Source organism: Glycine max, chromosome 12 (genome assembly GCF_000004515.6).
Source record: "Glycine max cultivar Williams 82 chromosome 12, Glycine_max_v4.0, whole genome shotgun sequence".
NCBI lineage: Eukaryota > Viridiplantae > Streptophyta > Magnoliopsida > Fabales > Fabaceae > Glycine > Glycine max.
Genome location: NC_038248.2, coordinates 33,268,129 through 33,411,500, shown reverse-complemented (window position 1 = coordinate 33,411,500; position 143,372 = coordinate 33,268,129). Strand labels below are relative to the sequence as shown.

Here is a 143,372-nt window from a genome sequence, read left to right as displayed (position 1 = left end):
CACACACTTGAAGTGTGTCCAAAACAATGTGCTATTGTTGCAGATAATGCAAAAATCAGATATGACAAAATCCCATGAGAATCTCAGATATAAAAAGATTCAAAGAAGAAATACCTTCTAGTTTCCTCTTCGCGAAGTTTGGCATCAAACTCCTTACTTGGTGGGTACTTTGGTAACGTTGATGGATCACAAGGAAGTGGCATTGCTGTGAAGAACTAGAAATGATAAATGTCAGTGGCTAAGAAAAAAGAGTCCAAAAAAAATCTTTTGAGAACCCAGCACGACTAAAATTCTAGAATGTGTAACACACGCATTCTGTTCAGACATTCCATGTGAACTGCACTCAAATAGAACTTATAATTACCTCATGCTGAAGGGCTAAAGAAGCAGTTCCTCGATCTTTCGGTTCTACAGAAAGAAGGACCTCCAATAGGCTCAGTGCAGATGATGGAATATCCTTGAATGTCTGAGAAATAACACATTTGTAAGGTTGTTGAGGTTTAAAAACTGTTGCATGTGGTGGCTTTGACTTCTTCCAGTATTCTTCAGATGGAGATCCACAAAGTTTGAAGATTTTATGTAGTTGCTCCACCTAGAATGGTAGATTACCTGATATTAGCGCCCAATTAAACCATTGAAAGCTGTGACAAATTTAAAAATTAAGTACTTCAAATGAGACCATCAGAAATGCTAGACCAAAAAGGATACTAACATCCGTCCTTCATTCACAATTTGTAAGACCCTGTCCTAACTTGTAAACTCATTTTTCATCCATAACATTATTACATTTACAGATAACTCAAGTGGCTAAAAAACTATCATGTTGGAAATTAGGTTAGAAATGTGATGATCATTTTGGTTTCTTCTTCTAGTTTTATATTACCTAGTCAATCTATAAATCTCTCTCTTCTAATAATATGCATAGGAGAAAGAAGAGGACCTATTTGTTTAGACTTATATCATCAAGCTAGGCTGCTCAAGGTATCACATGTAAAAGCTTCAGTGTGTCCAAGAAAATGTACAATGCACATATATCCAGGACAAAAGAGGAATACTACCTCTGTTCGTCCAGGCATTATAGGCTTCCCAACAAACAACTCTGCCAGAATACATCCAGCACTCCACAAATCCACAGTAACTCCATAATCTGTAGCTCCAAGCAAAAGTTCAGGTGGTCGGTACCACAAGGTTACGACACGACTAGTTAAAGGCTGCCCATGAGATGGCTGAAACAAAGCTGCAAGCCCAAAATCACCAATCTTCAGATTGCCATTACTGTCAAGCAGAAGATTTGAGCCCTTGATGTCACGGTGCATAACACCACGACTGTGACAATGCTCAAGACCACGAAGAAGCTGTTGCATGTAACACTTGATCTGCAGTAAAACAAAAAATATTGTCCCATTGTGGAAACAAGAACCAGAGGTCAATTAATGAGGAAAGTAAACAAGAGAAGACATCTGACATGAAACTTTCAAGCTGTAAATACAACTGGATGCAAAGAATATACAGCCTTTTGGTAAAAGATTAATATTGGTTTTGGCTTTTGCTTTGGGGTCCGACTAACAAGTGTAAGGAATCAATAAATAGAAGGGTTTTATTGGAAACCATGGTGGGGTCTATTGGTCACGTTAGATGTTACACTTTACTATGAAAACTTTCGATTTTTTATTCCTTAACCAGTAGCTCCCTAACTGGTTAGCAACCTCCTTTGCTTTAAAGATATTTCTAGTCTATTTCTAATTATAAGTTAATTGGCTGCATGATGGTGAGAAAAGCAATTCATAAAACATAAAAGTGTCATGGTCATGGTAATCCTGGTGAAACCCTTCATTTTAAAAATGCTAAAAAGTTGCCACTAGGACTCCAGCAGATACGGTGCTTTTGACTCATCAAATTCCATCAAAGAGAAAGTGATGCTTTTGTTGCAATCTACTCCATGTCTGGCTTCAAAATTTGATTGATGCTTCTATTAACTATACAAATACTAGACATTTTCTAGATCTCACAAGGTTCTTTACGAAAAGAATCTGACTCACTATGCCAGTTTATATACACAAAAATAACATAAAGTGAAAAGTAAATGTTTCGAAGACAAATTTTACAGTTGTAAATGACAGAAAGGTTGTCATCTAAGACTGTGTGATTATTAGAATGTTGGGTGAGGTACCTGTGCTTCAGTAAACTTGATGTTGGGTATTGCTGCAAGGCCTGCAAGATCATGGTCCATATATTCAAAAATAAGGTACAAGCTACCAGAAAACCTTGAAGTAATCATGCCTTCAAGCTTCATGACATTTGGATGATCAAGCCTCCGCAGCACAATGATTTCCCTTGACATAAAACGGACACTTTCTGGATCCATATTAGCAAATCGAACCTTCTTGAGTGCAACAATTTTATTTGTTTCGAGATCACGAGCTCTATAAACACTGCTGTAAGTTCCTTGGCCAATCTGCAGCATGATAGGAAAGTTAGTTCATTAAGAAAAAGCTATTGGGAGGGTTTGAAAAATGTAAGGTTGGTGATGGAGATAATAATAATAAATAAGAAAGCAATGGTGGAGGCTGTAAGGAGGATTTGCCTTATCCAACTTCTCAAAGGAATCAGCCCTGCGAGGTATCCAACCACTAATGGCTTCACCAGCAACTGCAGTGAGCCAAGAGGGCCAGCCAGTAAGAACCTGTCCTCCTCTTTCCCCTCCAGTTACACTAAATATCCTACACACCTTAGGTTGTGGTGATTGTTCGGTTGCATTGGCATTGACATTCTTGTCCCCTTGATGATGTTCATCCGAGGAGGTGGAGGCTTCTTCTGTTCCATTTCCATGTCCAATTGCATTTGCATTGGATATGAGGTGAGCCGTAGCATCATTCTCTGTTAGTTCTCTTCCCCCCAATCTCAAATGCTTGGTGTTGGAGGATCTATCTTTGGCATGGTTTTCAGCAACATATTGGTCTGCAGATTTTCCTTTGGAGCATATACAACCCATCCAATCAATTTTATTAATTCCACCCAATCTCTAATGAAATGAATTCATTCTATTCTATTAAATATACAGACAGAAAGATTGCATGCCCAGATCCCCCAAATGAGAAGAAACTACGAAATGCGGGTGGGTGAGGTGTATCTCCAGAAGAGATGTTCTGGAAAGAGAAACAAATCGGATCTACAAAGCCTCGTACCCCATCAAATTTGTAATGTGGGTTACAACAAACACAAACAAAATTGCATTTGCATATGATGCAGTGTTGTTTTGTTAGGTCACAGGATGTCAATGCAAGGCATCAATTCAAATGCATTGCCACTCCCAACCGGATCTATTCCCTGCATCCAACCAAATCACCTATTCACCTACTCACTCAAATTTCACTCGTTAGATCAATATTTCCTTCTCCATGAATTACACAATAAAACATGCCTTGGTCGTTAAAATTTATTTCCCTCCCTTGCTACAATTATATTTCACTTAATTGGACAAAACTTATGTACAATTTTATTATGGGTAATGGTATTATTACTCTATGTCATATTGCTCGGTTTTTTTTTTTTAAATACACCTTTTTTTTCTAATTTATTGTAATTTAATTTCCAATATACTTGAGACTTTTTCTCTCCTTTTTGTTTTTTTTACTTTAAAATATTATCAAATATAAATATTATATTATATAATTTTTTTAATTGGTTTTAAAATTACTTATTTATCAAATTAAATTTTATAATTATGTTTTTTAATTTTTTTTACTAAGATGGACTAAGAAAAAAATAAACAAGATAACCAAATATAATTGTTTAAGTATTGTATTGATAATACAATATAATGTTATTTTTCCATAAATAGGTTGTTAAACAAAAAGTCTTCTCATTTTTAATTAAATCTGATAACATAAACAAACTAATTATATTTAGTAATATAATTATATTAAAAATAATTATATTAGAAAATTCAGATTTAAAATAAAAATATTCGCCTAAAAAATATGTTAAGTAAATTAAATAATAAAATAAAAATAATTATATTTAATAATACCATTTTCTTTAAAAAAAATAAAAAAAAAATTATAAAATTTAATTTAATAAATAAGTAATTTTAAAACCAATTAAAAAATTATATAATATAATATTTATATTTTATAATATTTTAAATTAAAAAAAAAACAAAAAGGAGAGAGAAAGTCCAAAGTAATATATATTGAGAATTAATTTACAAAATAGTATAAATTGGAAAAAAAACAGGAGACAGAAGGTGTATTTACAGGAAAAAACAAGTTGTAATTAGTTTTTTATACTGCAATTAGAGTTTTATCTCGATAATATGAGTAATCTTTTATATAAGCCTTTTTTTTAGCGTACAACGAAAATAAAACTCCAATTATAATTTCCTCCAACTTTGTAATAAACTAATATTTGAGTCACGGCAAAATATAAGATAAATATAATTTTATGTAAATAAAAATATAATAAACAAATAAATATTTTAATATATAGTTTATTAAAATTAGAACCCCTAAAACTCTCTCTATATAAATTATGATAGTGATTTTTAACGTGAGTGTTTCTTAGAGCTATTCTTTCAAAAAAAAAAATCTTAAATTTCTAGTGTTTTTAGAAATTGTTATCACTCTCGTCAAAATACACGTCTAATAGTAATTTCATATATTAAACATTTAATTTCATTTTTAACATTTTTATTCATTCTAAATTTTTTTATTCCTTTTAGATATACTTCTTCATTTTATTTTTATTTAACAATTAGCTCAAAAATATATACCTACAAACACTCTAGTGAAAGAAACGCAACTGAAAACACCATCATTGAATAATAAAAATTAAAAATGCTCTTGTTCAATATAATTATTCTAATTTATATATAAAGAGGGATTACAGTATCCGATTTCAAACTCATTTTCCTTTTTTCTTCTAATTAGACTTTTTAATATTATTTCTCTTTTTTATTTGAAGACACATGTCACAAAATATTGATCATCTTCACAAAAAAAAATCTCTAAATCATTCACTTATTCTCTTTCAATTTATTTTCTTTTTATGTATTAAGTGGGGTAAGTGCACTTTCGAAGGTAAATTCTAATAATAATTACTAATTAAAACAGTTGGGATGTATTTATTTTTATATTTTATTATGTATGTATTGGATTGATTTGAATTATATATAGTAATGGATAAGAAACTATAATATCTATTTTCATACTTTTTAAAAAAAATTATAATTAGATTGAAAATTTATTCTTAAATCATTCAAACATAAATCTTTCATCCTTCATATGTCAATTATCTAATTTTCACAATAATTCAACATACAACTATAATATAATCTATTACTACCTCCTGAGTCTCAACTTTAAACTTTTCAGCTTGCATGAGAACATATCTTCACATGTTTATTGATATTAATAATAGTTGTACATAAAATTTATTTAATATGAAAATTACACTTATATTTCTTATTTCATATATTATTCTTATATTTTAACAACTTTTAGAAAAAAGACACATTTTTTATATACAATAATCCTTATTTTACTCATTATTGTTTTGTTTTTTTATTTATATATTTCCACCTATTGATCTAATTCATTTCTTACACATTCATTGTACACATAAAATATATTTCTTAAAATATTATTTTATTAACAATACGAGATATTAATTCAAACATAAAAGATACAAACAAATAGTTTGAAAAATAAATACAATTTAATTATTAGAGTATTATTCTAATAATTTGACATTGTGAAATGAGTTTAAAAATAGTTATTGTTCTAAATGCATAATTTTTCTAATTTTACTGTTTGAGTTGGTCAATTGATAGATCCATAATTTTTGCCATGTACTAAAGTCGCGTGTTGTATAATTGATAATTGTATTTTGCACAATTTTTTTTCTTTATATTGATACTTAATAAAAATGAATCTTTATTCCAAGGAAAGTATTCCACGTATCATCACCTCATGAATTGGGCTATTGGCCTTCTTTCTAAATTTGGAAATTTATAGGTGTGATAAGCAAATTAATATAAGCACCCCAACAATTGAATATAAGCACATGAATTTTGCTATGCGCCCATCCGAAATTTGAAATACAGACCATTGGATGATGCATCGTTATAAATGCTAATTGCAATGTGCATTGCATGCCGCATGGATTATTGGAATAGATGTTTCGTTTACTACAGAACATTGAATGATGCATTTATTGCTTCGTTTTTTATGAAACATGCAATGGAATGATTGTTCAATCGCCATGCTATGCTAAAATACTTCATTTTCCAAAAAAACATTAGATGAAGTTATTGATCCAAGTTATTCATATCTTACTACACTAGTCTGGAACTGGGGCATAATTCCAGTTGTGTTATCCATCTTCGCAATTGAAATATGCTTCTAACATAAATTTGATATAATATCAACTAGTTTAACTTAACTTTTTATCCCTTTAGTTTGTCATTTTAAAAATCTTTAGCTCTAATCTTATTTAAAAAAAATATCAATACTTAACGATAACCATATATCACATTATAATCTATTTATCATAAATCTAAAATATAATTTTTATGTTGAAAAATATTAATTTATTAAAAAAATAATTATATATAATGTATATTTAGAAATATTTATTTGTTATAAATTATAAATTAAAAATTAATATTGTATAAAATAAACATTTATTATTTACCATGCACATGCTAAAATTCTATATATTACATATGTATTTTAACATAAACATCTGCATTCATCGTGTGCATACAATTCTATTTATTATATTTTGGTAAATTTACATTCAATTTTATTGAACTTTAATATTCTTAATAAACATGATTGGACTTGAAAAAACAACATTGGACTATCCATCAAAGTTGATATCGCAAATAAAATTAATATCATACCCAATAAAAATGGTTTCATATACACTCATTTAATTATACAATTTTAGCATGTATAATGTCTAAAAATTTGGCCATATCAAAATTTAGGATTGGGTAAAGGATGAATCTATGTTTATTAATGAGTGCCAAAGCCTCCCCATAAGTATTAAAATTGTCAAAAATTGTCAAGTGCTTCTCTAGTTCTCTTTAGGGTTTTAAATGATATATATATGCATTTAAAACTCCTTCCTCTGACAATGTACAAAGTCCTTACATCTCTCACTCAAAATCTATTGCGTAATTATCTCTCACCCATTCATGTGTTGCATTTTGTCACCCAACCAATATATGCATAATAATACCATTAAAGCATCATAAACCTCCTACTTTGCAACCTATTGAGTTAGGGACATCTTCATTTAGAAAATTTAAACATCATTGGTTATAAACACCAAATCCTTATTTCGTATCGAAAATCTTCTTGAAATTGTTTAATATTGACTATTTTAAAATCTTCACATCAATGAACTAGACACCAAATTCAAGGAAAAGATCATGAACTTTATTCGGGTTTCTTCTAATGATAGTTTGGGCATGAAAAGATAAGGTGTTACAAGTTCCCCAACTGAATCCATTAAGTCTCTGATGAAAAAAGAATATCTTCACAAACTTTAAGTAGGTTATTTTGAAGTGTGAGGCCATTCAATCAACCTTTTATAAAGCTCTTTTGATATATTTTAGTCTAGCCTCAAGTTCATTAGATTTTAGCAAAGATGTTGCTGAATATTCTTGTTAAAAATAATTAAATCTTGCATTACATTTTGGAGGGCCTAAACAACATTGTCAACACTTTTCTTCCAAGCTTCCTAAACAAAAGAGGAAAATCATGATGCACACACCAAGATACTTAAAGCAAAATGGGCTATATTTCTCATTAAGTATAATATAAGAGCAATGAAGAAATATGGAGTTATGATCAAAGTGTCTTTTAGTGAGATGTTCAACGGTCAAAGTGTCTTTTAGTGAGATGTTCAACGTTGGTTTTAGGAAAAACATCTTCTGTCACTAATCACTATCTCCTATATCCAATGTCACTAATCACTATCTCCTTTATCCAACCTTTCAGAGACTAGGCAACCATCGTGAAATTTCCTTTAAAAAAAACAAAGTCTAATAAATGACAAATTTCCAATCCAATAAAGAATGAGTTGGGCTTTACTTGGAAAAAATAAATCTTATTGCTCAAAGGGAGACCCGATATCATTAAAATTGATTTTCATGTGAGAACTTATGGCAATATTTGTAAAAAAAAATTATCAAGACATTCTTTCTTTTTGCGCTTCCAATCAACACCACTGTCCATGTGTAGACTCGAAGCAATTACCACCATTAATTGTTACCTTTTCAACTACAACTATTATATTTTATTCCAGTCTTGAACAAAAGGAGAAAAATCATGACACATTCACCAAATTGCCTAGAATGGGGATGTGTTATCTTTGCCATCAACTATAACAAAAGAGCAACTAGGAAGGATGGAGTTATGATCATAATGTCTTTTAGTGAGATGCTCAAATGTGGATTCAAGAAAGAAAATCCTATGATGCTTATTATTAACTCCTCAAACCAACATTTTAAAGACTAAGAAAATGCAATAACATTTTCCTAGGCAAGTGAAATTACCCTTGGAAAAATCACTTCTAATAAATGACAAAATTTTAGTATACTAAGGAACTAGTTGGCTCTAACCTGGGGAACTTACCTACTTATTTCTTAGAGGGAGTTGTAATATCATTAAAATCGTCAATCGAAGCCTAAGGAAGATTGATCTTCATGTGAGAACTTGGGACAATACTTGAATTTTTTAATCAAGTCAACTTTTTTTTTCTTGTACTCCTAAACTATACCACCCTCCGCATGTGGACTTAGATAAACCATCACCACTAGTTGCTTTCTTTTCAACCACCAACATTAAATTTTCGTTCAAGCTTCCTAAACAATGAAAATAATCATGATGCACTCACCAATATACTTGAAAGCATAACAAACTATCTTTTCCATCAAGTGTAACATAAGAGCAAAGAATGATAAAGTTATGATGCTAATTGCTAACTACTCTGTAAAACCTTTTAGAGACTAAGGGCCACCACGACATTTCCTTCACCAAGTTACTCTTGAAAAATCCAAGTAAAATAAATAATAGTTTTTTAGTCCATAAGGATCTGTTAAGGCTTGACTTTAGTAAAATAACCTCCTCAATGCTTATAGGGAGATGTAGTATCATTAAATTTATAAATCAATGTCACGGCCCACTCTTGGGACATGACCGACGCACAGACTATGACTTCCTTAGTCTGGTCAGCCTATCCTATACAACATAACCTGTAAAAGAACACAATATATATATATATATATATATATATATATATATATAGACAAGTCCATATACTGGTATCTCATCTCATCCATTTAACAACATAGTTGCTTATAATTACTAATCATCAAGTGTCTCAAACATCATAAGTTCATCATCATCATAGCTACAAGAGAGAATCATTTACATTTTCAAAATAAAATGATTCTCTCTAAGATTATTACTACCCTGGCCCCTATAACTGCATTATACCGGAGTTACAACCAAAAAGATCCGTCAGACGCAAAAGGGGGAACCTACCAAAAAGACAATCAAGTTCCTGGGTGTATCAACAAATCCCAGGAAATCGGTTACTTCACTACTGAGTATCTGAGAAAAGAAGTAAAATAAGGGGTAAGTCACAAGGACTTAGTGAGAGCATAATATACTAAGCATGCATGAAAGTGAGCACCATTTAACATGAATCTTTCCATTCCAAAAGATATTAAAATGACATTTAAATAAATAATGAACGTAAATACACTTGCTTTTAGAAATCCATGTACACAAAGAATATACATTTCAAAACTTCTCATAATATGGTATCCCAAAATAATTACTTTAAAATCAAGTATTTATTTTACTATGTGCACATAGACCACATTATCTATTCGTTGTGGTGAATGGTAATTATATAACTACGACATTTAGCTCGTAGGCTGCATTATCTCTTCGTTGCAGCGAACGGAACATATAAATATACTATGAGAATTTAACTCATAGGCTACATTATCTCTTCGTTGTAGCAAACGACATATATCATTATACTATGAGAAATCAACTCATAGGCTACATTATCTCTTCGTTGTAGCAAATGGAAATATAATTATACTATGAGATTTCAACTCATAGGCTACATTATCTCTTCGTTGTAGCAAACAACATATATCATTATACTATGAGAAATTATCTCATAGGCTACATTATCTCTTCGTTGTAGCAAACATGATATATCATTATACTATGAGAAATTATCTCTTAGGCTACATTATCTCTTCATTGTAGCAAACAACATATATCATTATACTATGAGAAATTATCTCATAGGCTACATTATCTCTTCGTTGTAGCAAAAGACATATATCATTCATGAACTCAACATAAATAAAATTAAACAAACAGTTCAACATTCATCCTTATATATTATCAAGATCTCAAAATAAATTTCAAAACTTACCAAAAACATATATGTTCAAAAGTATACTTGCTTCTCCATAAATGAACTTTAAGAAAATCGCTAAGTATATTAGCTACTCACCTAAATAACGCAATCATTGACTTCTACCGATGTTAGGAAGGTCAACCACTGTATTTTCCACAGAACCTAAGCATTTAAATAATGGAACAAGGGATTAGACAAAATCCCCAATTTTAGCAAGCCTAGGGTTTTGAGAAAATCATAATAATCTCTAATACTTAGTTTCCAACTCTTTTTCTCACAGCCCATGACTAATCAATGTTATAACATACTCATCTAACATAATGGGTCATAAACATTTACCTTAAAGTGATCAAATAGAAAAACCTAGGAAATGCGTAGTGTTTTCCCCTTTTCTTCCCGTCACCTTCTCGTGCTTAGAACAACCCAAAGATGTAAAAAGCTTGCAATTTTTGGAACCATGGGAGGAGATGAGCGAAAGGTTGAAGGATTAAGTCTTTGGGGAAGAAGGGATAGGGTTAGAGAGGGGGTGGGCTGCTGCACAAAAAAAAAATGGAAGTTTCGGGAAAGGGGGAGAAAGGTCTTGGGATTTTTAAAACTGCAGGGGAGTGGCTTGTGTTATTTTAACTTTTGTTATTTAATATTATATTATTATTTAAGTGAAACAGTGCGTTTCAATCAATCGCTAAGGAAGATTAATCTTCACTTGGGAACTTATGGTTATATTTTTTTTATCAGTTCAACTTTTCTTTTGGCTCTTCCAAATAATACCACCTTCCATGCATGGAATCAGATCAACCACCATCATTAATTACTTCCATCACAACACCTTGTGTTATTAGTCATATTATTGCTATTTAAGACATGCAATCTATTATGCCCCAAATCATCCTTTATTGAATTTCACTTTACATGACTAGGCCCTTGATTTCCTTATAGATTTTTTCAATATTGATTTGTTTCCTTTCCCCCCTTTATTAATCACCAGCCATTCACCATACAAATTAGTGGAGTTATGATTAATGATCATTAATTACTTAGGGTTAGGGTTTACACTTGCTATTGAGCCATAACCATTGTAGTCTTTAGTATAATCGTCATCAACGGTGGTTGCTTTGATCTACTCATGCCCTCCTTCTTTACATAGGACAAAGATATACCACAAATGCCTACATGAAAGATAAAGCCTTTCATATTCTACATTGAACCAATGCTCACAAAACCAAACTTTACTAACAACAAATTGATGAACACTATGCCATATACACCCTAGTAAATTTATCCCAAGCAACATTCGTAATTGCTATGTACATTTTCATGGCCCCAAAACAATTCTCTCAAGAGTCAAAAGAACACTCTTGTTTTAATACTTCATTCCTAAAGATGGAAACTATTCCCAAACACGTGTTTGTCAATGTCTACCTTAAAGGGCACAAAATCTTATGACCAAGGATGTATTGTCAAGTAACAATCAAATTAAAAGACATCCATAGGTTGTCACCCATAACCTTTTTTTTGTCTACTCACAAGTCAAATTTGATCATGAAGAAATCATAATCTATATCAACAACATCCATACCACTTATAGATTTCAAAATCGTATGCAGTGGATTACCTATAGTAAAGAAACCAATCTTCTTTCCTAGAGATTGACAATAACTGCACCATTCTAACGTTGTCATAACTCATGAGACAAGATATTATTAACACTTAGGTTTTAACATATCTCCATATTCAAACTTGATCTTAAACAAAGTATTCCATATCAAATTTGTGCACTCGTTTCATAGCAGCAATTGTTGGAAACCTGAAAACTAGTTATAAAAAAAAACTTTGGATACCCTTTACCACCTTTTTTGTGAGGTGATTTTGGTGGCAATGAACGCTGTTATAAACTTTTATGCTCATTCTAGGAAACCTTCGTACCTTTGTAATCAATGAAATGGATTTGATAAACACATTTGTAAATATATTAAGGAAATATTAGTTTGTTGCATCAAATCAATGAAAGTCATATAAAATTTATAATTTATATAATATGAACAATTTATGCTTTCTTGAAAAAAAATAAAATAATGAAAAGCAACAACAGGCAGACAGATAGGTTTGTTTTTTTTGTTTATTGTTGTTACAGACAACATGTATTTGAAAGAAAGAAAAAAAGGATGTAAATAAGGCCAAGGCTATGGTGGACAAGCTTTGTAATTGGTTCATGGTGAACCAATTTTATCAACGGTTAGATTCATCCGATTTATATGGTTGCAATTTACACTACCCACACTAGATGTACTCCTCCTCCCTCCCAGCAACCTTCCGACCACCATTTGCCGTCGTCGGAGGCAATTTCTCACGGCTGGCATTTTTTTTTTCTTTCCTTACCACCATTGTTTCCTCAACAACCCCTCGTTGTTGATCACCGTCTCTTTCATAAAATACATGTACCCCTAAAATGCCAAATTGAAGTTATTCCAAAGATTGAGAAGTGAAATGCAACATAAACATCAAAAGTGACAAATATGACAGAAAGAACATTTAAATTACTAATCATCAACACAACAACAACCAAATGGAAATGTAAAAAAATCTCAAAAGTTGGAGAATTCATTAGTAGCTTGATTGATTAAAAAATACAGTACTTTCGTCGCTTGCTTGCTCATCTTCTTGTTATCTACTGCACAAATGCATGTTTAGACCTATAGCAGCCAAAACCAAGGCATAAAAACCAAACCCAGAAACAAATCTACATAAAGGAATAAACTTAACCAAATTTTACAGTGGCAATGAAGCAGTTGAAAACCTCTTCACCGACAATACCACTGTTGCCGTCATCAGTTCTCATTCGTGCCGTTAGAAGCCACCGAGGAGGTCCTCCTCCGTATCATTGGTAGAGCGACAATGCCGTTACCGTGTAAACATGCAACACTGACGAGATCCAATAGCCGCTGGAGAGGGTTTCGATCTCACCGAGGAAGTGAGACACCCTTGCCGTAAAGGATGACATAGGTGAGGACAATGGTGGTCGCGGAAACAAGGCCGTTGACGACGATGCTGATGAGAATAGCGAAGTGGGAGAAGGAGAGAGTAAACAGTGACGGTGGAGGATTGAGAGAGAAAGGGACGGGAAGAAAGATCCAGTGCGGAGAGTGTAGAGTGCAACCATAAAAGTCAGATGAATCCAACGGTTAATAAAATTTGTTCACTATGGGTCACCTAAGAAGCTTGTCTACCTTAGCCTTTGCGTTAACAGAGGATGGCATAACTAAGATATAGGGTGTAATGACACGTAGGGACAAAGCCGAAGCAAGTCCTTTTATCCACGAAGCGGAAGGTTCGGAGGACACAGCTGGAGACAGGCTGTCACCAACAAAGTCCCACTCACCAATTCCTTCCCTTCCTTCCCCCCTCTCCTCTCTCTCTCTCTCTCTCTTTCTCCCAATCAAATCAATTACAATTAGGGTTTGCTGATCCCCTTCCTCTTCTTCCCCTCACCGCATCGTCTTCCTCTTCACTGGATCAATATTCCTCCCGCTGTAAGCTCTCTCCTCATCTCCTTTTCTTTTCTCTTCGCTTTTTCCTTTCTTTCTTCAATCTTTGCGTCGATTTCTCCTATATTATTTGCTTCTTTTCTTGCCTGAAACCATCTATTTATCTTTTAATTTCGATTATCGAAGGACGCCTTCTGATTTTCTTCCATTGGCTTTACTAGTTAATGTGCCTTCTCAAATACCCTGCTCTCTACGGACCAACTCTGTTATTACTCACTGTTCATTCTTTTGTTGCACAACGTCATATATTTTGTTTCGCCTTCTTTAGTTATCAGAAAATAACACAACCTTTTTTTCTTGTTCTTGTTGTTGTAATTGCAATCAAGTCTTTTTTACTGTTTTCAACTTAATGTTTCTGTTGCTGAGGACAAATCCCCAGTTTGAAGCAATGGTGGACGGCCTAAATTCTTCCATATAAACATGCCATTGAGGCCTATGGTGCCGTCATAGCGGGCCTCCCTTCTCAAATTGCCTTTTGTTAAGCTTTTTGATGATTCAAAAGATTTTCCCTTGAGTTTGGTTAGAATATTTCAAGTTCTGAACTGTGATAATTATAAGCAAAGTTGTTCCAGTTTTCCATTTAAGTATTCAACTTCCGTTGTTGCTTATTATTTCTTTCTTCTCTATTTTAGGTGCTTGAATTGGATAATCAACCTTAAAGCTATATGTTCTGAGGTTGATGTGTTACGTATAATCTTGTTACTGTTCTGAGCGTATGGAGGGGTGATACCTGATTGATCTGGGATGTTGCGTAGTAATCTATTCTGATTGATTATGCATATCTGGAATGAGTTCAATGGTCATATTCTTTTATTAATACTGTGAACTGTGCTTTATACTTTAGTACTGGAAAGAAGGTACAACCACCAGAGGATTTCCTGTATCCATGCTGTCAGAGAGCATGCGTGGAATCTGTACATCGGGTAATGCCCCTGTCGAGATTTTCTGCCGAGGCATTCGGTGTGGTGACGATATGTTTAGTAGCCATCTTGATTCTTCTTGGGTTGATGTGCATTGCTTACTCATTTTACTTCCGCTCTCGTATTCATAGTCAAGGTTTGGTTCAGCTCAATTATTTTAGTGGTCCTTGGATCATCAGAATCACATTCATCCTATTTTCAATCTGGTGGGGCATTGGTGAAATTTTGCGATTATCTTTGTTAAGGAGTACCTTTCACTTAAAATGGCCGGACACTGTCTGCAAGTGCTATATTGTATCAAATATGGGATTTGCAGAACCGTGCCTCTTCCTCACACTTGTATTTCTCCTTCGTGCACCTTTACTGAATTTGGAGACTGGAATTATGAGCAGAAAATGGAATGTGAAAACATCGGGATATATTCTTCTTTACTGCCTTCCAATGTTTGTTCTTCAGCTTTTTGTTATTTTGGTTGGACCTCAGTTAGACAAGAATAAGGGTTCTGGAAAAATGTTGCCTCATTATTTTTCAAGTGCAGTGGTTGCCCCTGGGGAGAATGATACCATCCTCTGTACTTACCCTTTACTCAGCACTATTCTCCTTGGCCTTTTTGCCATTATCCTGACTTCCTACCTTTTTTGGCTTGGTAGTCGGATTTTGAAATTAGTTATTAACAAGGGTTTGCAGAAGAGGGTTTACACATTGCTATTCTCAGTTTCATGTTTCCTTCCATTAAGGGTTCTTTTTCTTGGTTTATCTGTTTTATCAGGACCTGGGCATTTTATGTTTGAAGCCTTTGTTTTCTTGGCTTTTCTTGCACTAGTATGTTGTGCTGGCTTGTGCATGTGCACACTTGTTTACCGTCCAGTTGCAGATTGCTTAGCGCTGGGAAATCTACAAGACTTGGAAGCCTGGAGGCTTAATGATGATCATAATGATACTGTGTCTCTCATTGCTAATCAGAGTCTTCTGGAAGAAAATGCTCGGTCTAGTCCTGGTAGATATTCTGATGCATCGACAAAGCGTGGATCAATTTCATTTCGGACATTGGAGAAGGGGGTTTCATCAACTGGAACATTTGTAGAACTAAGCCTCTTCTCTCCCAGCCGCAGTGCAACCCCTCCAGGATCGCCTCCTCTTCTAGGTTGGCCTATGCGATCCCCAACACAAGTTATTGGACCATAGAGGCAGGCGGGAAACTGAATATGTTGGGTGAATATCAATTTTGTGGAAAAAAGGGAAAAAAACTGATTGTAAAGGATTTAGCTTCAATAAGGCGTATTTTTTTCTTAATTTTTGTTATGTTTGCTAATTCTAGGTATAATGTTTTTGCCCTGGAATTATTGTGAGTACCTTTTTACATTTCTGTACCAACTTGATAACGTTTTACCTGTTTCTAATTTTGTACTTGAAATGTTGGAATACTCTTACTTGAAGTCATTGAGTTACGACTAAGGCTATGTTTTGTTCTTTTGTTTGGGTTATTCCAAACTCAATTTGGAGAGAAAAAATAGTTTCTGTTTGCACATCAAAATTTTGTTTAGAAATTCAGTTTTGTAGAAGCAGGTCTTAGGTTGTTTTTGTAAATCCAAGTTTATAATTTTTATTCAGGCTTGCACTTTATGGTTGATCTGAGTTTTTTTGTGGCAATATTACTTTGCTTGGTCTGATTACGTGAGCACGAGTATTGAAGTTCAGAACTATTGACTCAATGTCCAGCTTCGTTGGACTATTAATATCTAGTAGCTACGTCTTACTGGATGCTTTAAAGAAATGGAATAATGTCATCAAATCAATCCTGAAATTTCCATCGATGGCCAGATCATTCAGTCAAAATTTTGTGACAGATTGACACCATACAATAAACTCGATGGGTCCTTTTTTTGATAAAAAAAAAAAGGCTGGAAAAGTGAAACTCGACGTGTCCTAAGTTCTTAACCGTTTGTATTTTTTTTCGAAAGGCTTTTTGTAGCCACAATTTATTAATTTTTTTAAAAAAAGCTGCAAAAGCCGACAATGATAATCAACTAGGAAACAATTTTAAACCTAGAAGATTCGAATATCCTAATAAAATCTTCTGTATAAATGAATTTTTTCCTCAATTACACGCTTAAGTTATATAAGAATTAATACGAACAATTTACATATGACAATGTCACCGTTATGCTGTGAAAAAAGAACGGAGAAAGTTAAATGCTTATTATTTTGTTTTCTCAAAATAATAATATTTTCTTAATTTGAAAAATTGCTAAATATGAACATCTCCATTTGATTCGTTCAACCCATCTCCATCGGCCTATGAACACTTGCTACATTTGCAATCAGTCGTAAGATAGAATGCGAATTGAAGCAAGGCTAGTTGAGTACCTTGCACCCTTATATGCGTATTAGTAACTACTATTTTTTTTTTTAATTCTGGTATTAGTAAGTACTATATGACCTACCAAATATACATGTATTGTGTATTATTTTGAAACACAAATAGCGAAAAAAAGAGACAGTTGCAAAAAATAAGGATAGCCAACCGTTAACTGACAACGGGCAAAACCAGAGGGTTTTTTTAAGTTGGAATTGGTTCGGTTGGATTGTTTGTTTGTGTCGCCTTCTCTTCCCTTCTTCAACCAAAGCCAAAGTCTCAATTTGTTTAAGCACTACTGCTACCAAACCAAAAGGGTTTCGTTCCTTAGGGCGGTTTTCCGATTTCTCGGAAACCGCTCTATATACCCTGCACTGCAACCACATTCGTTATAGTGTTCCTAATTTGAAAGAAAGAGAGAAAGAAAAAATTAATGTCCTTGGATTTGTAGAAATTAATAAATAATTTTGGACGCCCTCTCCCCTCACTCGCGACTATGGGTGCAAAACGGCAACAACCCAGTGAATGGGTGAAAGGTAAACTTGTAGGGTGTGGATCTTTTGGCAATGTCCATTTGGCAATGAACAAAACCACCGGTGGGCTTTTTGTTGTGAAATCACCACATTCCAGGGCTGAACGCCATGCTTTGGATAAAGAGGTGAAAATCCTAAACACTTTAAATTCATCACCATACATTGTCCAATGTTTGGGGACCGAGGAGGAGGAGGAAGACCAAGGCAAGCTCAATGTTTTTATGGAGTACATGGCCGGGGGTAATTTGGCAGACATGGTGCACAAGTTTGGTGGCTCATTAGATGAAGAGGTGGTTCGGGTGTATACCAGGGAAATTCTTCATGGGTTAGAGCATCTTCATCAACATGGAATTGTGCACTGCGACCTCAAGTGCAAGAACGTGCTTTTGGGATCATCTGGCAACATCAAGTTGGCGGATTTTGGATGTGCAAAAAGGGTAAAGGAGGACTCAGCAAATTGTGGTGGGACTCCTCTGTGGATGGCTCCTGAAGTATTGAGGAACGAGTCTGTGGATTTTGCTGCGGATATATGGTCCTTGGGATGTACAGTTATTGAGATGGCTACTGGCACACCCCCTTGGGCTCATCAGCTTTCAAATCCAATAACTGCTGTGCTCATGATTGCCCACGGCGATGGGATACCTCACTTTCCACCCCATTTCTCCAAGGAGGGTTTCGATTTCTTGAGCAGGTGCTTCCAGAGACAACCCAATAAGAGGTCTACGGTTCAGGACTTACTTACCCATCCTTTTGTTTCAACGCCATCTTCTCAACAACAATATGCACCTTCCTCCTCTCCGTCCACAGTCAAAGAAACTTCAAAGGAGAATCGTTCTTCAATCACAAACACATTTGCATCTCATCATGATGACCCCAAAGGAATACCGGTATGTAAACCCCAAGACATTGCATTGGGCTCATCAGGGAATTGGATTACTGTTAGATCAGGCTGAACACATACCAAGTGTTACTGTAGATAGACAATTCAAATGTACAGCTTTGAGTAGGAGACGAATAGGTTGTCAATGGCTTTTCCTTTCCTTCTTTCACATAACTTGTATCCAAAGGAGTAGTATTATTTGTCGTTTAATGGAATTAATGAACATAGGCCTGCTTTCAGTTTTCTAAAAATGCCATTTTTATTTGCCTTGCCATTTTCAGCTTACAAAAAGCGAGCTGGTGGCTCCTTCTAGTTCTTAATGAGTACATTAAGAGGTAAAATAGGCCTCTTAAAACCAGTTATAATGCGCATTAATCCATTTCAATAGATTTGAATTTTGAGATGAAGATCAAAAGAGGAATGAAAAATTACAGAGAGGAAAACACAGGAAGAAAGTTGAATTGTGTTTTAAGAAATAGTATTTACAAATCTTTTCGCAAAGGATGCATCGTCTTGTTAAACAATGTAAGGACTTTTAAAAACAATATTCTATCCATTTTAAAAATAAATATGTATTAAGACATTTTTTTTAATAAAAAAATGTTGTTTAAAAGTAGTCTTAAAACACAATATAATAGATATATGTAAGAGATAATGATTATAATTTTTATACCAGTCTCAAACCTAAAACTATGTTTAGTCTTTAACTACATCACCAAATATTTCACTCAGAGAACCACTACAAGTATTTTTTACACCAAGCCTGTTTAGCTCCAACAATGAGTATTATTTATCTTATTTCTTTAATATAATATAATAGCGTTATGTTATCTCTATAATATTACACACACACACATATATATAATACTATAATGTATTATTATTATTATTATATATAATAATTATAAAAAAGTATGAGATTTATGTATAATAAATATAATATATAGTAATATATTAATTTATATGAATCACACAAAAATATAGATATTCTCTCTTAAAATAAACAATATAGATATACATATTATATTTTTTTTTAATCAGCATGTTAACTTTTATAATAATAATAATAATAATAATAATAATAATAATAATAAATTTTGCATATATTTTGTAATTATATTACTAATTAAAGTATTAAAAAATATTATTATTTATGTATTTTTTAAAGAAAATATTTGAATAATAATTATAATCTTTAAAATTTATATAATTTGTTTATAATTTTAAGAAAAGTTATATGTAATTTTGATAAAACAATAATCTTGTTATTTGAACATAATATATATATATATATATAATCATTTTCTATTTGGTGCGCACTAAATATGATTAAAGTTTATATAATTATATTGTTCCTATCTCATCATGTTTTAATCTATTTTCATATTTTATTCTATCATATTTTGATAACCAAATGAACCCTTATAGTTAGTCTAATTTGCTTTAATAGGAGGTGAAACATCTTTATTCTTTAGACAAAACTTGTGAGTGAGTTTGTGTGGTTTGTAGATTCAAATTTAGATTAACTAACTTGTGCATGTCTTTTTCTTATGTCATGAACTTGAGACTTTTTTTTAATCATATCTTACATGTATGAATGAGATTATATTGTTTTATCATAAACATTTGTGATATTATTTGATGAATATCTTGAATGTCTTAAGCTACTACTTGTCAGGCGTGAGAGATATTAATCATCTCAATTATTTCAAGAAATTTTCATAATAATGTAAATCTTGAATTAATGAATTGTGATGTTGTTGGGTCATTGACAAACATACCAAATCACACAATAGTATTTCATCGAGTAAGATTATTGTTTTCCTAAGGGAGATCTTCCTAGCCAACATCCAAATTCCTACATAACTCATCCCACTAATTGGTTTGAATCCCTTCTCAATTAGGTCTTTATTCTCTTTGTTATAATCTCATTAAAGCCAAACTAACATTCCCACACTTAGCCTAGGCTTTTCTCACACTTAACTTGACAATGTGACATCAAGGGAGACATTTTCATGTTTTGAGGATAAGCCTTATAGTTATTCAGCCTAAACCGAATATTCATTATACCCTATTAAAACCTTTGGGACACTAAAGCATACCCCGTGATGAGGCCTTACATTCAAATCTACCGAATACCCGACACCATCCATAGTAACAAGTACTTAACTTGACCAAACATCATTCATAATATCATGTACTCAGACTAGTCTAACACATGACACCTTTGTATAGCATCAAGTACTTGGCCTAGCCGAGTACCAAGCATCATCCACAGTATCAGGTACTCAACCTGGCCGAATACCTGATACCCTTTGTAGTATTAGGTATTCAACCTAACCGAATACCTGATACACCTATTAAGTACTCAGTCTGATTGAATATCGAACATGCCTCATCCAATATTTGATGACTTATTTAAAGAAAGATTACCTAGATTAATTGATAAAGAATCATTAAGGGAGAGATCAATTCCTTAATGATAATTATAGGGACATTACCTAAAAAGACAACCTTGGGAAATGACCTATAGATCCAAGGCCCACTATGGTACATATAAATAGTTACATGAATATCAAGGTAATGACATTGTTTTTTTTTTTCATTTATTGCTCTCGATCGAAACCTTTCTTGAGCGTTGGAGTGCCTTTTGTAGGTACCCCACCCCTCTGATTGGCCAAGTACTATTTGAAGAAGAAGAAAGACTATCGAGAGGATGTTAATAAGGAAGAAAGCAACCTGTCTATCCCTGTGCAGGTACATTTGGTGCCCACTATGGGGCTCGGGTAAAATTTCCCTACAACCCCAAGGAGAGTATGGTAACTACTACCTGTTCTATGGTAGAAACACAACCATCACGACAGCCGATAGCCAGACAATCCCAATCTGTTGAAGTTTTCTCCCCCGATTTGAGAGAAGATCATGGGGAAGCCATTCAAGCTCTAAGAGAAGAAATTATGAATATGCAACAAAGACATGCCAAAGACATAGCAAAATTGCAATAAGAAAATGCAAAACTAAGATGACAACATCAATCATAGCTCCCACCCAAGACATATATCCCTCAACCATCCTAAGTGAAAGTATCCAGCATACTGCAAGCCAACCACTTGCAGAAAGTAACTTGCCTATCCAACCTCGTTAGTACTTCGTTCACCCCTAGGCTCAAGAATCCATTTGTATAAGGAATCATTGATACTTCACTACCCTTATGTGGAAAGGAGTTACTTTGGGCCCAACAGTGGCTATGCGTCACCTGGTTATGACATTACGACCAGGACCCTTTGTTAATAGTCTCTGTAAGAAGCCGACATCGGATTTTGATGATCTCCGGTGTCGGGCAGCTAAATTCATGCAGTTAGAAGAACTCACAAGTACAACCAACAACTGCGAAATGAAGCATTTAGATCAAAGAAGGGCCCAAAAAGGGATGTCCAAAAAGAAAAAGAACGCACATTGAAATCTACAAACTTTGCTACAATAATTACACTTAGTGCTAGCCGGTAAAGGATCTTGGAATAAGTCATTGCCACTAAAGTATTGGTGATGCCAAAGCGGGCTAACACCCTTCCAAAGAGTCGATCCCTCAAAACATTGCCGATTTGGAGTCATTCCGTAGAAGAACACACAACACTTAAAGACAATATAGATGACCTTATTAAGAAAGGGTGACTAAAGGACTTCGTGTATAAACTGCCTTCCCAGTATTAAAGTTCTAGGCATTGAGATCATGACAAGAATCGCTTTATGGGCTGAGAGGGGCGTAAAAAAGAAGAACGACTGAGGAGTTGCTTTAGTGAGATGGAAGAAAAAATAGATCAATCTAGGAGGGTCATAAACACCATAGATGGTGGTTTTGCAGGAGGAGGATGTACCTACTCAACAAGGAAAAGGCACTTGTGCAATATTTGATCCATAAATATGGTTGCAAAGAGAAACAAAGTCAAAATGCTTGACATAACCTTCACCAGTGCTGACTTTAAAGGTATGGATCTTGAGTAAGATGACTCCATGGTCATTTCAATTAAAGTGGTTGACTGCCTAGTAAGAAAGACGTTAGTAGACCAATGGAGCTCGACTGACATCCTATTTTGGAATACCTTTAAACAATTGGACATAACAGAATCATTGCTACAACCACATGATGATCCACTCTTTGGATTTGTCAGTGAAAGAGTGAGCATGAAAGGGCCCATAGAGCTGTTGATGAGATTCGACACCAAGAAGGATGAGTATATAGATGTCATAGTCAAGTACATGGTGATCCATGTCAGCACCTCTTATAACATTTTGCTTGGCCAACTATCGATTAATGCCATAGGAGCTATTGTGTTTGCTCCACATCTCACCATGAAGTTGCCAATGGATGATGGATCAATTGTTATGGTCCAAGAAGAATAAGGGAACCAAGCAATCAATATGGTAAATTGGGTAGGAATGGACATGACAAAAGCTTTTGACCTAGATCCTATGAAGAAAGACAAGTAACCTTCCTAGGAACTCAATTGGAGGAGGTTGCACGATCAGTGATAACTCAAGTGTTGGATGTCAACGCCGACCTTTTTGCATGGTTGATAGTCAATATGCCTAGCATGGATCCAAACTATCATTGCCATCGGTTGTCAATCTGCCGAGATGCTAAACCGGTAACATAAAAGAATAGAAAGGTAGAAGAAGAGAGGCATATGGCCATTCAAGAAGAAATTGGAAAGTTGATTGTGGCAAAATTCATTCGAGAAGTCCGCTACACAACATGGCTAGCAAATGTCGTTATGGTCAAGAAATCTAACAACAAATGGTAAATGTGCACGGACTACACGAAGTTGAACAAAGCCTGCTCCAAGGATGCTTATCCCTTGCCAACTATAGACTGACTAGTGGATGGGGCAACAAGGAATCACTTACTTAGCTTCTTAGACGCGTACTCGGGGTACAATCAGATTTGGATGCATCCATGAGACGAAGAAAAAACAACCTTCATCACCGAATCAACAAACTATTGCTATCAGGTCATGCCATTCGGCATAAAAAATGCTAATGCTACTTACCAATGTTTGATCGATAAGATATTCAAAGAGCAAATTGGAAATAACATGGAAGTTTATGTCGATGATATGGTAGTCAAGTCTAATGATGCTGAACCACACGCTTGTGATCTAGAAGAGATATTTGCACAGATTCGTAAGTATAACATGCGACTCGATCCAGAAAAAATTGTATTCAGAGTAGGAGGTGAAATTTTTTTAGGGTTTATGCTTTCTCATAGGGGAATCCAAGAAAACTCGGATAAGTGTCAGGTTGTTATTGACATAAGGAGTCCAAAGAATATAAAGGAGATACAAAGGATAATTGGTCAGATTGCTTCACTAACAAGTTTCCTACCCAATATAGCCGAAAAAGCTAAACACATCATGAACTTGTTGAAAAGAGCAAAAGATTCAAATGGGATCAGGGGTGCGAGGATGCCTTTCAAGCACTAAAGATAACATTAGCCACACCATCACTATTAGTCAAATTGGACCATCGGGAGAAGTTGATCATATACCTATCGATATCATATGAAATCGTGTGACTATCGTTCGGGAGCATGGAGGAACCTAGCAACCAATTTATTTTGTAAGTTGAGTCTTGCATGATGCTGAGACCCAATATCAATTGATAGAGAAGGTGGCGCTAGCTTTGATTCATACAACAAGGCAACTCCGACAATACTTCCAAAGTCGTTGAGTGGTTGTTAGAATTGACTGCCCGATATCAAAGGTATTAAGGAAGCCTGAGCTAGTTGGAAGAATGATGGCATGGTCTATTGAGTTGTCTGAATTCGAATTAAATTTGAACCTAGAGGAACTATAAAAGTGCAACACTTGGCAAACTTCATTAATGAATTGCATCCAGTTGGACAATTCAAAGACGAATGGTGGATGACACATGTGGATGACTCTTCTAATTGAAAGGAATGCAGAGTCGAGGTCTTATTAGAAGGACCCAATTAAGTGAAGTTGGAGCAATCCCTCGGATTCGAATTCAAAGCTTCCAATAATCAACCAGAGTATGAAGCCCTCCTAATCGGGCTCCGACTGGCTAAGGAAGTGGAAGCAAAAAAGATAAAATGTTGGAGTGACTCTGAGGTAGCAACTGAATAGATCAAGGAGGAATACCAAGTTAAAGAACCCTAGCTTTTAAAGTACTATCATGCTTTTATGAAATTGAGAGATGAGTTCGAGGAGGTACCGGTCAAGCACATAGATCAAGATCATAATGAAGGATCAGATGAGTTGGCTAGAATAGCAAGTGACAAAAAGTCTAGTCAACTATGAACCCTAATACAAGAGACATTGTTGAAACCAAGTATCCATTAAGAGGAATTCATGAACGCCCCTTCGGAAGGCAAGGATTAGAGGGACGACATAGTGGATTACCTTACTAAAGGAAAACTCCTAGAGAACGCCATAAAAGCTAAATTGTTGCAAACCCAAGCAACAAGATATGCAATGATATTCAAGAACCTTTACCAGAGGGGTTTCTTGGCATTGTTACTCAAATTTCTCACTTAGGAACAAGCCAAGTATATAATTAGAGAACTGCACGAAGGAATTTGTGGAGTACATTCTGGAGGTCAAACAATGGCAACTTGTGTACTCAGAGCCAAATATTACTGGTTGACTTTAAGAACCAATTGCCCTGAATATGTTAAAAGATGCATTCAGTGTCAAAAGCACAATAACCTCATTTAGAAACCTGCCAACAAGCTGCACACTCTTGCTTCCCCATGGCCTTTCTCCATATAGGGTACGAATTTACTAGGACTGTTTCCTCCAGCCAAAGGACAGTGCAAATACCTATTAGTCGCGATTGATTATTTCACAAAGTTGATGGATGCAAAACCTTTAGCTACCATCTCGACCTCTAACGTATAAAAGTTCTTATGGAAAAACATAATCACGAGGTTCAACATCCCGCACACAATCATAACCAATAATGACCTTCAATTTACAGATAAAAAGTTGAATGATTTTATGAAGTTGTTGGGGATTAACCATCAAGTCACATCAGTAGAACACCATCAAACCAACAGACAAGTCGAAGCAGTAAACAAAGTCATTTTAGCAAAGCTAAAAAGGAAACTCGATCTAGCTAAGGGAAAATGGGTTGAATAGTTTCTCAAAGTCTTATGGGGGATTCAGTGTACACCACAACAATCCACAACCAATAAAACTCCATTTTGACTAATCTATGGCACAAATGTATTGATTTTGGTAGAGATCGGAGAGCCTTCATTCCGGAGACTACATTATGATAGCACTGCAAATGTGGAAGCTTTAAAAGACAAACTTGACCTCGTTGACGACCTTTGTAGTTGGACAAGGATAATAGTAGAAGCATGCAAACAAAGGATGGCCAGAAGATTCAATTCAAAGATGAAATATAGATAGCTCTCAGGAGGAGACCTAGTATGGAGAGTGCAAAGTGATGCAAGAAAAAGACTTTAGGGAAGGCAAATTCGCAGCCAATTGGGTCGATCCCTTTAGGATTCGACAAAACCTAAAAAATGGAGCTTAAAAGTTAGAGGAGTTATCCAACAAGCTCATACCACAGACTTGGGATTCTACTCATCTTAAGTTTTATTATAGTTAAGAACAATGTATTCAAAGGTGTACCTTTTTTCGTTGCTCGACTTTTTTTCCAATAAGAATGTGAAAAGGGGTTTTGCCGAGAAGGTTTTAACAAGGCATCACTTCAATTAATGAATATGAATCCTATTTCCACATCTACATTATTAATTTATTACAAAAGTTTCCCTCCCGAATACTCTTATTCGGCTAAGGATGCACATTTAATCGTTGAGAGGTGTCCCTCTCGAATACCCCTATTTGACTAAGGAAAAACCTTTAATCGTTGTGAGGATTCCCTTCCAAATACCCTTATTCGGATAAGGACGCACCTTAATCGTTGCAAGGTTTCCTTTTTGAATACCCCTATTCAGATAAAGGACACAACTTTAAACATGGCAATGTATCTCTTCCAAATACCTCTATTCGGCTAAGGACACATTGTTAATCATTACTAAGTACCCCTCCCGAACACACCAATTTGGCTAAAGGTGTACCTTCATAATTTAAAATTTGAACCTGAGTACCTCTTTTTAATTAAGGAATCACCTTTCCCTCGGGTGCACATAGTTGGCCCAAAAGATACCCTTACAATTGAATCAACTCCAAACATGTCCACCCGGCCAAAAATGTAAATAGTCATTCACAAGTTACCCATATCACAACAAAATTCAAGGTACTTGGTTAAGCAAAGATAACAGAAGTATAACAATAAAAAGACAAACAAATTACTTTTATCAATAAGCAGATAACACAAGACAACTATATCGACTAAACAATGAGCACTATCAATCATACATTACAAAAGAAATAAAAACACAAGACCATTAGTTATTGGTCACTTCATCTTCATTATGCGCCCTAACGTCGCCTTGACCCGTGTCGACATTGGTTACTTGGGTTTCCTTAAGCGGAGTCAATGGTTAGCTGGTTCGAGGAGTATTTCTTGGAATGTTTTGAATGGACATCAATGTCCCTTCATGAATATCCATGAGGATGTCAAACTCAGCATCATGAGGGATCATGAACTTATGATCAACTTGCCTCAAAGCTTTGTTAAAGCTGACATTGTGCTCCATGATCACCTTCTCCCGAGAACCACGCATTAGGAACTGGTATTGCTCTTTCCCTTGTTTAATCTCCTCTTGAGCTTTAATCAGTGATTCCTTAAAGGCATCCACCTCACATTTTAAGGCAACCATCAAATCCTTTTCCCTCTTGAGCTTCTGGTCCCAAAAAGTTTCTTGGTCTTCATATTTCCTTAAGTCCTCCTTTAAGTGTTAGTTTTCGACAACCAACTCTATATTTGCATGAAGGGCTTGATTTGTTTCCTTGTTCATCCCCTCCAACTCCTTCTTCAACTTCATTACTTCTCGATCGGCTGAGGAGTTAGACAGAATCATTTGTTAAGCAATGGCCGCAGATCTCGCCTGGAGATGACAATACATTGCCAATGCAAATGAAGCATCGACACCTTGCAGAATGTCTCTGCCAAAGTCCAACCTGCACCACTCTACATGTGGATGATAGGACAAAATAAAGAACTCATTGCTCAATATCATGGGCAAAGCATCCAAGGATTTGAGAGGAGAAAGGGAAATAAGTTATTGCAACCTCTTTGGGGGCCGAACCTCCTTCTCTGTCTCTCTATGATCCTTTTTCTTCTTATTCTTTTTGGCAAAAGGACGCAGTGGCAGAAGAGGATCGGTAGGCTAAACCACTGAGGCATTCCCGACAATAACGCCAAGCTCTCGAATGACAGGAGTATAACTGCAAAAAAGGAAACCAAATAAACAATGATGATATCTTAAATTAGTATGATAAAGGAAAATAAAATATACCTCTCATATCCTTAAAAAGAGCCGAGGACTTGAAAAGCAAAACGAAGGGCTTAGTCGGAAACCTTCAAGGTAGCTTATCTAGAAGGATCAGGTTGTGTTGTTCTTGAATAGATTAATACTCCTCCAGGTAGTCATCATACCTCCTCGGCACCCGTTGCTAGTAAAAGGGAAACAATAGTTTTTTTATTTACATCATAAAAGTGACAGTCACCTGTTAATAGATTGGCAAGTGTACCAATTTTATCACAAGTAGTAAAGATTAAAATGGAAGTTCAAGTATCGAATCCACAAAGACTTTGGTTGTACTTAAGTGATGCAAACCCAATTATTAAGCAATGAGAATAAATAGAAGAAGAAAAGATAAGGAATTAGAAGTGTGAAATTTAGAGTAAGACAAAGAAAAAGATAACAGGAAAAATAAAGAACAATTTAATGCAAAAAGATGAAATCAGAATGTGATGATGTTGGGGCATAGCATGTCAAAACTACTTATAATGTAATGTAGTATATTTTCTCTAATTAATGAAATCCTTGTTTCCATCCGCATCTACTGAATTATTCTATCTTTGGTTTCCCGCACGAAGTGCCTAGTTTATTTATCATTTTCTCCTAAATTTCTTTGCAGAGATAAAATAACAAACCACATTAAAATAAGAGATGCAAAAATTCTTGGGCAAAATAAATGTCAATCTATTTCTAGCAATGAATTTATTTAGATACCCTTTCCCAATTCTTTAGAAAATAATCATTTTCAATGCATTACCCTCTAAACATTATATGGGTGATCATACCATAATGATATAAAAACACAGAGAAGAATAATAGAAACAAAATTGCATTAAATAGATAATAGGGAAAAATTACATTATAAGAGTTTGACCTCCAGGCTCCCAACAAAAGGGGTTTAACCTGTCATAGTCATGAAAGGCTTTATACTTCAGGGGTTAATAGAAGAAGGGGCTGGATGACTAATAGCAAGAAAATGGGAAATGACTAAAAGAAGAAAGGGGTTTCCCCTAAGGGATAGACCCAGGCTTTGGGTAGCTCTAAGACTCGGTGTGTTTCCCTTCTATTTCCTACTTCTTTCTCGCGCTAAGCCTGGGTTGCGCGTTGAGCGAGATTGAGCGCTAAGCCTGAACTTGTCTGCTAAGCGAGAGTGCACGCTGAACCTGGATTGCACGTCGAGCAAGCTGTCCAATCCTTCTTCAATGCTTTTTCTTCCATATTTTTCATCAATTTCCTCTAAAGTGCTTGAAATCTTCTTCTTTTGACTTCTACTAATCAAACATTGCAAAGATGTTAATTTCTTCGTTATTTCATTAAAATCAATAATAAATTGAAGAAATTATTATCATTATTAGCCAAAATTGACTATCAAATTAGCTCAAATTTCGCAATTATCATCACCCAAGCCAGGAAGGATAATCACCTTACAAAACCTAACCTTGAAATTCTTATACGAAGAACTATATGACCTAAACAACGATCGATATTGGTGTCAGATCAAAGACATATTGTTCCTTATTCGTCGGCTTGGTCATAAAATGGTGAAGGAATAGCCCGCCGTTGGTTCCATACGGAAGAATTTGCATAAGGCATGAAACACTTGCTTAGCCGCTCACCCGTTCAAATGCAACTGCGAAATAGCCATGTTCAATATATAGAGGATGCTCATAGTGAAGTCATCAAAAGGGAGCTCTATGTTAAGATTGCGGAAAATGCAATCGTAAACATAGAAAAAATCCCTAGTAGTTGGCATGTTGATAGACGACTCATTCTCTAAGAACACCCAATCCGACCTCTCATAAGCGTCCATTCGATAGCAACAAAGATGGATAGGCTTATTGTCTTTGTCCATCAATGAAAACACGTTGATGTGATTAATGAAATGGAGAAGGTTGGCCTTGTCATTGTAATTAGAATAATAAGAGCCCACCTCACCGTCTACCCAAGAATACCCTTAGGAGAGTAATTGACGGACACTTCTTTGAAATCGCCAATCGTTATTTTGGCAATAATACTTGCGTTGTCACTACAAGAGGCCTCGACACTCGACCTCACATAAGAGGATACCTCTATAGCCTTGTTAGGGTTACCTTTGTCGGCAACTGACCATTCGCACAACTGACCCTTCAGAGTCACCAGAGTTGCTGACCTCAAAACTCAAATACATAACAAACAAAGAAAAGCATACTTGAACAAGAGTACTCAACGCAAAGCAAGAATAATAATTTGAAGCAATGTGTCAAATGAACCAAAACTGCCTTCTTTATAGAGGGTCCATAATGGTTCACAAGGCCCCAAAACCCCTTAAGTCCATGAAATACCAAGCGACACCCCACTTCACGTGTTATAACAACTATTTTTAATGACGGAATCCAAAAAGACATAGGCACAAGACTCAAGGCAAAATGTTTTGACTCCCCTAGGACATTCATCAAAGCCCTTCTTGTTCACCACTTTCCAAAAGGCTTAGGGGGCTTATACATTAGATAGGTATTAGACCTAAGCTGAATACCCATTATAACCACCCCACTAAAACCTTTAGGACACTGAAGCATACCCCGCGATGAGGCCTAACTTTGGTGGACCTGCTAAATACCCGACACCATCCATAGTAACAGGTACTCGACTTAACCAAACATCATTCATAATATCGTGTACTCTACCTAATCTAACACATGACATCCTCATATAGTATCATGTACTTAGCCTAGCCAAGTACCGGGCATTATCCATAGTATTAGGTACTTGGCCTAACTGAATACCTGACACCCCTTGTAGTATTAGGTACTCGGCCTAGTCGAATACCTAATACTTTTATTAAGTACTCGGTTTGACTGTATACTGAATATGCCTCATCCAATCTTTGATGACTTATTTAAAGAAAGATTACCTAGATTAATTAACAAAGAACCATTAAGGGAGATATCTCTTCCTTAATGATAACTATATAGACATTACCTAAAAAGGCAACCTTGGGAAAAAGTCTATAGTTCCAAGGCCCACTAAGGTATGTATAAATAGTTGCATAAATATCGAGATAAAAACACTGCTTGTTCTTATTATTGCTCTTAATTGAAACCTTACTTGAGCATTGAAGTACCTTTTGTAGGTATTCCACCCCTCTGATTGGTCGAGTACTATTTGAAAACAAAGGAATACTATCTAGAGGATGTCAATAAAAAAGAAGGTTAGATGTCTATTCCTATGCCATTACAAGCCTCAATTTTCACACACTTAACCTCAAACTCACATAAACAAAAGAACTTTCTTAATGACTTCATGCAAAGCCTAAACTTTTTCCACGCTTACTCTCAAAATGACAACAAACAAATGATTTTTCTTCTCACTTAGGCCAACAAAAGATCACAATAAAAAGTATATACTTATATTTTTTCAAAGTCAGGAAATACATTTGCACCCCTCAATTATATTTGGGTCTGTCATTGACTCCACGCTTAAAAATTATAAATATGTATTTACATATTATAAAAATTATGAAGTTTTTTGTTGATCCATTTAAACTAACTTAAACATGTATAAGAACTTGGTGCTAAACTAATAAAGAAAAGTGACGTGAAACTTTAAAAACACAATTTTATTTTGTTTTATAAGGGAAATTACAGCGAAAATGTGTTGTTCTTGGAACGCGGGGGGAAGCGGAACATGTTATATGACTAATGACTATTATTGACTCAAGGCACACACAGCACGTGGGATTTTTTGGCAACATGCTGCGTGTAACACGCGGGCGTTTACAAACTAGGAAAATGACATTCTCAACTCTTCAAACAGAGTTACAATTTTTTTTATTGAAAAACATGTGTGTATATTATGATGATTTTTACAGTTAATTTTCTATTTTTTATAGCAGTTATTTAAATCGTTTTAATAAAAAAAATATAATAAAGCTGTCCTAAATGATTTTCCAAACGTGCTTGCAAGCTGTAACTTAAAAGTTAAAACTCAACGCTGGATATTAAAAGACATTTAGATATTCAACGTCGCTCTTATCCATTATTATTCTCTTTCTCTTTCTCTTTCATTAAGAAATGTAATGTAACTCTTGCCTAAAGTCTGCCACCAATAATGGATATTGGACCCATGAAACATTTTAATTTCAATTATTTTATTAGTAGGTTACATTATTACATTTTATTTATTTTTTGCTTGTAATTGAAAGTCTTTAATAAAATAATTGAAATTAAAATGTTTTAGTTTTATCTATGTTAACCCTGAGTGAAACGTTGCTTTCAAAAGGCAGTGTTTCTTACATGACACTGATTCTTTGTTTGTTTGTTTCGTAATTCGTATTCGTATTCGGTCTTCCTTTCTTTCTCCAACCAACTTTCTCTTCTCCTATTCCTTCCTTTCCAATTGTTCCTTTTTCTTTTTCTTTCATAAAAGTTACTATTATATCCTCCCTTTCTGCTTTCTTTCGCTCACAAGACAAAGTTGAACGAAATGAAGTCTTTCGGTTCTGTAACTGTAAGCTTCCTCTCTTACCACTCATGTCATGTCATCAAACATGCTTGCTAGAATGAATCCGTCAACTTTAAACTTCTTTTTCATTTCCGACAAGTTATTGCCTTTCTCTTCTTCGTTTTTCTTTATGCTGATTTTCACCCAGATACCTACTCTTTTTTCGATTTCCAGTTGATAATTATGTTGAGAACTGAGAACTGAGATTCATCTTTGCTTTGCTTTACTTTTTATTCTTCTTATGTTGCTTGCAGCATGACCAAAATTAACTAAACTTTAATTAAATTTTGTGATTTCTTTGCTCTGTTGACCGAGTAATTATAGAGTGACTACACAGGATGGGATTATCTGATAATAACCATTCTTAGAAGTCGTTTTTAGTTTATTGAACTGTAATGATTTCCCCATTTGTCTTTGCAAACCAGGGTTTTGTCTTGCCAGACCCAAAGAATAGGTTGCTCCTTTGGAGTGTCCTCATCTTGGTTTCATTGATTTCTGGTGCTTATTTCGTTGGTAATGCATTCTTTGCAAAGGAATACAAACAAGTATGTATTTAGTATTTTTATCCCCATCAACTTTTAGTTTAAATTACTACTTAGAAAATTAGGAATTTTGTTATCATGTTGCTACTACAATGTTTACTTCTTTAAAAGAAATATATCTCTGGGAATTTAGAAAGGTATAATGTTTCAAACTGTTGCCCGCATTCACACTTTATGACTACTATTTCTGACATAAAAATTGCCCAACAGAGAGCTTGTGGGAAAGAGCTTGCAAAGAGTGTTGGTAGCACTCATCTTTTAGGCTTTGATAGTTTTTACCTTTTGTTAAATTTTAGTTAATCATTTTCTTTTCTGCATTTGAAATTTGAGTTTTGATTACTTGAAAATATACTTTTGGGTATTAATTATATATGCAGAGATTAGCACGATGGGGGCTAATTCATACAATGCCACATTCAAAATTTAATGCGTGCAAGGTTTGTTATTTTGGGGAAATTTTATTTTTTATATAGCTTGTATATTATACCACTTTGGATCTATGTCTAATTCTCTTCCTCTTTCTATTTCCCTAGAGACAATGCTTGCCTTTTGGAAGTGAGGCATTGCCTGAAGGAATTATTGCTAGAACATCTAACTTGGAAATGCGGCCCTTATGGGACTCTGGTAAAGATAATGTATGTGAAATGTGTGCTTAATTCTACCCATTCATTTATTGTATAGAAATCACTTAAGATTCTTATAGTGTTAATCTTAAGCTTCACAAAATAAAGTGTTGCTAATCAACTGTGCAATTCTACCCATCTGTGAAATAATTTGTTTCTACTAAAGATGGTTAGTTGGAGTTTGATCTTGAACCAGCAAACTGATATGTTCAATTAATATTTTAACCTCATATTTTGACTTCTATTGTATTTATATTAATAATATAAAAATTGGTGTATGGTCATGTCGGAATATGATTAATAAATAGCTTCATAAGTTGATTTTGGCACTTGATTTTGCATTAAGTAAAGGATATTAAAGCTGGAGGTTCATATGTTTTTATGCCAACTTACTTCTTGGTGCTTCTTTATTTTCTAGAATGTGTTACTTATAATGGTGAATATTACACTCATTTAATTACTTTGTTTTATAAAAAAATGCGCATTCCCTTTCAGGGAGAATGGAAGTCTGCACGATCATGAGGTTGCTGAAAAAATGATGATTTGTGTTAGATTACATATTATTCTCTTATTTATGATTAGATAATAATTAGGGATTTAGTTCTTATTACCCTCATTATTAGTCTAATCGTAATCAATACTGATTCTATTTGCTCATCTAAATAAAGGCTTAGTGTGGTCATCCAAGACATACAAAGTTCTGTACAAATCCTATAACTTGCACGTTGTGAACAATTATATTTGTTTTGTAAATTGGCAGATTGTGCAGATCAGACTACTGGATAACAATGACTTGCTACATTAGGTGGAATAGTTTGTTATTTGCTAATGCTATAAAAAATATATATCTTGCTCTCAGAAAATGTTTATGTATAAGATTATGAGTAGCATGATGAAGTCAAAAGAAAGGAACATTGTACTGAAGCTATATTACTGGTATCTATATGGTATGAGTACTAGTTTATGGGTCCTTCTTTCACTTAAATGGTGCTCAATCTTCCTATTTTTATCCGATGTGAGACTTTATCAAACACTTGTAGTCCAACACAACGAATGAACAATAAAGACTCAAACGAAAAAGACAACACATTGTTGTATTCGAGAGACCCTGCACTCTGTCATTGTCCTCTGCTTATTCCCTGCCTCTCTCTTCTCTCGATCCCGTCTATAGGCATACAAGTCAAGTTTCCCTCTTGATTCCCTTGATTGCCTTTCATGCAATCAGCTACATTAAGCATTTGATTCTCTTTGATTGCCTCTCTTTGTTCTTTCCTAATATAAATAAACTTCAGTAATATGTGGTTGCCTAACAAAGACCCACTGATTAAAAGGGTCTGGCTTTGGAAATAAGAGGAATACTAGGGGATTAGGACCCGATTCTGTTAATGACATAATAACTTCTTGTATTCATTATTCAGTAATTAAAGGGAATAAGGGGAGTTAGTTGGAATCAGTTGAGGGTTGTGAGAAGGAAGTTGGCCTTGGAAGGGAGAGAATCAGGTCTCTTGAATACCTGGGCGTTAGAGAGGGAGAGAGTCCCCATTGTATCATTCAGGATCTCTGGTTTTGCATCACACTGATACTGATCAGAGTGATTTCTGTCATAAATATCTGTTGTTCTACCTATTTCTGATCTAGATCTATCACTATATATTAGTTAAAATCCTGCTAATTTTATAGGTTGGTTATATCTACTTTATTAATTTTCTTTCTATGCATCACTTTTCATTTTTTTTTTGGTACAGAGAATTTTAAAACGCCCATTGAACTTGTTGGCTATGGCAGTAGGACTTAAGCAGAAAGAAATAGTCAACAAAATTGTTGAAAAGGTGATTATTGCTTCACTTATACAATTTGGCTTTGATCTAAAACTCATTATACCTGCTGACTCATATTGCTGATGGCAGTTCTTGTCAAGTGGTTTTGTTGTGATGCTTTTTCATTATGATGGTTTTGTGGATGGATGGAAGAGTTTAGCCTGGAGCAGTTGTGCCATACATGTATCTGCTATCAATCAAACAAAATGGTATAATCAGCTCAAGTGAATTTGTTTTCCCTAATTTTAGTAACCTATTCTGAAGATTAAACTCATGGATAATTATAATTGAGTGAAATAGTGCTATATGATGGCATAGGTGGTTTGCAAAGCGGTTTTTGCATCCAGACATAGTTGCTGAATACAATTATATATTTCTTTGGGATGAGGATCTTCTTGTTGATAATTTTGACCCAAAAAGGTAAGCCTTCTATGGGAGACTAGGATGATACTAAATTTAGAGGTCTTAGTTGACTATATTAGATGAAAAGGGGTATATTCTTTTTTTGTTTATGGGTGATTAATTTATGCCTCATGTATGACTTGTTGAATATTTGGTAGGTATTTATCTATTGTTAAAGAAGAAGGACTTGAGATATCACAGCCAGCTCTGGATCCTACCAAATCTGAAGTACATCATCCACTGACAGTCCATAAAGCAGTATCAAAAGTGCACAGGTTGACCTTATTTCCCCAACCTTTTTCAATAAACAGTGTTCCAGTGGTAAATTTATACCTTTATTAAAATACAGCCAACATGGTACTCTATTAATGAACTAGAATATTGCATAGTTTCTTGTCATTTTGTGGCTTATATTTCAGATGTATGTGCATACTCGGAAACACAGCATCTCTGTAAAGTGTACTTCTGTGGAAAAAATTTACCTAACAAAAACTTACCCTTGTTATTTATGTTGCCGATATTGATGGACAAATTTGTCCTTATATAGGGGACCTTTGGAAGAACTTATTTTCTTATGACCTTCCTATAATCCCCCCCAAAGCTTATTTCAACTAAATTCATAAAAAAACTCAAAATAAACTTTTTAAAGCTTATTTCAGTAAATTTCATAATTGAGCTTGTGAATAAGTTCTCATTTCAAAAACTTATTGGATATATACTTAATTGAGTTGTTTACATATACACACTCCTAATTGAGTTCGTACCTTCAATTATTACAATATAACCAACATGATACTCTGCAGGTTATATTTCACAATATAGTGAGGAAAAAGTTACTGCACAAAATTTAGCCTTATATATATTGTCAATTTATGTGTACTAAAATTGTCTGTATTTAATTGAATACACACCGGTAATGTGCTTGTCTCATAAATTCAATTGATTTACAGTTCCCTTAAATAATATTTCACCCGAGGTTGTATTCCCATGCCTAGATGCTAGTGGAGATTTTCTATTAAATAGTTTTTTTCCTCAAAAAATTGCTAATATTATTTTTGCTATTTATACAGAAGGTATTATAAATTAAAAGGTAGTGGAAGGTGTGATGACAAAAGCACTGCTCCTCCTTGCATTGGGTAAAAACAGTTGAACACCGTGTGTTTTGTATTATTTTCTTTCCAGCTGTTAATTTGTGCTGATTATTTGTGCTATTAAATGGGATTCATAATTTTAATATGGAAAGAGTTTGTTTTGCAGTTGGGTGGAAATGATGGCACCAGTGTTTTCTAAGAAGTCTTGGCAATGTGTATGGCATTTGATCCAGGTATGGATACTAAAACTATGTAAATTTGGTATTGAATCATATTGTGAAAATTATGAAGACCTATTTCTGCTTGGGAACATTATATGACATCATTGCAGATTTTTTTTATTATTTATGAAAATCATGAATAACTATTTCTGCTTGAGAACATTATGTAACATGATATCACAGATTTTTTAATTATTTTTAGAAATTTCCAACTTTTTATGATTGAATCATGTGGGAAAATAGCTGACCAAGTCTCTCAAGTAGAGCTGTTAAAATTATGTATTTTAGAAAAAAAAAACATTCTTTGGTAGATTAGGATAAATGAATGTTTTTTTTTTCTCTGCATAAAAAAAATGAATGGTTTTTTCTAAGGTAAAACTTGTCATGCTAGGTTTGTAACCGCCTAAGGTTCTAATTCCTGTTATTCATCTTCTTCCTGACTCAGTTTCTGGTATGATCTGGACCTGAGAATTGTATTCATAAATTTAAGTTTGACATTACTCTCAGTTTATTGATCGGAAAAATATATAGTTACAGAGAAATTTCTATTGTTCATACAACATTACTAGTATTGTCAAATGTCAACCATATGGTGTGATGCAGTTTCACTTTCATATATAGTTGGAACTTGGATATTCATTGCTATTATTTTGTTTGGTATGGTTTGTTCAATTTTTGAATTCAGCATGGTTTCTTTTGTGGTCATATGTTCATATTCATGTAATCATCTTTCTATCTACAGAATGACTTAATCCATGCATGGGGCCTGGATAGGCAGCTTGGCTATTGTGCACAGGTAACTTGCATGCACCACAACAGCCTATTCATTTTTTTACCAAATCCTTCCAATGTGGTTGTTATTCATCTCTTGACAATATTTCAGGGAGATCGAATGAGAAATGTTGGTGTGGTTGATTCTGAGTACATAGTTCATCTGGGTCTGCCTACTCTTGGGGGCTCAAATGGCAATGAGGCAAGTGATTTTCATTTCTACATGCAGTGAAACTAGTGGATAATAGTTGCATAAAGATTTGTTATGTTTGTAGTAATCCACTGCTACCAACTTTAAAATGCTTGAATTAAACCTAATTGTTTTGCAGGTTCAGGTAAATATAACTATGTTTTGATTATACTATAGTCTAAGTATTAATAAGGGTTTTGTGATTTGTCCTTTGCGTTGCAGGCGCCATCAGACTCCCCAGGAGATAATAGAGCTAAAGTAAGTAAACATAGGATAATGTAGATTTATGCACCTTTAGTTCCAATTCTCGCCCTTATTTGACAAAGGAATATACTACACGCAGGTTAGGATGCAGTCATACATTGAAATGCAGGTTTTTGGTAAAAGGTGGAAAGATGCAGCAGAGAAAGACAAATGTTGGATTGATCCGTATGAACAGGCAAACAAGACAAGCCATTAGTGTATTTTGTGAGGCTTTAAGTGATCAAAATCCAAGTACAGTGTCCATGTTCATAATCAGCTTTTGTTTTCTAGTCTTCGTTAGAGCTTTTGATTTGATATCTCAGGTGTGGGATCTCGTAAGAGTTTGCAGGAACATTGCTTCCTTTACCATTATTTTACTTTCGTTTTGTCATCAAGCCATTCATTTCCTTAAATATTGGTGTACATAGGGTGGTATAGAGTTGTTTATATGGCAGCAGAAAAATGTGTGGCATAGATTTTTTTTTTCATCCGTGAAGTCAATGTAAAGCGGTTGCTTGTATGAAATAATCTATAATTTTCTCGGATCCAATTAGCTTTACACCTTATTCTTGGTATATCCTTGTCTTCGGTTTTCGGATACAATTTTCGAATTGATCTTTACTTTTTTTTGGACAATACATTTTCTCGACTGAATATTTTTGTGCCTTGTGAATCTTGGTTGCAGCACAAGATAAAAAATTAAAATTGGCTGTTAGAGGAATGACATTGCTGTATTGAGCATTATTAACTAGTTGTTACACGGAGATATAAGGTGTGTTGAAAATTTGTGGGTTTGATTTTCTTTCTATTAACAAAATTTAACATTTATCGATTAAAAAAAAGCTATATATATATATATATATATATATATATATATATATATATATATATATATATATATATATATATATATATAATATGACACTCTTAAATAGTAAAAGGATTAAAATCCAAAACGTCTTGTTAGAATGAGGGCCTCCAGCTGAATTTTTAACTCCACTAACAGTCTTGGCATTAGTTGCTGTTTAGGACTTAGGTTAATTATTTGGTGAACTTAAAAATAATTAGAAAGAGAGATGATGCTGAAATGTGACGATGAAAGTGTTGGAAATGTGAAAGGGTTAAGTAGGGTTTAATATCGCATTGGAGTGGGAGCAGGGAAACACAACGCAATCTTCACTCTTGGGTTTAGCGGAGCAAGATGTCAGTTTACCGGCTGCTTCTCCGGCGCGTGGCCGTAGCCCGCCCCATGTTCTCTCTGACCCAAACCCGTTCCTACGCCTTCTCATCCGCCGAAGAAGCCGCGGCCGAGCGGCGGCGACGGAAGCGGCGTCTGCGCATCGAGCCTCCCCTGAACGCGATTCGACCTCCGCCGCAGCAGGGCCCTCCGCGCGACCCGAACGCCCCTCGACTCCCGGACTCGACCTCGGCGTTGGTGGGGCCTCGGCTGAGCCTCCACAACCGCGTGCAGTCCCTGATCCGCGCCGGCGACCTGGAGGCGGCGTCCGCCATCGCCCGGCACTCGGTGTTCTCAGTGACACGGCCGACCGTGTTCACCTGCAACGCCATCATCGCCGCCATGTACCGTTCAGGGCGCTACGAGGAGGCCATTGCGCTCTTCCACTTTTTCTTCAAGCAGTCGAACATCGTCCCGAACATCGTGTCCTACAACAACGTGATCAACACCCACTGCGACCAGGGCCGAGTGGACGTGGCCCTTGAGGTGTATCGGCACGTGGTCGCCAACGCCCCCTTCAGCCCCTCCCCCGTCACCTATCGCCATCTCACCAAAGGTTTGATCCATTCTGAGCGCATTTCGGAAGCCCTGGACCTCTTGCGCGAGATGCTCTCTAAGGGCCACGGTGCTGATTCCCTCGTTTACAACAATCTCATTTCTGGCTTTCTCCATTTGGACAATTTCGACAAGGCCATCGAACTCTTCGACGAGCTCAAGGAGCGTTGCCTCGTCTATGATGGCGTTGTCAATGCCACTTTTATGGAATGGTTCTTCAGCAAGGGCAGGGACAAGGATGCCATGGACTCCTACAGGTCCTTGTTGGACCGCCAGTTTCGGATGACCCCTGCCACCTGCAATGTCCTGTTGGAGGCCTTGCTTAACCATTCCAAGACCTCTGAGGCTTGGTCTCTTTTTGATAACATGTTGGACAATCACACCCCTCCCAATTTCCAGGCTGTTAACTCTGACTCCTTTAATATTATGGTCAATCACTGCTTCAAGCTTGGAAACTTTGAGCTTGCCCTTTCTACTTTTAAGAAGGTTGGATCCAAGCCTAACTCTAAGCCCTTTGCCATGGATGTTGCCGGCTACAACAATATCATTGCTAGGTTTTGTGAGAATGCGATGCTGTCCCAAGCCGAGACCTTGTTCGAAGAACTCTGCTCTAAATCTTTGAGCCCCGATGTGCCCACTCATAGGACCTTGATTGAAGTCTACTTGAGAATGGACAGGATCGATGATGCTCTCAGGATTTTCCACAGAATGGTTGATTCTGGTCTCAGGGTGGTTGCTACCTTTGGTAACACCGTGTTTCATGAATTGATTAAGAATGGTAAAGCCATTGACTGTGCTCAAATTTTGAGTAAAATGGGAGAAAAGGATCCCAAACCTGACCCCACTTGCTATGAGGTTGTAATCAAGGGACTCTGTGCTGATGGCTTGTTGGACAAAAGCCGAGAGCTGCTGGATGAGGTTATGAGGTATGGTGTTGGGGTCACTTCTTCCTTGCGGGAATTTGTGACTGAGGTTTTCAAGAAAGCCGGGAGGGGTGACGAGATTGAGAGGCTGCTAGATATGAACAGATTTGCATACACTCCTCGTCCATCCCCACCAAGACCTGCTTACTGTCCACCGCTGGTCAGGTCCCCCTCGCAAATGGCAGCAGGGGCAGCACATAGCCCACCTTCTGGGTTTCCAACACGAATGGCAGCACAGCAGCATCCAACACCTCCTCCTCAAATGACAGGAGCACGTTATCCACCTTCTCAAATGGCTGGAGCAGCACATAATCCACCTTCTGGTGCTCCACATCAAGTGTTTGAGCATCAACGCCCGCCACTGCCTTCTCAAATGACAGGAATGCATCAACCTTCATGGGGATTATCTCCTCCAATGACTGGACCTCATCCTGGATCGTCACCTAATACAGGACAGCCTTACCACCCTAATGCATCTGAACATCATCCTCACGTGAGCAGGGTAGCCCCGCAAATGACAGCGCAGCATTATACACCATCTGGACCTTCACCTCAAATGGCAGGACATCAGCCTTATGGAACACCACGTGGGCCCCAACAATGGGCAGAACGACAGTATCCGCCATCAGGGTTGTCTCCTCCAATGGCAGGACAACATCATCCACTAGCTGGACCAACTCCTCCAATGTCAGGATGGTCTATTCCTTCGAATGGAGCATCAGCTAAAATGTCACCGCCATATCATATATCTGCAGGACCATCTTCTCAGGTGACTGGACCATATCACCCATCATCATCAACCCCTCCTCACTTTGAGGAATCTCATCAACAGCAATCAGAAGTCCCTGAACAGGTAGCAGCTTAATTTTTGGGCTTCAAGTCAATTCTTAATGTTACTGGTTCTCTTTTGAATTCAGAGAAGAGTTGCTCTATGATTGCGATACCCTGAGTGTCTCGTGAACACCAATTTCTGCCGTTTGGAATCAACTAGGTATTTGTGAGTTTATAGATGAAGATGGAAGAATCTACATTGACATGTTAGTCCGTAACATGTAATGCAGGTCTTGTATGACATGTCATTTTAATTTATTTTTATAAATCAACCTCTAATATCAGTCATGGATATTTATATTTTTTGTACTGCCATTGATATTCTTCCACATATTACCTTCAAAGAAATGTTAAGTTTTTGGCCTTTAAGAGCCTATATTTAGATTATCTACTGGATATTACTTTTGAGCTGTATTTGGAAAAAAAGAGTTTGAAGGAGGTAGTGTATATTTTTTTTAGAATTTGAATTTTAAATTGACCAGCAATCGACATTTCGTAAGAATTTGGAATCATTATAACAAGGTGGAATTTTAAAATACTGTGCCCTCTCCCTCTGTTGCTCTCATTGCTTCAATCAGTGACACCTTCTGTAGGAACGATGACATTTTTTTCACAGGCTCATAAAAAATGCCGTTGATACCGCTGTTTTATTTTGTCTCATTAGACCTTGTTTTTTCTAAGTTTAGACTAATTGAACTGAATCCATTATTGTAGATAGAGAAGTTTCATTACTCAATAGAGAACTAACTATGAATTTGTGAGGCTCAAAACCCACTGTAAAGCTTTGGCGCAGATCCTATGCACATTGATTTTAAAATGCATGTAGCACATATGTTTACCCTATAGCATAAGGATATGGATGTGTATGTGTGGTAGGTATATGCCTGTATGGATATGTATAATGTCTGGGAATGGGAAAAGGCAGATTTTTTCAAAAAGTTGAAATTGTACTTAAAATGAATATTGCTTTACCTTTGGATTTGATCGTAACCCTCTATTTGATCTCATTGTTATTTTTATTTTTATAATTTTTGGCTCTGTTTGGAAGTCCTAGGCACAAGCGTTTGGTTTTGCTCATGGTACACTATATGACAACTGTCAATCCCCTGCTGCCTGCACTTGAGGAAGTGAAAATATAGTCCTTTTCCCTAATATTTATTTCGTGACTGTTGGGAAACGCAAAACCATTTTGATCTAAAGAAAATGGGGCATTTTCAACTTCAGACATGCAAGCCCAAAAGAGGAAAGCTGGATGATAGAAAGAGGAAATAGTTACCTCCATGGACTTTCAGACTATGGGGGAAATATTATAAAATTATATTAACCATCAAACTTCAATTAGTATTTCCATGACAGCACATGCACTTTGTAATTCATTTTTGGTACTTGTGGGTCTGTAGTATGTACGAAATTGGCATTACAATTATTATTTTTATCAGTTTTGTACTTGCTTTAAAGCGAGAGTTAGAACTTAAAATAGGTGTTTTTGTGACAATCCAGTGTACAGATTGGACTAGAGATTCTTTTTATGATTAAAAGATGGTCCTTGCCGAGTGTCTTTTTATCTAAGTCTACCTTAATTTATAAGCTCTTATTGTCTGTCTGTCTAATTAATTTCTTTAACTAATATTTGTTTCTCTTCTCATGTTGACATGATTGCAATTCTGCCTTTCTTGATTCTTGAAAAATGATGAATGATTTTAACCACGTGTAACTGCTAGTTAATAATGCTCAATACACCAATGTCATTTCTCTAACAGCCATTTTTTATTTTATCTTGTGATGCATCCACGATTCACAAGGCACAAAAATAATCATTCAAAGAAATGTGTTGTCCAAAAAAAGTAAAAGATCAACTGAATGTTGTATCCGATAACAGCAGACAGATATACCAAGAATAAGGTGTAGAGCTAATTGGAGCCGAGAAAATTTTAGATTGATTCATACAAGCAACCGATTTACATTGACCTTCACGGATGAAAAAAATCTATGCCTCGCATTTTTCTGCTGCCATATAAACAACTCTATACCACCCTATGTACACCAATATTTAAGGAAATGAATAGCTTGATGACAAACCGAAAGTAAAATGATGGTAAAGGAAGCAATGTTCTGCAAACACTTACGAGTTCCCACACCTGAGATATCAAATCAAAAGCACTAAGACTACAAACCAAAATCGGATGCCATGTGACATGTGTCAATCAGAAACGCTGATTATGAACATGGACACTGTACTTGGATTTTGATCAGTTAAAGCCTCACAAAATACACTAATGACTCGTCTTGTTTGCCTGTTCATGTGAATCAATCCAACATTTGTCTCCCTGCTGCATCTTTCCACCTTTTACCGAAAACCTGCATTCCAATGTATGACTGCATACTTGACTGCATGGTAGTATATTGCTTTGTCAAATAAGGTTGAGAATTGGAGCTAAAGGTGCATAAATCTACATTATCCTATGTTACTTACTTTAGCTCTATTATCTCCTGGGGAGTCTGATTGCACCTGCAACCCAAAGGACAAAACCCTTTATTAATAATTAGACTCTGTAAAATCAAAACACAGTTATATTTACCTGGACCTGCAAACAAATGAGATTTAATTCAAACATTTTAAAGTTGATAGTAGTGCATTACTACAAGCATAACAAATCTTTATGCGACCATTATCTTCAAGTTACACTGCATGTAGAAATGAAAATCACTTGCCTCGTTGCCAATTGAGTCCCCAAGAGGACCCAGATGAACTATGTACTCAGAATAAACCACACCAATATTTCTCATGCAATCACCCTGAAATATTGTCGAGAGATGAATAACAACCACATTGGAAGGATTTGGTAAAAAATGAATAGGTTCTTGTGGTGCAAGCAAGTTACCTGTGCACAATAGCCAAGCTGCCTGTCCTGTCCCAGGCATGGATTAAGTCATTTTGTAGACCGAAAGATTATTACATGAATATGAATACATAATCACAAAAGAAGAAATCATGCTGAATTCTGTTGAGATTCAAATCTGATTTATATCTTTCTGTTATTATCAAATTTGTTTATATCTTTCCGTTATTATCATTCTTGTTTAGTTACTATTTTTATTTGTATCAGTTTTGATATCAGATTATCTCATCCCTATAATCAAGGGATTGAGTAATTATTCGATTCTAACTTCATCATTATAAATAATATGGCTGCGATATCTCACTTGCCTCTTCTATAACAATAGATAAATACCTACCAAATAATCAACAGGTCATACACGAGGCATAAACTAATCGCCATAAACAAAAAAAGAAAAAGAATTTGCCACTTTTCATCTAATATAGTCAACTTAGACCTCTAAATTTATCCAAGTCTCCCTGAGAAATTTTATAAAATAAAAAAATAAAAAAGAAAAAAAGGCTTACCTTTTGGTGTCAATATTATCAACAAGAACAAGGAGGTCCTCATCCCAAAGAAATACGTAAATGTATTCAGCAACTATGTCTGGATGCAAAAACCGTTTCACAAACCACCTATGCCATCATATAGCACTATTTCACTCAATAATTATTCACGAATTTAATCTTCAGAATAGGTTATGAAATTTTTGTCTCAAAATTATCAACAAGAAGGTCCTCATCCCAAAGAAATACATAAATGTATTCAGCAACTATGTCTGGATGCAAAAACCGCTTCGCAAACCACCTATGCCATCATATAGCACTATTTCACTCGGTAGTTATCCATGAATTTAATCTTCAGAATAGGTTACTAAAATTAAGGAAAACAAATTCACTCAATAGATTATACCATTTTGTTTGATTGATAGCAGATACAAGTACGACACAACTACTCCAAGCTGAACTCTTCCATCCATCCACAAAACCATCATGGTGAAAAAGAATCACAACAAAGTCACTTGACAAGAACCACCATCAGCAATATGAGTCAGCAGATATAGTGAGTATTAGATCAAAGCCAAATTGTATCAGTGAATAAATAATCACCTTTTCAACAATTTTGTCGACAATTTCTTTCTGCTTAAGTCCTACTGTCATAGCCAACAAGTTCAATGGGCGCTTTAAAATACTCTGTAGCCCAAAAATAAAAATTGAAAAAGTGATGCATAGAAATAAAATTAATAAAGTAGACATAATCAACCTATAAAATTAGCAGGATTTTTACTAATAGATCCAGATCAGAAATAGGTAGAGCAACAGATATTTATTACAGAAACCACTCTGATCAGTATCAGTATGATGCAAAACCAGAGATCCCAAATGACATGATGTTCTAACTCCCAGGTATTCAAGAGCTCTCCCTTCCAAGGCCAACTTCCTTCTCGCAACCCTCAACTGACTCAAACGAACTCCCCTTATTCCCTTTAATTACTGATTGATTGAAGAATACAAGCAGTTCTTCTGTCATTAACAGAATTGGGTCCTAATCCCCTAGTATTCCTCTTATTTCCTAAGCTAGACCCTTTTAATCAGTGGATCTTTGTTAAGCAACCATATGTTACTAAAGTTTATTTATATTAGGAAAGAACAAAGAGAGGCAATCAAAGAGAGCCAAATGCTTAATGTAAATGATCACATGAAAGGCAATCAAGGGAATCAAGAGGGAAACTTGACTTGTATGCCTATAAGACAGGGGATTGAGTGAAGAGAGAGGCAGGGAATAAGTAGAGGACAGTGACATAGAGTGCAGGGTCTCTTGAATACCATGTGTTGTCTTTTTTCGTTTCAGTCTTTATTGTTCATTCATTGTAATTCTACCCACCAGTAGTCATACCATATAGATATTAGATACCAGTAATATAGCCACAATACTATGCTCCTTTCTTTTGAATTCATCATGCTACTCATAATCTTATACATAAACATTTTCTGAGAGCAAGATTTATGTTTTTTTAAGGCATAAGAAAATAACAAACTATTCCACCTAACGTAGCAAGTTACTGTTATCCTCTAGTCTGATCTGCACAATCTGGCAATTTACAAAACAAATACAATTGTTCACAACATGCAAGTCATCATTTTCTTTCAGCAACACCTCATCATTGTGCACACTACCATTCTCCCAGAACGGGAAAGCACATTTTAAAAATAAAAATAATTGTACAGTTGATTAGCAACATTTTATTTTGTGATGCATAAGATTAACACTATAAGAGTCTTAAGTGAATTTCTATAGAATAAGTGAAGGAGTAGAATTAAGCACACATTTCACATACATTATCTTTACCAGAGTCCCATAAGGGCTGCATTTCCAAGTTAGATATTCTAGCAATAATTCCTTCAGGCACTGCCTCACTTCCAATGCTCAAATGTACAAATACCATCCGGCAGCTTACACTTACCATCTGGCAGCTTACACTTACCACCCAGTTCAAGATTCCACTACGAATCTTCGATGAAATATGCAGACCCATGAAACCCCACTGGCAAATCTTCCATGAAACCCACCAGCAAATCTTTGACCACAACGTGTCTACACCTCTAACACATCTGACCACTTCCTTCAACGGCCCACACACCCAACATCATCACAAACACCATCAATTTCCAGTACCATCAATTCAACAAAACCCCCCCACCACCCAACAAGAAGGCAAAGAAAACATGCAATAGAGAAGTTCAGAGAAGAAGAGAGAACACTTGATAATTGACTGAATCTGAATTGAAATTTTAAAATGATTCTTCTTCGATACTCATCCTCAGTCTAGGTGAGTCTCTGCTCCATACAGCATCATGCCATTTCCAATGAATAGAAAAAGGCACAATTGAGAAACACTGAATGAATGAATAGTGACCCATAGTGTTGAAAAACATATTCAATTGTATTGTTTATTGATATTGATATGCTATTCTCTAGCAGAGAACACAAAAATCTCTAACAACATCTGTACAGATGTTACAATGCAAAATGATTTTGTAGTGAAGTTGTTAAATTCTCTACCAAAATGTAGAGACCGAAAAAATAAGTAAAAAAAATCAAGTCTCCTAGTTGTACACTAAAAAAAAAAAAAAAAATAGTTCAAAAGTTCATGACTTCTGAAGAAAGGTTAAGCAAGGGCTCGAGTGCACTTGGATCAAACTTGCGAGCAAAGAGGTAGCAAATGGACGTCATCTCTGAATTATATGGACAAAGGGAACCATTGTTCCTAATAGACTGTAAAAAAGCAGCAGTTATATTAGCTCTCCCAAAGGTTGCAGGATGAGGGCCCAGCATTGACCAGTCAACCCAAGTGACAGTTCTGTTAGAATTAAGCGAACCATGGAACATGTGGAGGAAGGTAGGGATGTAATGTTCATCAGGGTAGCAAGCAGGCTTACAGTATTTGCGGAAAAGGGAGTAATATTTGGTGTCGGAGACAATATAAACAGCGAGAGAACGGTTGAGTTCAAACCACTGAGAGCCCTTGCGCCAGTGTCGAAGATGAATATGAGGAAGCATGTGGCGACTGTAGCGACCGCGGCCATAACGAGTAGGTTCATCATAAGATTCAACAAAGCTGAGGGAGGAATGAGTGAGATAACGGTAAACAGTAGGGAAGTCGTAGACAGGGATGCAAGTCTCGGAGAGGAGAAGAAAGCGTTCATTGGAGAAGTCGAGAAGGGCATTGGCTAAAAGGCGCCTCTCGGCATCGGCGAGGGTAAAGGTACCCCAAGAAACATCCTGGCTAGGGATGTTGCGGAGGTAGAAAGGGGAAGAGTGGGAGATGTTGAGAGTGTAGCGGGGAGGGGCATGGATGTAGATGCTGAAGAGAGAGGAGTGGCCGTGGAAGAAACGCTCCCAGAGGGGCAACATGGGAAGGGGACCCCTGGTGAGGAACATGAAGGCCACCTTGGGGACTCTGGCGTAAGGGTACGATTCTTTCTTCGGCATAAGAGAAGCCCTCCAGAACAGTTCCTCGTCGGAAAACCTGTGGGACAGGTTAAGGGGATGAAGGAAGCTCTCAAGCTCATCATTCTCAGATGGAGATGGAACGTTACGCACTGATATGTACTGGTACGGCTGCGATATCAAATTCTGGCTATTGATGTGAGAGCTTGTTGTCAGACCAATCACCACTCCTCCCGCAAACACCACCAGAAATGTTACGAGTTGGGCCAATCTCAGAAGCCCAGCGTGCTTCTCTCCTCCTGATCCTCGATCTTGATCTTGATCTTTCTCCCTCCGACCCATGGCATCCAATCCAACTCTCTCTCTCTTTCTGTTTTCCAACACCGCCGCAGATCAATTTCCACATTCCACAGACGCCTCTCCCGATCGCCTACATCTCTTCTCTTTTTCTTTTTCATTCCCCCTTCCTTTTCTCGCTTTTCTTCAACCGTGCGATCTGCCACCTCGACCCTAGCCCCTATTCCTCAATTTCATTTAATAATAATATTCTACACCTTTTCTTACATTTTCATTCTATTTATAATCCTTATATATTTTTAAGGAGCTAATAAACAATTTAGTTCCTGAGATTGTAACCAGTTTATATATTCGTTTCTGACTTAAATTTTAATTCAAAATAGTCTCTAACTTTACATTATTTTTGCAAAATAGTCTTTGTCGTTAATTTTCAGGTGATCGTGTTAGTGAGGTGCATAGGTAGCAATTCAGTGTCACGTAGATGGTCCATTGTGGCATTGAGGTGGTCTGCATTTATAAATCTTCTCTCACGCAAGGTTGCTTCTTCTTCTTCCCTAAATAAAGTAGGGCTTACGAAGCTATTGGTTTCTCACGCTGAGTCGCTTCTTCTTCTCCTTTGACGCTCACTCGCTGCTGCTTATTCACTTGATTTCTCCATGTCAGCAAGTGGCAGTTGTTGTGCATTTTCTGGTAGTTTCATTCGACAATGCCACCATGAAAGACGTGCAGCTATTCGAACTGCAAGAACAAGGAGGAACCCAGAAAGGTTATTCTATACTTGTGCATTGCCCCAAACAAACTCAGATAACTGTCAATTTTTTCAATGAGTTGAAGAAGAAAACCAACTTTCTAATTCGTTTTTTGTCTCAAGAGAAGTAATGGTAGTGGCTGATTTGAGGCTACAAATTGAAGCTTTGCAAAAGAAAATGAGAAATTTAACAAATATTGTGTTGTTAGGTTTTTCATTTTTAATTGTAATGTTAGTTTTAGGGAGAATGTATTTTAGGCAAAATGTGTAATAGCATCTTTTGATATTGTAATTGTTGTTTTGCTGAAGAATTTGTAGTAGGAAGTAATTTGTTGCTACTGTCAATTACCCATTTCAATTAAATATAATTTGTTAGTGAAATTTGTTGCTGAAATTTGCATTTATTAAATATAATTTGTTGTTGTATAGCTTTTTGAAGTTATTGAAGTAGCACTAAACTAGGTGGTCCTACTCCAACTCCAAATCCAACACAGTGTATAATTTATAAAAGAAAGAGAAGAAACATGACATTAAATCAATTTCACATAATGTTTGACAACCCAAAGCATGATAGTTAGAAGCAATTGTTCAGCAAGCCATAATGTTTACATCATTTCACATACCAGTAAAGCTTTCAAAATATACAACTACACATCCTAATATCAAAATGCAACAAAAAATGGGTCTTCAGTTTTCTTCATCAGCAACCTTCAAAATGCAACAAAGAATGGGTCTTCAGTTTTCTTTATACTGCATCATCTTTATCAGCAACCTTCCTTTGTTTGTCTCTTGTTATGGTTAGCTTATTCCTTGCTATTGGTGGAACAATAGTGACAGGGACCTACATGCAAATGCCAAACATCAATAATTGTAATATATAAAAATGGAGTGCTGCAACAAATTAGGTTGAGATAAAAATACTTTGTTGTGACAAATATTTACCATCAACTCCATGTCACTATCTTGTGACAAATGAGGTTGAGATAAATTAATCTCCACAGGATCTTGTTGAACATGAGCAGCAGCTTCTTCAGCCTCATTCAAAGCTTATTCATCTTAAGATAGTAGGTGGTCATCCTCATTTGAAGTTGGTGGTGCAACATATTTCTTTGGCATAATAGGAACTCCAATATTTTTTACAGCTTCTGATGTTATGATTTGTTTGGCCACACCTTCCACATGTAAAGTCAGCCAATTTCCTCTTTAGCCTATGTCCTGTGACATTGTCCTCATCTACAGATCTACTTCTATTTTTCTTAGGCCTTCCTCTTTGGACCCTTTTATGTGGTGGGAACAGGATGTGTATACTGTGTCTGGCCAAATATTGTGGTCCTTGGACTGGTTCAATAAAATGTTGGTATGTCTTGTTATAAGCCTCTATTGACAACCACTCATGACATTCCACCCATTCTGTATGTAATCCCCAAGATCTTCATGCAACAAAGTTAAAAACCATTTACAATTGTCTTTGTTCTCAATGTCCACCACAGCATAAACAATAACAAAGATGTGATTATTGCCATCAACCCCAACAACAGAGAGCAAGTTTCCTCCAAATGCACTCTTTAGGAAACATCCATCTAGACCTATGAATGGTCTACATCCAGCAACAAACCCCTTCTTACAGCCAGCAAGACAAATATATAGCCTCTGAAATTGTGGTGGACCTTCTGGACTTGGCACTGTGTTGATCTTAACTATTGATTCAGGATTGTCCTCAACAACTCATGTGCATAATCAAATACTTTGGCATATTGTTTCCTCCCATTCCCTTCCACTAGTTGCCTTGCTTCTTTTATGGCTCTCCACATCTTTGTAACTTCAATGTGCACTCCAAACTCTTACTTGAAATAATCCAAAGCTTCAACACATTTAAGGGTTGGCTGCATTCTGAGTTTGCCCTCAAGTTGACTCACCACCCACTGTCTATTTGCTTGTTTGTTGTTCACTTCTTTGCAGCAATTATGATTATGCTTAAATGACTTTATCTGAAAAGAGTTTCTAACTTCATTCTTTGCACAGTAGATCTCCCAATCACAAGATGCCTTCTTGCATTTTGCTCTAGCCCTCTGTTTATCATTCTTCTTCCACTTGAACAACTCCTTGCACGTCAATATGCTATACTCCCTCAAGGCAGATTTAAATTCATCCAGAGTACCAAACTTCATCCCTAATTCCTACTTCTGTTCACCAACCCCAGTACTTTGATTATATTGAGGTTAAACTTCAACATCCTCATCTTCATCATCACTACTAATGAGGATTTTAATAAGCTCCTCTGAATGATAACCATCTGTCTCAACTTCAACTTCAACTTCATTCATTATACAAGAGAAATTTGTAAACCACTCATCACTGTCAACTTCCTTTTCCTCCTCACTACCACCAACATCTCTCTCTTCACCATCACCATCTCTCTGCTCTCTAGCACCAACATGCTCACCAGCACCAACCTCTCTCTCCACCACCAAAATCTGCAATAGTGGTGATCAAGTAAAAATTAATCATATTAATTAATTATGGTAATCATGTTGGACCAAGTACACATGAATTAAAACCTACCTTCCTCATGGCCAGCAACAGGTACATCATCTAAGTTATCCTCATTCTCAACAGCTTCTGGAATTGAATCACATTCCAAGTACAACATCTGTGGGACTTCTTCTAAAATTGGATATCTACTTCATGATGAAAATAAACATTTATCTCGTTCTCATTTTCAAAAGCATCCCTAACTAAGTGTAATATATCTCCATCAGTTGTATAACTCCTTAACCCATGATTAAAATCTAAGTCTTTATCAATCAACCAAAAACAATCTCCTATATTGTTATACTTCTTACAAGCTTTCACCAGATCATATAAGATAAATGCATTCAGGCAATCTGCAGATATATCCTCCCAGACGTCAAATTCTCCGCCTATATATTCAACCTTTCCATCACTGGCACGTGGAGTGAATCTTCCTCCATGGTGCAGTATTAAAGTTATATTGTCATTCATTCTACATAATCCGAAACCACAAACATTGTCATATATTAGGAAATAAAAAACCTAACTCAAACTCAAACATAGGCACATCACACAACAACATGCAATGTCATCTATAAAAATAGAGCATCATAAACGAAAATAATAAAGGACCATAAACCTCCATTCGAAGCGCGAAGACAATGCAAATGAAAACCCTTGAACATATAAAACCCCAAATGAATCCACCAAAACAATGCAAACGAAATGAACACAGAAAAACCACCAACCTGACTGCTAAGCGTGAAGACTCACAATCATCGACAAATGAAATGCAGTGGAGGCAAGAGCAAACTGCAAACAATTAAAAAAATCCTACAAGCAGTAAGACAATGAAAGGGAAAATGTGTTTACTTCATTTTTTATTTCTTTTTAACCTAATTTTTCAATTCAGTCCTCGCCACATGGGATTGCTGACTTGGACTCAAACTTGCCACATTGGGATGCTTACTTGGACTGAGGTTTGTCAAATAGACATTTAACTAACAAAGGAAATTAGATTTTAACAGCAGGGACTTATTTGCATAACGGAGGTAAAGTTAGGGACTATTTTAAATTAAAATTTAAGTCATGCAAACTGGTTACGATCTCAGGGACTAAATTGTCTATTCGCTCTATTTTTAAGTTTAAAAACTCACTTATTCTTGATGAGAAAATAGGTAAGCCTGAATACAAGCTATCCATGAATGAAAACTCACTTGATGAGAAAAGCTTGAATACCTATTTTTGGGTAGAGAGTATAACCTGAGCCCTGATGAATGCCTCATGTGAGAAAATGCTATCTAGCAAAGATTTTTTATATTGTCGGTTAATTATTAATCCTTGAATGTTATAGTAATTTTGTTGATTTTTATAATGATTATGTTTAAAGTTATTTTAAATCGATTGATCATATAAAATTTCTTCAGTAAAAAAAAAAAGATCGTATAAAATTTCTCTATAATAACCGTTGGTGTATAAAAATTAAACTTTCTAAATAACCAAAACCTTTTCGTTTTTAAAAAGTTTTTTATTTATATTTTTCAGAAAAAAAAATAGATTATACACTAATAATACAAATGTAATTGTAATATAATCTCTAATTATATATGTAATAGCTATTATAATATTTAAATATATTACTACCTCCAGTATGTATTATAAATTCTAATTAACTAATTTATCAAGATAAAAATAATTTGGTTAATATAACTAAGAGTATTAAATTTCCCTTAAAGCTATAAAAAATTCAATTTCTTAAATTAATATTATTTTTTGCAAAATTACTCCAATTATATTTTTATTAATATTATTTTTTGCAAAATTACTCCAATTATATTTTTTTCACTATCACATTATTCTAGAATATTCTAAAACTAATTTTAATGAAGAATATTTTTGTGAAAAATAATTAATAAAAAAAATTAAATTAAACCTTATAAAAAATGAACCTTATAATAAAACTATAGATAGGATATATATATATATATATATATATGAAAAAAAATCATATCTTCTTGATCTTAACCCAAGCATCCCCTCAGAATACTACTAGACCAATAGGATAGGATAACATGTTATTAATGCAACAAAGAACGTGTTATAACAGGATAAGATAATTATCCTATCCTAACCACCAACCAGGTATAGAAATTAAACTCTTTTAAGGTCAGCTCATACAGCCACGCACTCCACTTTTAAATCAACCGAATATAATTAATATCCCATCACAGCATAATACACTTTATTTGCCGGTTATGCGCACACAAGTGACTCGTATAAACTTGGGGGGAAATATAGCCCATTTGTATTACAACGTAAAATGTAACATCTATCATAGAGAATTGTACTGTGAAAATTTCAAGTACGGACACTATACAGAGCCGCAACCAAAAAATATTTTGTAAATCAATTGTAATTTTTAAAGAGTACAGGCTACCGAAAAGTTAATCTAGGTAGACTGATTTAATTAGTAATGCAACAGACAGAACAGACAGCCATCCTGGAGACAATAATTTATATCATTTCCACCTTTGCCTAAAATCTGAAAGATAACTGCCATCTTCGGAGTCACAAATTAAGGGCACAAAATCCTTAACGAATGAATATCTTTCTGAATTCCTCATTAGATTTTGGCTTTTCATCCCCCTCTTCTGCTTTTGGTTTATTTGTAGTAAAACCAAGTGGTCTGACATTTCTAGGCACGGCAAAAGTATTCTTCCCTTTAAGCTGGATGTTATCATTTCCTGGCTTTCTAGAAGAGAACTTCACATCCTTTACATCTCCCTTGTAAGTATCATCGGTTTCTTTGGATCCGGAAGCCTTTTGACTAGAATGATTAGTGGCATCTGCTGAAAAATCAAGTTCAAATGTTAGAGAAACATTTGAAAAGGTAAGGAAGCAAGTGTAACAAATATCAGTGAAGGATGCCAATAAGTAACACAACTATAGCTTCAAAATAAAACATGCTGTGATGTGTATGTCAAAGAACCTGCTGTGTTGTTTCGACTTCCCTAAACAAACCAATTACAAGCCAAAAAGTATGTTTACCAACTCCATAGTTTTCGATACTATCATATTTGATCATCAGTACCGAACTTGGTTGATTGGAATATGCAGCATGGAGTTAACACCAACACCAAACACGACACGACATGGACACTAAAATGGTTAATGTCTAGATAGGAGAAACTGGGATAGAGATAAAATAGAAGTAACCCAACATAACAAAAGATCTAATTGATAATCAATAATTGCATATATTCACTTTTTTTGTGATAATGAGTCTCACAAAAGAATATTAAGAAACATTATCTTACAACAAAAGAACTTGGTTTCTTTACAAAAACAATCCCAAGAAAATGAAGTTATATGTTTTGAAAAAGGTATATTCACCTTCTTAAACCAACAATGTTTTTTTTTCTATGATAACAAGTTTCACAAAGAAAAAAGGCATAAGACATTATTTTTTAATATTTTATAATATATTTAAGCTGACTTTTCTAAACATTAAAAAATAATATTTTTTTTGCTAATGTGTCCATCCATATATAATTATCAATTCAAGCAGCTGACAAAATAAGGGCCTGTTTGCTTTCATCATTTTCTGTTTTCATTTTCAATGAAAATAGAAAATATGTTCGGTTAGATATTTTCATTTTCAATTTTAGAAAACAAATTCAGTATTTTAGAAAATTCCGAAAACGAAAAAAAGTCATTTTCTGCATTTCCACTAATCGTGCAATGGCACTTACGAAATTTTTTAGACCTTTTCATTTGCATCATACATTCTCTCTCTTCGAAGCTAGTAACCGTCAACGGCAATAACGTGATGGTGCACTCAAACTTGCAATTTCTCCCAACCAGTGCAGTACTTCGAATGGCATTGGATAAATTTTTCAAAGTAATGAGTGGAAAAAAATTATTGAAGAAAATCAGAAAATAAAAATAAAAATGAAAAGAAAACCAACAAACATGTTTTTCTAAATGATGAAAACTTGAAAATGAAAATATTTTTCACAAAATAAAAATAAGAAATGAAAATAGAAAACATTTTCTCAAACCAAACACACCCTAAACTTTTAACTGGACACCTAATGAGAAGAGTCTGACACATGTCAGACAAATGTTAGGTAGGTGTCAATGCTTGAAAAGTGTCCAAAACTGTAACACTTCAAACAGGTGTTTGAGCCTCACATGGAATTATTATTTATTACACTTTCTATATATCTTTATAAAATTGAGATCACTAGCAGGGAGTTTTACAGGTGCACAGCACATTCATGCATGAACTTGTGTCAAAGTAAAAACATTCAAAGTTCACTATACGTACCATGTTCTGTCAATGTTTTTGGATTAGAAGATTCCCTTCCGCCTCGCTTTGGGTCAGATCGAGCAATACTTAGTTTCTTTCCAATTAACTTTAGCCTGTTCTTAGCTATTGCAGCAGCAAGGTGTTCTTCATCCAAAAAGTCCACATATGCTAGTCCCTTCATCAATATCAAGATAAACAAAATTGTAACTCATGGTATGGTCAATGAATAGGCATATAGCACTCATTTGCTGTGATGTGACAAGACTTCTCACTAGGTTACATGAATGTTTTGGCATGTATGTGTTGATAAAAACAATTGAAGTACAATATAACCTGTTTCAGCCAAACTGGTAATTAATGTTTGTATTACTTGTCAGAAAATTCTAAGTGAATGAAAAAAGTCCCACATGGGAAAAATGGACTACATTAGCATGAGGACCATATATGTGGTAAAAATGAACTTAACTATGGCCCTTATGAAGTAGAGTATGGTGTTAACTCCATAAGTATTATAAATTGAAGTTGCCAGCTGACAGCAGAGTCCATCCAGTGTTTCATGCTTCATTGTTGAAGAAAGCTCTAGCACCTAATGTTGAGCCTCAGCCCTTACCAGCTTGCATGAATGAAAACTGGCAATTAGAGCCTGAGCCAGAGGAAGCTGTAGACACAAGGAAGAATGAACAGGGAGTAGTGGAAGTCTTGGTGAAATGGAAAGACCTTCCAGACTTTGAAAATTCCTGGGAGCCAGTGGAAAAGCTCAGATCAGAATTTCCTGGATTTCTTCTTGAGGGCAAGAAGAGTTTTGAAGGCGGGGGAATTGATAAGCAACAGATAGTATACACGAGGAAACATGGTAAGGGAAGTGTAGGGGATCATCCCACTAGAGGAGTAACTAACTTAGTGGGGAATGTGTGATGGGACAGGTGGCAGAGAGAGAAAGGAGGGCTGTAACGTTATATGCTGAGGGAATAATCAGTAGTGGGGGCATGTATGGATTCAGTTAGAAACTGCATGGGAGTTTTCTAAGCAGCTCGAAATGCTTAGCCTGTTTTCTGCAATTTTCATTTCCATTGTTCATCCATTGTAATTCACAAGTTAGATCCCATTTGAACTCTAACTTGATTTACATCAATAATATCTCCCATTTTCATCTTAAAATTGTTATTTTACTGTTTATTTACTTCTGGATATCAGATTGAGTCCTATCAAGCACAAAAGTAAATAAAATAAATAAAAATGATAAAGAATAATTCATTTGATACCCTTGATTTTCCAGTGAATTTATCATGTAGGATGCGGATGGCAACAATTCCACCAACATCACTGAAGAAATTACGAATATGTTCATAGTTTGCCTGCAACAACACAACATATTAGTCACAGAAACACACAGAAATAGAGAGGCTGAGAGAACTGTCTACCGTAGGATGAAGATTTGATAAAAATGCGGTGCACTGGTCAGAGTATCCCCTGTTCTTTTCGTGGCTAAACTGTTGCTCACTGGGATTATCATCAATTTTAGTATTCTTCCAATTGACCCCTTCCACTTTTGTCACCTGAGAAATGTTCTGCACATGATATTTATTCTCCTCAGGTGCTTTCTTTGGATTTCCAACATCTCTAAATCGCTTTGATGGAGACTGTTCTTCAGTTATATCTGATCCCAGCTTTCTCTTTTCACGAGCATTTCTCTTAGTATTCTTTTCACTTTCCTCTGCTGACTTGGATTCCTGCTGCATCCTAAATAACTTCAGCTCATCCATCCGAGGGGTAACCTAAGGAAAGGTAGTTCATGGAGTAAGGTTGACCATTTCATTGTCAGTTAAAAGACACATGATGATATTAGAATCTGTTACCATGAACTTTAATTTTAATAAAACTGAGGTGCCAAAGAAGAGGGCAAATGCTTGGCACAATGGTAATGTTGTTGCCATGTGACCTGGAGGTTACCAAGTACAAAATCCTAGAAACACTCTCTTCGCTAAAAGGAGTAAGGCTGTGTCCATCTACCCTCCCCATACTCCTCCAGGTGGAAGGGTAGTGTAACCAGTTGTACTTTTTTAAGTTGCCCAACAAGGCAATCTAATTGACAGAGATTAAGTCTGCCAAATGCTTCATATAGGGCATTCCTTATACTCAAGATAACTGTTACAAGCCTCCAGACAATCATACCCAAAAGCTAGACATTAAGGTTAGGGTATAACCCAAGATTCGCATACTTCTAATGTGGGGCTCAAGTCTCATAACTCGGGTCAAAACAATAACAAATTAAATTTTTCAATTATTAGTAATGTATTCACTTTACATTGAATTATAATAAATCTTCGACTAAAACGCCAATAGAATTCTTTTTCTTTTAAATTTTAATGACATATTTAGTTTGATTGGTAGAACTAATCAGCTGGGAAGGAAGATATTAGGATATCATGACTCAATGAGTAAAATATTACTTCCAAATAATCATTGGATATCACCCCAACATGCAATATAATTGTTGAACACAATCTCTTCTAAAAGCTTAGGCTGTTAGGCAGAGGCTACTTCTATATCTGCAACATATTTTTTTATAAGAACAAAGATAATGCACAGTTCAAAAATAATGAAAATAAATTTGAAGAGAAAAAAAAATACCTTGTGTAATGCATGATCAAAATCTTCCAACTTGCCAAATTCCCTCTCAAAGCGTAACCATGACTGGCATATGTCCTGAATTATTCTGTTTTTTAGGAACAGAAGGTATCATCTAATCCAAACAGTATTACATAAAAAGTAAAATCACCCATACATATTGCATAACACAATAAGCACATTTTTTTTTTTCATTTTTCAAGGAAAGATTAGAAAATAAAGAAAGTACCATCACTATGCTTTCACAGCTAAGCATCCTGGAAACTTGAGAACAATGAAATGATGATTTCATCAATAGATTTCTTCCTATTTTAATTGACTAATGATACAGCTCACAGTGCTAACAACAAGAATATCAGTAAATTCAGATAACGCAGTGTAATAGTATTATTTATCAGGAAGGGATAACCCCCAAATCTCTATTACAGCTAGTAAGAAAATAGCCAGAGTCACAGACTCCTAACTCAGAGAATACTCTCCTTTACTAACCAAATTCTCCTTCCCCTATTCTCTCTCTCTCCCTCCTTATATGATACCATTCTAACAGATTTTGTTATGATCTCCTGCCACATCATGTAACTAACTCTCACCCCTTGATTCTATCTTTTTTCTCCTAGTGTAGACTTTCCATAAAGTGTCCTTATGTTTCTCCTTATAATTTGGAAATTCACCCTTGTGCACCAGTTCCCTATCATTACTTCCCCTTGAAGAGACAGCCTTGTCCTCAAGGCGAAGTGTGGGAAACTGACTTCTCAGTAATGTCTCATCTTCCCAAGTAGTATCCTCAGTTGCCCTGCCTTTCCATTTGACCAGCCACTGTTTGATAGGCTGTTCCCCTTCAAATATCTCCCTTGAAGCTAGTAACTCCTCCCGTTCCTCATTTTCCTCCAGTTCCAGCTCCAACCCTGCAGGCAGCACTGCCTCAACAGAATAATTCCCCACTGCTTTCTTCAATTGTGATACATGAAATACCAGGTGCACCCTAGCTCCTTCTGGTAATTTCAACTTATACGACACAGCCCCAACTCTCTCCAATATTGGAAAAGGTCCAAAGAACCTAGGAGCCAATTTCGGGTTATTTCTTTTAGCTACAGATACCTGTCTATGGGGTCTGAGTTTCAGGAACACCCATTCTCCTACCTCGAATGACATGTCCCTTCGTTTCTGGTTAGCATATTTTCTCATCAATTCTTGAGCATGACTCAAATGATGTTTCAGTTGATGCAATGCCTCATCCCTATCCATCAATTCTGCTTCCACTACTTCTACCCTTGTTTCTCCTTGCAAAACACGAACCAATGAAGGAGGTTTCCTTCCATACACAGTCTCAAACAGTGTCATTCCAGTGGTGGACACATGAAAAGTAGTATTGTACCATAATTCTGCCCACGATACCCAATATGTCCAATTTTTTGGTTGTTCAGAGGCAAAACATCACATATATGATTCTAAGCACCTGTTAACTACTTTTGTTTGCCCATCCGTCTCCGGATGATATGAAGAACTCATTTTCGAAACCGTTCCCTGCAATCTACACAGCTCCTTCCAAAATAGACTGACAAAAAGTGGATCTCGATCACTTACTATTGATTGTGGTATCCTATGTAAACGCACTATCTCCTTCATAAACACCTCTGCTACCTTGCTAGCTGTATAAGGATGTTTTAAAAGTATGAAGTGAGCATACTTGGATAATCTATCCACCACCACAAACACTACCTCGAATCCCTTAGACTTAGGAAGCCCTGTGACAAAATCTAAGGATATGTCCTCCCAAATATGAGCTGGGATTGGAAGTGGGTGCAGTAGCCCGACTGGTGCTGATGCTGAATATTTTTGCCTTTGACAAACGTCACAACTCTTCACAAATTCCTGGATGGTGGTCTTCATTCCAACTCAATACAAGCCATTCTCCTGTAGGTTCGTAGGAACCCAGAGTGTCCTCCCATAGGGGAAGCATGGAATTCCTTCAACAATATAGGGATACAAGAAGATTTGGAGGACAATACCAACCTATCTTTATAGAATAGGGTGCCATGCTTCATACTGAATCCGGGCTGTGAGGCTGGATCCGTCTACAACCCTGTTATCACTTGTTTTAAAAAAGGGTCTTGAAAAACCTTCAGTTGAACCTGCTGCTCTTGCATCCAAACTGGAAATGAAGTGATGTTCTGCAGTTCTCCCTCTTCATATTCGAGACAATGAATCGGCAGCTTTATTGTCTGCCCCTGGTTTATAAATAATATCAAATTGATAGCCCAAGAGTTTAGCTAACCAGTTCTGTTGATCAGCTGTTGTTATCCTCTGTTGTAACAAATGTCTCAGGCTTTTTTGATCTGAATACACCATGAATTTCCTACCCAACAAGTATGGTCACCAGTGCTGCACTGCCAACACTAATGCCATCAATTATTTCTCATATGCTGACTTGCTTAAGTTACTTTCAGACAAAACCTTACTGAAATATGCTATGGGTCTCTTGTTTTGCATCAACAGAGCTCCTACTCCTCTTCCCGACGCATCACATTCAATTTCAAAGGGTCGAATGAAGACTGGAAGTGTCAACACTGGAGCTTGGGTAATCACTCTCTTTAACTTTTCAAAAGCTTTGAGTGCCTCGGTTTCCCACTGAAACCCCTCTCTTTCTTTGTTAACTCTGTCAGAGGTTTAGCTATCATTCCATATCCTGCAATAAACTTTCTATAATATCCTGTCAATCCCAAAAAACCCCTTACACCTTTGACATTGCGAGGTATAGGCCCATTCATGACACTCCTTACCTCTTCCGGATCCACAGTTACCCCTCACCTGAAATTACATGACCCAAATACTCCAACTGCCTTTTACTGAAAGTGCATTTCTTTTTGTTTACTACCAGTTGATTGTCTTGAAGCACGTTCAGAACTTATTTCAAATGCTCCATATGTTCCTACCATCCCCTGCTGAACACGAGTATATCATCAAAAAATACCAACACTATTTTCCTTAGCAGCGGTTTGAACACTTGGTTCATGGTAGCTTGGAAGGTAGCTAGAGCATTGATCAACACAAATGGCATCACCAAGAACTCGTAATATCCTTCATGTGTTTGAAATGCAGTTTTATGCACATCCTCCTCCTTCATCCTAATTTGATGATATCCCGATTTCAAATCCAACTTCAAGAAGTATGCAGCTCCATGTAATTCATCCAAGTGTTCTTCTACCACCGGAATTGGATATTTGTCAGGTATAGTAACCTTATTCAGCTCCCTGTAATCCACACACATACACCATGATGCATCTTTCTTTTTAACTAAGATGACTGGACTAGAAAAAGCACTGGAACTATGCCTAATAATTCCTAGTTCCATCATGTGTTGCACTTGTCTCTCGATCTCCTCTTTGTGGTGATAAGGATACCTATAAGGACGTACACTCACCGGTTCTACCTCCTTGGTTAAAACAATGGAATGCATTGTTTTCCTTTCGGGAGGAAGACCTGTGATTTCAGGGAATACTTCAGGAAATTGCTTCAACACCTCCTCCAACTCCCTTTGTTGTTGCTGGTCCAGATCACCCTCTTTTACTGCTTCCCCCTCAGACTCATCTTCCCACAACAAACCATACAGAGATGACATCTGATGTCCTGACATCAGATTCTCCTTATCCCATTCCCTTCTACAGTTCACCCCTGTATTTCCTTTATTTTTCCCTGCCAAGGAAAACTCAACTTCATTTCATCCCAGTCGAAGGTCACTTTCCCAAACCTCTGCATCCAGGAGGCTCCCAAGATTAAATCCAAATCTCCCAATCCCAAAACATACGCGCCCACCACTGTAGGGAAGTTTCCCAACAGAACCTCCAAATTCTGGCACTTCCCCCTAGTAGTGACTCGGTGACCATCTCCTAATCTTGCTCCCAGGCATCTATTTTGTTCCACCTTCAACCCTAAGGCAGGGGCGACCTGAGGGGCAATAAAATTGTGACTCACTTCACTGTCCGCCAACACCTAGACCCCAACACCCTTTAACTTTCCTTCCAAACGCATTGTTGTGGGTTGTTTCATCGTTTTCATGCCTTCAGTCAGCCCAAACACACCCATAACACTACAATCTAAAGTCGCTTCTTCATCTCCCCCGCACCTCTATGACTATCACTTCACCCTCTGTGTTAATGGCTTTGTCGTCTCCTAGGATCACCAAACAAAACTGCTTCTCTGCACACTGGTGGAGGGGAAGATACTGTTCCCCACAACAGAAACACAGACCTCGGGCCTTACGATCCATCAATTCCGAGTAGGGTAGATGCTTTACTCCCCTATTTCGAGGGGTGTTTATCCGGCTGCCCTCCTCCCGTCCTTGTCTCAGAATTGGTACTCGCGCTTGTATGCACACTGGTCATACTAGGTTCACGCGTTCGGTCCCCAGCAGGACCGCTACTCCCTGGTCCAAACCCTAAGGTTCCTTTAAATGGGCCTGGGCTAAAATGAGACACTATTGCTTTTTACACCAGCGATATAACTCGACTCGACACCTCCTTTTCCTCCCATTCCCAAGTCCGATTCCCAACCTCCTCTCCATTGTCGCGCCCCGCCACCACTACGTGGCAACAACAATCCTCACAACTCTGCCTCCACATCACAAGCTATCCTCACCATCGCCTGGACTATTTTTTGGGTTGAAAGTTCTCACTCTCAGTCGGATATCTGACCTGAGACCTCCCATGAAATATCCCAGATATTGCTCTTCTAGGAGACGACCCACCTGAGATGGCACAAACTCAAAATCGGTGACGTACTCATCCACATCCCCTACTTGCTATAAATCCTTTAACTCTTCAAACGGATTTCCACTCTTTCTTTCCCCGTATCTTTCAATCAAGGATCTCTTCAGCTTAACCCAAGTGAGTTCATCTTTAGTCTCACGCAACAAATTGAACCAGTGAATGGTCGCCCCCTTCCATACTTAGCTTCACCAACCTCACTTTTACCTCCTCTGATGACCCATGTACTTCAAAATAGGTCTCGGCGCGGGTAATCCACACCATAGGGTCCTCCCCGTCAAATGGTGGAAGTTCAACCTTCTTTGCAGCCATTTTGTATTCCGGCACTGATTCCTCACTAAGCAATGGCGACCGATGTTCATCATTGCCACGACAATCGCGCAGCTTAGCAAACTCTGTCATCAGAGCTCGACAAAACTCGTCCATGGTTTGTGTCAAGGAGTTCTCCAATGCCGCCATTCTCGCCTCCAACGCGTCAACCCTCTCTGTCATTTTTGGTGGCATAGAATTTCCCTTGAGGTCACGTGAATCGCGTCCTATTTTCGGATCCGGCAGGTCGGACCAATGATAGAACTCACATTGCTAACAACAAGAATATCAGTAAATTCAGATAACGTAGTGTAATAGTATTATTTATCAGGAAGGGATAACCCCCAAATCTCTATTACAGCTAGTAAGAAAATAGCCAGAGTCACAGACTTCTAACTCAAAGAATACTCTCCTTTACTAACCGAATTCTCTCTTTCCCTATACTCTCTCTCTCCTTATATGATACCATTCTAACAGATTTTGTTATGATATCTTGCCACGTCACGTAGCTAACTCTCACCCCTTGATTCTATCTTTTTTCTCCTAGTGTAGACTTTCCATACAGTGCCCTTATGTTTCTCCTTACTATTTGGAAATTTACCCTTGTGCACTAGTTACCTATCAACTAAACTCACTAGCGGATCCACAGCGGGGGCAATTGCCCCACAAATTAATTTTTTTACTTAATATGTCAAGTAATTTGCCCCCATAAAAAAATAAGTATTACTCCCATAGGATAATTATTTTAAAAAATGAATATAAAAAATTATAAAAGAAAAATAAAATCAGTACTAATTTTATGGAGAAAAATAAATAGGCACTAGATTTACTCACAAAAATAAATTGGTTCTAACTTTACCCACTTTACCTTTTTAATTTTAACCGCTCCCAATTTCACTAACACCTAATATGAAAATGCGTATAGGACAATTGTAGTTTGTAGAAGTTTAGATATTTTGGTTTTTTGTTTGTCAGGAGATTATGTCTATTGCAAAAACTTCTAATATTTTCGTCTGAAAAAATATTATAAACTATTTTTTTGCCCCCACTAAAAAAAATTCTGGATCCACCACTGACTATACTATTGTGCTTTCCCTCAAGGTATCTAGCATTATTTGAGCATGAGTCTTAGCACATTATGGTTGCAGTTTGTAACCCTATGATCATGGGTTCCAGTTGCTAAAAGCCTAAAACAGCCTCCTTGCTCATGATGAAAAGGTTTTGTATATATTCCCAAGCAAGTTTGTCAAAATAGAGATCCTATCTAGGATAAGAAAAGGGCAGAAGATTGTAAATCATGTAAGATCTGGCAAAAAATAAAATAAAAAGAATGATTGTTGAAATCCAGATCAGATCTGATCTGTCTGGGAAAGATGTTAAGATTCCATCATCAGTTTTTTTATCTCAATTATTTCCTCTCTGTAATGTTGCCATTTCCATGTATTCTGAAATGTGATCAAAAGATCTTCCTAAAAATAAGCTACCCATTTAATTGCAGGCCTATGTGGGTTTGGTCTCCATAGCACATACGTTAAACAGGTTTATTCTGCAGGTTGGCAAGCCAACCCACACATATTTTCTTGCATTAAATAAATTAATGAGGATAAAGTATCTAATACAAGATGACTTATCTCGCACTCTTTCACTCAGCCCTGTGTCTGCCCGCTCTTATCACAGCTCTCTGCCCTCACTTCTCCCTTCTGCTGCCCCTCACCATTATGGTCCTCCCTCCCTTGCCCACTCAGTCTCATCTCATAGACTCAGACCCTGTTTCTCTTTTGTCTCTCTTTCTTGTTCGTCTCTCCCATTCCATTCATGGCTTCATGTCTTCTTTCCTGTGTGACCGCACTACACTGTCAACCTCACCACACCCACACTAGATCCCTTTCACGCTATCCTGTTCAAATGAGTCACATTCCTGCCATCATCATCCTTTCAACAGCTATCAATCCTCCAATCAAATATGCAGGCAAAACCCAAGGCTTCAAACATATCTCCTCATAGTTTTGGCCATTTATAGAAGGACCTCAAATCAAGTGTTAAGAAGCTGTATCAATTGTCTTATGCAGTTAAGCAACCAAGGCTTGCCTTTGTCTCTTCATTGTTTATTCATATGATAGTCCTTCTCATTCAACCAAACTTTTAAGCAGGGCAACTGCCTAATCAAATTTAATTTCACAATCTAAAATAGTTTCTTTCAAGAAATAACATAAAGTTGATTATACCTCTGAACCAGTTCCAGAAAATCTTTTACTGTAGCATCTCTTGTATATGGACCTTGCTTCATTTATGTGACCTAATTCCACTTCCATTGCTATATAACCAGTCCATGACTCCAACATTGAACCACTACCAGAAGAAAATATTAAAAAAAAAGAAGTCAAAAAGTAGTTTATAATTAAGTAGATGAATAAAACAAAATAAAACTATTTGATGAACATTATCAAACCATAGCTTAAGACAATTCTCCCAAACTCCACGAGCTGCAGTTATATCTTTCCCAAGTTTTGTTTCTAAACGAGCCCAATAAGCATGTAAATGTAGCAAACCCTCTGTATTCTTCAAGTAAGGCGACAGATAATCCGATGCACGCTAAAAATAGTAAATAGTTAGCATATAACGCATAATACATTAAGTTGCAAAGGATACATTTTAGCTGATTCACAACAGTGATGAGTTGATTAGTTGGTGAAAATCCTGCTCATGCAACACATTACACACTTAATTTTTATGCTGAAGAAAAGACTGAACTAGTTTTACTTTCAAATGTAACATAGCATAGATATACTGAAAATAAATATAAACAACCTGAAAGGTCTCCCGTATTATTTTATATTCCAAATCCTCTTCACTGCTGGATGCCATTCTTCGCCTTAAGCCATCTACCCGGGTAAGAAACAAATCAAGATACTGAAACAAAAATATAAATAGAAAAAAAAAGTTTATAAGTGCAATATATTGATTATTGAAAGTTAAGGGAAATGGGGGAATAAAATTAAAAAAAGATAACATTACAAACACTGTAGAGGATGATGCAATAAGACTAATTGAATATTGGACATACCTCGTCAAGAGTTGAAAAGGTACACAGCAGGGACTTCTCAAAGATCTGAAATTATTAGCAAAATTGCCTAAATGACTCAAGCAAGTATGAAAAACTCTACCATACTTTTTTTATAATCAAAGGATTTATTCAGAGGATGAGAGTATAAATACAATAGGATATGAAACCCTCAAGAACTAAAAGACAAGATCAGAAATAAAAGAAAAAGAAAAAAAAAAAAGAAAAATGCAACACAGCGTGCCAATCTTTGTTGATCCAACAAAGGCAGCCCCTCTAAAAAGATCATGAGCAGAACAGCACAAAGAAGCTAGGTAAATTACTTAATCCCAAATGAACTCAAGACAACCAGACCAACAACTAACAAAAATTCTAGCATTTATTTCCAACCAATACACCAAAGAACTGCAAGTTGAGAACAGTGTCATCCTTTTACCATCTCTAGTAGTACCACCTCTAACATGAACACACAGGGACAATTAAAGATTGTGGGGACAAACTCAATGTTCATCCAAAACACCAAATGACCAAACAAGCTATTCCAAAGAAAGGAAACTGCTGAACAATCCAAGAACAATCAATAGTTTAAATTCAGTCTGCACATAATATAATCAGGAGACAAGCAGTTAGAGGTCTTCAAATTTGAAGAGAAGCATTGGTATTAATCCTACTTAAAGCAACAGTCCAACAAAGGATCTAACCATATATGGAAACTTATACAAAAGGAAAGAAGCATTACAAGGAAATGAAGAGAGAAAGTGGAAATAGGATTTGCAAGAAAATAAACCAAAAGAGACTGTAATTCAGAGAATTCCCTATCATGCAAATTTCTAAAGTGAGTAAACTAAATTAAAGTGCATGAGAAAGAGATAACAGAGAGAAGATGCAAGAGAATCTTATATGGAAAAGTAAGAAACAGAAAGTTGTCATTAAATCTAGCGCTGAAGCAAAATACTGAGCTATGGATCTTAACGCTTGTGAACTCATGGTTGAAATTGTTAGGTTATGTTAGACTTACTGTTGTAGCTTGATTTAGCGTCAACTGTAAAGCTGTTTTTTACTGTATCTATTCTGAAGCAGTAGACTTTAGGAACATAGTCTGCAAAACCATCTTTCTCCCTCTATAATCGGTTTTATATATAGGTTAAGTACTCATTGGGTCCATATAGTTGTACAAACTCTACCATTTAGTCCCTATACTTAAAAATTAACCGAGATGGGCCGTATGGCATTAGCAATACTACATCTCTACATGAAGGCTCATCAATCAATATAATGCATACAAAAGATTGAACATCTACCTCCACCTTCTACAAGACTTTAAATTAAACAGAATGTTCAAGGAGAAATCTAAAGATGCACACTGTACTCAAGTTAACTCCACAGCCTTGCAATTAGACGGCACAAGATGGCCAGATGGGTTATATCACACGCTACCCTGCCTTTTATTGATAAAAAAATTGACTATTTGAGTTACAACTAAAACACTGAAAGAATCTATATATAACTGTGCGCTAAATTTATGAAAAACAAAACACAAATGCTATCATTGCTTTTTTCAACTGCAAATATTATCACATTTGACAATATGCCTTCCATAACAAAATCCCAAGGTCATATATGTCAGTATGGTAAACATTATCATGTGTGTCAATATTTCTTCCTCTTGGGATAGAATAACATTCAAATTAATGAGGGAGTTTTAGAAAGACAATTGCATCTTTTTACCAAGAACTTGCCTAGGCTATTAAACCAGAAATAACATTATTTACTCATTACTAAACCATTCAACCTATTGAGGAATAAAGAAAAATTAATTGGATTTTCATTAATTTGCATCAAGAAAGGGGAAATTTGCCAATAAAGGTGGGTTGTATCCAAGAACATACTTCAGACAAGTCTTTCTCCGAAGCATGACCACGCTCCAACGAAAGCATATATCGAACCCAAAGTTCTCCAACCCAAGGGCAGTTCTTAGTTGCCCTAGAATAAACATTGCTGACAATATTACCAACCTAGAGAAAGAAGCAAAAGGGAGAAAACTCCAAATTAGAAATTTGGACATAGGTAATGGATGTTGTAATGTGACAAAGATAATAAAACAAAATTCCTATCCCACTAAGTGAGGTTGGCTAACATAGATCACATGATGTCATTCGGTTTGGTTAAAGACCAACTCTTCAAGGATATTAATTACCATAAGATGTGACAAAGATAGTAACAAAAGGGAAAATTTAAAACCTTCAAAGTGTTGTCCAAATTGCGAGTACAATCCAGCCAGAGATCAGGTGTTATAGGAAAGTCAGTAATGGCTCGTTCATATAGAACTTGAATTCTGGCTGGCATTCCAGAAGACTGCTCAAATTTCAAATAGTTCTGCAATACAAATCTCATTATTAAAAGGACTTACACATAGTCACATACTATTGAACAATAAAAAAATAAAATTCTAGGATTCTATCTCTGACAAGTAAATAGTCATATTTTGACTTGGGCTTGGAAACATACCATGTAGTGTTGTAATCTTTCTGAATCTGAAATATTCGGGCTCAAAATCTGTTCTTCAAGATGAAAACGAGCATTATACATCTCCAAGGCCTTCTGGTATGAAGCCGCAACATGAGGATAAATATCAACCAAATCAATGGATTCAACATCTTGAAGACTTCCTTGTTCCATCTCCCAAGTCTTATAGGCAGTAATTGTTGAACTCATACCAGCAAGGGGAACAGACAACTGGCGGTGGAATAAACTACGAATGCGTTGAACTTGCTTTTCTTTGGCCTGCAAATGTAGAAGAAAACTTAATGTACTACTGAAACAACAACCTATATTATGCCACCAAAAGCTTCAATAAGCCAGATTCATTTTGCAAATTTCAAAAGTTAATCTCCAAATCAAGTTTCTCTTTGGCTGCTGGATGTTCTTCATTATATAACTCTCTTCAAGACTTCAACAGACCAATACTAAACTACACTCTCAGTTGAACTTTCACATGTATCTAAGGTCATTTTGTGCAATCAATGCACTACCTCAGCAATAACACTTTTTGTTTCCTTCAACTACCTTGTTCTGTACTCAATTGTATCTGCCAAGTTAACAAGCTAAACCAAAAATTTTTGGTAAATGCCAAAAGTTAATCTCTAAATCAAGTTTCTCTTTGGCTACTGGATTTTCTTTGTTCTTTAAGTCCCTTCAACAAACCAAAATTAAACTATGCTCTCAAGTATCAACTAAATTTTCTCATTTAGCTGTGGCCATATTTGTGCATTCAAGGCACTACCTCAGGAATACAACTTATTTTTGCTGCAAGTATGTTGTTCTATCCTCAATATTATCAGCCAAGTAATACCTCTAGTTTCTAATCAATGAAAAAAATTAATTTTGTCTACAATGGGAATGTAAATGATATATATAAGCATCTACCTAAGTAATCAACATCCACATTTTCTTTTGACATATAATTCCATACAAAAATACTTAACTAGATGCAATGCTTGTGGCACAAGGTAAAACATTGTATTAACATGTAAAAACTAATACTAGCATGTTGTTTAGCACCATCAAGATAGATCTATGGTAAAGTTACAAATGTTCAGACCTGTTCATCAGTATCATCGAAGGTTAAAAGTATGTCCTGCTCATATTTCTTGTATGCTTCCCATATTTTACTGCCTTCAGCAACATGCAGACCAGCTGCAGTAAGGGCACTCTCAAACAGATCCCTTGCCTTAGAAATACCAGTAGGTGAAAATTGGCGTACCATTGGATCAAACTCTTGTACAAAATTAATGTAGTCACACCAAAGTGAGACAGACTGAAATTGAGGATAATGCAACAGTTGAGCAAAACCTTAAAAATAATAATATGGTTATAAATGATGGGAGCGGGGGGAGTTGCTCCTGGTTCTCCTACCACATCTAAACCCTTAAGTATCCAATTAAAGGATCTACAGTTTAAAAGAGAAACCTTCTTCTTAACTAGGAAAAGACAAACAAATGAATTGCTTAAGCAGACATTATATTGAAATATAATAGCATAACCAACCAGATAATCAAACACCCCTCGTTCGTAAAGCTTCAGAATTCTAGAGAAAGCCTCGGGTCTGCAAGGTAAAGGGAAAGTGTAAGAAAAAGTAATGGGACGGGAAAAATAAGAGTCAAGGAAAGAGAAAAGGACCGAGCAGCAGTGTTGAGAGAAAGCTCATCTTTGATCCATTGACGCCACATTGTAGGGCTCAACGGAAAGAGTTCACTCATAGCTTCCCTGGCTCTTGACAGTTTATCAACATCACCCATTCTCCTCAGAAGCCGTATATACTGAAAAAAGAGGATCATCAACACCAGACTTGACTTGAGAAATGGGAAAAAGAAGAAAAGTAGAGTAGAGATGAAATTACTTGCAAATGAGCATCGTAGTTAGAGGGGTTAGTAACAAGCTCGGTCTGTAGAGATTCGATTTGGAGGTTCTGCTGAGCTTCGTCCTCAGAATCAGAATCAGACATGGATTTGTCTCTGTCACGCTCTGCTTCTGAGGACAGGGCTAGGGTTTCCTTCATCCTCTCGTCGGAATCAGACATGGCTTCTGCGGTCAGGTTTAGGTTTTGCTCCATTTCTACAGTGGATGGTGCTTCTTGCTTCTTGCTTCAGGCCGCTTCGCTCCATATGGATACAAAATGGACACCTGTCAAATAATTTTAGGTTAAATTATTCATTTTTTTATGATTTTTATTTTTTTAGTTTTATTAAGACTAAAAATGTTACTATTAAAATTATAAAAATTAATAAAAAAATTAAAATATAAATTATAAAAATTAAAAAATTATTTTTAAATTATAAAAATTAAAAAAATAAAAATCATCAAAATATAGAGACAAAACTAATTTAACCATAATTTTATCTAACATTTTAAAATTTACCTCTCTCCAAAATTACCCCACTCTCACATTACCGCACAAACTTACCCCTCTATGAGGGATTGTCATATCCAAACCAAATCCAATCAAAAACGTCACGGATTCGTACCTTGCACATGATTGAGTAAGTTTTTTTTTTATAAGCACTTAAAAAAATCAAATTAATTTTTCATAAATTAAAGTTAGTTCCTCATTCATTAATTATTAGTTCTCCATAAGCTAAAATAGTCAGGAATTCACAATTCTAATAGCTTCAATTCAATTGGAAAGGAAAAAATTAAATTGATGTATTTTTAAAAATTAAATGATTAAATTTGATTTTTAAAAAAATTGAAGATAAAATTAATAATTAAGCATAAATTATATATCTTACTTCTTAAATCTTATTCTAATTCATTCAATTATTTTTTAGGTAACTAATTCATTCACATTTTAGTTTAATTTTGATGGATAATGTAAAGACTTTTATATATTAATTAATTAAAAATTATTTGTATATAATTTTTAAAGTAATTATTAAAATATCAATAATTTTCACTGTTAATATGATTTAATTACATTATTTAATTTCATGTTATTAATTAAAATGGTTGATAATCAACATTATATTACTTTGAGTTATATTGAGTTTGAATTATTTGAGCAAAATCTTAACTATATTCTTCATCTGATACAAAAATAATGGTTAGTTTTATTATAGAGCCATAAAAGGCGAAACATGAGGAGAATGAAGAACACAACATTCCATGGTTTTAGCATTTTGTGGTTAAGATGGGAATACCACACAAATTCTAATGACTTTTTTTTTGTTTTGTCAAATATTTAATTTTTTTTCTTTTTAGTTTGGATCTTTTCTCCATAGGTGGAAGAGGTGGATGAAGGTGTTAGCCTTTGTTTGCTGTGATAAGTTTACAAGTATAAATGTGTAAACAATGTTCACGATAAAGAAAGCAAGGAAACATGAAAATATGTTGAATGGGGCTAATAACATTTAATAGAATGTGAAACCAAATAGGTTGAGAAAAATAGTATACATAATGCCTAACGGAAAAGACATAAATTAATGAATGTTTGAAAAACAGTTAAATTTAATCTCAATTAACTTTAAAAAGAAAGTTATAACATAATTATTTTGACATTTTTGTTTTAGGGTGTGATTAATTTAGAGAATAAATAATAAATGTGTAGCGAGTCTGTCTAATAATCCTTTTATATGGGATTAAAGGTCCTATGATAAAGTAAAGACTAAGAGAATGAATTGTAAGACTTGATTTTAAAGATTAAAGAGAAAGTAGACCATGTGAATCAAGGGTTGCATCTAATTAAGTCACTTTTCTATGAATTGATGAAGATGATTTGAGGCCAACTTGAATAATTACTTTGGGAGGCTCAATTTACATGGATTGAGTTAATAAACTTTGGTAGACTATTAATGTTAGACTGATTAGTTAATAATAAGTCTAATTTTTGTCATTTTATTTGTAATTTTCATAGTGTTTTTTGGGCTTAATTTTCTGGTGACTTTTTATTTTCTCTTAGTCTTACTAAATGTTTATAGAATGTTCTAGGTCATTTAGTGGTGTGTGAGAATTTTTTTTCATGTTTATTGTCATATTATTTTCATTTAGTGGCATGTAATTACAAATGCATTTAGTAGATACATACTAGTAAAAATTTATTATGACATTTCAAGATTAACCTATAAATAGAGAACTTTTTACTCTCAAAAGACATAATTTAAAGATTAATGAAAATTGAGAATTTCTCTATTGTAAGAGTTTTTCATTTGTTCTTGGGGTAAGAACTTGATAGGGTTGGTTCTATCGGAGTCGTCCGCGGTTAAGATCACGTTCCTTTTAATAACTTTGATTCTATCGACATGACACAGTTTTGGTCAAGTTTATTTCTTTGTATACATGTTTTCAAGATTATCATAAGTGTTCTCTTATTAATAAAAATAAAAACATAAGATAAAAAATTAAAAAATTAGAGTAAAATGTAAAAAATATGATAAAAAAATATTTTTTTAATATTATTTATCATTTCTCTACCAAGCACGCTAAAATGAGTGATTCATTATTCAGTGTGATTTCTACACAGTAGAGAGCGTATAAGAGATGAAATAAAATAAAGACTTAATTACAAAATTTGTTTCCTTAATTTGTCTATTTCACCAAATTGATTCCCATATTTTTTTAATTTCTTATTTGAGTCTCTCTATATTTTAAAATTTATTATCTTAGTCCCCAAAGTAGATTTTAATTGTTGACTAACCATTAACAACTAAATTTTAAACATTGACTAAAATAGAAAGTTGACCAATATTTTTTTACAAATAAGAACTTAAAACCATGATCATTGAAGTGAATGACATATTCTTTTACCACTATACCTACATAATCATTTGGATATTTAGTGTAAAACATAGTATTAATATAAGTTATATGCAAAAATAGTTCAAAATTCTATTTTTTTTAATTTATTATATTTTTATAATATTGTATATTATCTTTTATTTTCACATAAATTACAATATTTATACTTATATAAGCTTTATTTTTATTTTATATATTATATTTTTATAATCTTATGTATTTTTATCACATTATTCAAAACTTATTTTATATAGTAAATATATAATATAAAATTTATCTTTAATGTATATTTTTTATATAAATTATAATTTCATAAAATCATAGTATTTTATTATCTTTTAATATATATATATATATATATATATGATTTAATAATAATACTTTTTTTTACCTATATTAAGATATTCTTGTTATTTATTATAATAATATTTTCTTGTTTATATTTAACGTTATTTAATTAGGTACCTAATTTTTTAAAGAATTAAATTTTATAATAAAGTTGTGTAATTAAATAAAATTACAGTAGTTTCTATTTTTAAAAATATTTATGTATATGATTTATTGAAATTATTTTTTTTATCTATATTACAATAAATAACATGAATATCTTAATATAAATAAGAAAATGTTGTCACTAAATCACAAGTATTATTTTAAAATATAAATATAATATAATATATAAAATGAAAATAAAATTTATATAAATCTAAATATTCTAATTTATGTGAAAATAAAATTTAATCTTATATATTATATTTAAAAAATAATATATAAGGTTATAAAAATATAATAAATTAAAAAAGAATAAAATTTAAATTTTGAATTATTTTTACATAAAACTTATATTAATACTATATTTGACACCAAATATTTAAATGAGCATTTGAGTGTAGTAATAAAATAGTGTCTTTTTTTACTTTAAAGACCATGGTTCTAGTCAATATTTTTTTTAAGTTTTTATTTTTTAAGAAAATATTGATCAACTTTCTAATTAAAATTTAAAAGTCAATGGTTAAAATCAACTATGCGGAATAAGATAATGAATTTTGAAATATAACAGGACTCAAATAATGAATTTAAAAAATAGGAAAACCGATTTGGTGAAATAAGTAAAATACGAGGATGAATTTTGTAATTAAGCCTAAAATAAAAGAGATATTTATTTAGGGTAAATAATTATTTTTGTTCCTTGATGTATAAAGCACGAACAAATTTGTCCCAAAAAGATGAAAATTAAAATTTTAGTTCCTAAGAATGAAAAAAGTGCGACAAATATATTTATATGTTAACTTTCATCCGTTATAGTTAATGAAATGACATACGCTACACATTGAGGATCGAATTTGTCAATGCTCTACTCACCCGTGATGAAAATAACTATTTACCCAAAATATAATTTAATCTTCATATTTTCTCTCTTTTTTAATCTTTGTAAGTATAACATTACAATAAACACTTAAAAAATAGGAAAATAAAACATAAGTTAGAACAAATATCATAATAAACATAATATTGATTAATAGACATATTTTGTTTATTGCTATGAAATTTATATTATGATAATACCTTATCCAAAATGAGACTCAAACAAAAATGTAAAACCATTAAGTTAATCTTTAAAAAAAAATGAGACTAATTTTGTCATTGTCACACTATAAATTTCGGAGCAACATTATATTTATTATTATGTTTGTTATAACTTATTTTTGCTTTTATATTTTTTTAAGTGTTTATGATAACCTTATGCTTGCAACTCGAAAAAAAATGAAGATTAAATTATATTTTACATAAATAGTTATTATCGTCCCTAGTTGTGTAGAACACAAACAACTTTATTTCTAAAGAATGTGTCATATAAACTCTTTTATTAATAATAAGATGAATAAAATTTAACAGATGAATAAATTTATCGTACTTTTTTTTACTTTCAGACATTAAAATTTGAATTTTTATCTGTAAAAAACAAATTTATTAACACTACTCGAAATAAAAAATTATTATTTACGCGTTTATTTATTACTCGAACCGAATATATCCAATACTTACTACTAACTTACCAATACTCGGGAAGTAAGTATCGTGCCGTGCGGTGTACAGAATTAGAATTAGAAAGAGAAAGAGAAAGAGGGGGGGTCGTGTCGGCTTGAAACCAAACACGACCTTATCGGCGATCCAATTTCGATCTGTGCAAATCGTAAACCCTACCTACTTGCTTCTGCAATTCTGGTGGACTGGATCCATTTTCATCTCAATTCTCAGTAAGTTGGGGCACATCACACAATAACTTTGACATGGCTTCCGCTGCGCCAGGTTTCGATCCACTCTTTCACTTTTATTACTGATTTCATTTCCATTGCTTCCTTCCTAAATTAATTAACATATTTCCCTCACATCTAACTGCTTGTTATTCTTATTCATTCACAACTCTACTTTTGCTACTGTCTCTTCGATTCCACATTCATATCTGCTTGCTACTAAATATAAGCAAACACCACTACTATTAGGACTTCGCCTCAAACATAGCTTCGTAATTGCTGTTCCTCGTGCTTTGCCTCCCTCACCCGTATCTTTTTCCTCATTTAAAACAAAACAATGTTACCACGACAGCTACCTACAGCTTGAATAAAATTATATCATCTCATAAGATGAGAAAAAAGAAGAAGATGAGAAGTAGTTTTAGCATTTTTAAAAGCATATAAGCCCTTTCAGTATCTTTCTCTTTAATTTTTGTTTTATGTGTCATCCATGACCTATTCATTTTTGTTTTATAGGTGCAACCAATGATGCTTTATACAAGGAATTGTGGCATGCCTGTGCTGGACCCCTTGTCACTCTTCCGCGTGAAGGGGAGAGAGTTTATTACTTCCCTCAAGGTCATATGGAACAGGTACAACTTGCCTGGGCATGTTCTCTTAATTTCTGACTTTAATTGAAGTGAGATGCTTCTGCTACTACTTTTTTTTTTATCTTGCTCCAAACCCTGTTTTGTTTACTAGCTTAATTGTTTTGTTTCCAATTAATATCTTATAGATGTTGCCACGGTTCACCTTACAATTTTATCTGGAAAATATTTGTTCTTTCTTGACTTGCCTTGCTTTTTGGTGGGAGATGTCTTTGTTTATGGTATGTTGCTTGTTGAGTTTCAAATCTGCACTAGCTGTGCTTGGTCACATTTCTTTTGCTTGCTTCATCTAAGTTATGTACTCTATTGAATTGTTTATGCTTATGATTTTTGTTGTATTGTAAAGTTTTATTTTATCTTACGTTTACTTTTTTTATTTTATAGCTTGAGGCATCCATGAATCAGGGATTGGAGCAGCAAATGCCTTCCTTTAATCTGCCTTCTAAAATTTTATGTAAAGTGGTCAATGTTCATCTTCGAGTGAGTCATGATTTTCTTCTGCAATCTTACTGGATACTTTTGTTTTGATTTGGAAATTTGTTGTGCTTTACTATCATATTGTCTGGTTAAATTCATCTTGGTCATGTAGGCTGAACCTGAAACAGATGAAGTATATGCACAAATAACTTTGCTTCCTGAAGCAGATGTGAGTGCGCTCTTTTTCTTTGCTTGACATGGTTTCTATCTTTAAACATTTTCTGTTTTCGATTATCTCTCAACTCATTTTCCAGTAATATGGTTTCTTGCCCATTTAGTTTTTTTTTTTTTTTTTATATTTAAATCTCATTTTATGTATTTATTAATTTTCTGTGTCTTGTTGGTTTAGCAAAGTGAGGTGACAAGCCCTGATGATCCCCTGCCTGAATCTCCAAGGTGTACAGTCCATTCATTTTGCAAGACACTCACTGCTTCTGACACTAGCACTCATGGAGGTTTCTCTGTTCTTCGAAGACATGCAGATGATTGTTTGCCACCACTGGTTAGTAATTTTTTTTCATTCTGAAAGTCATTAGACACACTTGTTCATGATTGTCTTCAGTTGTCCTTTACTATATAATTTTCATGTTTTGTTCAGGATATGACTCAGCAGCCCCCATGGCAAGAATTAGTTGCAACTGATCTGCATGGGAATGAATGGCATTTTAGACATATTTTTCGAGGTATGTAGCTTGCCAGGCCCCCACCCCCAATCTTTGGACTGTTTTATCATGTGAACCTGTTAAAGAGTGTGATCATTGGATATTTCTACAGATTGAATATGCCAAGTAAGCATACTGCTTTGGAATATGCAACAATTTTTTCAAAGTAAAACAAATTTTAGGACTTGGGTGTAATGCCAAGCATGCTCAATATTTTTTTATTTTTGTACAGAGTTGTAATTGGAAAGGGATTAGTTTGCTTTTTATGATATCAATCTTTTAAGCAATGCATAGATATGTATCTCTTTTTCATATTGGTAGTTCACCTACAGGTACTTAACTTTTTCTTTCTTACAGAATAGAGCTTCATTCCCCTGTTTTTTCCACCCCTACTCCAATCCTCCTTAATGCTGTGTTTGGTTGAGGGGGGAGGGAGAGAATAAATTGTGTGGGTCCCACACCTCCTACACTCTACTTTAATTAAAAAATTTCTCTTCAATTTCCATCCTCTCAACCAAACACAGCATAATTGTTTGAAAAACATTACACCATGTTCCCCTTCAAGGGAGGTTGCTGTAAAAGTTAAAAAAGCAGGGAAGTTTGTGTAATTTCCTGAAACCTCAAGGTGGTTAATGTAATTTACTCATGCTTTTTGGGGTGTGTAGTTTACTTTACCATTAAGCTTTTCAGTTGGTCTGCTAAATTTTTTTGTGGGTTGAACGAATTTTACTCATTAGTAGCTTTTTCAGAAAAGGTTCTCTGATGTAAATCCTGATGACATTTATAACTTTGGGGGTTCTGAAGTGAATGCCCTGCTGTTATGTTATTGAATTGTATAACATTAGATGAGGTGATGAGATTAGATTTGATGTTCATAATGTCAGTGAGATCCTGACTGTGCAGAGTAATATGCAGGGCAACCCAGGCGCCACTTACTGACCACTGGGTGGAGTGTCTTTGTCAGTTCCAAAAAATTAGTGGCTGGTGATGCATTTATATTCTTAAGGCAAGTTGTTCAGTTGAAGTATTGTACTTTCCTCTGAGGGCAAGACAAAGTACTTTGCATATTTTTCATTGCTTTTTGCTCCTCCTTGTTGGTGATTGTGGTTTTGTTTTTCTTGTATGCAATATTCTAGGGGTGAAAATGGAGAGCTGCGAGTTGGAGTTAGGAGGCTCATGAGACAGCAAAGCAACATGCCATCTTCTGTTATATCCAGTCACAGTATGCATCTGGGTGTTCTGGCTACTGCATCTCACGCCATTGCCACAGGAACATTGTTTTCTGTATTTTACAAGCCCAGGTCTTGTTTTTCATGCTATGTAGTTATTAGTTTTCTCATTTCATGATGTTGTTCTTGCCCAGCTTGTTATGTTTTGCTAACGTTAATGATACCTTGAACTAACATAGAATTGTGTTTTGTTTGTATTTGTATGTTTGTGTGCCTGCTTTTGTGCAATTAATGGACAATTTTCTTTGTTGGTGAAAGAATTTGACTTGATCGGGATGATATTTAAGTTTGCATTTGTTGCTTTATTGAGATTTTCTGCTGACTTATCAATATTTATTTTATAGAACTAGCCGGTCTGAGTTTATTGTGAGTGTCAACAAATACCTTGAAGCTCGAAGTCATAAACTTTCTGTTGGGATGAGATTCAAAATGAGATTTGAGGGTGATGAAGTTCCTGAAAGAAGGTGCACTAGCTGGTTGATTGAAAAATTATATTTTGATTTTAGTGCATTGTGCAATCTGATAAACTGACCCCTCCCCCTGAATACAGGTTCAGTGGAACGATTGTGGGTGTTGGAGATAACAAATCGTCAGTCTGGGCTGATTCTGAGTGGCGATCATTAAAGGTTAGTAAGGCTTTATTTACACTTCCAATTCTTTTTTCTTTTTGGCAGTAGAATTCAATTTTTAAAAAAAATTTCCATGTATATTTTAATTTTGGTATAAACTACCAAAAAGCAGACATTATTCTTCCTTCTCTTTAAATTGGTTAAGAAAGGTCAATAATGATGATGCTTTGTTTATGGAACAATCTAGTAATGATATTTCCTTGATGGTTGGAGACATTAACTGGCCTATAAGGAAAGAGATGTTATTAAAAAAAAAGTGAATTTAGCTGCGAGAAAATGGCTAAGATTTTGTGTGCATGATGAGGGCAAAAGACTACCTGCTGGCACCTCGATAAATTACCAGGATTTGAAATTTATTTAGCAGCTTTTGGTTCATTAGTCTTATGATCTATAATGTATTTCAGGTTCAATGGGATGAACCATCGTCTATTTTGCGTCCTGATAGAGTTTCTCCATGGGAATTGGAGCCACTTGTGTCTACCCCTCCTACAAACCCCCAGCCATCCCAAAGAAACAAGAGATCGCGGCCTCCCATTCTACCTTCAACAATGCCTGATTCTTCTCTGCAAGGTGGCTCGGACATACATAATTTCTCCATAAAATTCTGTTATTCATGCTGCTTTTACTCAAATTTTCTTTTTCTCTGTGCATCAGGTGTATGGAAATCACCAGTTGAATCTGCACCATTCTCTTATTGTGACCATCAACATGGGCGAGATGTCTATCCATCAACCAATTTCAATTCCACTGCAACTGGTTTTCTTGGTTTTGGTGGGAACTGCTATGCTTCCAACAAGTCAATATATTGGTCCAGTAGGATGGAAAACTCCACAGAATCTTTTTCTCCTGTAGCACTTAAAGAATTTGGAGAGAAGAGACAAGGGACTGCAAATGGCTGTAGACTCTTTAGGATTCAGTTACATGACAATTCTAATTCTAATGAAGAAAGTCTACCAATGGTCACTTTGTCAGGAAGGATGGGTGATGATGGCCCCCTTCCATCTTTGGATGCTGAGTCTGACCAGCATTCTGAACCATCAAATGTTAATCGATCTGATATCCCTTCGGTAAGCTGTGATGCTGAAAAATCATGCCTGCGGTCTCCCCAGGAGTCACAGAGCAGGCAAATAAGAAGTTGCACAAAGGTAGTATTATTGTTTTTGTGTTGGTGTAATACACTTTGCATCCCCTCCCCATTTTAATTTACAATCCTGCAACATTCTTGGCAGTTGGCATAATTTTCTTATGTTCTAATTTAGTTGACTGTATGACAAGTTTTACGTATTGCATATTTGCATCTTTGTTTTATAGAATTGTATGATGATTTTTAGCTCCTGATAATATGTTTTTAGAATCTATCTGAACTATTGACATCATCTGATACACAGTCCGTAACATAATGTTGGATGTGAAGATCTAATATATTTTATTCACACACTGATACACACTACAAGTTCCAATGTTTCCATGGTCCAGATACACTACAAGTTCCAATGTTTCCATGGTCCACAATCTTTATCAATTGGGTTCATCTGGAAAAATCTTTCAACATTTTCATTGAAATAGAATCCATAAATCATTAGCTAGAACGGTCTTTAGCAACAGTCACAAAAGTTATAGTAAGTAGCGAGGGTTAAGGCTTCTTTCTTTTTGGATGATTCCAATTAATTTTTATTCATCTTGTTTTCCTTGGACTGGAAAGTAGTTTAGGATTCTCTGTTTGACAAGAGGGCAATCCCTGCATAGTGTAATAAAATTATTTATGATGCAAGTTTTATACTATTCCAGGTCCACATGCAAGGTATGGCTGTTGGAAGGGCTGTGGATTTAACACGGTTTGATGGATATGAGGATCTGCTAAGGAAATTGGAAGAGATGTTTGACATCACTGGTGAGCTCTGCGGATCGACAAAAAAATGGCAGGTTGTGTACACTGATAATGAAGATGATATGATGATGGTTGGGGATGATCCATGGCTGTAAGATCATTTGATACTAGCTTACATTTACTTGGACACTTTATTGTGGCATAACATTTTGTAAATTTGTATGTGTATATTAAATTCGGACTTGCTATTTTACTGCAGTGAATTTTGTAGCATTGTGAGGAAAATTTTCATCTACACTGCAGAGGAGGTGAGGAAGCTTTCACCCAAAATAGGACTTCCAATCAGTGAAGAAGTTAAACCCAGCAAAATGGACTCTGAAGCAGTAGCCAATCCTGAGGATCAGTCATCTATTGTGGGGCCTGGTTGCTAATGTCTTAGGTCTTCCAACATTTCAGTTGTTATATATATATACAATAGATATTGGCATGAAAATAGGAAGTAGAACGTGAGAGAAACGAGTATGTACCTGGCAAGCCCTTCATCATGGCCTATAAGGAGCATATGGTTAGTGTATTCTGCATCTATACAGGAGCAGCATAACAGCACCAAAGCAGAGGGCTTGGGGTATTGTGGCTTTTCTCTTTCTTTCATAGCTCTGTAATCACCGAGTTTCGATGCCTTGCTTGTTCAGTTTTGTATTGGTTGCGAGCGTGCAGAAATGTCTTGTTTTTTTTTTTTTGGTTGCGAGCAGCATAACAGCACCGAAGTATCTTACTATGTATGCATTTGGATTTTTTTTTTGGTTCTTTTGTAATTCACTTGTTATGATGCATCATCTCATTTATGTATATATAACTTTCTATTATATACATACTATTTAATGTATGTATATCGAGCCATTTTTTTTCCTAGCAGAGCTGTAGCAATCTGATCTCAACCGATGGAATCATGATGTGAGGATCCAATTTTTAGCACTGGGGAACCAATTCGGGTCTTTATGAGATTGGAAAAAAAAAGAAGCTGAATTAGAGAAAAAGATGGAAATAGGATTCCACAAAAAAAAATAGGATTCTTTGATAAAAATATAAGGTTTTATGTATAAAAATTGACAATAAAGTATTCAAGAGTCTATTTATAATTCCTACTAATAATCTTAAATTAGGCTAAGACTTACTAACTAATCTAATAATTAAAAACTTGAAAATAACTCATTACAAGTCTAAAGATAAACTCAAAAATATAATTAAAAACAAAAATAAATCTTAGTCTAAAAGTTTATTAAAATAAATGAATTTTACTCACTTCTCCTCTTTAGTTAATGAGAGAATTTAATCTCATACCAAATTCTTCTTGAAATCTTTTACTCCTTGCTTTCTCAGGATAGTTCTCTATCACTTGGGGTATTGTGGCTTTTCTCTTTCTTTCATAGCTCTGTAATCACCGAGTTTCAATGCCCTTGCTTGTTCAGTTTTGTATTGGTTGCGAGCGTGCAGAATTGTCTTTTGGTTTTTTTTTGGTTGCGAGCAGCATAACAGCACCAAAGTATATCTTACTATGTATATGCATTTGGATTATTTTTTTTGGTTCTTTTGTAATTCACTGTTATGATGCATCATCTCATTTCTGTATATATAACTTTCTACTATATACATACTATTTAATGTATGTATATCGAGCCATTTATTTCCTTGTACAAAATCTGATCTCAGCCTTTTTTTTTTCTGTTTCAAATGTTAAGTAAGAAAATATCTTTTACAAAAGAAAAAAAATATTCCTCGCTACAATGCAACTTTTGACCTTTTGCTGGAACAAAAAAAATATTAAAGTTAAAGAAAAAATAAACTTAAATCTCAATACGATAAGTGGGCCACCTCAGTCATTTATTATGGGTAAATATCTCGATTCTACTGGCTTGAGGCATCAAAGTCAGATAATATTGACAAAAATGGAAAAGTGCAGTCATGATGATGTGTCTTCGATGGCTTAAAAGGAAAGTTAAGGAAAAGGATGAGCGAATCCAATTTTTGAATTCTCGACTGTACGTTTGTCGATGCTTAACGTTCAAGCTTAATTTTGCCTTCCAAATCAAGATTTTTACACCCGGATAACTTTTGGGGCAATTTCTTTAGCACACATTGGAACGGAAAAGATTAGAAATTTGATTAAAACAGGGAAAAAAATCATAATAAATAAATTGAGAATGAGAGTTTACTGTATTGTAACGTAAACTAAGCTAGTGGATAGATAACGGTCAAATATTTGAAAATGTACTACTGAGGGCGCTCCTATTAACGGTGCATCTGTTTTCAAAGATGTTGTAATTGCATTGACATATATTATATATGCAAGGATAACTTAGCGTATCATTTGAAGCTTGATGAAAAACGTGATCAAAGCTGTGAAGAAACTCAAGTTGTGGTCCAAAAAGAAAAGGAAGAAAAAGACCCATGGCCATGAGCATCCTCCTCACTATTGCTGCAGCTGCTATTGTTCCTCATCCATCCAACCATCAGCTCCACCCTTACCTTCATCCTCATGCCTTGATTTTGAATACAGCAACTATGGAACATTCTTACCAACCCCGGAGCCGGAGCCGGAGCCGGAACCGCAACCACAAGAGATTGCCAGCCTAAACTCATCGTATCAGCAATATATGGTATCAGTTTCGGAACCTGTTTATGGCATTCCAGTCCCGGTAATTCATGCATCTCGAACAGAAAGATCAGCTGGTCAATTTGGATGTCTTTTTAGCTTTGGTTCTTATTTGTTCCGCTGCTTATTTCCATGTTTCTACATCCGACAAGTAGTTTGATTACCGCTTTCGCAACTCATGCATGCTCCTCTTGTTGATTTTTATGTACCACCCCAAAAATTTATGCATCTTTAAGTGCTTGGAGATCAAATATAGAAACCCTAATTAGTGTAAATGGTAAAGGTTGTAATAAGTACTAGTTGCATCACGTGCATTATTTCATCCTTTCACTTGTTGGATTAATCTTTTAATAAAACCTGCTTATAATGTTTGTCTGCTTAATCTAGTAAACCAGATTAATTATAGTGTAAACTAGTTTATTTTGATAGGCTTCTCAAAACTGAGTATTGGAGATTTGGTAAAGCTAGACGCTAGTAGTAAGCTTTAATCAGATTTACTTGAATTCATGTGTATCGCTCAAGTTTCGGCTTTCCTTGTGTATTCACTTGGGTAAGTATCGTCCTGAAACTTTATGAGAAATATGGAAATGAATTGATATGTAGCATAATGCTGTGACTGCGAGGCTGTAAGTCATGTTTTTTTTTTTTTTCACTGCAATGGATCCTATCCCAATATGAGGAACGAATCCTTTGGAGTGACATTACAACTGTATAGGATCTTAACTATCCATTAATTTTCTTTTTTGTTATAATAACTTTATTATAAAAAGAAAGCCTTAAATAAATAAAGGTGAGATGGGATACACTACAGGAACTCAGGAAGTCATGTTTTTTTTTTTTTTACTGCAGTGGATCCTGTTCCTTGTGAATATGGTCAATAAAATTGGACATCTAATCTTATTTACTAATTGTTTTGAGATGGACTTTCTCATCTAAGGTTAGAAGCTACCTACCCAGAGCAGAACATCAAAGTGTGTAATTTGTCCGTTCTCCTAGACTTAGTAGTATTCATTATATAGTGATCATCAAGGATGGTATATGATAGATCATATCCCCTGATTCCTATAGATAAAAATATGATGAGAATCCATGATCTGATTAGATTCTCCTCCTTTTTTTTTTCTATAATAAGATATGATTAGGTTATATTCATAATCTTTTGTTATAATATATTGGGTTGTTATTATGTTAAGGCAAGCGTTCGTCGTCTTGGATCGGGCAAATCGGGAGGCCTACTCAGTGGACTTGTCACGAAATCATAACTCTTACTATTAAAAATAAAAATATTTGAAAATTTCAAAGATATTATATTACTCTTATCATATGACCTTGATTAAACAAATGTGAAAACTTCAAATTCAAATAAGATGTGATAAATATGAAAAACATTAGAAAATCCTATCATTCTAAATTATCTTTTGATTCTAAATTCAAAGTCATATTTAAAATATTTACGTATTTAAAATTTATATCTTATCGTATTTATCTCATTTATCTCATCTAAAGCATCGTAAAATTTTATGGTAGCAATATATTTAAATGAGATTTTGACATGGTATTATAATTATTTTCTCCTAACAAAAATTTAAAATTAACAAATGATAATTGTGCAACTTGCAAAATTTGAAAATAAGAAATAAAATAAAATAAAGGAAATTATGAAATTTAATTGCATCTACTTCTTGATAGACAAATTTTTTATATAATATCAAAATTAAAATTAATGTTAAGGATATAGTGATGATGAAAACAATATTCTAACAATTATAGTTTTTTTTAATAATCATTATTATCTATTTTCAGTTATAGAATACACGTTTATTTTATTCTGTAATACATATAAAAAAAAAACTTTGTCAAGGTAGTTTTGGTGCATCACATCAAAGCCGTTGAAATATTAACAGAGAAGCGCATGGTTTGGAAATAAAGAAGGAAATGAAATACAAAGCCGTTGGTGCATCACATCAATATCTCTCTTGTAACAGTCCTTCCGAGACCATCCTCCATCAACTTTGACATTTTCATTCTCATAGTATTTTTAGTCATCCTGAAGGCCAGATCTTCTGTGTCTTGAGCTTTTCCTAGAGTCATGTTGTGTTTTCATCTTTCCTCTACCAAGCACATCTTTGTCAGATTCAGAAGCATCGCCACTCTGATATCTTTGTCTCCTCTATCCCTATTATCTCTGTTCCACTTTCTTGAGTTTCTTCATTCTCTGTCATCCTATCCCAATCCACATCAGAACCTTCTTCATGGCTTCTGCTATTGTCATCCCTGTTTCTGTCAAATGAGCTATTCATAGTGTATTCACAGTGCGTTTCCCTATTTTCCTGTTTTTCTAACCATTCCCTGTCAGCATCAGAATCAGGAGTTCTGCCTCTGGATTTCCTTTTAAAGTTGGCATTCCAATCCTTATCAGGAGTTCTTTGCTTTCATTCATCTTCCTGTTTTCTTCTACCAGAATTACTGCAATTTAACCGATCCATCTCCCTAGATCTTGACCTTCTAGAGTGTTACCTGCAAAAGATTATGATACCATGAGAATACGTATAAATTCACATGCAAAAATATACAGAAATATTGACATAATTAAACAAAATATGATACAATAAATAATGAATTGAACGACTAAAACTGTAGTTGTTTCCCTAAATGCAGCAAGGGAGAAAGTAAAATTGTACAGTGCAGTCTTAAAAAACTTTTCTTGTATTTGATAGGAACTTTTAGATAGTTCCACCACAAGTCACAGCTTAACTATCTAGGGTCCATCATGCAAGACAATGGAGAAATATGTGGACGTAAACCATAGGATTCATGCAGGAAGAATGAAATGGAAAATTTTATTTATGCCAGAATGTACCACTTAAAACCAAAGGAAAATTTTACCATCCAAATATAAGACATGCAATGTAGTGTGGAACTAAATGCCGTGCCATAAAAAGCTAACAAAAAGAATCAACTCAATGTAGTAGAGATGAGATTATTACATTGGATGTACTGGACAAGATAGGATTAGAAATGTACGAATTGGAGAAAAAGTTGGGATAGCACCTATGGTAGAAAAGATGCTATAATATTACTATAGGTGGTTTTTAGAAAACCCAGTTAGGAGAGTAGATCAAATGGAGGACAGCCAGAAGCAGCGGGAGAGTCAGAAAAACCATAGGCAAAACAAATAAGGATTTAGAGGCTAATGGTTTGTCTATAAACATGATTCACAACAAAACATTGTGGCCTGGTTATTGTTTTATTTATTTATTTTGAAACTATAAAGCAACTCAGAATTGTCAGCATCTTGTCAAAATCATAGGTGCCAGCAGCAATCTCATCAATATGTTCTCCCCACATTCTCTCTAGAAGATTCTTGACCTTGATCTTTTTGGATGATCAATAAATACAACATTAAATAGAAGTTGCATCCTGTTCCAAAGCCTTCAACCTTTATTTACAACACCAATCACAAACACTGCCCTATCCTCCATCATGCTAAAATTTACCACAAATTTGCTTAATTTACTATCATCTACATAGGTTACAATTTGTCCAGTAACCAAGTTAATCAATCATGTCCTGCAAATTGTAATGAGGAACAAAAAAGGTGAGAGTACACCTGTTAGAATCCGTTTCTGACAATCTCAAATTTCCTTGCTCCCTTGAAGTCTCATAATCATCAGAATAACCAAATAGAGCAATAGTCTCCACCAGGATTACAAAAACAGTGGATAAAATTGCATGCTGTTCCATGAGAACAAGTCTGTTAAGATGCACAAGAAAAGAACATCATCGTTAGCATGATTCAGCAATCCAAAATTTTTATAACATCTTTTTCGAAGTTAAAAGCTTCAGTTGAAACCAACCAAGAGGATATATGATTTGCACAAATTAAACCCAGCAGCATTCGGTGGTATCCAAAAGACAAACTATAAGAATATAAGATACTAGTTATCAATATAATTGGATACCTTGAAACCTGATTTCAAATACTCACCACATATGGCAACCTTCCATCTTTTCAAGTTAACAAATTGAAAACTTACCTGCCATAAATCATAGCCAGATGAGATAAACATAATGTCAAGCAAGTGGATTCATTCATTGGACTATTAACTATATAAGTCACACTCATTGGTGGGAAAAATTATTCCTTGAATTACAAGTAGGGTCATTAAATATAACCATCACTTAAACTATTTAATTTTATGGGTATTTCTTGAATAAAATTTTAATTTATAACATTGTTAATTAAAATTAACTAACTTTACTATTTTCCTTGGTCTCAAATTAGTTATCTGATTCTTATATAAAGGACCAAAAGTAGTAATAAATATAAAGCATTAATCCGACCAAATACACACACACATATCTGAAGTAAGTCTAAGACACTTATACATCCTTTAATACTGTTTTGTATAATGCAGATTCAATAAATCTAACCGTTCAATCACGCGACATTATTTCTAACATAACCAAATTTACATTCATAAGTATGTAATAATATTGTTGATAATCACTTATATTTTCAAAATATCTTAAAATGAAGTTGCATAATGAAGTCTTGACTCAAGTAAATTTTAAATTTACGAAATTTTGCAGACTAAATCAATCCATTTGAAGAAAATTTTCAATCTGACATTAGGATTGATGAAATTCAATGTAGAGTTATTAAACAGTGTAAATATGACAATACTTACTCTTGGTACTAACCCAGGTTTCGATCAAACTTATTTTGAGGCCAAAAGAGATTTAACTAAAAGCTTCTTAAGAGAGTTTTTGAGAAAATAAAAAATAAAAAAAGGATCGATTATTTCCTCAAAAACAGTCATAACTTACCAAACATATTGTGAGTGGAACACATACACATGATGCGAATGTGTGTGCAGAGAGAGAGAGAGAGAGAGTTATAGAAGATAGAGTGAGAGCACCAAAAGTGCTAGTTCTTATCAGGACCCAAAACAGTCTATGTTGTCAAAAGTTTTGCATAAGTCTTTTAGTTGTTTCTGTGTTTTCAAAATGAAACATCGTAAGTGGCACATACCCCCTCCCCCCGAAAAAGAAAAGAATGTGAAGAGAATTAGAGGAATAGAAGCCAGTTTCAGCTTTCTCTATAGTTATAGTACAAAAGTGATAAAAAAATGCTACACAGTTTGGCTTATGGCATATGGGAAGAAGTATAACATTGGAAATCAAAAAGAAGAAATGATATTGGGAAAAAACAAAGAAAGTGTACCCTCATTGGATTCCAGTGAAATTAACAACTTTATACAGAATGTTGGCAGGAAGAAAACAAAAAAGAGAAGCCAAAAATAAAATCCTCTACCACAACAGTTGCATTCACACAAACTGATTTAGAAATCCTAACACTCTACTCCAAACCAATGCAAACATAGGAAATCTGCGTAAAACCTTTCCTTCATTCTTATCTCCCAAACCTCTGCATTATACTCCAAAGCCCAAGGGACAGGCCTGAAGTATTCCAAACAACTAGAGTACTAGTTTCATCTAAAGTGACATGTGATTGATTGTTCATCTGGATTGGTGTTGATGCATCCGTTCCAGATGACTTACAGAAGTACTCCCCTAAAACGGTTAATTTGACTGTAATGAAATGGAGAGCCCAGTGCTCCAAGTTATAATTTAGGTTTTGCTAACCAGCCTTGAAACTAGACAAGGAATGATAAATATTCTGATGGTATTAAAGCCATTTTACCTAAAAACTTGTCAGTTATATAGTGTTGAAATTTGTAATGATTTTTAAAATTAGATATAATTTGTATATAAAATAGTATCGTTTGATGAAAACTAAGACATTTGTTTTATCTTAACCAGTAACCTAAGGGCACTAGTTAACAAGAGTCTTAAAATAACAATATTTATAAAATACTGTGCCTGCTAAAGGACTGGAGTTTTATGGTTCATAATGATATATATAGTCCCAGTATCAAAATGAAAATATTAACACCCAAAATGTGCCATCAGATATGAAGTGCAATATGAGATGCACTTAAATCTAAATGCTTCTATCTACACAAGAACCAATAAAACATGAAAACAGAATGAAAAACATGATCTGCAATAGAGACTTCAGAGGTTTATTGACATAAGTAGATCCAAACATGACACAAAAACGTTTATGGGTATAATCCTCCCTCCCTCCTGCAGGAAAAAAACACAATAGCAACAGCAATGTATTTTAAGAATAACTTACTGAATTGACATTTTTAAGGTCTTGCTGTCACAATCTCAAACCCTTTGAAGGTCATGACCATTAGTCTGCAACATAGCTCCATAAGCCAAGACTTGGATAACGCCTGACAACTACTTATGGTTAAGGAGCAAGAACATGCAAATTATTAGAGTATGAGATTTTGGAAGTTGTAACAAAGATTTGAGGGGGAAAAAGTGTTTTAAATATTCAGTCTATTGAATCTGTTAAAATATTATGCTGACATAGTATTAATTGAAACATGATGTGAAACAAAAATCTTCCCCTCCTACATGAAAAAAAAATGTCACAAGGAATATTTATTGAAATGAAACGTACAAGCTACACGTTCAGTTCCGAAATTGGGTATTTGTTGAGCTACATTCCAAGTGTGTGATTCAGATTCCGGGGGTAAGGGATTGGATGTAGTAGGTCTATTATCCTGCGAATGGTGCATACTGTCAGTGAGATGAATGCATGTAGCATTGTACATGGACATTGGCTGGTGGTCGTTTTGATAGGTCTCGTTGGTAAACCTAACTCTGAATTGTTCCTTCTTTAAGATGATCTCGTTTCCTTGCCAAATATTCGTATTCTTCTTCTTCTTCTTGCTGCTGCTGCTGCTGTTTTTGGATAATCATAATCATCTCCATCCAAGCTTTCTCTCTCTGCATTCTCTCATCCTCCGGGTCGTTGAGGCACTTCATTTTCTTCATTGCCTTCCTCTTCTCCACTCGACACATACACTTTTCGTCTTCCATCAAACCTTTCTCTTCATCCTTCTCTTCACCCTCAGGGAACACAAATCAAACATGGGACATGCTAGGTGCACCCAGGAATTTAGTGAATGGATCATTTTGTCCTTAACATAAAAATTTAAAAAACGCACAGCTCCCTCCCTCCCCCACCTTTTTGGCTTCTTTCTTTTCTTCTTCTGCTCCTTCTTCTCCTCCGTGCCTTCCTGCTGCCATTTTCGATCGCGCTGATGTTGTTGCTGCGTTTTTGCCGTCGAGGTTAGTCTCCCCTAACTCTCATCCCCTTTAATGTACAATGGTTTTGTAGCATTTAGCCTAGGATAGAAGAACCGTACTGAAGAAGTAGTTTTGGAAAGTTTCGGGAAGAACAAATGGTCATCCGGAAGAACCTCTCTCCGGTAACTCTCGAGAACAACTTCTTCCAGAAGTTTCCCTGAAAGAAGGTTTGTCCGGAAGAAGCAATGTTCATCCGGGAAAACCTAGAAACTTCGGAGAAGGTTTTACGGACGTTTTTTTTTTTTTATAAATGAAGTTATTATTTTATTTTTATAAATTAAGTAGTGCATGTTTTAATTTTTTTTTTAAAAATTAGGTTTGGTTTTTTTTATGACAAATGAAGTTGCTTTTTTTTTTTTTATCATTTAAGTTGTGTATGTTTACTAATTATTTATTTTTAAATTATTTGTGTTTTTTGTTTACAAGAGAAGTTGTTTATTTTTAAAAATTAAGTTGTGTATGTTTTGGAATTTGTTTTTTTTAAATAGTCTTTTTTTATAAATGAAGTTATTTTTTTTTATAAATGAAGTTGGTTATTTTTATAAATTAAGTTGTGTATGTTTTGAAATTTTTTTTAATTAGTTTTATTTTTTATATATATAATTTAAGTTGTGTATGTTTACTAATTATTTATTTTTAAATTAGTTGTGTTTTTTTTGTTTATAAATAAAGTTGTTTTTTTTTATAAATTAAGTTGTGTGTGTTTTGGAATTTGTTTTTTTTTAAATAATATTTTTTTATCAATAAATTTGGTTATTTTTATAAATTAAATTGTGTATGTTTTGAATTTTTTTAATTAGTTTTGTTTTTTTTATAATTTTAGTTGTGTATGTTTACTAATTATTTATTTTTAAATTAGTTGTGTTTTTTGTTTATAAATGAAGTTGTTTATTTTTATAAATTAAGTTGTGTGTGTTTTGGAATTTGTTTTTTTTTAAATAGTCTATTTTTTTATAAATGAAGTTGGTTATTTTTATAAATTAAGTTGTGTATGTTTTGAAATTTTTTTTAATTAGTTTTGTTTTTTATATATATATAATTTTAGTTGTGTATGTTTACTAATTATTTATTTTTAAATTAGTTGTGTTTTTTTGTATATAAATGAAGTTTTTTTTTATAAATTAAGTTGAGGATGTTTACCAATTAATTACTTTTACATTAGTTATGTTTTTTTTTTATAAATGAAGTTGTTATTTTATTTTTATAAATTAAGTAGTGTATGTTTTAGATTTTTTTTTTTAAAATTAGGTTTGGTTTTTTTATGACAAATGAAGTTGCTTTTTTTTATAATTTAAGTTGTGTATGTTTACTAATTATTTATTTTTAAATTATTTGTGTTTTTGTTTATAAATAAAGTTGTTTATTTTTATAAATTAAGTTGTGTGTGTTTTGGAATTTGTTTTTTTAAAATATTTTTTTTTTATAAATGAAGTTGGTTATTTTTATAAATTAAGTTGTGTATGTTTTGAATTTTTTTTAATTAGTTTTGTTTTTTTTATATAATTTAAGTTGTGTATGTTTACTAATTATTTATTTTTAAATTAGTTGTGTTTTTTTTGTTTATAAATGAAGTTATTTTTTTATAAATGAAGTTGATTATTTTTATAAAGTAAGTTGTGTATGTTTTGAAATTTATTTTAATTAGTTTTGTTTTTTATATATAATTTAAGTTGTGTATGTTTACTAATTATTTATTTTTAAATTAGTTGTGTTTTTTTTGTTTATAAATGAAGTTGTTTTTTTTATAAATTAAGTTGTGTGTTTTGGAATTTGTTTTTTTTAAATAGTCTTTTTTTTATAAATGAAGTTGGTTATTTTTATAAATTAAGTTGTGTATGTTTTGATTTTTTTTAATTAGTTTTGCTTCTTTTTTTATATAATTTTAGTTGTGTATGTTTACTAATTATTTAATTTTAAATTAGTTGTGTTTTTTTGTTTATAAATGAAATTGTTTATTTTTATAAATTAAGTTGTGTGTGTTTTGGAATTTGTTTTTTTTTAAATAGTCTTTTTTTATATAAATGAAGTTGGTTATTTTTATAAATTGAGTTGTGTATGTTTTGAATTTTTTTTAATTAGTTTTTTTTATATATAATTTTAGTTTTGTATGTTTACTAATTATTATTTTTAAATTAGTTGTATTTTTTTGTTTATAAATGAAGTTGTTTTTTTTTAAATTAAGTTGTGGATGTTTACTAATTAATTATTTTTACATTAGTTGTGTTTTTGTTTATAAATGAAGTTGTTTATTTTTTTTTATAAATTTTGCTGTGTGTGTTTTGAAATAAATTTTTTTAAATTAGTCTTTATTTTTTTTATAAATGAACTTGTTTTATTTTTATAAAGAATGTTGTGTATGTTTTGAAATAATTATATGAATAGTTTATTTGATCCAAAAAAAATACGTGTTCTACATGATTTGCAGATCATGATTAGAACACGAGATGTAGGTCATACTTTAGCTATGATTATAGACAGAGGTAGACAGGATGAGGATGATGTAGTTGATGTTCCTCAGAGGTGTAGGCCTATTGCATCAGCCCGTAGGCAACGGGTTCATCAGATGATTAAGGATGTTCCTCACATGATTGAGGATGTCCCTCATATGGCTGAGGATGCACCTGAGATGACTGCGGACGTACAGGCGACAGTTGCAAAGGACTTAGGTCGTGATGGTGCTGAGGGGTCACATGCTGATGATGCTGAGGGATTCCCAGGTGGGTCACGTGACCCATCAGTGCTGACTTCATTTGCGGACCATGTTGCACATGCCATTTGGAGTGGACAGATATTTTAATTTGTTAATTATTTGTTATTGTTGATTTGTTAGTCATTAATTTTTTTTATATTTGTATATTTGGAATGCTTTGTACTTCAATTCAGGAACGTCCTGAGTTGAAGTTGGTGTCGCACGGGAGGAAGGTGACGTTAATTGGGAGGCCAGTGTCTGAGATTGAAGGACTGGTTGCTGCCACAGGATTAAGTCCATTAATTGGGTGTTCAGCTGTAACCGGCGATCCTGGACTTATATCCGCATTTTTGGAGAGGTGGCATGTGACACCCTCTACCCCTCACATATATACTAATAAGGAATAAAAAATTCAAATATTAATTAAAAGTATTTTTAAAACATTTTTTTTAAACAAGTCTTTCAAAGGGAAAAAGGCTCACATTCATTTTCTTCTACATCATATTCAAACTTGTCCAAATAAATAATAAAGTATTCTCGACTCAACAAGGTCGTCTAAGCTTCATACAATTAATATAGAACCTATATCCAAATGTCACATCCTATCAGAGCGTTGTGTTCCCGTGTCCTCTACCATGAGGTTCTTCATAGTCATCCATCTATTCATCTGCTCCCCCGAACACAAGTTCAAGATCATCACATGATCCAAACACAACAACACACAGGGAGTGAGTTATCACATTCCTAGCTAATAGAGAAACAAGACAATTAAATATACATATTATATAAATGAGATACCACTTGCTTAAACATAGCTCACGTAACTTCACCACTTCATCATTCAAAATTCACTTTTCAATTATCAATCACATTACACAAGAATCCCACACTTCGATCAAGATATAATAACACATCAATTAGCAAGCATATGCAATAGTTATGCTAAGACTCAATCCTATATGCAATGTGGTACCATGTCAGTGAAAACCACCTTGGGGCGCTTAGGAGTACATAACAAGACACACCACACAATGAGTTTGTCAGGTCACTCTCACTAAGTAAGATCATAGGGAGACCAGTCAGGGTCACGATGTTTTGCGAGAATGCTCCAACCTTATGGGATCAGCATAGGCTTAAAGGAGCACTCAAACCCGGTGACCCCCAAGGCCTACACTCCGAAGAGTCCGTCAGGGCCTCTCCCTCCTGATTCAGGTCCAACCCCTAAAATAATTTTTTTTACATGTAGACACTGCTCATGAATTATACAATACCCACGACCTTACACTCGTGTTTTAAACACGTTCAACACAATTGCGATACGATTTGACACTGGTTCCTAAATAGGAAACCTACATTTTCTCTTTAACACTGCGCATCAACGCTTTTCTCAAGATAACGCTGGTCGGTTATTGTACAATTCATAGCTTACAACACAAGTAATTTCACATCAAGTGTTAACTACACACTTATCCACAACTATAACTCATTCACAATTTCACATCTCATAGTATCACAATTCACCATCACATGTTTACACGTATCTCACAAATTAACACATGTTGAACTTTACACTTATACTCAATCTCAATAACAATATTATAATCTCAAAGCAACATGTTCTTCTACAATTCATCACATACTCACAATTTGAATCATCATTTCATATCCTCAATATAACAATTTATATAAAGGACTATCACAACATTAGGACTAAAACCCCTTGAATAATATTACACAATTATATCAAAATCGTAGGTCAAAATATACAAATATTAAGAGCACAATTTATCAAGCAATTTTCATTAGGACATCAATATTTTATTTATAATCATAAAGAAAAAATTGCAATTTAACAAATATCCCAAAATAAAACCCCAAATTAATCCTCTAAGGATCCCTACACATGTTCTCACTAATCCCCAACTGTGAATAACTCATCCCTTACCTCTGAGCGGACTCACGTGTCTTCAGCCAGCGATAGCAACATCTCTAGCGGTTCCCTGAAATTCCTTCAATTATTCATCCGACTGCTCCGATAGAATTCCCAAACGTCAGAGAGACGGAGAAGAGATTGAAACCTCCACTTGTACTGTCTTCATGCGATTCCTTTTTCTCCCTCCACGAATATTATCTCGCAAATCCCAACGGTGGAAGCGTGCGGAATTGAATTTCGAATAACATATACAAATTTCATGAAAATCCAACAGCTAACGAAACCGGGATCATAGTTTTACCGAGACAGTTTTGGGTTTCTGCGGGAAATTAAAATGCTACAATGCGAAGGATTTTCCTCTAAGCTCAGATATGATTTTGAAATTCCCAACGGTGAGATTGTTCGGAATTGGGTTGCGAACATGATACTCAAATTTCACGAAGATCCAACGGTAAACGGGTTCGAGATCATCATTTTTCTAAGACAGGTTTGGTGGGCTGCAAGAAAAAGAAAGGGTTTTGAGAGGAGAATGGGAAAAACGAAAATAAAGCCAAAAAGGAGGCAGCTGACTTAACATAACTATTTATACCTAGGGTACTCAGTCTATTATTTGCTCTATATTTATTTAATTTTTACTAAAAAGCTTTTTAAATTTATTTACGAAAAATTGGGATGTTACATGGCATAGGGAGACCAACACCTTCCACCTTCCAGTAGGAGAGTTGACGATCACACTGGATGATGTGTCGTCACTCCTCCATTTGCCTATCAGTGGCACCTTCCACAGCTTTCATGCTCTTTATGTGGACGAGGCGGTATTTTTGTTGATGGAGTTGCTTGAGGTGTTTGGTGAGGAGGCTAGAGTCGAGACAACATGATCACGCGGGGCATATGTACGACTGGGATGGGTTCAAGACATTTATGAGATGAGATGCCAGACACGACGATGGATTGTAGTAGCTCGTCAGCACCTTCACGGTGGCTGACAACGAAGGCACATATGAAGGGAATTACAGGAGCGCCCCTCATCTCATAGAAAAAAGAGTGCAACCGACCAAGTGCAGCAAATAAGCACGAGCTGCTACAATCCATCGTCGTGCCTGGCATCTCATCTCATAGATGTCTTGAACCCATCCCAGCCGTACATATGCCCCGCGTGATCGTGTTGTCTCGACTCTAGCCTTCTCACTAGATACCTCAAGCAACTCCATCAACAAAAATACCGCCTCGTCCACAGAAAGAGCATGAAAGCTGTGGAAGGTGCAACTGATAGGTAGATGGAGGAGTGTCGACACATCATCCAGTGTGATCGTCAACTCTCATACTGAAAGGTGGAAGATGCTGGTCTCCCTGTGTCACCTCTCCACAAATGCGGATATAAGTCCAGGATCGCCGGCTACAACTGAACACCCGATCAATGGACTTAATCCTGTGGCAACAACTAGTTCTTCAATCTCAGGCACTGACCTCCCAATTAACGTCACCTTCCTCCCGTGCGACACCAACTTCAACTCAGGACGTTCCTGAATTGAAGTACAAAGCATTCCAAATATACAAATATAATTTTTTTTAATGACAAACAAATCAACAATAAAAAATAATTAACAAATTAAAATACCTGTCCACTCCAAATGGCATGTGTAACATGGTCCGCAAATGAAGTCAGCACTGATGGGTCACGTGGCCCACCTGGAAATCCCTCAGCATCATCAGCATGTGACCCCTCAGCACCATCACGACCTAAGTCCTTTGCAACAGTCGCCTGTACGTCCGCAGTCATCTCAGGTGCATCCTCAGCCATATGAGGGACATCCTCAGTCATCTGATGAACCCGTTGCCTACGGATTGATGCAGTAGGCCTACGCCTCTGGGGAACATCAACTGCATCATGCTCATCCTATCTACCTCTGCCTATAACCCTAGCTAAAGCACGACCTAAACCTCGTGTTCTAACCATGATCTGCAAATCATGTAGAACACATATTTTTTTGGGTCAAATAAACTATTCATATAATTATTTTAAAACATACAATACTTTATAAAAATAAAACAAGTTCATTTATAAAAAAATAAGACTAATTTAAAAAAATTTATTTCAAAACACACACAACATAATTTATAAAAAAATAACAACTTCATTTATAAAAAAAGCACAACTAATGTAAAAATAATTAATTAGTAAACATCCACAACTTAATTTATAAAAAAAACAACTTCATTTATAAACAAAAAAACACAACTAATTTCAAAATAAATAATTAGTAAACATACACAACTAAAATTATATATAAAAAAAACAAATTCCAAAACACACACAACTTAATTTATAAAAATAAACAACTTCATTTATAAACAAAAAAACACAACTAATTTAAAAATAAATAATTAGTAAACATACACAACTAAAATTATATAAAAAAACTAATTAAAAAAAATTTCAAAACATACACAACTTAATTTATAAAAGTAACCAACTTCATTTATAAAAAAAAGACTATTTAAAAAAAAACAAATTCCAAAACACACACAACTTAATTTATAAAAATAAACAACTTTATTTATAAACAAAAAAAACACAACTAATTTAAATATAAATAATTAGTAAACATACACAACTAAAATTATATAAAAAAACAAAACTAATTAAAAAAAAATTCAAAACATACACAACTTAATTTATAAAAATAACCAACTTCATTTATAAAAAAAAAAGACTATTTAAAAAAAACAAATTCCAAAACACACACAACTTAATTTATAAAAAAACAACAACTTCATTTATAAACAAAAAAACACAACTAATTTAAAAATAAATAATTAGTAAACATACAAAACTAAAATTATATAAAAAAACAAAACTAATTAAAAAAAATTCAAAACATACACAACTTAATTTATAAAAATAACCAACTTCATTTATAAAAAAGAAGACTATTTAAAAAAAACAAATTCCAAAACACACACATCTTAATTTATAAAAATAAACAACTTCATTTGTAAAAAAAAAAAAACACAACTAATTGAAAAATAAATAATTAGTAAGCATACACAACTAAAATTATATAGAAAAAAAGCAAAACTAATTAAAAAAATTTCAAAACATACACAACTTAATTTATAAGAATAACCAACTTCATTTATAAAAAAAATACTATTTAAAAAAAAAAATTCCAAAACACACACAACTTAATTTATAAAAATAAACAACTTCATTTATATAAAAAAACACAACTAATTTAAAAATAAATAATTAGTAACATACACAACTAAAATTATATATAAAAATAAAACTAATTAAAAAAAATTTCAAAACATACACAACTTAATTTATAAAAATAACCAACTTCATTTATAAAATAAAGACTATTTAAAAAAAACAAATTCCAAAACACACAGAACTTAATTTATAAACAAAAAAACACAACTAATTTAAAAATAAATAATTAGTAAACATACACAACTAAAATTCTATAAAAAACTAATTAAAAAAATTTCAAAACATACACAACTTAATTTATAAAAATAACCAACTTCATTTATATAAAAAAGATTATTTAAAAAAGAACAAATTCCAAAACACACACAACTTAATTTATAAAAATAAACAACTTCATTTATAAACAAAAACACAAATAATTTAAAAATAAATAATTAGTAAACATACACAACTTAAATTATAAAAAAAGCAACTTCATTTGTCATAAAAAAACCAAACCTATTTTTTTTTATAAAAATTCTAAAACATACACTACTTAATTTATAAAAATTAAATAACAACTTCATTTATAAAAAAATCAAAACAATTTTTTTTAAAAAAATTCCTACTTCCGGAAGAACCAAATGTTCATCTGGACGAAAAAAACATTTCAGGTCCACTTTTTCTCATTTTTTCCGACGACGTCTTCTATCCTAAGGTTCTTCTATCCTAGGCTAAATGCTACAAGACCATTGGACATTAAAGGGGAGGGGAGTTAGGGGAGACTAACCTCGACTACAAAAACGCAGTATCGGCACCAGCACAAACGATCGGAAATGACAGCAGGAAGGCGCGGAGAAGATGAAGGAGCAGAAAAAGAAAAGAAAGAAGCCAAAAAGGTGGGGGAGGGAGGGAGCCTGCTCCTTTTCTAAATTTTTAGTTAAGGGCAAAATGGCCCATTTACTAAATTGCTAGGTGCACCAGCAATATTGCTGGGTGCACCGATGAATGTAACCATCCTATTCCTATTTTCGGCTGTTGCTACCTGCACCTCCTTAAATTTTAAAAAATTTCCCCCTTATTACAAACTTCCTTCTTCCACCTCTCCTTCTGCCGTCTCTCACTGTTGTCTGTTGGGTAATCCGTGAATCTTTCAAGTAACAAGTTGCGGAAGGCGTTGAATCCTTGCAACACAATTACACAAACATAATTGAATAACAACATTTCCCTGCTAGCAACAAAGTGTCAGAGAGTAGCTAGAAACCAAGCAGAACAATTACAGTAACGTACTAGTAGAAACCAAGCAAAACCAACAAGACAGATATAATGCATTCAATCAGAGACAAGTAATTTCATCTTTATTTCTATTTCATAATGGGAAAATCATTCAACTCCATCCTCTTAGACACAAATTTTTCAACTAAAATTGGATAATCAGAAGTAAAAAATTTAGAAACAAAAACTCATGCACATGATAAATCTAAAATGACTAATCAGTCAACCTTTGGAAACCACAAATGACTCAAGTCATTAGTCCTACGAGATCAGAAACTAAAGCTTTCAACCCAGTAGAAATAACATATGGCTCAGATAAATTAGCTGGTACATAACCAATGCTGCCATAATGTCATAAGACAATGGATTTGTTCTCACCATAAGCATCCCTTTACAAATCCCTACTTTATTTTACTTCTTTTAAATGACTCAGTCACATCCCCTTTACAAATTAAAATAAAATCATTGTTCACACTAAATGCAAATTTATGCTTGCAATTATTAAACTTGGAGATCAGAGTTGCTCAAAAAATTATCTACGACTATGTCTCTCAAAATTTTTATCCAACTATTCAAATTGATGCGACGTGGTAACTTGCATTAGCCTAGGAAAACATATATTTAGACATATAACAGTTTAAATGTTCAGCCATAAATTTGTTACAAAGAACTCTATTTGACCTGTTTGATTACTATCTAACCCCCTAAGGTACTGCATATATTTCACAGAATGTTGCCACACAAAGCTTCTCTGACTATATTAGCACACTAGAATCAAATCCTCAAAGATGCATGACACAAACACGGCAGAGCAAACAGTAATTATTGCATACACCATATCGGTGATCCTGCAGATACAAGTTTACTAGTTGCACATGGAAGACAGACCCCAAGGGAACAAAACCGTATATTTTTTAAAAAAATGGATAATATTAATTTGTCTTCACTTATCTCTGTATAATATCAAATGCAAATTGGATAATAAACCAATAATTTGACACTTAGCAGTAGCTATTTTCTATGGCTTTCAGAGGAATTAAAAATGTTTCTTTCAAGTTCACAATGAATAGGAATATTATAGCCAATAAGTCAATAGCAATATAAGTAAAAATTTATCGATATAAAGAAGACAGAACTGTACCAAAAAGATGTTTGTACCAAAAAAGAAGGCAGAACTCCAATTTAAGCAACTCGTGAGAAATAATTATTTATATAAACAATTTTCTTCAATTTAAACAACTCAAAATCATGTATGTGAGTTACCGTATGTGAAAAAAAATATGGCACATCAAAATATATATATTTTTTTTTATAAACAATTCATTAAGTAACTCTTGTTATAAATGCTGTTAGAAATAGAAGTTAATGGAAATCTTCATTAACAATATATGTGTGTGTGGGTTTCAACACAACTCAATTTTCACTATAAATACGTATATAATATCGAATAGAAATATTTTGTATAAATCAAGCGTGAGAGATGTACAGAGGTATAGGTCTGGTTTACATTATTTCTTTCACAAGCACTTACAAGTAAATAAAAAATGAGAATAAAATATGTTAATTTTTTTTATAAGCTAAAATTAACTTTATCCATATATATTATATAAAATAACTAATATTTTATATCTAAAGTTGTCCCACTACTACCGTAAATTTTTTGATCCCTATCAAAATTTCTATAAAAAAAATCAATACGTAATTGATTTTAAATTACAAGAAACTCAATAATTTAAATTCTTATAAATTTATTTATAAATGTTTATTAATAAATTTATCCAAACAGAATAATACACAACTAATAGCAAATTAAACTCATAAATGGTAGGGAAATGATTACTAATATAGAGAGGTTTCTTTTGTTTATCTATTTTGAAGGAACTAATTTAGTTCGGTTAATTAAGCAGTGAAAAATAAAAATCTATTAATTTTTTATTTTTTATTTTCTAAAAAAAATGGCATATATATATATATATATATATATATATATATATATATATATATATATATATATATATATATATATATATATATATATATCATGATTTAAATATATTAGTTTATCTTTGAAAAAAAATGGAATGAATTGATTGCAAATTGATATAAGATTTTACGATTTCGAATCCTCTTAAGAAAAGATAATAAATTCGAGGAAAAAATATAATTTCCATAACAATAATAAAACCTTCTAATATTATTTGAAAATAAAAATAATTGTTATAACTCCTAAAAGGATTTTTGTTAGAATCCTTAACCAGATGAGTCTGTTGATACATTTGATTATAAACTTTAATATTTTATTTTTGATTTCGTATAGATTATAAAAAAATATTTTAAAGAAATGATTATTTTAATATTTATATAAAATATATTTAGTTGACTTAATTACGTGAAGCATCAAAATCATAACCATTTTCTCAATAACAATTGTTACATTCATTAGTTTCTATTTTCCTTGTCATGATTATTCCTGTCATCATTATTTCTTTTAATTTATCACATGTGTTGTCATCATCATTATTATTATTTGCACTACATCAATGCTGTTAAATTATACTAAAACCAGCATATTATATGCCCCTTAACCCTACTAGTTTCACTATTGCTTGCGATCACTTGTATAAACATTTTGAAGCTCTAACATAAGTGCGCATTAACACATATCCATTTTAACATCATTTCACATCAAATGTCAAACCTAAAATTAAAAAAGTGATAAACAGGGAGCCAGAAGAATAAAAAATTGCTGACCAAGTGAGGTCAGTGGAACCAATTAACAATAATCAGTCCAACGACCGAAGTGGGCACAACGCATACAAGCTTTTTTCTGTTTTTGTCCGGGGAAGTGGGGGCTTTGTTAATCTTTTAGCCTACATTTTTATGTATCTATTGTCTTAGGAGGATGCCAATTTGAAATGGTTTTGCAGAGTTGGGGGGTGCAGAGAGAGAGGGGGTGGAGCCAGACTTCAACAGTAAAACATGTTTGAGACATGTCTCGTCACACAAAGGTGCATGATTGTAAAAAAGAAAGTAACGAGCAGAAAAAATTTTGTGACCAATAAAAAGTGAACTCAATGATGCAGAAGAAATCCCTGCTAACGAAGAAAGGAATTGTATTTACCCCCACCCCACCACCACCACCACGCACACGCAATTTATTGTTGACTTTAAATACGGAGCTTTCATTATGTTTCATATTGTGCAAGCATCGCATCATGATAGTTGGATCTCTTCTCAAAGTTCCCTCCTAAAAGTGAGAAAGCATTGTTATGTCACTTACACATGTTTGCTTTGAATTTGATATAGGAAAAACTCTGAAAAGTATCCCATAGTCAGGAATATCGAAGGAGAAACACGAAGAGAATGCAATGAATCTTGTTACTAAGTTTGTCCTTATTGATGCTTAAGGGCCAACCTAAAAGTGCTTGGATACCAATAAAGTGAATCTTTCTTTAATTCAGAGTTTGTCGTTACGGCTCCTTAGGTTTTTTAGACTCTTTTTCTATGCAGAGTAAAGGTTTAAATGAGAAGATTTATTTTGTCTTACTTAAATGGAAAGGGATTAGATTAGAGAGAGACTTATTTGTGAGGGAAAAATAGTTACAAAACATTGAGAGAGAAAGGAGAGGAAAAATCAGTGTGATTTTCGCATATCCACCAAAGAGCATTTTTCAAATTGCAACTATAGATTCATTCATCGTTGAATCAAGTTGATTTTTGGACAAAAGGTTTTACACACGTGATACTTCAAATTGTTTGGTTGGATTGTCAAAACAATATATGGAGAGGGAGATAAGTATTTCACATTCTCTACTTTGTATTTGGGAGTTTCATTTTCTTGTCTCTCTATTGTAAGCATTAGTGCTTTTGACTGTTTGTAGCATGTTTCAGTGCACTTGTTGGAGACTCTCTTGTACCTTTATTGATTATAGTTGAGTTATTTCTTTGGTCTGGACGATCCGTGATTTTTATCCTTGATGGAGAGGTTTTTCACGTTATACAAATTGTGTCTTTTGTGTGCTCTTGATTTCTATTTTGCATTCTATTTTTATTGATGTTTTTCACAGGTTCTTGTAAGTTTTGGAAAATTTATTTTTGTTGTCTATTACTCTGTTATTGAGTTTGTTATTGTGTTGGTCTGTTTTTCCCATCAAAGTGATATCAGAGCTCTTTGGTTAAGGAGTTATTTTTCTACTTGCTTGAACGATGGAGATACATATGAAGATGATATCTTTGAGTGGAGCAAACTATGACTTTTGAAAGGGCAAGATGAAGGACTTGCTATTTGTGAAGAATATGCATCTTCTGGTCTTTGGCACACAAAAGATAGATTCTATGTTTGATGAAGAGTGGGGTTTTGAACATGAATGTGTATGCGATTTTATTAGACACTTTGTAGATGAACCTATTTATAATCTTATTTCTTAGACACATGCGAGAACTATGTGACAAACTCTTGAGTCCTTATATGCTTATAAATCAGGGAGCAACAAATTGTACCTATTGAAGAACTTTGTTGAATTGAAGTACAAGGACGAAACTCCATTTACTGAGCACTTGAGTGAATTTCAAGGACGTTGTGATCAGTCGTCAGCCGTATGTATAAACTTTGATGATGATGTGTTGGGATTGTTCCTATTAATAACTGTATCTTATTCGTGGGAGACATTCCGAGTTTCCATGATTAGTGTTGTCCCCAATGGTATTGTTCCTTTGCAAATGGCAAAGACTAGTGCTCTTAATGAAGAGATGAGAAGGAAGGCACAAGGTACTTCTTCTCAGTTAGAGGTGCTTGTTACTGAAAACAGGGGGAGAAACCAGAAGAAGATGAAGGGTGATAGAGATAAGAGCAAGAGTAAGTCTAGGTCTCGGTACAAGAATGTTGAGTGACATTATTGTCGCAAAACAAGGCATATCCAGAGTGATGATCTGGTTATGATAACCACTTTGGTTATGGAAAGTGAAAACTCACCAAGGGTAACTTGGTGTGAATGCTATGGATATGGAGACATCTTTGTGGCACCAAGGGAAATGTTCTCATTGCATGGTTGGTAAGCAAATCAGAGTATCTTTTAAGAAATATCTTTGTGGCACCAAGGGAGATTTACACTAATGAACCATGAGGTAACCACATAAGGGGACTTGACACTACACTTTAACCCAAAACCTTAAGATTCAGGTTTATGAATTTTCTCTTCACCTATATGGTGATCAACTTTTCCACTTTTACTCAATATGAGACTTCACATCATAATTGTACTCCAACACTACACATATATATACTCACAAGTCACAATTCACAAATCACAACTATACATGTGAGATGTTGATAGAATATATGATATGTAAAGGTATTTTTACTTGCATCGACCATAAAACACATTAATCATATATTTACGTCACAATATTATTTTCATTTTTAGTTTAATTTGAATATAAAAATTGATATTATATATAGTTATTTTTTATCTTTCTCTTTTTTTCTCTCTATACAATCTCTCAAAAATATAGTTTAAGAAATATTGCAGTCCAATTTTAAAGTTCATTAAAGTTTCAAGAATAATATAAATAAAGAGTAAGGTGTGTTGCAAATTAACTTAACAGAATCTATAGCTAGCCCGATCGGAAAGAGATAAGTGCAGATTTCTTATATAACGTACTTTATACTTTAATTTTAATACAAGACTAATTAATTAATTAATTAATGTAGAGTATATATGATTAACAACTTGCTACGGAATATTGTCATCTCCAGAGTAGTTTTTAGAGCTGTGGCCAAACAGATTAATGCTTTCATTGGCATTAGTATCGCCTTGGGATTGGGATGGCTTGTAAGAATACCATCTGGACCAAAAGAGATAGTTGAGGAAGTTGAGGAAGCTTAGGGCAGCTAGTAACCAATAGAAAAAGTCAAGCTTGTCTTTGTTGAGATCGTTGTCATGGAGCCAACCACCAGTTGAAGAAGAGGAACTGATGTTATTCACCATAGAAACCAATAGTGAGCTCAGATAAAAGCCGAATGAGTAAGAGCAATATGTGATGGCAGTGAAGAATGTCTGCATCCCTTTCAAGGACTGTTTGTAGAAGAACTCAATGAGCCCAACAGCTGTAAACATCTCAGACAAGCCAAAAATTAAGAATTGTGGGGTAATCCAAAAAATGGATATAGTTTCGTTGAGGTTCACAGCTGCATCCCTTCTCTTTTTCTCCACAAGGGCAGCTGAAATCATAGAAAATGTAGCTAGAAAGAGCCCAAAGCCTATTCGCTGCAAAGGTGAAATTCCGGACTCATGGCCGGTGATTTTTCTAGCAAAAGGGACAAAGAAACTATCATAGAGAGGGACCACAACAATGAGCAAAATGTAAGGAATGGATTGAAGCGACGCAGGAGGGACATGAAACGATTTGGTGAGGTGAGTGTCCATGGAACTCCCTTGTTGGACCGAGAATGTTTGCAGTTGTGCTAATATTGTGTTGAAAACAATGGTGCTAGCAAATATGGGAATAACTGATAGCAATATCTTTGCTTGCTCAACTTGCGCGACACTGCACAATATCCACGGGCTTTCCTTAGTGTCGTTACTGCTACTCCCCGTACCCTGTTGTACTCTGATACAAGCCTTGTCCAAGAACCTGATCAAATTAATCAAATTAAATAAGAATAATCTAGCTAGTGTATCTGTATATATATGCACGCACACAGTTTTCTTTTTTAGGGTGCTGGCATGTGGATAAATTGAATGAGCATATTATAGATATGCATTCTTTAATTAAAGAGTAAAAAACTTTTTGGCAGATATGCAGACGTTTCATATGAATAACTGCGAAAGCAATTAAAGGATGTATATAAAGAAAAGTAAAAGAACAAGAACATGCCCCTAGCTAGTGAATAGGTTAAGTGTATTTGATTAACAAGGCAGTTTCTTTCTCACCTTTATTGGCGATCTAGCAGACATATGTCTAATAAACAATTATGGAGACATGGAAATAAATTAATTTAATTATGAAAAGAAAATTAATACAAACAACACGCAAAAGTACCTGAACTTATTGGTATGTTTCCGAGCAACATTGCTTTGACTTCCATGAAGCATTTGTGGGTTAGATGGACATATCTGCTTTCTTTTCAATATTGCAGCCACAAAAACCTGATAAGTTAATTGTAAACTTTATGAAAAATGTTTGATAGATACTCATAATGTTATTTAATATCTAAAGAGAAAGGAAAATAGAAAAAAATATAGTTATATATAATAGAATTTATAATAGGATAGGAAAGAAAAAAACATAAATATAATAAAATAATTAACTGTAAGCTTTATTTCTTAGCAAACAACCCTATGAGGAATATTGTACGTGTGACTCAGCAGGTATGGATCACTAGTAGTACATAATTTGACAACCCATGTGCTAGTTTTCTATTCCTGAATTGACAACCCAAGGGTCCAACTTAACAAGTCTGGGCCAAGATAGATAAAATTGTGTATATAAAGGTATATAAAGATTAAATAAGAAAATCTAATACTTTATATATATATATATATATATATATATATATATATATATATATATATATATATATATATATATATATATATATAATGACAAAAACATATATCTATGTATATAGAAAATTTAAAATAACTATTTTCATCTGTCTCTATTACATATGGTTAAAAATAACTTTTAAGAATATATATCCACACGTCATAAAAAGTGAAAACTTAATGATTTTTAATCTCTCTAAAAAGTTATTTTTTAAAACGGTTTTTATGAGGTGTGATCATTCTAAAACATTGTTATTTTAGATATGTTTTTTTAGATAATCATTCTAAAAAATTACTTTTTAAAACGATTATTGACATATGAAAAATAATGTAAGTATACAGAATCGTGTTAAAGAAAAGAAATACAAAAGGAAAAATTAATTAATTTTATATAAACAATCATCATTATATTAATTATAATCATTATAATTATTTTTATATCTCTTTCTTTCATGTAAGTCATAGCACTCTCATTTTATTGAGTAATCAACAATCCATGAGAGATCCTGACCCCAGTTTATAAAAATATCTGCTACTCCTTAGCTTTATCGTTACAAAATATCTCTTATAATTAATTAAACTTTTGTAATTCTTATCAATGTATATTTTTAATTACATTGGGTTTTGTCTCGGTTGATATACTTTAAGATGAGTTTAATAGCATTCAGCAAACAAAAAAAAAGGTTGAATAGTTATGCATGCATTATTAATATAAAAACTTTCATATTATTAATAAACATGTGTGGTGTTCTTAGTTAGCCTATTTTCTATTTAAAGATATCCACAATTAAGGATATATTTTGAGAGCGAAAGAAGAAACAATAGTTTAAGATTTATACTTGAGCAACGGGGATAAAGATGCTTCCTTGTGGGGGCTTGTTCCTATAATATAGAGTGCCACATATCAAGCTTATCAATCCCATTGTCATAACAGCTGCAGAAACCCCAAAGCCCGCATCCATTCCGGAATGAGTTTGAACCCAAACAAGAATTGTTAGAGCAACAAGTTCTCCCACGGAGAATGCAAAATATGCTGCATTGAAGTAAGTTGAGAGCTTCTTTAATTGCTTGGGGTTCTCTTGATTGAATTGGTCAGCTCCATGAGCAATCATGTTAGGCTTGACACAGCCACTCCCTAATGCCACCAAGTATATTGCTAAAAAGAATATCAATGCCTTGAAGCCCTTTGCTTCTGTGCAGTGTTCTCCATCAAAGAACATATTGCAAGGTGGTGGCTTCAATTGAGGAAGATGAGCTTGGACTGAGAGCAATATAAAACCCTATAAAAACGAATCAATTATTATTATTAGTTTAAAAACATGTTCTGTAGCTCGCTCGCTCTCACAGCCATACGCAAAGGCACACAACCTTATTATCTTTCACAGCTGGGTTGGCCAAATAGTTCAAAACTAGGTTTTAAATTAAACTTCATCAATATTAATAAGAATATAATAGAAAATGACGGAAGATTCTTTCTCATCAATATGTTGACAGAACTTAGAAAGTAGAATAATGATGCACAAATATCCCATAAATATTTCGTATATCTTTTTATTTGTCTCTTCTTATCATATTATAAATTCTATTATTTTTTTTTTCTCCCTAGGTGTTCAATGGATGGTAGGGATGTTCATTTATCATTTTTCTAGAAAATATAATCTGTAAGACTGTAAAGCAATAAAAGTAATCCACTTTTTCTTGTGGATAGAGAGGCTACATATAGAGAGAGACAAAAAAGTCGTACATAGATGGAAAAGAATATTATACACAGACGCACGCGTGGTCACAAGAGAGAGCTGAGAGGGTTAGCTTACAGAGAGTTCCACAAAGCCAAAGATGAGGATGGTCCAGAAGCTCCCAAGATAAGAGTCTGATAGATATCCACCAAGGAGGGCGAGGAGAAAGATAGTTCCAACAAAGTTAGTGACTACGTTGGCAGATTTGGACAAAGAGAAATGCATCTCATTGATTACATAAGTTATGAGATTGTTTCCCACTGCAGCTATTGCCATTATTTCACATGCTTGAAGCCCTGAAAATATTATATATACATTTACGATTTACATATACATATTCATCCATGCACGGAAAGCACAGTACAATAATGCAAAGTCAGGATAATGTCTGTTTTTAACAAATGAGTACACTTTTTCAAATGTAAACGACCTTTTGAGTAATTAAAATGCATTCTCCCCAATGCGGGTTGCGAGACCTTAGCCAAATTTTATTGATTAAGTGATCGAAATGACAATTTTCTTCTTTTATCGCATTTTTAAGGGTAGTTTTGCAATTTTCTTTTTGTAAAGACCTTTTTGGTATTTTATTATTTCTTAATTATCAGGGTTTTTGTCGTATTAGGATTTTTTTATTTATAAATGTGTACCTAAGCGTATGATGACAACTTATTATTGAATGAAAATTTAAAGTTTCTTTTGTCAATTTCTCAAGTGTTCTTATGAATCAATCAGTTGTTAAATCTCGTTCAATTCCATAACGTACCTGCATCAGAATCATTAGCTAGTTACTGAGCAGGCAATTATAAGAGATCGTCAGATTGCAGACAGCTAGCTAGCTAGCCATAGCAAGCTATATATGTAAATGAACACTAACAACGTAAACCAATTAACTGATATGCCGTAGTATGCATTGTATTGCTATGGTCTAAACTTTAAATTAAACCAATTAATTAAACTTGGTCCTTGGTAGACATAGTTGCTGTCACTTTTCTAGCTAGAAAAGCTAAAGCATGGAGGATCTTCAAATGATCTCTCATATAACAAGAACAGATTAAATTAAGCAGATAGCTTTGTTTAAAAGTTAAGTGTTTTGTTAAACCACTTAATACTTACAAAAAGGAAGGCCTAATTTAAGAAGGCGTGATAGAATTAAGAGATAGATAGCATACCAAGAACAAAAGCAGAAGCTCTGGTTCCACCATGCACGTTGGGATTGGAGGGTCTGCCTCTCCAGTCTACAGTGTTGATCACACCACATGCCACGCTCATGCTCATGCTGTCTTCATTATCTCCTCCTCCCTTAATTTGATACTCACTCTCCTTCCTTCCCACCTCATCCATTCACACTCTTGTTGGTTGAAATTGAAAGAAGAGACCTGTTGATTCAAAGATTGGATCAGGTGCCTTATGCAGAATTTGAGGGAAGTTGGTCCGTAATTTATAATGCCACTGCCAAGCAATGGTGCTAACAAGCCAAAATGTGAGTCAACCTTGGCCCCCCGCACTTATTATTATTCACACGTGTATGACACTCCAACGAGAGAAAACGTTTTTTTTTTGTAAAGCAAAAAAAAAAAAAAAAAGAAGAGAGAAAACGTTTTTCTTTTTGGCTACAGAAAACGTTTTGGTTTGAGAGTGGAGAGATATATTCTTGCATAAATTAATTTAATCTAATGTCCGAAAGCAATTGAAGGGGCTGGATTTTTTTTTCTTTTGTAATTATTTAAATTGTTTTTAGCAAGTTATTATTTAATAAATATATTTTCCACAAAAATATTTACTAGTTTAATACATGAAATTAAACTAGATTTTTATTTTCAATATAAAAATAAGAAAACATAATAAAAATTTCCATGACTGAAAAAATTTCTATTTCAAACCTATATTTCGTAGGAAGTGTAAAACCAATATATTATGTACCAAAAAAAAAAAGACTAGTAAGTATTTATTTCTTAAAAAAATTGTTAAACTGTGTAATAAATTGTCTGCTATATATTAGATTGTTGAGTAGTTTGTATGAATACTTTATCTACTTCTCAATTGTTTTCATTATTTTACTCACAGTAAATGAAATAAATGACCTACAGGACATTTCTAAAAATTCATATTAATACATCAAACATTACCATGAGCTATAATATAAAAGAACTTATAAAGGTATTTTCGTAGGTAAATTTTATATTGACAGATTAATAATCATTACAATAGAGACGGGAAAAGTGTTCATAGGTCAATGTGTTTTTTTACCTACGAATTATTAACTTACAGTGACAGATTGATTTTGTCCGTAACTAGAAATTAATTTTCTTGTAATGAAAATTATAACGTTCAGAAAACCTTGTGTGCACACTCTCGAGATTGCCAACGATAATATATTGAAAACTAAGAATACACAAGTATATCTCATGTTTCCCATCCATACAATATCATAGAATCAATATGTAGGTTATAACCTTTTTTTTCTATAAAAAAAGGTAAATATAGAAAAGGAACGTGTTCGTCGTCATAACCATAGTATTTATTATCTGCTATCAATCATTCCCTCATCTTGCAAAAAGTAAGAAAAATGAAAATGAGTTTGGATCAAATATAGAATGAGATATATATCTTGCAGCTCAAGTCTAGATTTACTTATGTATATTTATACGTGGCATTTGTTTAATGGTTTGCCGGCATAAAAGTCAAACTCTAAATTAATAAATTTTATGGTGAATAGAAGGACACATGATCTTTGTTATGCTTAGATTTTCGAGTACATGGAAAAGATGTCTTGAGAGCAAAGCGGGAGACAAGTGGAGACAGAACACATTAATCCTAAGCGGATCCCATAAACCCGGCTATATCCTACCAACCAAAAAAAATAAAAAAAATAGTTAGAGCTTAGATCCCCACATGGAATTCTATTAGTGCCAAATTAATTTCAAAAGTTCGCGTCTTTGTTGTCATCTATTTATCTTGGAATTCAATCAACTCATATAAATCACATATGAACCAGAAGAGGGTAAGTATCCTCTTCTGAAACCATGATTGAGAGTTTCTCTCCCTGCAAAACGCATAAACGATGGGAATGAATATTTTGACGGCAGGGACTACAAAGGTGAGTAGAGAGCATGCGCAAGACAAACGTTCAATAATGCATAAACCTATTGGGCTGGTGTGCAAAAAGATTAAATGCAACGAAGGCGGTTTTCATTAAAACCCGTCTTGTTATTTTGTCAAGAATAATGAAAATGCCAACCAAGCACATTCTAAGACGGTTATTAACGACCGTCTTAGTATGTACGTCGTAGAAAATAATTTTTTGTTACTTAATTACAAGTTTGTCGCCGCGTCACATTCTAAGACGGTCGCAAATAACCGTCTTAGAATGTGCGTCGTAAAATGCTTCTTTTTTGGTAGTGTGTTTTGCAAAAGACACAACATACGATTTCTGATAAAAGTGTGAGCCGCTAATAGATCAATTGTTAAAAGATGAAAAATTTAAATTTAATTTTTAAATGTATAAAAAGATGAAAAATTTAAATTTAATTTTTAAATGTATAAAAAGTGAGATATATTGATCTTATAAATTACTTAATTAATGTTAAACTAATTTTTAAAAAATATAATTTATTGTTAAATTAATTATTAAACATTATAATTTAATGATAAAATCATTTCACAAATTTAATAACAAGATCAATCTATTACACTTTTTACACATTCAAAAATTAAATTTAATTTTTTCTTCTTTTAACAAATAATTTGTTACTAACTTATGTTTTCGGGAAGTAAAATGGTTATTTACTATCTAGTGAAGTATTGTTAATTAAAGATGTAATAAAGACATCCTGAAACATTTACATGCATAAATTGATTTACATAAATCAAAGGATAACTAATGACTATCACGAGTCAAAACTTGGTTATAATAACTATAGAATTCTCTCTCTGTATATATCTCTATCAATTTATAGGCTTCTCTTGAAAATTTCTTTTATAATATGTTTGATTTAGAAAAAAAAAGTAAGAAAAAAGTTTTTTTAGATTGTTTGATAGAAGAGAAAATAAAAATGAAATACAATAATTTGTTCTTATCTTTTATTTGTTTGTGTAGAAAGTAAAATAATATATATACGAGGAAGATTAAATTATAATGGTGTAATTTTGATAATTATTGTACTATTTTTATAATTTGATATATAATGTGATTTTTATTGATCCAATTGTTGAATTATATCTACAAATAATTTTGTTGAATTATAAAATTTTGTTAAAATTGAATAACAATAAAAAGATAATCAAATGATTCATATTTTTATATACTTTGAAATGTTTATATTACATCAATTTTAATTTATATGAATATGATAACAAATAATTTTAGATTAATATGATATCTTGTATATATGATTTTTGGGAAAGAAACTTTTCATCCAAAATTTTAAGAAAACATTACATAAAGACAAAAAAAAAAAAGCTCCATATCTGGGAAAAAATGTAAATTATATTAAACCCAAAATGATACAAAAATAAAAGGAACATATCTCGCCTAGAGAAAATCAAAAGTCTCCCTAATATAAGAAGACGTATATCAAAATGCTAGAACAAATGTAACATGTGTGCTGATATATACATATCTTATTGCATAAGGACTTCAAAGAATTTAGGCGGAAAACATTGAGCCTATTTTATTATTCGATTAGAGGAATGTCCAGCGCATGCCCTTATCTCAAGTCTTTCTATTTTCTCTTGACATGTAACTTGTTCTACTATATTAATAAAGGCAGTTAGGTAGCTTACAACTTCCGATTCTTCTTTCATTCAATGAATTTACGGCAATATTATTTCCAATTAATTGATAATGTGAATTTCCAATTGAGAAAAATAAATTCCAGCATAAATCTGGTTATAAGAATAATTAACTTGAATGGAGAATTTACTGGGCAGGCCTATCTGGGTAGTCAACTATAAGAAATTAGAAAGAATTGAAGAAACGGACCTTCTATTTCTATATGCCCAAGTACATCCAGCAAGCTGTATTTATCTTTCCTTAAGTACTTATAGCAAGCACTCAAGCTACAATTCAAAATTATTAAACAAGGACCTACATATCCCTCCTAAGTTTCTAACCTTTGGGAAATAAGCAAAGACCCGAAGTCTAACCACATTCATGGAATCTTAATTATCTTGCTTTTACCATTGTTGAAATGGAATGTGACAAAGATATGTCGTGCTGATTCGTAGCACTAGCACATGAACTAATGAAAGGAAAAAATTAAACTAGCTACTATCTCATTTGAGGCAGATTGAAGACAGATAGGAAAAAGAAATAAAAAATGATGTAGCCTGCATCAATTGGATGATTTAGGAGGGAGAGAAATGGGAAGCAGTGAAATGGGAGGATTGTAGAACTTTTCCATTTTTTTTGTTAGAAGAAAAATAGGAAAATGAGATACAAAGAAAATAAAATAAAATGAGATACAAGGAAAAAAGAAAAAAAAAGAGAGGATAAAGTACATTTTTAATCTTAACTTTAACTTATTTTTAAATTCAATTTAGTCATTTATCTTTTAAATTTGGTTTAATTTAATTTTTTATAATCTAGAATTAATATTGTTAATAATTTAACATAATTAATATCACAAAATATTACTTGCTGGTATAAATGTGACATAATGATAGTTTTTAACAGCCATAATAATAAAATTAAAAACTTGTTTGCGAATAAAAATTAACTATAAATAATATAATAATAAATATAAAACCTACTAATTAAAATTAAAATTAATCTTTTAATGAATATATAAAAATAACTAAGAGTTTGAACGAGGCCCAAGACAATGGCCTTGTTGACCATGTCGTAGTCACGACCTTGTTATATTAGTAGTATCATATTTATTATTTTTCATCTTTAAATGCTTATTTAAGTTTATTTTTCTTATTTTTATAAATTTACCTATTATATTTCTTCTTATCCTTTTCGTCTATGTCAAAATACATACACTTCACGTGTCATTTTAAAAAAAAAATTAAGATTATATTTATATTTATTTGTATAAGAATAAAAAATTCATGTGTAATGAACCAAGTCTCACCTAAAGATTTTCATCACTTCAAAAATCCAACAAACATGGGGTGATTATTTGAAAAGATACCCACTAAACTTTTGGATCTCTTAGTGGATCGAAACTATAACACATAATGGAATTCACTTTCATCGAGTAGTCATTTATTTTCAACTCATTTAAATGCTTTAAGACGGCTTCCAACATGAAGGGTTCATCCATCACAACAAAATTCATCACATCAACAATGATACATTCATCTCATCAAAACATAAACATAATTCGTTTCTAAAACCTGTCAAATGTGGGTAGTTATAAAAAAATAACTAATGTATCCGAAAAACGGCTAATACTTATAGTTGTTTAGAAAATATTATAAATAATTGAAAACACGATGCAAATCAAGTCCCTGATAAAATCAATTAAGTTTATCGATTTATTTATTGATTTCTTTATCGCTTTCTCTTTAAGTTTTCAGTTGTTTTACTGATCTCCTTTACCGCAATTTCATAGGAGTAGTATAGTATAAAACCTTTTTTTTTAGTCATTGTAGTTTTTTTTTTTTTTTTTTAATTTTAGTCCTTGTAAGTTAATTTTTTTTTTTTTAGTCTTTATAAAAAAAGCATTTCAATCCACGTAAGAATCACGCATTATTTTTCATTTCAGGTAAAGGACAAGAGAAAAACAATTTGAATAGTAATGATGTATGTTGCGTAGTTTATTCAATTATGCTCGCCAAGCTTTTCCCCTCAGAAATCTAATTTAATATACAATATGAATAATTCACCATTTCCATATGTCGGCGCAAACATCGTCATTGGTTGAGCATTACTTATTATTAATTTTCATGATCTACTTTGTTCTCACCCGTCCACTAAAATGAACATCATAGATTCATAGCACACTAAGCCTTACTTTTCTAAGCCATTTGCTATTTGTCATTAGTTGTGACCTTGTGATTGTGGGTTAGCCTCCGTGGCCAATACAACCTATTTTAAATGTATATAATACGGGAAAAAGCCATTGATAGTAAAATGTGGAATGCCTAAAATCTGCACATGTTGCCGACCCTTTGATGTGTTAACTCAACTCAAACAATAAGCCACAATAAATTAATAAACTTGAGAGACAAAAGGTTAGTGTAGAGATTTTTTGTCAAAACACAAATGATGTAAAGTCAAAAAGGCCACAGATTTAGTTGGTAGTTGGGCCACTTAATAAGAGTTCATTCTTCTTCTACACCACCCTTTCCGGGGACTCGGATCCATATTTCGCCCCCAATTTCGGTTCGGGAATTGCTAGGGGCACCCAGCAACATTGTTGGTGCACTCAAAATTTTTGAAAAACCCAAAAATGCCCCTGAACGTTTTTCTTTTATAAAAAGCTGTCTTTTTTTATTTGGTGGTTCCTTTCTGCGTTTTCTCGTGCGTTTTCTCCATTCTGGTGCTTGTGCTATGCGATATTTGTCCGTGCTGGTTGTGCTTGTGCTCTGCTTTGGTGTGATATTTGTCAACTAAGGTATGTAGTTGCTTTTCTGTGGTTGATTGTTTATTTTTGGTAGTAGAATGGTGTAAGCGTTTCAGATTCGACCCAAGAAATTTTCTTCCGGCGATGACATTACTACTGCGGAGAAAGAAAGCTTCTTCCGTGGAGTAATTCATTTTATGATTATTTTGAATGTTATTTTGGTTAATTCTATTTGTAATTTATGTGAAACATAAAAATATATTTGTTGGTTGAAGTGTTGATTTTTTTTGCCTAGGTTGAAGTATTTTTTGGTTAAATGAGCTTTGTAGGTTATAATTTTGAAATTAAGTAATTAAAAGTTGAATTTGGTTATGTATATGTAGATTAAATATTTGTATGAGGTTGCCAAATGTTGAATTAGTTTGATATTCATAGTTTGTAAAAATTTTTGGGTTGCTGTATTGTTCAAATTATTTAGTTGAATGTTGAATCAGGTGATAGTTATAGTTTGAATTAAGATGGACGAAGATCAATGGACATATTACAGTGCGATGTCCGAAGAAGTTGATATAGATTTTTGAGATGAAGAAGATTGTGGTGTGAATGAAGTACATGTTGATTGTTCAGATGCTTTTAATACTTCTCAGGTAATCATGTCGATCAGTTTTAATTGTTTGGTCTAATGTATGATTTGTGTAAAAATTAATATGTCATGGTTGTGTCCTAGGTCTTTGCAACCCGAGAAGATGTTTTGAAGTGGGCTCGAATGGTTGTCCATGAAAATGGTTTTGTTGCAGTAATTATAAGGTCTGATACATATACTAGTAGCAGAGGAAGAACTTCATTTGTGTTAATTGGGTGTGAAAGGAGCGGTAAGTACAAGTGTAGGAAGAAAGAATTTGTTAGAAGAGACACATGCACTAGAAAATGTGGTTGTCCTTTTAAGATTCGTGGAAAACCAGTGCATGGAGGTGAAGGTTGGGCGGTGAAGCTGATATGTGGGTTTCACAACCATGAATTGGCGAAGACCTTAGTTGGACATCCATATGCTGGGAGATTGACAGATGATGAGAAGAATATCATTGCTGATATGACGAAGTCGAATGTGAAACCAAGAAACATCCTACTAACGTTGAAGGAGCACAACAACAGCAGTTGCACCACAATCAAACAAATCTACAATGCAAGAAGTGTATATCGTTCTTCAATCAAAGGAGATGACACTAAAATGCAACACCTAATGAGGCTCCTTGAACGTGACCAATACATTCATTGGCATAGATTGAAGGATGAAGATGTGGTGCGTGATTTGTTTTGGTGTCACCCAAATGCAGTTAAGTTATGTAACGCATGTCATCTTGTTTTTTTGATAGATAGTACCTACAAAACAAATAGGTACAGGCTCCCATTGCTTGACATTGTGGGGGTGACACCAACCGGGATGACTTTCTCTGTTGGGTTTGCATATTTGGAGGGTGAGCGCGTAAACAATCTTGTATGGGCATTGGAACGGTTTCGATGCCTTTTTTTAAGAAACGATCGCCTTCCTGTTGTTATTGTCACAAACAGAGACCTAGCCCTGATGAATGCTGTGAAAGTTGTGTTTCTGGAGTGTACGAATTTGTTGTGCAGGTTTCACATAGACAAAAATGTGAAGGCAAAGTGTAAATCGCTAATTGGTTAGAAGAATGCCTGGGACTACGTAATGGATAGTTGAGGTAACCTGGTAGATTGTCCTTCGGAACAGGAGTTCCTTGAGCACCTTCAAAGGTTTCAAGTAGCGTGTTCCCCGTGGCCAATGTTCATTGACTACGTATGTGAGACATGGATTGTCCCACACAAGGATAAATTTATCTTGGCCTGGACGAATAAGGTGATGCACCTAGGCAACACAACAACAAATAGGTATTTAAATGTTTTATTATTTCAGTCAAGTTTCTTTTAATGATTGTTTGGAACATTATTGTTATTAATTTGTCTTCTCTGTTGTGTGTTTTAAATGTAGGGTTGAATCTTCTCATTGGTCTTTGAAAAGGGTATTACAGAAATTAGAGCATCATTCGAAACAAGTACGCATGTCGTTGGTTATGTTTTTAAGAAAACCTTATACAAGAGGCTTCTGGGAATGGTGTCAAGGTACGCTTTAAATGAAATTTCGGTTGAGTTTGAGCGCGTACGTCATTTGAAAGACAGTCTGTCTTCTTGTGGGTGTGTCTTGAGAACCACGCTAGGTCTTCCTTGTGCATGCGAGCTACAAAGGTATGATGGTGGCAGCATCCCACTGGATGCAGTCCATATGTACTGGAGGAGACTTAATTTTTCAGACCAGGGGCTATGTGAGGCCGAAGTGAGCATCAAGGAAGAGATTGATAGAATACATAAAAGATTCGAGGAACTTGATGTTTGCGGGAAAGTTACTTTCAAGAGTAAACTCCGAGAATTCGCGTTTCCCGATGAGACCTCTATGTGCCCTCCTCCAACAAAGGTTAAGACGAAAGGTGCCCCGAAAAAGGTAATGAAAAGAAGCGAAAGATCGACAAACCGTGATCCATCTTATTGGGAGTATGTTGATGCTTATCATTCGGTTCAAAACAGCAACACCTCAGTCAGACCCATTGCATCATCTTTTGAACCACTGAAGCCAGCAAGGATGATCCCCATGTTGGATCAATTTCCGCCATTTATGCATGGTTTCATTGAGGATGTTGTTGATGTGAAAGCGGATGGTAATTGTGGATATCGGTCAGTTTCCGCTTTGTTAGGTATAGGAGAAGAGTGTTGGGCCATGATGCGTAACGAATTGATTAAAGAACTTGGCAAATGGTCGCAAGACTACATAAAGATCTTTGGTGGCACAGAGAGATATGAACAGCTGAGGTTGTCCCTACACGTGGATGGGTTATCCAAGGTATGTGTTTTATGCTTTTTATTTACATAAGTAATGTTTACATGAGTGACACATGTATTTGTTATGTGATTTAGGTTAGTATGGACAAATGGATGAATATAACGGACATGGGATATGTAATTGCGTCAAGATATAATGTAATCCTTGTATCGTTGTCACGACAACAGAGCTTCACATTTTTTCCTCTTAGAAGTCGACCACCAGCCGATTCTGCTGCGCACCGCATAATATGCGTCGATCATGTGTTTGGCAGTTATTTTGTTCAAGTCCATTGAAAATTCGTTTACTCAAATAATTTAAATTATTGAATGAGTTGGTTTGTTTGTTTAAGTTATTATTGTAATTTCACTTACAACAGGTTTATCTGAAAGATTGTTGTCCTTTACCGCTGTCGCAACCTACCCTTCGGCGGGAGGGCGACGCGTGACTCGCGGGATGCGTATTCCACGAAAGGAATACGCGCGGAGTCGCCACCAACGTTTATTTGAGGAAAACGTCGGAAAAACCGGAAAAGACGCGATCTACGAACTTTTTAGTGAAAGGTTCGGGAGTTGTATTTACGCACGGGGAAGGTATTAGCACCCCACACGCCCGTCCCAAGGGACGGCAGCCTTTAATCGAATGTGCAAACATGACTTTGATTTTTATGTTCCCTTTTATGTTCTTATATCCTTTATACCCTTTTTATATTTTTCTTTTTTTGTGGTCGACAAGGGTGTTTCCCTTTGCTCCTACGTATTCCTCAATTTGGGATGAGAAAATCAGACCTACGTAGTTCTTTCGGAACAAAGTGTTTGGTTAAGTTGTTTTTGTCTTTTTTGCAAAATATGTTTTTATTTGAACAAAAGGTCATTTAAGGTGTTGGACCATTAAACGGTCTTTTGATTTTGAAAGATGAGAAACGTTAAGGCGTTGGACCATTAACGATCTCTTGTTTTTGAAAGGAGAGAAACGTTAAGGCATTGGACCATTAACGATCTCTTGGGGTGGTCGACAAAAGCGGGGCTTTTGCTCCTACGTATCCTCAATGAGGAACTCAGACCTACGTAGTTCTTTCTTATCAAGTGATTCTTTTTGATTTTAAGAGGTGATCATTTTAAGGCGTTGGACCTTAAAAATGATCCATTTTACTTAGTGAAAAATTGAAATGACGAACTTCAAAAGCCTATTTTTGTGGACGAGCTTGACTAGGCGAGTTGATTTTAGCCTTAGTTTCACTTTAGTTATTAATCAATTCGATCAAGAATGAGAAATCCCAAAGAGAAAACGTCCGATTGATTTTCCGCTTTATTTTACTAAAAGATGTTTTTTTTGATATTTATATTATTTTTTACCTCTTTTTGATTTCCAACGTGGTTACGGCACGACCGAACGGTCGGAATTGATTTTAACCGAAGTTAATGGATAATACAATTCAAACGTTCGGTGGAAATTTATTTTGTTTTTAAGTTAAGCGAGAAATGACTTAAGTAAAATGGCTTAAGCACGTCAACAGGGGGTATAAAAAGTAAACAAAACGAGAATAAAAATGCACGAAACACAATGTGGACCACTACGGGTACATAGAATGAATCGAAAAGCTTGGTTCGAGGTACTTACCCGTTGAAGATCGAAGAACGATGAAGAACGAATGAAGAACGTCGAAGAACGGTTGAAACCTTTGCGAAATTCCTCACGGAAAACGTTACGGAAACGTTTCGGAAGCGCCTCGGCTTAGATTTTCTTCACGGAAACGATTTTTCCAAGCAAATTCGAAAGAGAGAAAAGTGCCTCAGGGGCTGGACCCCTTTCTTCTTCACTTCCTCCCCTATTTATAGCAAAATAGGGGAGGTGGTTGCCGCCCAGCTCGCCCAGGCGAGCAGGGTTGCTTCCTCCAGAAGCAACCGCCTTCTGGAGGAATCTTCTGGAGGGCCCAAATGGGCCTGGGTGCTATTTGCACCCCCATTTTTACTAAGTACACCCCCTCTGCTGTTTTTTGGTGATTCTTTTTTCGTAAAGTTACGGAAACTTACGAATTTCGTAACGATACTTGTTTTCTTTCCGTAATGTTACGGAACCTTGCGGATTACATAATCATCCCCTTTTTGACTTACGGAATGTTACGGAACCTCACTTAATTATGCAACGATGCTTCCATTTGATTTCCGGTGTGTCACGGAAACTTACGGATTGTGCATCAATATCTTTTTGGTTTTTCGGCATGTCCTGGAATTTCACAAATTGCCTAATGATGGGTGCCAAGCACCTCACGAGGACCAAAGAATGGTCGCACGTCATCGAGCAAAAGTCCCCGGACGAAATTAGGGTATGACAACCGCCTATGGCGTTGTTGTGGTCAAGCAATGCGTATCCGGAGGCAAAACAATGGCCAACTGCATATGTAGGTAGAATGCAACAATACTTAAGCCTAATGACAATTAATACAACGCATGTAGACCTAAGCGAACACTGAACTTGTAATATTTATGTATCTATATTTACATTGGATTTATGTTCATGTAATTAATGAATTGTTCTGTGAACAAGTGTTAGTGTGTCAAATTGTTATATTTGTGTTGAATTGAATGCTAGCAATAGATGAAATCAGAAATCAGTTGAGCAATGTGCATACTTACCTATGATGACGTGACCTTGCCGGGGGGTACGGGCACCCTGTAGGACTGATAGAGGCCCGTAACCAGAGCTGGAAACCCCAGGGCCCTGTTCGACTTTTTCGGGTCCACTGGGTGTCTTGTGGGTGCGATCTCTGCAAACAATAGATGGTATCAGAAATCAGTTGAACTATATGCATACTTACCCATGTCGGGACGACACAGACCAACCGATACTTTTGCAGGGGGAGATTGGCATTGCGGTCGCTGGGCAGAATGTTGCTAAGTAGCAATGTCATCTATATCTGTGTAAGAGTGGTCATGTTGGTGCGCATGATCCGCACTCGTCTCTTTACAGCGGCACGAATGAAATCTTGCCCCGGTATGCATAGTAGCTGTGTAATAGCCTCCCTCTCTGGTTGTGCTCGCACAGTTGGCCCTCCTCCAATATCAGGGGGTGGCCCAGGAACCGTTAAAAGGAAACTACTGGCCCCTTAACCGGAAGTGCAAGTCTCGGTTAAGCATTTAAGGACGGAGGACCTTAAATTATCTTAAGGTGTGGATATGGAGCCCACTGAAAGTGAGGACGCATAGTCCTCTAAAGGCGAGGGCGTGTAGCCCTCTGAAGTTCAAGACGTGTCGCCTTTCGAAGGCGAGGGAGTGTAGTCCTATGATGGCAAGGACGTGCAATCCTCTAAAGGTGAGGGCATGCCCCCCTTTGAAAATGGGGAACATGTAGTCCTCTGATGGCGAGGACGTGTAGTCCTCTAAAGGTGAGGACGTGTAGTCCTCTGAAGGTGAGGGCGTGTAGCCCTACAAAGGTGAAGGCACATGACCCTTTGACGGCGAGGACGTGTAGTCCTCTGAAGTTGAAGGTACATGACCCTTTGAAGGCGAGGACGTGTAGTCCTCTGAAGGTGAAGGTAACTAGTACCCAAGGTGAGGGCGTGTAGCCCTCTCAAGGCGAGGACTTATAGTCCTCTGGAGGTGAGGGCGTGCAGCCCTCTGGTGGTGAGGACGTGTAGTCCTCTCATGGTGAGGGTAACTAGTACCCATGGTGAGGGCGTGTAGCCCTCTCAAGGCGAGGACGTGTAGTCCTCTGAAGGTGAGGGCGTGCAGCCCTCTGATGGTGAGGGTAACTAGTACCCAAGGTGAGGGCGTGTAGCCCTCTCAAGGCGAGGACAGGTAGTCCTCTGGAGGTGAGGGCGTGCAGCCCTCTGATGGCGAGGACATGTAGTCCTCTCAACGGTGAGGGTAACTAGTACCCAAGGTGAGGGGGTGTAGCCTTCTCAAGGCGAGGACGTGTAGTCCTCTGAAGGTGAGGGCGTGTAGCCCTCTGATGGCGAGGACGTGTAGTCCTCTCACTGGTGAGGGTAACTAGTACCCAAGGTGAGGGCGTGTAGCCCTCTCAAGGTGAGGACAGGTAGTCCTCTGGAGGTGAGGGCGTGTAGTCCTCTCAAGGCGAGGACGTGTAGTCCTCTTAACGGTGAGGGTAACTAGTACCCAAGGTGAGGGCGTGTAGCCCTCTCAAGGCGAGGACATGTAGTCCTCTGGAGGTGAGGACGTGTAGTCCTCTGAAGGTGAGGACGTGTAGTCCTCTCAAGGCGAGGACGTGTAGTCCTCTGAAGACCAGGGTACTAGTACCCGAGGGTCCATCCTTATGAGAAAGCAAGAGATCGACTCATCGAGAGAGCCGGTCATCCCAAATTCAAAAGATTTGGACATTTAGATGTAGGGAATCTATGTAGTTAACATGATTTTGAGGAATGCAGATGCATGCAACCTTTGTTGTGAAATTTGGGTAAATGCGGACTTTATATGAAACAATGCAATGTAATGGAAAGTTGTACAATGTTCATGGCATTCTTTCCCTATTTTGTGATTTTGATTTTGATTTGATTTTTTTGGAAAACACAGATTGACTGTCCTTTTGAAAGAGGTGATAGTCCATGCAACCTTATCCTATCTTTTGCAAATCTCTCCGAGAACTCCCTCAGAGTGTGTGTTTTGTTTGATTTAGTCATTTGACCATTTTGGAGCGACGGCAATGGAGTCGTTTGATGCTTGATCAATCCATTGAAATCCTAGGGTTTGTCCCCCCTTTTTTGTTAAAAACATCGATGGGTGAGAACTTTTGATCGGCCCCTATGTCCACTTGAGGCTCATGCACGGTGCCCCTCATTGCCCCAGTGTAAGGCTTTGAGGTATCAATCGTTGCCTTTCGTCATGACCTTGTAGGAGGGAACCTATTGGGTGAGAACTTCTAATCTGCCCCTAGGTTCGCTTGAAGTTTTTGCATGGTGTCTTTCGTTGCCCCAGTGTAGGGCTTTGAGGTACCAATCGTTGTCTTGTTTTCATAGCCTCGTAGTGAGGAAGAATGAAAGAAGCAGTTGATTCTTGCAAAAAGAATTTTCCAAGGACGAGAAATAGTTGAAGGATCTTTCGGTTGATGGATTAAGTCAAATGACTCCTATGTAGAAGCAAGATGTTTTGATGTCTTGATGATGCTAAAGGATCAAGTGCTTCTAAGTTTTATTCAAGACAAGAATCCAAGAAAATCAAGATATATGATCAAGTTGATCTCTAGAATCTTAGGAAGAAGTTTCCAAACTGAAGAAGCAAAAGGTTTGACCAAGGAATTCTATCCTTTCAAATTGAGATTTGCTCTCTGGTAATCGATTACCAGTAGTTGAAAATGTTTTAATTCAAATTTTTAAAACCTGTAATCGATTACATAAGTCTTGTAATTGATTACCAGAGGGGATTTTCAGAAAATAATTTCCAAGAGACATATCTATTCAAATGTTTTATGAACGGCCATTCAAATGTTTTAAAGAGAGTTCTCATTGCCCAAACAGTTTTATCCTCTCGAAAGATCAAGAGTTTTTCTGAACTGAAATGTCTTATCCTCTCAAAAAGATTCCTTGGTCAACCACTTGCTTATTCAATAAGAAATTTTGATTGATCTTCATTTTACAATCTACCTTTTTTACGAGAGATTTCTTCTTCTTATTTCTGAAAAGGGATTAAGAGACCGTGGGTCTCTTGTAGTAGAGGATTCTTGAACACAAGGGAAGGGTTGTCCCTACGTGCATTGTTAATCCGAAAAGAGAGAGTGAAAGTTTAATTGGGGAATAATATTCGTATCTTAACTCAATCCCCTCTTCTTCTCAAGGTAACTGAGGCCATTTGTCCAACATCCTATTCTTGATAACTCACTTCTCTCTAAAAAGACAAAATGAGGTCACATGAACGTCTATATTTTTACTTGAAAACACAGTCAATCAAATGCCTTTTTATTTTTTATTTTGAAACTTATTTTTTATTTCGAAACTCATTTGTTTTGAACTTTGCTCGTTGTTTTACGGCACCCCCACCAACGTGCAAGATGAGTAATCTCTGATTGAACGGTCTTGGAAGTCAACACTCAGGAGCGCAGGTTGCTTGAGCAAACAGACCAATGGCTTACACCCACATTCCGGTGAAAGTTGAATAAGCAAACATGCGTTTGTGAGAGGATGAGGGACAAAGATATCAACTTTATCCATTTCATTTAACATTGTAGCTGTGGTTTACAATAATGGCATAAACTTGTAAACCCTGATGAGTCATTAGGGACACCTAACAACAGCTTTCAAAATTGCCCCATGTGTGGCATCTCTTGTCAATGTCGGGATTTACACGCAATTCTCCTCAAATTTCAGCCAGCCCGCATCAATTAGACCTTGCACCTTACGTTTCAGAGCCCTACCATGCTCAATGGAACGCCCCGGGGCTTCTCCATGACAAGCACACGTTGCGTTTGAGTCGTATTCTCGGAGAAATGGAGGTTAATGAACCTTGGCTAGGGTTATGGCTACCATTGAATTATCAAGTAGATATGGGAGCAAGTCAGCATATGACAACGGAATTTGGGGTGAACCCTACAGGCTTTTTGCTGCAAAATTCCTTTTTGTTGGTGTTTTTTTTTTTTTTTTTTTTTTTTTTTTTTTTTTGGTTTGTGCTAAAGGTGGTCTTCGTCATTGGAAGTGCGGTAGACAGGCTTTGTGGTTGATTTAGGGATGGCCTTTGTGGATAACTGGGTGGTGGGTAAGGAGGAGGTTTGTTATTGGCTGAATAATGACATTGTTGGGTTGGTGGGAAACTTGGCCGTATAGGAATGGCAGTCACAGCATGGGTTTCTCCCTCTTTCTCACCCTCTTCATTTGCCCCAGTTTTCTCAGTCGTCCTAGTAGGATGATCAAATTTGCCTCTTTTCGGACCCACTTTGATCCTTTCACTGGCGAAGACCAAATCTGCAAAGCTTTGAGGGTGCGCAGCCCACCATCTTTTCATAGTAGAGTACCGATAATGTGTCTACCATCACGATTATCGTCTCCCTTTCCATTATTGGGGGTACCACCTGGGCCGCCAGATCCCTCCACCTTTTGGGCGTGTTCTTTGAATGATCCGTGCCCCCTTTTTGCACACTTTTTGTAGTTGCATCCTATCCGGAGCCATATCAGAATTGTATTGACACTGCCTAATGAAGGCAACCATTAGGTCCTTCCAAGAATGGACTCAAGAAGGTTCCTAAGTTAGTATACCAGGCGACAGTTGTCCTAGTAAGACTTTCTCAGGAAAAATGTATCAGCAGTTTCTCATCTTTTGCGTATGCCCCCATCTTCCGATAGTACATCTTTAGATGGTTCTTGGAGCGAGTAGTCCCCTTGTACTTGTCAAAGTCCAGCACCTTGAACTTGGGAATGACCATGTTTGGGTATTAGGAACAACTTTTCTAGGTTAGCAAAGGCATAATCTTCACCTCTTTCAATGGCCCTGAGCCTTTCCTTTAGATGATCCGTCTTTCCCTTTTCGGCCATAGTAGGAGGGGCTCTTCCCACCGCAAAATGCAATGGTTATGGTTGTGGGCGAAACTGAGGGCTCTCCAAAGTGTTTTCAAAGGGTATACCACCAACTGCTTGCCCTTCAGTGGCATATCCGAGCCAAGGCTCGAAGTTAGCTAGATTGTGGTGGGGAATTTCATGTGTCTCCCCCATGGTTTGAGAGATATGTGCCTGATGAGGTTATTGGTTCTCAATGAGTATCGGAGTGGAGTTATTGAGATTTTCATTGAGAGTGTATGCCACATTGGGTGGTGTATAGTTGGGAGGCAAGCCATATGATGGGAAGGCGTGCTCGTTTTGAATTTGCACATCATGGGGTCATCCGTACTTCCCAAATCTTTGCCTACCATATTTGAGGTTGGACGATTCATTTGCTTGAGGCCAGATGGGAGCATCGGGTTCACCTTAGCGACAGCGCTAATAGTGGCAACTATAACTGCATTGGCTTCCATTATCTTCTTCATGCTCATCATGGCCTTTATCATTGTGGCCATTTGCTCTTTTATGGCCTCCATTTTTGGCCTTCATCTTCTCTTGCACCTTCTCTGCTTCACCCATTACTCTAGCTCTAGCACAAGTTCGGTGAGGACGCCGTAAAGCATGTTTTTTTTTTTTTTTTTTTGATAACAATGATTAAGTTCATTTTATTTTATTTTATTTTATTTTTCAAGGAAAGAATGCAATGAGCAATGCAACCAATGAAAAGCATGGATGTATGCGAATGATGTACAGTTGAAGTATTGCGAATTTTTACGCAGGATATGGGGTTGAATCAATTTAGATTTTCAACATGGTCCATGACATCTTTGTCAAGGTGAAACTGGAAGTAACAAGGACATAAACAATCCTAAATATGTTTGGCAGTAAACGAAGCAGTGATGTGACTCGATTCATCTTTTGCCCCAATTTTGCAAGACGGTTACTTCCATATTTCAACTTGACTTGATGAACCTTTTTGTAAAAGCATGAGCTTGGTTCAACCCTATAATCCAAGGAATGGCAATTCTGATCGCCAATACTTCAACAACATCTCATAGGGATGAATGACTCGGGCATACTTTAAGCTTATGCATGGAAAATGTAATTATGAAATTGAGATGCCCGAAGAAACACCATTTCCTAGTTAACCATGCATTAGGTACCATGTTCAATTATTTTGTTTTTAAGTGAAACGGGTTTATGATCCCAACATGGTTGGCTCGTGGTGCCTAACACATGAAACTAAGAATGTAGTGTGAAGTTTCATGCTTCCCCTTTTTTTGTTTTTGTTTTGTAGAGGAAAACGCAAGGATGAGCAAACATGAAAACAAATGGTATGCAATTTTGCAGACCAAAAAGTTTGTTGAACGCATATGCATGATGATGCCATGACTCATGCAAAATGTGAGGCTGGAATATGATAACGGACAAATGCAGGATATGTCCATTATGATGTTATGAAGAGATGCTTATGCGATGCATGATATGAATGCATTTTACGGACACGAGAGCCTAGAAAATTATCTCTTCTTACTTGCGCATTTGGGGGCGCAGTGCCCCATGTGTACAATTAAGAAGGTGATATGGACCTTCCGGCTTCCCGTGACAAAGGACGAGACCAACATACAATGCATGCTAGAGATAAAATGTAGGAGTGATTTGATTTGCACAAGCTTTTTTGGAGTAGAAACATGGGATAAACTCATTTTTTTTCAAAAAGTTATAACTAGTCAAGATCTGAGCGACAATACAAACTTCCTAGCGGTTTCTAATCATATGGTCCATTAAGTCTATCATATGCTGACAATAGCTGAGAAGTCCGTGGATCTCCTCGGGGGCGGAATAGGTGTCCGCCACTGCTTTGGCCTTGGCTAGCAATGGGGGAAGTTCTTGACTCCTGTTCAAAGTAAGAGCAAATCGGTCCGTCCACATTGTTGCCTCTTGGTGCAATGAATCAATTATCCTTTCCCTTGCTTCCCTTTCTGCTGATATCTTGGCGTACTCATCCTCTAGCCTTTGCTCGTGAGTCGCCGCTAGACTTAGCTTCTCTTTGCACTTATCGATGATGGCCCACATATTCCCTTCAGTCTCGCTTAACTGTTGGGACAAATTTCTTTTCGACCTAAGGCAAACCTTTAGCTCGTCCTTCAAGATCATGCCTTTGACCCGTGATGATTCCTTTCACCTCTTCGGAGCTTGAGCTCACTATTGCTGCCCTATAAAGCCCCTCAAAACTTTGCTTTGGTCGTGTTCTTCCTTTCGGGCCTTCTTGGTTTCTCATTCCAAGGCTTCATCGGTGGCCATGTTGACATCCCTTAGTTCATCATACTCTTTTCAGACTTTGATGGCTATGGACTTGAACTTCTCTTCGACTACCCAGGCTCTTTCAAGCTCTGCCTTTAGGGCTTGTACCTCATCACTTTCTTCCGAAGCTTTAACCTCATCGTCTCTCACAGTCTTTAGATTTGGGAGCCAATCCAGTCCTTGTGTTCGGACTCTCAGCCACTTATGATAGCCGCCGATGATCCCATTACGGCTTCCCCTAAGCTCTCTGTCCTTTCTTCACGCCGCATCCCATGCCTTGCGAACTCCTTGGAGTACCCTCGCGTTGTGGTCACCGAAACCTCGTGCGATGAAAGGCATGATGCTTTCGTCTAATGGCGCTCCTCTCATGGGGTAGCCAAGCTGTCTTATGGTGAGAACGGGATTATAATTAATACAACCCCTTGTTCCCATCAAGGGAACATTTGGACATCCTTCGCATGAAGATAGAATCCTGATTCTTCCTTCCTTCTAGCGAGGGAACCAATTAACAGACGCCCCCCCATGCTAGCCAAGAGTTGGTCCCAATTCGCCTTTCCTTTTTCGACGCACGAGCGGTAACCTTGTAGCGGATAGACGGGCCTACCTTCTTGGAGAAAAAGGTGTGAAACCAGCCCCACATAGAGAGCTGGAGTACAGTAAACAATCCTTGCATTGCTTTCTTCACATCTTCGGTCGAAGGTGTCATATAGGTCGGCTAGCATAGCGACAACCGGACTTTCCTTGTGGTTATGATAGGCGAGAAAAACGTCGATCGCTGCCAGGTCCACCAACCCATCCACATTTGAAAAGAGGACTCCCTCGAAAATCAACAGTGTGAGAATATCTATGAATGGGGTCCACTCGCCTTTATCTGCCAAGATTCTTGCTTTTACCTCCAAATACTTTCTCGGTATTCCGACCACCCCATTTTCGACTTGCCTTTGGCGGTCTAATTCCTACGCCGAGATTTGGACTTTTTTAGAAATTCTGGCCAATGAGGGGTAGAACCCTGAGAAGAGGTATGGTTTCCTTCCCCCTAGAGGACATCCTAGGATCTCTTCAAATTCTTCCACCATTGGTGATAGCAGGAAGTCCCCAAAGATGAAGCACCTCAACGGCTGATCATAATACTGGGCGAGGGAGGCAATTGGTTCCATGGAGACTTCTACCCTAGCTAGGTCCCAAATGCTTACCATAGGCTTTGCGGAAGGCTTGCCGTTGAAGTTGACCCATTAATTGCCCCAACTTTCGTAAACTGGTGACCTCTAAGCTCTTGATTTTGACTTGATAGAACCTCTTTTTAAGCGAAGGCTTTTGACTTGATCCCATGTTTTACTAAAGTGAAATAAAATCTAGTGCGAATCAAAACTCTGACATCTATCATGGGGTAGAATGGATGAATGCATGAAGGAATGCATATGACACGGATGCAATTTATGAATACGGGGCTCGGGCAATTGTCTCCTTCTTAGATACAACGTCTTGGGGTAGCAAAGTGCCCAACGTATGTATTTAAGAAGGTGACACGGACCCTCCGTTGGTTCGCCGAGAGAGGGATTAAGACGGAACCCGCACATGATGCACATGGAAAGGTACAATACGGGATGTACATAGTATGACAATATTTACCGAACATAAGCAAAAGGGTATATGATACTCATGCATGGCAGTGTGAAAAATGGCACGCAGCGTGTTTGCTTCGTGCCCCTATTTAAGGGACCTATAAGGGAGAGAGCTAACTAGGCTTTTAGTGATAACCCCCAAGGTAGTCATATCTCTCTTGATGGTTTCTAGAGGTATCATCCCCTTCGAAGAACATACTGCAGCAGTAGGGACTACTAGCAACAATATGTTTTCAAAGAGAAAAACTCTAGATGAGGGTTCACTGTAATCAAGCAAGTCGGAGACCTAGCATGATCACGGATTCACCTCCACTCCTTATGTTCCCAGAACCCGGGTATAGGGCCCTTTTTCAACTCACCGTGTGTGCAAATAGTGTTAGTGTTTGTGTGCATCAAATGAATAAATATTTACCTCATGCATACATTCTAAAACACACTAAAAGCAACAAATAGTTTATATACACAAGAACATAAGACAAATGAAGGAAACCAACAAAGGGGTAAGTCACGGTAAAACATTGCACAAAATTAAATGGCCTAACTCTCTAAAAACAGTCCCCAGTGGAGTCGCCAACTGTCGCAACCTACCCTTCGGCGGGAGGGCGACGCGTGACTCGCGGGATGCGTATTCCACGAAAGGAATACGCGCGGAGTCGCCACCAACGTTTATTTGAGGAAAACGTCGGAAAAACCGGAAAAGACGCGATCTACGAACTTTTTAGTGAAAGGTTCGGGAGTTGTATTTACGCACGGGGAAGGTATTAGCACCCCACACGCCCGTCCCAAGGGACGGCAGCCTTTAATCGAATGTGCAAACATGACTTTGATTTTTATGTTCCCTTTTATGTTCTTATATCCTTTATACCCTTTTTATATTTTTCTTTTTTGTGGTCGACAAGGGTGTTTCCCTTTGCTCCTACGTATTCCTCAATTTGGGATGAGAAAATCAGACCTACGTAGTTCTTTCGGAACAAAGTGTTTGGTTAAGTTGTTTTTGTCTTTTTTGCAAAATATGTTTTTATTTGAACAAAAGGTCATTTAAGGTGTTGGACCATTAAACGGTCTTTTGATTTTGAAAGATGAGAAACGTTAAGGCGTTGGACCATTAACGATCTCTTGTTTTTGAAAGGAGAGAAACGTTAAGGCATTGGACCATTAACGATCTCTTGGGGTGGTCGACAAAAGCGGGCTTTTGCTCCTACGTATCCTCAATGAGGAACTCAGACCTACGTAGTTCTTTCTTATCAAGTGATTCTTTTGATTTTAAGAGGTGATCATTTTAAGGCGTTGGACCTTAAAATGATCCATTTTACTTAGTGAAAATTGAAATGACGAACTTCAAAAGCCTATTTTTGTGACGAGCTTGACTAGGCGAGTTATTTTAGCCTTAGTTTCACTTTAGTTATTAATCATTCGATCAAATGAGAATCCAAAGAGAAAACGTCCGATTGATTTCCGCTTTTTTACTGAATTGATTTTAACCGAAGTTAATGGATAATACAATTCAAACGTTCGGTGGAAATTTATTTTGTTTTTAAGTTAAGCGAGAAATGACTTAAGTAAAATGGCTTAAGCACGTCAACAGGGGGTATAAAAAGTAAACAAAACGAGAATAAAAATGCACGAAACACAATGTGGACCACTACGGGTACATAGAATGAATCGAAAAGCTTGGTTCGAGGTACTTACCCGTTGAAGATCGAAGAACGATGAAGAACGAATGAAGAACGTCGAAGAACGGTTGAAACCTTTGCGAAATTCCTCACGGAAAACGTTACGGAAACGTTTCGGAAGCGCCTCGGCTTAGATTTTCTTCACGGAAACGATTTTTCCAAGCAAATTCGAAAGAGAGAAAAGTGCCTCAGGGGCTGGACCCCTTTCTTCTTCACTTCCTCCCCTATTTATAGCAAAATAGGGGAGGTGGTTGCCGCCCAGCTCGCCCAGGCGAGCAGGGTTGCTTCCTCCAGAAGCAACCGCCTTCTGGAGGAATCTTCTGGAGGGCCCAAATGGGCCTGGGTGCTATTTGCACCCCCATTTTTACTAAGTACACCCCCTCTGCTGTTTTTTGGTGATTCTTTTTTCGTAAAGTTACGGAAACTTACGAATTTCGTAACGATACTTGTTTTCTTTCCGTAATGTTACGGAACCTTGCGGATTACATAATCATCCCCTTTTTGACTTACGGAATGTTACGGAACCTCACTTAATTATGCAACGATGCTTCCATTTGATTTCCGGTGTGTCACGGAAACTTACGGATTGTGCATCAATATCTTTTTGGTTTTTCGGCATGTCCTGGAATTTCACAAATTGCCTAATGATGGGTGCCAAGCACCTCACGAGGACCAAAGAATGGTCGCACGTCATCGAGCAAAAGTCCCCGGACGAAATTAGGGTATGACAACCGCCTATGGCGTTGTTGTGGTCAAGCAATGCGTATCCGGAGGCAAAACAATGGCCAACTGCATATGTAGGTAGAATGCAACAATACTTAAGCCTAATGACAATTAATACAACGCATGTAGACCTAAGCGAACACTGAACTTGTAATATTTATGTATCTATATTTACATTGGATTTATGTTCATGTAATTAATGAATTGTTCTGTGAACAAGTGTTAGTGTGTCAAATTGTTATATTTGTGTTGAATTGAATGCTAGCAATAGATGAAATCAGAAATCAGTTGAGCAATGTGCATACTTACCTATGATGACGTGACCTTGCCGGGGGGTACGGGCACCCTGTAGGACTGATAGAGGCCCGTAACCAGAGCTGGAAACCCCAGGGCCCTGTTCGACTTTTTCGGGTCCACTGGGTGTCTTGTGGGTGCGATCCCTGCAAACAATAGATGGTATCAGAAATCAGTTGAACTATATGCATACTTACCCATGTCGGGACGACACAGACCAACCGATACTTTTGCAGGGGGAGATTGGCATTGCGGTCGCTGGGCAGAATGTTGCTAAGTAGCAATGTCATCTATATCTGTGTAAGAGTGGTCATGTTGGTGCGCATGATCCGCACTCGTCTCTTTACAGCGGCACGAATGAAATCTTGCCCCGGTATGCATAGTAGCTGTGTAATAGCCTCCCTCTCTGGTTGTGCTCGCACAGTTGGCCCTCCTCCAATATCAGGGGGTGGCCCAGGAACCGTTAAAAGGAAACTACTGGCCCTTAACCGGAAGTGCAAGTCTCGGTTAAGCATTTAAGGACGGAGGACCTTAAATTATCTTAAGGTGTGGATATGGAGCCCACTGAAAGTGAGGACGCATAGTCCTCTAAAGGCGAGGGCGTGTAGCCCTCTGAAGTTCAAGACGTGTCGCCTTTCGAAGGCGAGGGAGTGTAGTCCTATGATGGCAAGGACGTGCAATCCTCTAAAGGTGAGGGCATGCCCCCTTTGAAAATGGGGAACATGTAGTCCTCTGATGGCGAGGACGTGTAGTCCTCTAAAGGTGAGGACGTGTAGTCCTCTGAAGGTGAGGGCGTGTAGCCCTACAAAGGTGAAGGCACATGACCCTTTGACGGCGAGGACGTGTAGTCCTCTGAAGTTGAAGGTACATGACCCTTTGAAGGCGAGGACGTGTAGTCCTCTGAAGGTGAAGGTAACTAGTACCCAAGGTGAGGGCGTGTAGCCCTCTCAAGGCGAGGACTTATAGTCCTCTGGAGGTGAGGGCGTGCAGCCCTCTGGTGGTGAGGACGTGTAGTCCTCTCATGGTGAGGGTAACTAGTACCCATGGTGAGGGCGTGTAGCCCTCTCAAGGCGAGGACGTGTAGTCCTCTGAAGGTGAGGGCGTGCAGCCCTCTGATGGTGAGGGTAACTAGTACCCAAGGTGAGGGCGTGTAGCCCTCTCAAGGCGAGGACAGGTAGTCCTCTGGAGGTGAGGGCGTGCAGCCCTCTGATGGCGAGGACATGTAGTCCTCTCAACGGTGAGGGTAACTAGTACCCAAGGTGAGGGGGTGTAGCCTTCTCAAGGCGAGGACGTGTAGTCCTCTGAAGGTGAGGGCGTGTAGCCCTCTGATGGCGAGGACGTGTAGTCCTCTCACTGGTGAGGGTAACTAGTACCCAAGGTGAGGGCGTGTAGCCCTCTCAAGGTGAGGACAGGTAGTCCTCTGGAGGTGAGGGCGTGTAGTCCTCTCAAGGCGAGGACGTGTAGTCCTCTTAACGGTGAGGGTAACTAGTACCCAAGGTGAGGGCGTGTAGCCCTCTCAAGGCGAGGACATGTAGTCCTCTGGAGGTGAGGACGTGTAGTCCTCTGAAGGTGAGGACGTGTAGTCCTCTCAAGGCGAGGACGTGTAGTCCTCTGAAGACCAGGGTACTAGTACCCGAGGGTCCATCCTTATGAGAAAGCAAGAGATCGACTCATCGAGAGAGCCGGTCATCCCAAATTCAAAAGATTTGGACATTTAGATGTAGGGAATCTATGTAGTTAACATGATTTTGAGGAATGCAGATGCATGCAACCTTTGTTGTGAAATTTGGGTAAATGCGGACTTTATATGAAACAATGCAATGTAATGGAAAGTTGTACAATGTTCATGGCATTCTTTCCCTATTTTGTGATTTTGATTTTGATTTGATTTTTTTGGAAAACACAGATTGACTGTCCTTTTGAAAGAGGTGATAGTCCATGCAACCTTATCCTATCTTTTGCAAATCTCTCCGAGAACTCCCTCAGAGTGTGTGTTTTGTTTGATTTAGTCATTTGACCATTTTGGAGCGACGGCAATGGAGTCGTTTGATGCTTGATCAATCCATTGAAATCCTAGGGTTTGTCCCCCCTTTTTTGTTAAAAACATCGATGGGTGAGAACTTTTGATCGGCCCCTATGTCCACTTGAGGCTCATGCACGGTGCCCCTCATTGCCCCAGTGTAAGGCTTTGAGGTATCAATCGTTGCCTTTCGTCATGACCTTGTAGGAGGGAACCTATTGGGTGAGAACTTCTAATCTGCCCCTAGGTTCGCTTGAAGTTTTTGCATGGTGTCTTTCGTTGCCCCAGTGTAGGGCTTTGAGGTACCAATCGTTGTCTTGTTTTCATAGCCTCGTAGTGAGGAAGAATGAAAGAAGCAGTTGATTCTTGCAAAAAGAATTTTCCAAGGACGAGAAATAGTTGAAGGATCTTTCGGTTGATGGATTAAGTCAAATGACTCCTATGTAGAAGCAAGATGTTTTGATGTCTTGATGATGCTAAAGGATCAAGTGCTTCTAAGTTTTATTCAAGACAAGAATCCAAGAAAATCAAGATATATGATCAAGTTGATCTCTAGAATCTTAGGAAGAAGTTTCCAAACTGAAGAAGCAAAAGGTTTGACCAAGGAATTCTATCCTTTCAAATTGAGATTTGCTCTCTGGTAATCGATTACCAGTAGTTGAAAATGTTTTAATTCAAATTTTTAAAACCTGTAATCGATTACATAAGTCTTGTAATTGATTACCAGAGGGGATTTTCAGAAAATAATTTCCAAGAGACATATCTATTCAAATGTTTTATGAACGGCCATTCAAATGTTTTAAAGAGAGTTCTCATTGCCCAAACAGTTTTATCCTCTCGAAAGATCAAGAGTTTTTCTGAACTGAAATGTCTTATCCTCTCAAAAAGATTCCTTGGTCAACCACTTGCTTATTCAATAAGAAATTTTGATTGATCTTCATTTTACAATCTACCTTTTTTACGAGAGATTTCTTCTTCTTATTTCTGAAAAGGGATTAAGAGACCGTGGGTCTCTTGTAGTAGAGGATTCTTGAACACAAGGGAAGGGTTGTCCCTACGTGCATTGTTAATCCGAAAAGAGAGAGTGAAAGTTCCACGGAAGAACCTGCGGAACCTTCTTCCGCTGGATCCAGCAGATGAACCTTCTTCGCCTTCTTCCGCCGAAACCCGCGGAAGAACTGTTTCACCTTTCTTCTGCAGGAGCCCGCGGAAGAACTCCTTCTTCCGCTACAATATCCAACTTCCCCTTCCACACGCGCGGAAGAAGGTTCTTCTCGTGGAAGAACCTTCGTCTTCAACCTCAGCCACCACACATCACTACACATCACTCATGTCGTCTATCATACGGCCATTAACGCTTCCAAATGAAGACACGAGGTTAGAACACTAACCTGGATGGCGGAAGAAACGAACAAAGCTAGCCAATGGAGGATGCCAATACCTGTGGAGGAGAAGAAGGGAACCAAATTTCAAAGCGCGGAAGAAGAAGCTTGCTATCTGATACACAGAAGACGAAGGAAGAATACGAACCTTTTTGGAAGGAGAAGAACGAAAGCGCGGAAGAAGAAGCTTGCGGGGAGGTTGCTGGGTGCACGGGAGAAGAAGGAAAGCGCGGAAGAAAACGTTTTTTTAAAACGAAAGAAGAAGAAAATGTTTTTTTTTTAAAAAATATATTAACTTTTATTTTTTAAATGAAGGGTATTTTTGGAAGTTCATTCAATTGCTGGGTGCACCATCAATTTTGCTGGGTGCACCTAGCAACACCCTTTCGGTTCTCACTTGGTTCAAAACTTCATGACTTAATAACAGTATGGAACCCACTCACCAACTACAACTGAATATCCTTAACAAAAAAACTAGAACTGAATAACTCGTTTTAGAGAGGTTATTCCTCCATTCTTATGGTTGACTAATATATATTCCTTCGGGACAAGTCAATTGTATGAAGGCCGATGACTTTTTAGACTTAATCTCTTCATGTTTGCACACTTAAGATTGCGGGACAGTGTGTCCTTTCAACTCTTCATGGTACTAGTTGGGCACCCCACTACGCACGTCGCCAATCCTTAACTGGTAAGTAATCTTAATTACCTACGATGCGTGTCCGGGGATATCAAAGCAACAAATAGATCAAATATGATAGACCCTCACTATTGGAAAAAGAGCTTTCTATGACAATTTCACGACGGTTTCTAAACAACTGTCTTAGAAGAATTATTATTTTAAGACTGTTTTTAGGCAAATAACTGTCTTAGAAGACTACCGTTCTAAGACAATTTTCAACTCAAAATCGTCTTAGAATGACAGATTTTCTAAAACAGTTTTAACTTAAAAAAATTGTCTTAGAATGTCTTTTTTTTAAAAAAAAAAAATTAAAAAACTGAGGATTCTAAGATGATATTTCCAAAAGTTGTCTTAAAAAGTAGACTTTTAGAAAGTAAACTTTTTAAGACGATTTTTCAGAGAACCGTCTAAAATATCTTTTTTTTTTAAATATATATTTTACTAAAACCGTCTTAGAATGGTTTTTTTTATAAAAAAATATAAAAAATATTATTTTCTTTATAAATATAATAAAAATATTATTATTAAAAAATTATATAAATATAAAAAATATTAAAAATCAACACAAAAATGAAGATCTCATTGAAAGTAAGAGAGAGAGAGAGAACACATTTTTACTCGGATCATTAGCTCCTCAATTCCCTTATAAATCATAAAATCAATATCTCATTGAAAGAATGAAACTGGGTGAAAGTAACCATGCAACATATGAAGCTAAAAATGAGTCAAGTTCTTAACTACCAAAACACATATGACACAACTATTACTTATAGTAACTAAGCCAGGCCACTTTCATTTTAATTTTTTTCATCTTTGAAAGCAAAATCAATACTCTATTCGACCAAGTTACTAGGGACTAAAGCATATCAAGAAAAAAGGAGAAGCAAAATCTTCTAAATTTATGTTGTGATGAAATACACAAATCCATAGATGTAAAAACAAAAATCTATTAGAATTATTGCTATTAGAGTATATTAGTAATACTTGTGATATTGGGCTTTACGACCTTAAACCCAATTTTGTAGTATGTATTTAAATAGACTTTTTCAATCAACTAGAAGTTACAATATTTTCTCACTTAACAACAAAAACATTGACTTAGTCAATATAAACAATTCAAAATCGACAATAAAACATAACCTTCAGATTTAGGTACAACTTGTACAACAAATGCCCTTATTTTGTGACCCATGTCTTCTAGCTATTTGCATATTTGACAAGTGTGACTAGGTTAATTTATTGAATTTTAACAAGTAGATACAAAGTTTGTAACCAGACAAAAATGATTCCAAACTATGACATTTGGTTATTAATAATGAATAATCTTTAATTTTGGAATTGGTCATGCCATGCTACCTTCTAATTATACAAAAGTTTGTCATGACACTACCCTATCTTGGCCATCCAAGATGAACATATATACCAATAAGATTTTAGCAAATAGAAAAAATCAATGTCAAACTAGTGAAATACCCTTTATTGCTTTTATGTCAACCATAATTCTAATTTTAATTTGTTTCATCTCATGAAACATTCCATAGAAGAGAAATTAGGTATTAATTATTAAATATGTCAAATTTACTATCAAGAGAAGAATGAAAAATACTAAAACAGGTCCTAATTAATGTTAACTCGTTGGCAAGTGTACCAAATGTCCAAGTAATAAAGACTCAGAAGTCCGAGTGTTAATTTCCACAGGGACTTTGTTTTGTACTTGTGTTGGATAATTTCAAATTTATAGAAAAAAAGATAAGATGAGGTATACAAGATAAATTTAAAAGAACAAAGTATAAAATAATAACTATTAATAGAAAACAAAAGAAATAAGAGGGAATTCAATGGGATGAGAATGTTAGGACCTAACATGCCTTATTTGTCTAAGATGTATTATTTGTGATTTTTCTCTATCAATCAGGTGAATTTATCCTACCCACATCTGTTAGAATACTTGTCCCTGATGTCTCACAATGACAAGCCTATTTTATTTATCTATCTCCCAAATGTCTTTGCAAAGAGTCGATAGATAAAATGCATGAAGTTCTAATTCTAGATGTTTACTTTGATGCATGGGCATAATGCAATCACTCTATGTGTAGCAATGATTTTATTAAGATACTCCTTCCTTTTAGTTCTATTAGAAATTACCCTCTGTCGAACGACTAATTCCTAAAACGGATGCATACAAAACCTTCCTCGTTTTTCTATTAAGGATTACCCTCTGTCAAGCACCTAACCCCCAAAGATGATGCAAGGATGAATAATGCATGAAATTAAAAGTAAGAAAGGATAATAGGAAAGAAAACACCTGCTTGCATTGATAAATATGAAGTGTACAATACATCTTTTGGCTTTTTAGGCCTGTTAGGCCCTAACTAAGGGTTTAGCCTTTCATAGCCATAGGGGCCTTACACTAAAACAGGGATATAGGAACTGATGGAAAAAGGGAATAGAAAATGATGAAAGAGAAGAAAGAATTCTCTAAGGAAGAGTTCTCAGGCTTTAGGTGTGTATTAGAGTGCTCTAAGACTCGGTGTATCTTTTCTCCCTGGCTTGACTCCCTTTTTATAGCTGCTGGAGTGGACTTGGGTTTTACTCTATTTCTATAGTTGCTGGAGTGGACTTGGGCCTGATGCCAAAAAATCTTCCTTATTTATATTTTTGATATTTTCTAGATTTTTTTTGCTTTTAATCCCTCATTTTCATATATGCAAGTCATAAATAAGAAAAATATCAATTCCTAATATTTAAGCCAAAAATAATTGCTACTAAATATTTTTAAAGATCTTTTCAATATATTTTTATTATAAAAAATAACTCATATTTAGCAGTTATCAAAATCCCTCAAATTAAAAACTTTGCTTGTCCTCAAGCAAAAACAAAAATAAGAGTAGGCTCCGAATGCTCCAACACTTTCAATAACTACAATTTTTCAAATTCCCTTAGCTGGACCTTCTTGCATTTGCCATGATCTTGCAATGGAAGCATAAACAAACATTGAGATAGAATTGGTTAGTAGCAGAAATCAATCAGGTCAGCTTGCCTCACTTTTCCTCACAAGGCTTTAATGTTTCTCTCTGCGGACAAGTGTCTTGGGTGAGTGTTTAAAATTCTATGACCTGCAATTAATGTTCCCAATTTTGCACTTCGTCTCAGTTAAAGTTATCATGCTTACACTTGGTGGATCACTAAGGACTTTTATTGGCCTGGCTAATAAAAGAAATTATGGTTTTTCTGGGATTTCAAAAATAGGGTTATAAGAGAGCATTTATCCTAGAAAAACTTCCACTTATTCAGCCTAAGGTTTTTTTTAGCCTCAATTTATTGTTCTAACAACACTTATGGCACCTATTTATTTTCTGCCCTTCTTCTTCTTCTCTCTCCTTTTTTTTGGATCTATCTCCTTTTTTTGGATCTATCTCCTTTTTTTTTTAGGAAAAAGACTTTGGGCTTACAAGCTTTTTTTTAGGGTGCCTTATTGTGTGCTGTTTTACCTTCCTGAGACAATTTTTACCTTAACCCTCCCCCAAATTAGGGGCATATCATGAGTAAAATCCTTATGCTCTCTTGAACCCTAAAACAAGGTAGAAGATAATTAAAGTAGGCTTAGGGGTTTTACAAAAAAAACATGATTATCATTTTTTGCTTAAATAAGGTGCAAGGGATAAATTATCATCAAAGGATGGCTTTTTGGCTAAGTGGCTGAAAATAAGAAGAAACATGGCCTTGATCATTTCCACCTCATGTAATTAATCTAACAGTCTAAGAATGATGCAAAATCGGGAAATTAAAAAACAGATGTTCTCTCACAAGTAAGTTTCACACAACTCACCGGGATAAAAAAAAGTTGTTGGCTTACTGCACCATGATTTCTTCTAGACAAACTAACCTTTTCTCTCTTTGTTGTGATTCATACTCCATTACTTGAACCGACGTTTGCCTTCATGGAACTAGCATTTTCACAAAATTGGTATGCAACATTTCAAGT

The 143,372-nt window shown here is 35.3% G+C and overlaps 13 protein-coding genes and 1 long non-coding RNA gene across 22 annotated transcripts in view; 8 read left to right on the top strand and 6 right to left on the bottom strand.

Moving 5' to 3' along the window:
• The window catches only part of LOC100805055 (probable serine/threonine-protein kinase At1g09600), a 5,495-nt gene extending 2,109 nt beyond the window's left edge, over nucleotides 1-3,386 (bottom strand). The window contains exons 1-5 of one of the 2 annotated variants that reach the window (XM_006592588.4): nucleotides 2,729-3,386; nucleotides 2,171-2,455; nucleotides 1,059-1,376; nucleotides 365-592; nucleotides 115-215 (exon numbers count right to left, since the gene is read on the bottom strand). In XM_006592588.4, the coding sequence (XP_006592651.1) occupies nucleotides 115-215; nucleotides 365-592; nucleotides 1,059-1,376; nucleotides 2,171-2,455; nucleotides 2,729-2,992 (1,196 nt within the window). In that variant the 5' untranslated portion in view covers nucleotides 2,993-3,386. Of the gene's footprint in view, nucleotides 1-114; nucleotides 216-364; nucleotides 593-1,058; nucleotides 1,377-2,170; nucleotides 2,456-2,584 lie in introns of both variants that reach the window. The other variant, XM_003539338.5, reaches the window with a different exon arrangement.
• A 10,371-nt stretch (nucleotides 3,387-13,757) lies between these two features.
• Nucleotides 13,758-16,356, top strand: LOC100795149 (uncharacterized). Its single transcript, XM_003540086.3, has 2 exons — nucleotides 13,758-13,985; nucleotides 14,633-16,356. Exon 2 carries the CDS (start codon nucleotides 14,927-14,929, stop codon nucleotides 16,103-16,105), a length of 1,179 nt encoding a protein of 392 aa, XP_003540134.1. The 5' UTR covers nucleotides 13,758-13,985; nucleotides 14,633-14,926; the 3' UTR covers nucleotides 16,106-16,356.
• Nucleotides 16,357-17,214: 858 nt separating this feature from the next.
• LOC100804518 (mitogen-activated protein kinase kinase kinase NPK1) lies at nucleotides 17,215-18,914 on the top strand. Its single transcript, XM_003539337.5, has one exon. It carries the CDS (start codon nucleotides 17,773-17,775, stop codon nucleotides 18,760-18,762), a length of 990 nt encoding a protein of 329 aa, XP_003539385.1. The 5' UTR covers nucleotides 17,215-17,772; the 3' UTR covers nucleotides 18,763-18,914.
• Nucleotides 18,915-32,364: 13,450 nt separating this feature from the next.
• Nucleotides 32,365-39,100, top strand: LOC100526994 (uncharacterized). 2 transcript variants are annotated; one of them, XM_006592586.3, is made up of 14 exons: nucleotides 32,365-32,631; nucleotides 33,051-33,170; nucleotides 33,545-33,604; nucleotides 33,701-33,802; nucleotides 35,536-35,619; nucleotides 35,698-35,816; nucleotides 35,926-36,027; nucleotides 36,168-36,284; nucleotides 37,080-37,145; nucleotides 37,267-37,333; nucleotides 38,064-38,117; nucleotides 38,205-38,294; nucleotides 38,505-38,540; nucleotides 38,626-39,100. In XM_006592586.3, the coding sequence occupies exons 1-14, from the start codon at nucleotides 32,608-32,610 to the stop codon at nucleotides 38,740-38,742; spliced, it is 1,158 nt and encodes a 385-aa protein (XP_006592649.1). In that variant the 5' UTR covers nucleotides 32,365-32,607; the 3' UTR covers nucleotides 38,743-39,100. The 2 variants fall into 2 exon arrangements, with proteins under 2 accessions (XP_006592649.1, XP_006592650.1); XM_006592587.3 differs by lacking the exon at nucleotides 33,051-33,170 and having other exon boundaries at nucleotides 32,430-32,631.
• Nucleotides 39,101-39,493: 393 nt separating this feature from the next.
• Nucleotides 39,494-43,624, top strand: LOC100802924 (pentatricopeptide repeat-containing protein At1g10270). Its single transcript, XM_006592585.4, has 2 exons — nucleotides 39,494-42,093; nucleotides 43,120-43,624. The coding sequence occupies exons 1-2, from the start codon at nucleotides 39,727-39,729 to the stop codon at nucleotides 43,123-43,125; spliced, it is 2,373 nt and encodes a 790-aa protein (XP_006592648.1). The 5' UTR covers nucleotides 39,494-39,726; the 3' UTR covers nucleotides 43,126-43,624.
• Nucleotides 43,625-43,960: 336 nt separating this feature from the next.
• Nucleotides 43,961-47,723, bottom strand: LOC100802405 (uncharacterized). Of its 2 annotated transcripts, none has more exons than XM_041007154.1 (8): nucleotides 47,289-47,723; nucleotides 46,060-46,143; nucleotides 45,863-45,918; nucleotides 45,478-45,585; nucleotides 44,954-44,975; nucleotides 44,784-44,867; nucleotides 44,545-44,580; nucleotides 43,961-44,459 (listed from the first exon to the last, which is right to left on the bottom strand). In XM_041007154.1, the coding sequence occupies exons 1-8, from the start codon at nucleotides 47,484-47,486 to the stop codon at nucleotides 44,379-44,381; spliced, it is 669 nt and encodes a 222-aa protein (XP_040863088.1). In that variant the 5' UTR covers nucleotides 47,487-47,723; the 3' UTR covers nucleotides 43,961-44,378. The 2 variants fall into 2 exon arrangements, with proteins under 2 accessions (XP_040863088.1, XP_040863089.1); XM_041007155.1 differs by having other exon boundaries at nucleotides 43,961-44,429.
• A 156-nt stretch (nucleotides 47,724-47,879) lies between these two features.
• Nucleotides 47,880-49,316, bottom strand: LOC114818277 (putative core-2/I-branching enzyme). The gene has a single exon (NM_001317537.2). The coding sequence runs from the start codon at nucleotides 49,241-49,243 to the stop codon at nucleotides 48,092-48,094; it is 1,152 nt and encodes a 383-aa protein (NP_001304466.2). The 5' UTR covers nucleotides 49,244-49,316; the 3' UTR covers nucleotides 47,880-48,091.
• A 5,423-nt stretch (nucleotides 49,317-54,739) lies between these two features.
• LOC100801333 (squamous cell carcinoma antigen recognized by T-cells 3) lies at nucleotides 54,740-72,206 on the bottom strand. Of its 4 annotated transcripts, none has more exons than XM_003539332.4 (16): nucleotides 71,930-72,204; nucleotides 71,710-71,849; nucleotides 71,578-71,635; nucleotides 71,132-71,347; nucleotides 70,039-70,314; nucleotides 69,772-69,906; nucleotides 69,420-69,545; nucleotides 67,534-67,578; nucleotides 67,278-67,379; nucleotides 66,919-67,061; nucleotides 66,695-66,818; nucleotides 59,401-59,475; nucleotides 58,191-58,544; nucleotides 58,032-58,124; nucleotides 56,788-56,944; nucleotides 54,740-55,306 (listed from the first exon to the last, which is right to left on the bottom strand). In XM_003539332.4, exons 1-16 carry the CDS (start codon nucleotides 72,140-72,142, stop codon nucleotides 55,050-55,052), a joined length of 2,514 nt encoding a protein of 837 aa, XP_003539380.1. In that variant the 5' UTR covers nucleotides 72,143-72,204; the 3' UTR covers nucleotides 54,740-55,049. The 4 variants fall into 4 exon arrangements, with proteins under 4 accessions (XP_003539380.1, XP_006592644.1, XP_040863087.1 ...); XM_006592581.3 differs by having other exon boundaries at nucleotides 54,740-55,303; XM_041007153.1 differs by lacking the exons at nucleotides 58,032-58,124; nucleotides 58,191-58,544 and having other exon boundaries at nucleotides 54,740-55,303; nucleotides 71,930-72,206.
• Nucleotides 72,207-76,872: 4,666 nt separating this feature from the next.
• On the top strand, nucleotides 76,873-83,413 carry LOC100793224 (auxin response factor 1). 2 transcript variants are annotated; one of them, XM_003540083.4, is made up of 14 exons: nucleotides 76,874-77,130; nucleotides 77,592-77,707; nucleotides 78,107-78,202; nucleotides 78,312-78,368; nucleotides 78,549-78,701; nucleotides 78,798-78,882; nucleotides 79,777-79,867; nucleotides 79,998-80,162; nucleotides 80,435-80,554; nucleotides 80,641-80,716; nucleotides 81,124-81,289; nucleotides 81,374-81,864; nucleotides 82,508-82,698; nucleotides 82,807-83,413. In XM_003540083.4, the coding sequence occupies exons 1-14, from the start codon at nucleotides 77,112-77,114 to the stop codon at nucleotides 82,976-82,978; spliced, it is 1,998 nt and encodes a 665-aa protein (XP_003540131.1). In that variant the 5' UTR covers nucleotides 76,874-77,111; the 3' UTR covers nucleotides 82,979-83,413. The 2 variants fall into 2 exon arrangements, with proteins under 2 accessions (XP_040863085.1, XP_003540131.1); XM_041007151.1 differs by having other exon boundaries at nucleotides 76,873-77,130; nucleotides 81,124-81,864.
• Nucleotides 83,414-84,885: 1,472 nt separating this feature from the next.
• LOC100527815 (uncharacterized) lies at nucleotides 84,886-85,804 on the top strand. Its single transcript, NM_001250918.2, has one exon. The coding sequence runs from the start codon at nucleotides 84,926-84,928 to the stop codon at nucleotides 85,358-85,360; it is 435 nt and encodes a 144-aa protein (NP_001237847.2). The 5' UTR covers nucleotides 84,886-84,925; the 3' UTR covers nucleotides 85,361-85,804.
• A 1,261-nt stretch (nucleotides 85,805-87,065) lies between these two features.
• Nucleotides 87,066-92,671, bottom strand: LOC100792877 (uncharacterized). 2 transcript variants are annotated; one of them, XR_137025.5, is made up of 5 exons: nucleotides 91,742-92,670; nucleotides 91,406-91,515; nucleotides 89,189-89,237; nucleotides 88,811-88,954; nucleotides 87,066-87,717 (listed from the first exon to the last, which is right to left on the bottom strand). It is a non-coding gene; the product is annotated as an uncharacterized lncRNA (long non-coding RNA). The 2 variants fall into 2 exon arrangements; XR_001383927.3 differs by having other exon boundaries at nucleotides 91,406-92,671.
• Nucleotides 92,672-94,897: 2,226 nt separating this feature from the next.
• On the top strand, nucleotides 94,898-97,933 carry LOC102664737 (uncharacterized). Its single transcript, XM_006593173.1, has 3 exons — nucleotides 94,898-95,194; nucleotides 95,317-95,480; nucleotides 97,744-97,933. The coding sequence occupies exons 1-3, from the start codon at nucleotides 94,898-94,900 to the stop codon at nucleotides 97,931-97,933; spliced, it is 651 nt and encodes a 216-aa protein (XP_006593236.1).
• Nucleotides 97,934-107,159: 9,226 nt separating this feature from the next.
• Nucleotides 107,160-112,231, bottom strand: LOC100792350 (protein NRT1/ PTR FAMILY 4.3). The gene is made up of 5 exons (XM_003540082.5): nucleotides 111,979-112,231; nucleotides 110,888-111,105; nucleotides 109,913-110,353; nucleotides 108,568-108,674; nucleotides 107,160-108,159 (listed from the first exon to the last, which is right to left on the bottom strand). Exons 1-5 carry the CDS (start codon nucleotides 112,148-112,150, stop codon nucleotides 107,259-107,261), a joined length of 1,839 nt encoding a protein of 612 aa, XP_003540130.1. The 5' UTR covers nucleotides 112,151-112,231; the 3' UTR covers nucleotides 107,160-107,258.
• An 8,217-nt stretch (nucleotides 112,232-120,448) lies between these two features.
• On the top strand, nucleotides 120,449-121,506 carry LOC106795335 (uncharacterized). Its single transcript, XM_014764759.1, has 2 exons — nucleotides 120,449-121,231; nucleotides 121,306-121,506. The coding sequence occupies exons 1-2, from the start codon at nucleotides 120,449-120,451 to the stop codon at nucleotides 121,504-121,506; spliced, it is 984 nt and encodes a 327-aa protein (XP_014620245.1).
• The last annotated feature ends 21,866 nt before the right edge of the window (nucleotides 121,507-143,372 follow it).

Bases quoted from the DNA above. Each gene is read 5' to 3' on its own strand.
- LOC100802924 (XM_006592585.4), top strand. From the start codon at position 39,727: ATGTCAGTTTACCGGCTGCTTCTCCGGCGCGTGGCCGTAGCCCGCCCC.
- LOC100795149 (XM_003540086.3), top strand. From the start codon at position 14,927: ATGCCCCTGTCGAGATTTTCTGCCGAGGCATTCGGTGTGGTGACGATA.
- LOC100792350 (XM_003540082.5), bottom strand. From the start codon at position 112,150: ATGGATGAGGTGGGAAGGAAGGAGAGTGAGTATCAAATTAAGGGAGGA. The intron at 111,106-111,978 runs GTATGCTATCTA...TAATATTTTCAG, and splicing joins AGCTTCTGCTTTTGTTCTTG to GGCTTCAAGCATGTGAAATA. The intron at 108,160-108,567 runs GTACTTTTGCGT...TAATTTGATCAG, and splicing joins AAACATACCAATAAGTTCAG to GTTCTTGGACAAGGCTTGTA.
- LOC100527815 (NM_001250918.2), top strand. From the start codon at position 84,926: ATGAAAAACGTGATCAAAGCTGTGAAGAAACTCAAGTTGTGGTCCAAA.
- LOC100802405 (XM_041007154.1), bottom strand. From the start codon at position 47,486: ATGGGTCTGCATATTTCATCGAAGATTCGTAGTGGAATCTTGAACTGG. The intron at 44,868-44,953 runs GTAACTTGCTTG...ACAATATTTCAG, and splicing joins AGCTTGGCTATTGTGCACAG to GGTGATTGCATGAGAAATAT. The intron at 44,460-44,544 runs GTAAGTAACATA...ACTACCATGCAG, and splicing joins CAGGAGATAATAGAGCTAAA to TCAAGTATGCAGTCATACAT.
- LOC100526994 (XM_006592586.3), top strand. From the start codon at position 32,608: ATGAAGTCTTTCGGTTCTGTAACT. The intron at 33,605-33,700 runs GTTTGTTATTTT...CTATTTCCCTAG, and splicing joins CAAAATTTAATGCGTGCAAG to AGACAATGCTTGCCTTTTGG. The intron at 37,146-37,266 runs GTAAAAACAGTT...TTTGTTTTGCAG, and splicing joins ACTGCTCCTCCTTGCATTGG to TTGGGTGGAAATGATGGCAC.
- LOC100804518 (XM_003539337.5), top strand. From the start codon at position 17,773: ATGGGTGCAAAACGGCAACAACCCAGTGAATGGGTGAAAGGTAAACTT.
- LOC106795335 (XM_014764759.1), top strand. From the start codon at position 120,449: ATGGTGTCAAGGTACGCTTTAAATGAAATTTCGGTTGAGTTTGAGCGC. The intron at 121,232-121,305 runs GTATGTGTTTTA...TATGTGATTTAG, and splicing joins ACGTGGATGGGTTATCCAAG to GTTAGTATGGACAAATGGAT.
- LOC102664737 (XM_006593173.1), top strand. From the start codon at position 94,898: ATGATTATAGACAGAGGTAGACAGGATGAGGATGATGTAGTTGATGTT. The intron at 95,195-95,316 runs GTTGCACATGCC...ACTTCAATTCAG, and splicing joins TGACTTCATTTGCGGACCAT to GAACGTCCTGAGTTGAAGTT. The intron at 95,481-97,743 runs GTGGCATGTGAC...TACATGGCATAG, and splicing joins ATATCCGCATTTTTGGAGAG to GGAGACCAACACCTTCCACC.
- LOC100793224 (XM_041007151.1), top strand. The intron at 78,203-78,311 runs GTGAGTCATGAT...TTGGTCATGTAG, and splicing joins TGGTCAATGTTCATCTTCGA to GCTGAACCTGAAACAGATGA. The intron at 82,699-82,806 runs GTAAGATCATTT...ATTTTACTGCAG, and splicing joins GTTGGGGATGATCCATGGCT to TGAATTTTGTAGCATTGTGA.
- LOC100801333 (XM_003539332.4), bottom strand. From the start codon at position 72,142: ATGGAGCAAAACCTAAACCTGACCGCAGAAGCCATGTCTGATTCCGAC. The intron at 69,907-70,038 runs GTATGTTTCCAA...TTTGTATTGCAG, and splicing joins AAAGATTACAACACTACATG to AACTATTTGAAATTTGAGCA. The intron at 56,945-58,031 runs GTATCAAATGAA...ATATTGATGAAG, and splicing joins AATTCACTGGAAAATCAAGG to GGACTAGCATATGTGGACTT.
- LOC114818277 (NM_001317537.2), bottom strand. From the start codon at position 49,243: ATGGGTCGGAGGGAGAAAGATCAAGATCAAGATCGAGGATCAGGAGGA.